Here is a 144,179-nt window from a genome sequence, read left to right as displayed (position 1 = left end):
TATGCAAATATAGAATTTACGCACTGGAAAAAATCTGAAAGTGAAAAAGTTATTTCAATAAGGATAAAAACTATAGTAATCTGAACATGCAGGGAAACATCCAAAGAAATAAAGATTTAATTTAATAAAGGCTAAAAATAGCCTCATAAATTATTGTTGTGATCCTGGGGAAAAATAAAAATGTTTAAAAATTATATTTATCAAAATGTTACATCATAGAATCAAGGTACTTATTGCTAGATTTTTGCTTGAAAAATATCTCTAAAGTGTATGGAAGAGCAAGAGCTTAAATTCAGTGACAAGTGAATTAGGAAAGCCTTGGCATGCTATTTGTTTGAGGAATATCAATAGTATAAGCTAGAAGTGGGCAAACAGTTCAACAAGAAAAAGTGACTCAAGGGAGACGAGATGTTTGTCTTTGATGGGAAAAGAAAAAGAAAAAAGAGATTTTGATGCATAATAGAGAAAGGAGAGCTTTTAAAAGCCTGCCTGGGAAGCAAACTCACTCTTCCGTTTTCTCTGTAACTTTGTCAGATATGTGAAAGGCTTGATACCTTGAGAGGCTGAAAGTCCTGCTGTTGAGCCCAGGGAATTTGGTGGCCCCCTGTGCATTCCTTAATATCAGGTCACAGATGAAGGTAATTGAAATAACATGGATTTATGTGATGGGAGAAAGTAAGGGAGGCAGCAATATATGCTACTGCATGAGGCATGGATTCCTTCAAAGCAGCTTCGAAGAAGCCAGAGCGAGCTGGTGCCAGTGGTTATTGATTCAGGGATAGGATATCTCAAGGACAGGGCTTCTCATATGGGAACCACAATGGGATAGCAAAATGCACTACCAAGCCCTGACAAAATGGGCTTAGCTAGACAGATCAGCGTGCTTAAACAAGCTTTTTGCTGCTTGATATTACTCTCTGTGGTGCTGTCTCCTGCAGTCCTTTAGTTGTCTATAACACTTATTTTCCTTTCTAAAGTAAATGACGGTCTTACCGAGATGCGTTCTCCAGCCGAGCAGGCCATCTATTGCCCCAGCACCAGCATCTCCGCCTGTCCACACCTTCCACATGGACCATCCATAGACTAACCTGGCTCACAGGGAGTCACACAAGATTTATGTGGGAAGCTATACAGAGATGGTCATTGTGTAAGAGACCTGGATTACTTGGGTCTCCTTCTCTTTAAGGTAGATTTAATCTGGCCAGTCGAAGGCAGAATCAGTGGAAAACAGCCTTTGCAATCTTTCATTACTTTGCATGTATATTTTTTTGAAATCCAGTTATTACCATGACTATTACCACCCAGCTAGGACAAGCCAAACTGCAATGAGTGGTGTTTTGTGAATGACACAGAAGCCTAGTGCAGGAGTGACTGACAGCAGGCTGCCAGAGCACCTTTCCAAGGATGCACAGAGGAGCCAAAACAGAGGATCCCCCATACCCTGGCAGCTCCCTGGGCTTTGTGGTGACCTGCAGGCTGGCTTCGCCACGGGGAGGAGGGTGCCTGGTGCGTGGGCTCTGTTGCAGGGGGTCTCGGAGTCAGGCACCCCCACTGAAGGGAATGTTGATAAAAGTGCTCCAGAGACTCTCCTCCAAATTTCTCTTTGTTGCAGCTCATCCTGCCATTTTGTCCTGCTCAGCTGAGTGAAAATTTGCCATTCTTGGTAAATAAGCTGTTTAGGTACCTGTCGTCATGTGTCCATTTTCAGGAGTTAAAAATGGACCTGATAACCACCTGAAGGACCTGGACCTTAGCTAGAGAAATGGCTTTGCAGGGAAGGCAGGTAATTGTTTCTATACTTACTTATAAGACCAGCAGTTGATAATTTGCAGCATTGCTACTGAGCTACAGATAGAGAAAGTTTTGAGCAGAAGACCTGAGCAATGTGATTTAGTGAGGTCTTAGACTTCCACATTCATAGACTTAAGCAAGGCATAGAAAGAAAGTCCTTTTTTGGTTATTTGTCCAGCTTTCTTGGAACAGAGCTGCTGGTAATGACTCTGCAGCTGGAGATGGTGGAAGAGAGCGTTCATGAGGAGTGCTGAAAATTCATCCCACTTAGCTTTACGGAGGGGATAAAGTATCGGTAAGATGAGCGTTCAAATTGCAAGCCCGCATTTTTTCACGCTGTCAGTATTATGATACTACAACTCCCCAAAGCACGCGGAGGTTTGGGTGAGGAGTTTCAAAAGCTAGGCTGGGTATCGCTGAGTGTCCTGAGAGTGCCAGGGCTCCTGCGCACAAGAGAGAGGTGCTGGATGAGCGTGTCAAAGCTTTCTGGCTCGCCCGCTGCAGGCAGCTACTTTATTTGCTTACAGATATTCAAAAGAAGTTATTTTTATACAAAGTAAATAGGACCATATTTCTTGACGCTCTGTGAGGGCAAATGTATTGTTTCTGTTATCGACCAGGAGCTGCAGCTCTGGGGCAGGACTGGGCTGTGCTGGGCACTGTACACCAGACAGGAGGGGAGTTTCCACCCGGTCCGGATGATGAGGGAATGGGCAGAGAGGTGGAGGAGGACGAGGAAGCTCAGAGTCAGTGATGGGCAGCTATGGTCTGAGTGTATCAGTGATTTTTTCCCTACATTATATTCTAACTCTCCCTATCCAGTGAATGAAAAATGGAGGGTTTGGATGACATTTAAGCCAGCATCTTAACCATCTACTCAAATAAAAACTTCCTGTATTTCCATGGGAAGTGTCAGTGTAGTGCTCTGATTAATTTAATTTATCATCATTAAAATGTAAACAAAGGTAATACAGTAAGCATAATGTAACATGACAGAAATAGGAAATAAGGCAAAACAGATCATATTAATCTCAGCCCATGTCATCCCTCTGTGCCATGCGTCAGATGGACGGCAATGGTTCATTAATTGTGTGAGGGGCTGTGGCCTGGAGAAAGATGACCAACAGGCACATTCTTGTCCTGCCAGTCCCTTTGTTTGGACATGGAGTTTTAGGAATATATATGATTACTGGGTAAAATCATGGTTGTCTAGAAATGTTAATGCTATAGAAATTGCCTTCTTCTTCCACTAAAATCAAGGCAGGAAATATGCCTAAGCATTTGCACGGTAGTGATGAGTGATCTAGCACCATTATGGGTGAATTAATGTGGGTTTGCTACTACTTAATGGATGTCTTGGCTGCTCATCCTACCCTTCTCCGTGTCTGGAGACTTACCCTACAGCAGGCAGCCTCAGCCTGTGGTCCATGGCTGGTCTTCCCCCAAGAAGTCAGCCAAAGGCAACTGTCAGAAGTGAGGCTATTGTGGGTAGGTTTAAATTCGTGCGACTGGAAACCACAACCAAACCACTGGGCACATATTACCATCTTGAAAATCAAAACAGCTTGAGCATTGCTGCTGCGAGTCTAAACAACGACTCAGGTAGGTACAAGAACGAGCCTTAAGCACAGATTCCAGCTGTGTTTTGATGCAGCCAGGGCTCTGCTTCTCAGATTTTGCCCTCCTGTGCTATCTGTACATTGGTCTCACTTGCTTGAAGCTGCAAATGTAAATATATACTTTATATATATGTATATATATATGTAGATATATAAATATGTATTTTATAAATATATATTCCAGGGAGACCTTATAGCAGCTTTCCAGTACTTAAAGGGGGCCTACAGAAAAGATGGGGAGGGACCCTTTCTCAGGGAGTGTAGTGATAGGACAACAGCCAATGCCTTTAAACTGAAAGAGGGTAGATTTAGATGAGATATAAGGAAGAAATTCTTCAGTATGAGGGTGGTGAGGCATTGGAACAGGTTGCCCAGAGAAGTTGTGGATGCCCCCTCCCTGGAAGTGTTCCAGGCCGGGTTGGATGGGGCTTTGAGCAACCTGGTCTAGTGAAAGATGTCCCTGCCCATGGCAGGGGGGCTGGAACTAGGTGATCTTTAAATGTCCCTTCCAACCCAAACCATACTATGATTCTACGATTCTGTACAACAGAAATTACTATAAACTTGGGGATTTTTACCCCTCCTTTTTTTCCCTCCTCCTTGCCCAGTGCTGTTTGTGGGCTCTCTGCTGCTGTTGCCTGTGTTTTTCTGGCTGTTGTTAACTTAATTGTCCACACTTCTTCCAAATCCATGGCAGGATGTAAACCTGTCAAAATTTAAGTGCTTTGAATTAATCTCAGAATACTTTATATACAGATTTTAAAGTATTTCCTTTGATACATATAGACAAGCACATACACTTTGGCACTGATAAGGCGATCCTCTCACAGAACAGACAAACAGTGCTACTGGCTTGGAAGAGGAGACATCCTCTTCCTAGATCTCATTACTCGGTTAAAAACCAAAAAACTCCCACCAGAAACAAACCTCATGTTTTGTCTTTGTTGTCACTCTGTACTTATTCTGAAACCACTGTTAGTAATCTGGTTTAATTTTACTGTTTAAGATTAGTGCTATAATAAACCCTGATTTATAATACAGCACAATTTTCCTTATCTTAAATTTAAATACAGTTAAGAACAAATGTTAGTGTCTGGTGTAAGTTAGAAGTTACAGTAATGGGTGTTAACTAACACCTGCTAAAGCATGACCAGCCTTCGTAGTGTGACCACACCCACCTCAGTGAAAAAGTTGTGATATTGGAAATAACAGGCTTTGAAATTAAAACTAAATGAGAAGCATGGGCCTGAGCAAGGTGGGGAAACCAATGAGCTCAGGAACTGGCTTTAGAAGCTCTGTGCTCTGGGAAGCTCTCAAAATGGTCCAGCTGCGAGCTTTTAAACATAAAAACTGCAAAAATTACTTTTGGAAAAGGCACTTCTTAGAAAATATGCATGGATCTTGTCCTCACTGCTCTCTCCCCTTCTCTTTTTTGGCAAAAAAAAAAAAAAAAAAAAAAGAAAGAAACCCCACAACTTTTTAAAACGTCTATTTTAAAGTATCAGGCTCAAAGTTTTAAGCTGGTCTCCCTATAGTCTTCTAAGAAATAGTTTTCAAAATCATGAAGTTCATAAAAAAAAAATCTCCACTTCTCATAATCAAATTTTTATGCTTGCCTTTCAGATTTAGAAACTGGCCCTTGATGTGTCTGGGATTTGCAGGCTAAAGCTTGACGGCTGCAGTTCCAGAGGACAAAGTCTCTTCTACGAAAAAAAGAAAACCCTACTAAGTGTGGTCCTGCCTGTCAGTCACCTATAATTTCTTTTGTTGGCAAGCCAAAGAGATAAGAGTGGAGCAGCCTCAGCCCAGCAACTGTTCCCCAGCAAAAGCTGGGCTAAGGGAAGAGGTTTGTTGTGACTAATGCAAACTGATAGTCCTTGCAAGGGGATGGCAGCACCTGGGGGCCCTTCGCCACCTCTTGTTTCAAGGGAGCCTGTGGAAAGCAGCCTGGGTCAGGAGGAGCTGTTAATATTCCCTCTCTGGAAGAGCAAATGTGTGCTGGTGTTAATGAGAATGAAAAAATTCTGTGATAGTGTCCCTGTGTATTTCAAAGGCATAGATCAGGGTTGAAAGTAATCTTTGCTTTTTTTTTTTCTTTTGGAATTTAAGGCAGCTAAACAATAAACAAATAAACAGACATACCAGACATAAGAGCTTTTGTACTAGGATGTACAGGGGGCTTTCAGTGACACTGCTTGCTAGAAGGAGCTAAAACAGGGGGAACTTCCTTTTTGGTGTATGTGTCATATTTTTTAAGATTTTTTTTTTATCATCCCTTATTTCCCTAGGTTTTCCTGTGATGGGCTCTTGATGCCCCTTCTAACGTATTTTTTTTTCTCTCTTCATATTGTTTCTCAGTAATAAACTATAATGCCACAAATAAACCATTACCAAATGTATTACCTTCTTCTGAATTAAACAACCCCTTCATCAGATGCTGCCCACAGTTTTTGGGCCCTTTGTCCTGCTTCGTTTTGAACCCCATCCTGAGATTCCCAGCTGGGAAGAGAAGATGGAGCTTTTCCTTTGCTTTCTCCCCAGCCCACTCCTCCTTCTCCAGTTGTCAAATGTCAGATGTGATTACGCTGTCCTAAGGAGAGAGCTCCTTGCTCTGGCACCACAAGAAACCATGTAATTGGCAGTCGTGTGGGGGTGGTGGAAGCAGGATCGGCCAGGCTTGGGCACGAGTGATAATCTGGCCTAGTTTTACATGCCCAGAGCCCTGGCCAGGCTCACAGTTTAAACTGCAAATGATGATGGTAAGAGGATGATAATAATAATAAGACGTCACCGTGGGTGATGCCATTCCTGCCGCCAGGAAATCGGCGGTGCTCCTCAAGGGCCGGGGTGACCTCAGGTGCCCTTCTGCGGCAAGACGCTTTGATGGCAATGCGAAGCTGACTCTTTATTAGCCTGCCAGCACAATTTAGAGAAAAGGCGGATGTGTGATGTTGAGGAGGGAAGGGAGGAAGCTGCAGAGAATGTTTTAGGCTCCTTTTAATGAGGTTTTGCAGGAATAATTATGAATAAGAATGGTTAATAAAAACATGATACACAGCGTGGGTTTTCAGCAGAGTGGGGAAACTAGAGTACTGAAATATTTCTGCTGTGTTTCTACAACAAGTTGGTAATAAACATGCAGTTACCTAGAGAAAACCTTTATGGAGCCATAATAGGAAACTCACCTCCACTTAAAACCTCAGCATGATGGACAGCAAATCCTTGTGCAAAAAGGGGAATCATGGGTTCAAACACTTTTCCCATCATATAGCAAAGCAGCTGGATGAGGAAAGGTAAAAGTGGGTACAGTGGGTTATTGCCAGGTCAGACACCATGGCCAGACAGAAAATGTGGCGTCCTGGCAGCAGCTGGGGTAGCCGGCACTGCCCAGGGCTCGACAACAATTGGGAGCAGCCTGTGAAAAGAAGCCTTGGAGAAGTGGGAGGCATGGGACCCTGTGTCCTCCCACCACTGTTCTGCAAGGGGACTTGTGTCGCTGCTGCTTTGCACTTGCTACTGCTATTTCTCTTCAAGTACACAAGCATCTGTGGACAAAGCAGTCTGGGAATTCAGGCCGTGTTGAAATGGCCATACTGAAATGGCTGAAATGGCTGAGAGGGCTCTTAAACGGAGGCTTTGGAATTTAGTCATCCAAATGCTTTTATAAAATTTTATTTAAAAATGTAAATAAGAAGAAAATACACATTAAATCTGCAGCCAAAATGGTGGCTGTTTGGAAAATGCTATGTAAAACCAATAAATTAACTCTCTAATAAATCAAACAAGTATCTTTTCATATCCTTGATTCCTTCAAAGTATAATCTAGTTTTCACAGAATCAAAGAATCATAGAAGAGTTTGGGTTGGAAGGGACCTTTAAAAGTCATTGAGTCTAACCACCCCTGCAATGAGCGGGGACATATTCAACTAGATCAGGTTGCCCAGAGCCCTGTCCAACCTGACCTTGAATGTTTCCAGGGATGGGGCATCTACCACCTCTCTGGACAGCCTGTTCCAGTGTTTCACCACCCTCATTGTAAAAAATTTCTTCCTTATATCTAGTCTGAATCTACCCTCTTTTAGTTTCAAACCATTACCCCTTGTCCTATCGCTACAGGCCCTACTAAAAAGTCTGTTAATTCAGAAGAGAAGGCTCCAGGAAGACCTAATTGCAGCCTTTCAGTACTTCAAAGAGGCTTATAAGAAAGACGTTTCCTTTGTTGCCTCGGTCTCTAATTCTTACCCATAAGCTTTCAACCTGTTCGTGGCTGTTCTTCAGAGACAGCTCTTCACACTCTATCTATTTCTTGACGTAGAAGGCAACCCCTCTGCCCTGCCTTCCTCACCTGTCCCTTCTGAACAGCCTGTAGCCATCAATAGTGCTGCTCCAGTCATGGGATTCATCCCACCAAGTTTCAGTAATGACAACTAGGTTGTGGCTTTGTAGCAGCACAGTGACTTCCAACTCCTGTTTGTTGGCCATGCTGCTCCAAAAAGTTTTCTCATGAGTTTTGGTAAAATCAGTGGAAGAGAGAGGTACTCAATGCTTTTGGAAATGGATCTGTAGAGCTATAAAAAGAAATAAGTTCAGTGACTATTGATGATTTACATCCTTTGACATCTTCCTGCATACCTTTGCTCTTCAGAAGTCTCTGTTGTTTTGCTTGAAGTGAGCAACCCCAAGTCCCATGAGCCTTCATCTCTGCAAGACAATTTGAGTTGGTAATATGGAAAGCCTGAAATCATAGAATAATGGAATGATAGTGTGTGGTCAGGGGATAACTAGTCTAGGAGATAAATGTACAGATGGAATAACCTAAGTTAGACTGATTTATGTATGTAAAAAGATGACTTCTTTAGAGATCTTAGAATTTATCAATTACAATTACTGGGCAGGGCTAGCTAATCCTTGGCTTTGTTTTAAATTAATTTACTAAATTAGTGACCACATTGTTTGAAAGCAAGACTTTATAAATGACTGGGAAAAAAGATTGTAGATAAAGAATTTGGGCTAGAGAAAGGTATGTAACTGATTAGTTCAGTGTTTAAAACACAGGAATAGCAACAGATGTTTTATATGAGTGTCTCTAAAATCTTTCTTTGGTAAATGACTGCAGAGAAAAGCAGTGCTTTTCAGAAACTTGTATGTGAAATTGTCAGTGAAAAAGTTAGTGTCTTAGGCAAAAAAAAATTAAAAAAGAGAAAGAACCTAAAATTTAGAGCTTCAGATAAAGAGAAGATCTGGCAACACTACGATGATACTACTATCATGGCAGACCCATCATCTCTGTGAGGAATCACTGGCTTCCTATATTTTCTTTGAAGAAAAGTTTTGCCACTTATTTTTGAATCACGTATACTGATTTCTTATATATATATGGATAGATAGATAGATATTTCAGTAAAGAAGTACTTACCAGTTATTTATCAAAAGTGTTTTGGTAAGACTGTATATGTTACAAATGCTAAAAATAAAAATAATTTAAGTTGATCAAATTATAGAATTATTGTTGCCATACTGTAAATGTCGTTGTGACAGAATAATAAATTTTAAAATACTGAGCCATAGACTTCTGTTAGTTTCTGAACTGTTACCAGTATTTTACTGCAGTGAATATGATTCTTATTTTTCTGTACCATTTTTAGGTTGTTTTTGTGCCATATGGGCATCTTTTGATGTTTGTGACTTAGAATAGAGTCACTTTGATGTACAAAACCTGAATTTGAATGAATTCTTTGTTCTCCCTTTATTCCTAATTTGCATGGAGTATGGTCCACGCATGCAGAGGGAGGACAGAAACTGAGCAGTGCCTTTGTTTGTGCTATATAAGGCACTGACTTCTGTTGTACCCTTGTGAAATTGTTTAATACCTCCCTCCAAATTTCATTTGCAAAATGTCAATACTGTTACCTTCAGATGGAATAGAGACTGTCTTTTAGTACCGGGACATGGTCCCTCCTGCAGATTGCTTACTGCTCCTTCAACAGAGGACAGAAAAGATATTCCACAAAATAATCAAGAATCTCTGCCACTGTTGCAGCAGCATGAGCAGGACTTTCTCTGCGCTGTACTGTTTGAGGAGTGCTCTTCACCTCCTCTTATTGACGTCTCCAGCGCCTAGCAGCACACCAGCACTGGTTTAAATAATGTCTCTACTCCTGGTGCCATGAAGTGACAAATACAAAAAGTTCCTTCTTTCCTGACTGATAGAAAATGTTAGACAAGATGCTCTGAGCCAGATCCTGGGCTAGTATTAGTCACCACATACATCAGCTGAGCTCTTCTTGTCCTCAGCAGTTAACTCTTCTTATGGAAATATCCTACCATAAATAAAAATGGTTGATTTATTCTAACCTCTGCCATGAGAGAATCGGCAGAGGTTGTCTGTGGGATGAAGGAGAGAGGGTTCCTGACCCCCGAGGTGTCCCCCGCACACCAGCTCCTCCTGATGTCAGCCCATGTGAACAAGGGGCATCAAACTTTGGGGACTGGTGTCATGGGGATCCCCACTGGTCGCCCGACTCTTGCGAGGAAGTCCAGCCAACAGCCTGGCAGACATGTGTGCTGGGCATTGGTCCTGCTGGGGTCGGAGGGCAGGGGTAGGACTTGTGCACACGGCAGTGCCCAAAACCAGCTCCAGCCCCTCACTAGCAGGTCTCAGCCTTTCTGCCCTGCTGTACACTTGTTGTGCATGTCGCACATGTCAGGCTTACGGTTAGACTGCCATGATAAGTGGTGCATGAGCCACATCATCTAGTAACTGCTAAATTACAGTGTTTTCTTTGGAAAAACAGTGGTAATGTTCAGGAGTGACTGAAAGGCCATTTTGTCTGTTCTTCTAAATACTCAGTGCAACTCTTTTTGGTTAAATCTAGTTTGTTTTTCTCAAATTTATAGTGTTAAATTCTCAGGAAGACATTTTCTCCTATATTTTAAGCCTGAGTAGAGAGGACTGGCTTATTTTTTCACACAGAAATGTGTTTGTTAGAATGCTAATTTAATACACTCAGTTCATCAATGATTTCCAGTTCTCTGATTCATGTGATGGCATCAAATTCTACTGGAGTAAGTGAACTGCAAAGCACAGTCTTCTTCCTACAACATGTATCTCCAGACATTAGAAATGTACTGATACTGAAACAAAAATAAGTGTAAGACCCCATTGTGAACGAGGAAGAAGCCAAGCATGTTTTTGCTCCACTGACAAGCTTGGGAAGTCAAGAGACAACTTAATTGAACAATTGGTTCATCGACTGGATGAAGTCTTAAGTTACATGAGTGACAAAACTATCAATTATTTTTAAAAAAATACACAGTAATTCTTGCAGCAGAAACAGCATGTAGTAATTAGGGGTTGGGTTTTCTTGCTTTCACAGCTCAAGAGAAGGGCTAGACTCCAATTCCAATTGACACAGCATGAATTAATTGTACTTTCTCATAATATAGCTTTAGAAATCATTTGTATCTTACATGTCACTTCATATTTTTCATAGGTGATAAAGAACAGTTTCAAAAGAATAGCTGTCTTACACCAGACAGAAAAAATATCTTAGTCTTCCCCTCCATCCCCCCTTTCCTCCTTATAGTTATTTTTCTTCTTTGCTTGGTTTTCTCTGTGGCTGATAGGCAGGTTGCTGGTGAACAGACCAGGTAAGTACCCAGCAGAGTTAGCAGGTAGCAGCTGAAGCCCAGCAATGGGTTGTTATAAGAGTGATGTCTCCTGGGTTCCTGTGTGCTGCCTTGAAAAACAAGACTCCCAGACTTTGCAGAAAAACCCAGGAACCGAAGGATTGAGAAGGTACTGAGGGGGAGACTGGAAGCGTGACCTCTGCTCTCAGCTCTGCCACCGACCCTCTGAGCTTCTGCAAGTTACTGCAAAGCTCTGTCCCTCCTGTGTGTTTACTTGTTCCTAGTACTTCTAACACTTCAAGCAGCGTAACCCCAGAGTTGAGTCTTAAGTGAAATGAGAACTTTTCTTCTAATCCACAGGTTTCTCCTTATCCACTCTCTATCTACCCAGTGCTACCACTAGCTATTTCTAAGGGTGAATAGAAATCCTAGCCCTTTATTCTGCCTGTCTTCTGATTTATGCTGTACAAGGACTCCCCAATAGGTTTATTATATTTAGATATATATCCCCTTGAAATTTCCCAGTGTTGGGTCAGACTCCATAGAGTAAACTCTACTGAAAATAATCCTTCCAGACCCCTTGGCAGCAGCCTTTGAGCTCCTAGGTGTTGGTGACAGCAAGTTCAAAAAAACAATTATGTGCAGTGAGCTCTTGGGCTCATTAATGCTATGAGCCCCATGGTAAAGGAAATTCCAACATCTTTGTCTTTAATCTTGCCATAAATACAGAGAGAGCTCTCTCTCATCTCTCAGCATACTCCGTATTCTGGTGATAATATCTAAACAGAAGCATTTGCAAGTTTGTGAACAGAAATGAGACAGAGCAGAAAAGTATTTTTTTGTGAACAGGAAAAATCTCGACATTTACTGCAGCACCTCCCATCTGCTTCCTGGTCTTATATTCTTCCCAGTTTCAAAACTTCACCAGTTTTCATGGATGTGGGGAATAGACAGACGGACCAAAGAGTGCACCACAACTTTATCAGTTCACTAGCAAGTAACTTCTGATCCTTTCTTTGGTAAAAAAAAAAACAAAAAACAAACCCAAAACATTTTAAATTTGGGATGCAGAGACTATGTACACAACCAGTTTATACAGTGAAGGCAGCTCACTGGTGGGACATGAGTAGGACCTCAATATATTCTTAAATTTATGAGAAAATGGAGAGAATAGCAGTGCTAATGGTTACAAAAGATATAAAATTATCCAGAATATTGTAAAAAATTGATTATGAAGAGTGACAGCAAGATCTCACAGTAACAAGTCAAAAAAGGCAGATGAAATTCGGTGCTGACAAGAGCACAATATGCACATGGGGAGAGGAAGTTCAGCTATATCCATGCATCAGACTTGCATAATCTACTAGAAAGAGATTTTTGGGGAACTGCTGTGATCTTGCAAAATGTCAGCTCAGGGCTCAGTGGTGATGCAAAAGATACACAGATTATCAGGGATGTTGGAAGCATTATTGAGAGACAGGCTCATTTTCATTATTATTCTTATTATTAAGTTGCAGAACTCTGTTCTGTAATGCTGGGGATGAAAATAAAGTGCAGGACATTTGTGTATTCTGAAGCTCAGGAGTTCTAAAATGAGAAGACCAAAGTAAAGCATTATTGTCTTTGCCCTTTGAACTGTTATTAGAAATCTGATTTTGTTAACATATTGACTGTGAAGTCTTCAGATTAAATACAAATTTATTTTAATGTTTTGGGAAATTGTAATATGGGGAAAAAAGGTCTCTTTTTGGAATAAAGAGGTAGGGTCTTTTGGTATTTGAAATGAATCATAATCTTTCTCGAGAAAGATTGCAGTCCTCGCAAAAAAAAAAAAAAAAAAGGAGAGGGGGATTTAAACACTTAAGCCCAGTTGTAAAACCACTGCGTTTTTTTGTTGTTCTTACTGACATCTGTGGGAGTTCTACTTCAGCCTTAAAAACAATAAGCCAGTGGGATTAAGGAATGAATACAGTATTTGGCATTTTAATTAGTGGTAGGAAGTTATGAGACATGAACATAATGCATTAAGAAGTGAAAGCTGAATTCAGGATGTAGTCCTCGCAGTTTATATCAGAGTTGCACTGGTCTGACAGCAAAATATGAACTGAGACACTGTTTCCACATTTTTTTAAGAAACACATTAAGTGTTCTTTTTAGCTTATTAAATTGCATTCCTTTCAGACATACAGTTTGTGAGCTAAAAGTCTGTATTTATATTATAGAATTGCCATGTCTAGACATTCAAAATGCATGAATCAGAACATTAAAATCATGACATTTCATAATACACTAAAATCCTGGATTTTTTTTTGCTTCCTGGATTTTGAGCTTGAAAATACCATGTTCTCGGTCTTTTCTTTGTAATCACAAGAGACAAACAACTTTTTTTTTTTTTTTAATGCAATTGAGTGGCTTCAGGAGTTGAAGTCTCACTGTCTAGTGTCTAGTCCTAGCAGATGTGGATGAAATAGCTGTGAATATGAAATATCCCAAGACTTGCAATAGGAAAAGGTGAGCTGACAGATGGATGGCTGATGTATAGGTAGTGTAAAAAGAAGGCTGGAGTCCAAAGCCTTACTCTTAGGTTTGTGCCTGTGAGGTTGACATGGAGTTTGATGGCTGGACTTCTCCAGCTGTCTCCAGGCAAGGAGCAGGGTACCAGGCTCCCAAAGACATGGTGCTGGTATTGTTCCATTAGTGGCCATGACCCCAGCATGCTGCCTAGCCATTCGATAAGCTTCCTAAAATTTCATATTTAACTCCAGAAAATTGTGCCTACAATAGTAATCTAGGATGAGGATTTGTATCCTAAATCATAGAATCATAGAACCTCTGTGGTCAGGAGAAACCCATGGTTTACATTTCGCTGTGGATGGACACTTCCAGAGAGATTAACTGTGTTTAAGTGCAAAGTTATGGGAGAGATGTATCCAGAGAGTGTTTCACCCCATCCTGAGAAAGGTGTTTTGAATTCTTAGAATGAGTTGCCTCATGGAGAGTCCTCTCTCTTCTTCTTCATGTCTACGGAAGGACCACTGACACCTCACTTGGCTGTGACTCCTTGGGCTGTGGTGCTGCAGACAGCTGACTGGACCTGGAGGGGGGAGGAACTGCTTTCCCCCTTTAATTTTCCTACTTTTCCCTGAGCCTAAATTCAAAACCTAAAAAAGCTGGTTCCGCTTTTCTCTAGTTTTTGGGATTCAAAGATGAACACATTGTGCTTTCACTGGGAGATCCTGCCTTTTGGAATTAGCTTGAGAAAAAGCTCCCATTTCTGTTGAAATGTTCCTATTAGTTTCCAGAAAACCAGTAATGTAAAGACTTTTGTAGAAAGCTGGCAGTGTGCACGTAGAAATCAATCTGACATTGATTTACTTTGCCAAACAACATTTACTCTCTATTCTTTTTTGCTTGGTGGGCATTATCTTTGGGTTATTTCAAGAGAGTTATGAAAATCCCATTACTTGATCCTGCCAGACCCCACCTATCAGCCAACAATCACGTCCCAGAGCACTGAAGTGACCTGTAAGTCTGATCACAGTGCTGTAAAGGCAGAGCACGCTTATAGGCTGTCCCACTCAGATTGTTAATTTGGTTCGGCAATGCGACTTTCAAAGTGACTATGGAAGGGGCTGTGGTAAAATGGGTTGTTTAATAGTTGTGTTCACACTCACCCGCCCAGGGTGTGTCTGCATTTTCTCTAGGATGTCTGCCTAGTAGATGTGATTTTGGTAGAGGCTTCCATTCTAGATGTAGAGGTAAATTTCTGTTTTAAAACACAGCATTTTCAAAGGAGACTAGGAATATATAGCTCTGAAGAACTGCTTTATTTTGATGCACTGTGTCTTACTAAAAGAATTGTATTGCCAAAGACAGGACTAGAAAAGGGTTCAATATAAATATTCAACACAAGTCGCTCAAAGAGCTAGTTTTCTGATGCCAGTTAGCAATGCTGGCATTGAATTAATATCGCTGGTGCTGTTTTGAGCATGAAAGCGCCAGCCTGGCAATACTGAGATTTTGGTTCCTCTTGGTTCAGTGATCAATTGCTTGTGCCCCCAGGTGTGCTGCTGAACAAGGACTATGTGTTTTCATCTAGGCCAGTTGTAAAGAGCGTAACAACGTGCTGCACTCTGTGGGAAGAGCGTGCCTGTGATTTGGGTGTACAAAAAGATTCACACTGGGCATGCAGCACTGCCCAGTTATGAGACCGATTTATTCAGATTTATGCCTTTATTTGTCTATCCCTTATGCCTATCACTTAAATACACCCACTTCCAGACAGAAATGCATCAACAGATTGAAAGCTCGCAGCATCCTACGTAACAGTCTCTGTCAGAAAGTATAGAATATCATATTAAGTTGAAACTGCTGCAAGAATGTCACTAATGTTACGTACAGAAAAATTCAGGCTAACATGTTTACCCTCCATTTTGGGAGCAGCGTCATGAGATCTATATTGATGACAACTGTCAGACTTCAGCTAGGAGTGATTGAGACTTTGTATCTTCAGCATCTGTTCCCCTTTCTTCCTACACAGTATTTTCATTTAAAATAAGACATGAAGATCTGAAATATTTCATTAAGTAGCTTGCTTTTTGCATTATATAGAATAACTCAAGAAATATAGAAAGAACATGTTAAGAAGCTGAACCCCTTAGGGGAAAGTAAATTTCTTAAAGCACAAGCCCAGAATAAATCTGGATCAACATTTTGCCAAATTTCTTTATCAGGAGCTCTGTGACAAGGTACAGAAGAGATAATACATGTGACCTTTCGACGAGAACCATCTTTTCACTGTGCCATGCAACCTTCTGGAAAAGCATCATCCCAAGACAGTCTTTTTCTACCTGTCTTTAGCACAGGCCTGCTTATGAGAATGTATCTAAACCATCTTTCATCTTGGACTGGTCCTGGATTTTCTGAAACTTTTTCTGCTTGAGTGTTCGCTCCAATGAATTTGAAGTAAATCTCATCTGAAATGTGTGAACATTCATGCGTTTAGACATTACAAACACTTTTTTCCCATGTAGGACTTTCTGAGCAGGCTGCCTAATGAGGTAGGGGAATATGCATCCCTGGAGAGGTTTAGGACCAGGCTGACCAGAAGCCCTGAAAGCAGCATAGGGGCTGCTGGTGTATCTGCGAGAAAGGGGCATGAACCTCTTGAGCTTACCCCTTGAGATCCTTTGCAAACTGGTTTTCTGTGAGGCACCCTGATGGCATCACTTGTATTAGCTAAGAGATAGTAGCTTGCAGCTGAACCTGTCCTGTGTTTCTGGTAGAAATCTCCTTGTTTGTAAGTGGGAGCTGAGGATAAAGGCACCTCTGCTGGCTGGAAGTCTAATTACATACCATCCTAGACTGATTTGCAGGAGAGTTCAAACTACAAAACTCGTAATTCTTTGTGACAATACCATCTGCTATGGTTGAACCATATAATCCTGAAGAGTTTACCTAGGACCCGGTCATTTCTGTAGCTAGAATTAAAATTTGCTATTTTATTCATATAGCAGTACTTTTATTTACTGCAGGCCGATACACATGACTTCTTAAATAATTATTGTATAGAGAAATTGTATTTTTTGAGCTGACACTGAAGAACCTCCTAAATTAAGTTCAGATTGATTAGCTGACTGGCATTTAGGAGGAGATCAAATAGATATTAACTTAAATGTAAATATATGTTTGATGAAATGGTCACTGTCAAAATTATAAGGGTTTTTACATTCTTCTGCTCTTAGGATGTAGCTTACTGTCAATACAGTCAACAGGAAAGATTTGGTAAGTCTTGAAGGGAATGAAAATTTATGTAGTTGTTACAGAGTGATTCTCTGCAATTTTTGCTTTAATGGCATAATTTGCTAAATATTATTTTTAAAATGGCCCTATCTCCATTCTCTCCTCTGCTAGCAGTATGAGTTGAGTTACGTGCTTCTTTCCTGCTGAATACATATGTGACATGGTTTATGCATATCTCATTTTAAACTATGCTGATCTGTTGGAAACATGTAACACAGAGACACCAGAAAATAGCCTGTACTTTAAACACTGCTGTAGTCATTGGCAGGACTACTCAAACCTATTCAGGTATATTTAAAAATCCAGAACGTAGAAGGTATCATTTGGTCTTACAATGGTAAACTTGGCCCTTTTTTGCATGATAAACTTAGTCCAAGTACTTACAGTATCTTTATGGGCTCAAAAGCTATTATTGTTAGTTTGCAAGTAGGCCTTTTCAGATCTCTTAGGATTCTCTTTTCACAACTAGATGGAGACTTGCTATGAAAAGAAGAGACCATGTCCAATCAAATCAACCAGATAGCTGATGATCCAATTTCTCATCTCAGTAATGGGGATACAACTTCTCTGAAGTCCTTAATAGCCTTGAGATGAAAAATTGGCTTAACAGAGCTGCCTGTGGTTTGTTTTCCTGAACAGTGTTACGCTATTGCAGACCCTCAGGATGGCTTGAAGTTAACAAGCAGTATCAAAAAGGTAATGATAATTGTAATAGTGATTTAAATTCACTAATTATTGCCAGTACTAGGTAACTATTTTGCTGAATATGTGTGAACCAGAATATAATCAGACAGCGCCAACTATTTTTTTCCTTCCTACCGAAACTGTGTTGATGCCAATGTAATTCCAAGCAATGATGACTCTGAACAAGCAGAAACAACAGTCGGAATGTACAGGCAATGAACATACAACTCTGGTATGGATGGCCCTGTCATCCTGCAGGGCCTCGGTGGAAGATATTTTTCATGTTCCCACCATGTCTGCACAAGAATTAAATCAAATTCAAACAGGTCCTCAGATGGGACCAGAGTCTGTTTCTGAGCTGGATGCTCATTGTCCAGCACCCTCATGGGCGCACCAAGGAAGCTGCGGACAAGGTAGCTGCCAGGGACATGGTGTTTTGGTTATGCCAAGAACATTTTTTTGGACAGATAAATCTTATGGCAAAAATCTCCTACCAGCTCCATTATTTCTAAGGTGGGAAGCTGTGCTTCCAGAGCCCTTGATGGGACCCCTGAGTGCAGAGATTACAGGACACCAAAAAGCTCAGATGCTAATTGCAATCTGCAATCTTTCCGGTAAAAGAGCTTCTTGAGTTTGGAAACAATGGTGCCCACTTGCTTAGTTCACCAGCTTTACGATCTCCCCTCTCACTGTCTCACGGCTCCATCTGTTTCCCCGATTTCCTGCTTGCGTGCTCTTCTGGGCTGATCATTAGACCTGCCCCAACCATTCACACCAGGGAGAGCTCCTTCAGACGTGTTTTCTCTGGCTTGGCCTTGCTTTGCAGTAGAGCAGGTTTTGGAGCTGTTTCCTGACAGCTTCCCATCCTTCTTGCTCTTCAGGGGTTTCTAAAAGTAGGGTGGACTGACAGAGCCTGCTAAACAAAAACATGAGTCCTTTGTTTCTCAACTGAAAAGGAATAAAGTAAAATTACACCAGGAAAAAAAAAAAAAGTTGCGTCTTCAAATAGACTCCAAATGATGGCAACAAAGAAGTAAATATTATTTACTTGTAAGCTCTACAAGTGAAGTATGTGCTGTACAAAATAAAAGTATTAAGTCAGGCCCATCCAATCCCATCCCAGAGAGCTTGCCTCTGCTACTGCTCTGCATGGCTGGCTGCTTAGCAGGGCCTCCAATAATAATAAATTTGTCAGCATGGTCTCCCTATTGTCACATATAAAAACCCCAGCACTCTGCACCTGAAATCCGCATTGTGTGTGCACTTTGCCAGCTTAGCAGCTGGGTGTTGTTGCTGTTTTTTAATTATTTTGTTTATTTGTGGTGCTAGCTGTGAGCACGTAGCCTGTCATATTTCACAGAGACCTGTACCCTTTTGTATCACCAGTTACACGTTTTCTGTGCATTCGTTCACATATGTATTAAACTTGTGCAAATAAAATATAAGTGACTACACTCCAAAAACATCAAAGGGAGTTAAAGTACAAAACAATGTGAATTTCTCTCTATCAGTATTCATTCTTCTCATTTTAAAATTTATTTTAGGCCACAAGGGGAAAAAAATTTCTGTTGTTTAGCTGGTAGTAACAGCCAGTGACACTTTATTTTAGTTGTCCTAGCATTATTAATACAGCAGGTAGTTACCCTAATAATCATCAAAATAAATTCATGAAATGTTCCCACCTTACATGCTTTAACTGGAATTTCATTGTAATTTATCACAACTGACATGTTCATTTGAGCCAAAGTACTGTTAATACCCGAGTTAAACAAAATAATTCTCTTTACGCCTGAGCTCTGGGATATTATTTGCACTGGCTGCTTTAAAGTTGCATGGTCCTGAACTAAATATCCAAAAATGTTGAAGAGCTTCAAAGGATCGTAATGCTCAAGTAATCCAACAAGTATTAACAGTCTCTCCTCCCTACAAAGAGAATCATTTACATAACTAATTAATTTGCCATAGTAAATAATCCACTGACATTTACAATAAGCATCCCTATTGGAGGTTGAAATAAATATTATGTTGCACATAAAACTATAAATAGTAAGAATTTTGATGCCAGGCAGTGTCAAAATACTATGGAAAATAGATGAGTGCTGGCTACGTGAAATAAATTTGTAGGTCTCAGAAACATGAGCATGCAAAGAGCGCAGCTATCTCTGACAGGAACCACCGAGCAGACCTGCCCAGCACCCTCCCGTCATGCTGGTGGGGGGCATTGGTCAGTATATCCTATGTCTGATGAAAGTGAAATGTCCGAAGTTTGTTTTTAACAGCTTTAGCTTGTCTCAGCTGGAGGGAGGCTCAGCATGAAGTCTCCATTTAAAGGCTGAAGCACAGTGTGTGGGGGCCAGAGTCTCTTTCCCCCACTGCTGTGGATGATAGGGATAACCCTCGTAGGACGGAGACAGAGATGAGTAGTTGGGGAAGGGTGGGACCTTCTAGGCAGGGGCATTGTGCAATTTTGGTTGCTCTCACACCTGCTGATCTTAGCTGGCATGTGAGGTTGCTCGCCAAAGCTGCCTGCTGTGCCTCCTTCCTCAGTGGAGGTTATGAACCCCTTTGGTTTCATTGCATGGAGGGTCTTGTTCTGTTAATGTGCTCTGGGTGCTGGAAGCAGCAGCCTCTTAGCTCAGCTGCAGGTGAGGTGGCAGGACTTGCAAAGTGATTTTAAGTGCCAAGTATCAAAACTGTGAGCAGAGAGTGCTCCTGAGCATGGGGGAATGATGTGCAAACTCCAGTGCTTTGGGGTGTTGTAGTAGTATCATGTCTTGACTGCAAATTACTGCAGGCTCTGCCTAGGTCTGACCAGCCCGTGCAGATGTGTCTCCTGACTTGTGTGGCTCGCACTTCCAAAACACAGGCGTGCCAGTTCCGACTTTCTGGAGCCCTGAGGACGAGCACCATTTCCTGCGTCACACAAGAAACCCCCTGGTTGCTCTTTCACCTCATCCTAATGCATAAAGAGACTATGTGCTGCCTTGCTCTCCAGCTGCCACCACAAACCTATTTTTGTTTCTAGCAGAGGATGGGGACTAGGCAGGCCCAAGCTTGACTTCCACAAACCAGTTCCTGAGCAGCACATGGACCTGGCTGAAGGTCTGCAACAGGGGATTCACCTTGGCTAAAGCTCAACTTGTCATCCTTTCCCTCACAAAAAAAATGAGCATTTTTTTAAGCTTTGTTGCATATTATTTTCTTATGGGTCATAATTATTCATGTATGTTAGTGCTATATATATACAGATGTAAAGATAAGTGAGAGAGAGAGCATTATAGTACTGATTTTTTTCACAGACTTTTGATGAACATTCCCTGTGATCCTTATTCTTGGAAGACCAGCCAAAGACCAAGATCAGGACATATAACTGGACTCTGGTCCCGTGCAGGTTTGAAGATGGAGCCCTGCGGTCCTGCATCTCAGAATGGTTTAGTTGACCCAGAATGCTGTCAAGTCACAGCTAAAACGGGGAAAGCCAGGAGCCAGAGGATGCAGTTAACTCAGCGTGACGTAACCAGAGGAGGCTTTGGGGGCACAGGGAGCTAAGCAAGCTGTGCAGCGAGCGGCACGGGTGAAGGGCACGTTTCTGCTCAGAAATGAAAGCTAGTGCGGAGGGTGACATTAGAATAAGTCAGATCCCTGGGAGGACTAACACAGGTCACAGAGGAGAATGCTGTATTACAACAGGAAAGGGATAGAGAATATTGACCATACTGGTGTTTAATACAACCTGGTCAGCAGTGATAATACTAAGTAAAAAAGGATACTGTAGCAGCAAGGGAGCTGAAGATGGATGAAAAGACTTGGAGGTATGGAACATGATATGAATATCAAACTTAAGCAATAAGACAATTCGGCACAACAAGCCAAAGAGTAAGACAGAAATGTACACAGCTATTTAAAAGACTATAGAAAGTGAATTATTCCTCTAATTTACTCTCTCACTTAGTATAAGAGCAAGAAGACACATCTGATGCCTAAAATACTGACAGTTTTAAACAAAATGAGCAGTTAGAGAGCATCTGAATTTGTACAATGGCTTGTAAATTAGACCCAGATCCACCGATGCATTTAAACTTCCCTGATTAGTTGCTACTCTTCAGCATTTTTGTCCATTGGTAGTGGTTGTGCAGTTGAAGGGGATGTGGCCATTGCAAGACAGTGATTTGAGGACTGGGATCTATTGACTTTATATCCTGCTCATGAATCAGTGAAATCTCTGACACATAAAATAAATTATCCGAGATGTTAGGCAACTCCACTCCTTTGGGTAGGTGTGTGAAGCCATTCATTAGATTTGGACTGACAAATGGCTGGAGTGCTCATCATGGGCTGCAGGGAGAGAGGACTGACTCTCTCTGGCAGCATTAGCCTGAGTTCTCTGGCACGCAAAAAGATAGGTAGGGGAGACATGGGACTTGGCATAGTGTTAGAAAATCAGGATACTGCTTTGAAGTTTCATGTTTGACTACACTGACATTGGCACAGATCCTGTTACTATGAAAAGGTGTAAAAGCTGCAGAAGTGCCTACTGAAGAATTGAAATCTCCTCAGTATCACATATTTTTAAATGACACAAACACGTAAAAGCTCACGCCCCTCTCCTTTCAGTGAAATATATGTCCTTTTGTAAATGCTATCCCAAATTTGTTAGCAGAAAGGCTTCAGTTTCTCCTTCAAGGATGAGTATCCCAGCGTTTACCGTGGTGTCTGCCCAGAGTCGCGGATTCTGCAAAGCCCTACTTGAATTCTGCTGAATGTTTAGGAGCAGATTTATTAAGGATTTATTTTCCAAAGGTAGTGAAAAGCCAAAATTGGAGAGTTTTCATTTAATTTAACTGTTTAATCTTGATTGAAATCTAATCTTTAAGCAAACAAGCTGAAAATGTCCTGTATATGTCCCTTCCTCCCCAAAAGAGAGCGTTCCTGCATTTGGATGAATGTTTGTTTATTCATTCGTTGCAGTAACACTATGATTAAACAGATGTTAATTACACCCTCAATGCAATTGAATTAATGTAATAAATGATCATCTATCTTTTTATTAGATTTCAAGTAATTATTTACGCCTTCATCATACTCTGATTTTGTTTACATGGTATAAAAGCTTGAATTTCCTGTTCTTTCTGATGAAACCTGTAAATTTGTCAGTGGGAGAAGGTAAGTCACCTAATGTTTTGATCTACGTGAACTTTTCAAGTGGATGGGTATTCATTTTGAAGTCATATGATCCTGACAAGAATAGTCTCTGTGAAGTCAAGGAGAAACAACGTCTAGCATCTCAGTGTCCTTAAACAAGCTGTACATTTCAGTAAATATCAGAGATTTATTGGTGAGCCAGAGGGAGATGAAGGAAAGGCTAAGGTTAAGACTACCATTTGTAACTTTCAAATCACTAATGAGCAGGATGAAAATTTAGCCCTTTGAAGTCTCCCAGGCTGAATGGTGTGAACGTTTACTATCGACCCCTTCTGTTGCTTCTCTTTGGAGCTGTGCCAGTGCAGCACATTTTGTACCCATGTCCTAAGTGAAGTTTGTCCCTCAGTAGTTAAAAGAAAAACCAGTGAAGAGTGGAACCTCTTGCATAGTCAGTAATGAAATGTTACATTTTGCATTGCTGATTCATGTTTATTTTAAAGACCCAAAGGCCAAATTGTGTGAATCTCTGAAGAACATGGAAAAATTCAGGAAACTCAGGTGAGACAGGTAGACCTTAACATGTCAGGAGGAAATAGGTAGCTTTTGTTTCTGGTGTGGCTTTTCTACTTGCGCCGTTCATCCAAAGTTGCTAGTCAACATTCTTTCAAAATCAAGTATTTTTTCCTTGCAGAAAGCAAATCAGCTTGTAAGAGCTGCTATCCAGCTATAGAGTAGTTCTGTTTGACTGCAATTGCTTTTTCTACAGTTTATAAAAGGCATTGATTGGTTAATCACCACTGCCACCAAATTAGAATATTAACTTTCTATCTTACATGACTTGAGTAATGCAACAAAGGTGGGTAAAAACGGGCTCTCTGATGTGGATGTGCCACGAGAAGCACCTGCAGCTTCCAAGAACAAAGCCTCTTCTTCAGGAAAGACCCAGTGTCGTCGTTAAAAGATGTGGATTGCTAAGGATTTAAAGGTCGTTCTGGAGCAATGTGTGCCAGACTTCTGTATTAGATCTGATCTTATGCTTGATTTCCATTACTTCTACAGTGGTGAGTATTAAGTTTAGAAATATTGGAGTGGCATTCTAAAAAAACAAAAGGGAACTGTTAAGGGTGGGGAAGGAGAGAGGGGCTTATCCCATTCCTAGTTAAAGCAGGTTTCTAAAGAGCAATGGCAGCTCAGGTCTGCAAAATTCATTCATTAGTTTCATAAATTCTGGAAATAACAGAGTTATCTCAAACAGGTTCAAGGATTCCTGTTATAAAAAGTGACTAATGCATTTTATTTGTTAGGCTCTGGGCAGTACGAGAAATGTGGGAGGATGCAACCACACAGCCACTACGGACAACAGAATGCCACATTTCCCATTTTCTTACCTTAGCTTTTCTCAGCTTTTCCCAGTGTCTCCACAGCATGTACTCCAGATGCATTTCAGGTCTCCACTTCTGTCATTATTTGGGGTAATACCCCATATGTAATTCTACTGTAGTAAAATATGTTAATAAAATTAATATACTGTAAATACGTCTGTAACTATCCCCCTTGGAATATTTGATTGCTCTGAAACAGGCTTGTGTTTAGTCCCCTGATACAATGAGAAGGTCTAGAAGAATAGGAAATAATACCACAGCCTGCAAGCTCATGTCATGCCAGCTATTTCGTGCCAAATGTTGTTCTCAAGCACCTGGCAAGCACAATTCATTCATTTTCCAAATGTCAGTGGCCAGCCAGCTCCTCAGGACATTCCCTCCCAACACAGGGACACTCGATAGGCACAATCGGGCAGCTTTTGGCTGCCAGCCTTGTTCCCAAGTCACGTGCGCAAACTGTAAGGACGGAAACGCCTCTTGTTTCTGTTTTTGTCTTGCAAACAGCAATTTTTTCTGTTCCTCTTCCTGTTTATTTTACTCCGCCGTCAGTATTTCACGGTATTTCAACGGGGCTTTGATAGATGCATATTTGGAATACTGAAAATGCTCCACAGGTGCCTAGACGCAACAACTGGTTTCTGCTGTAATATGCTAAATATCCATGTCATGCTGTAAGCACCTAGCTTTCAGGGGCCGGTGCAGCTGCGAGAGGCGGGCACGTGCGCAGAGCTGCTGTACACGCCATTATTCATCACCTCCCTCTCCAGGATACAGTGCTCCAGACCCAGCGCTGGTGGGGCGAGCGTAGGTGTCAGAGGCCTCTGCCCGCCCGCGGCGGAGCCCAGGGCACTGCTCCACCACCTCCTGCTTTCCAGCTGTAGGCTGCATCGCAAGTCCCCTACCCTAAAGCTCATACCTACAGTCAGCTGGCAGCTGTAATGTCGCCCGAACAGTGAACTGAAAGAAGCCTTGTCACCACACAGAGGGTGTCCTCAGTGGGGTATTTGTGTACAGCCTGTCTAGCCAGCCTTTCAGATGCAGGCCTGGCCTCAGTGGACATAATACGACTGTGTACAAATGGTCTTTGAGGTTCTCTGACTCATAAATGTAACCTAAAAGCTCTTGCCATTTCCATCCAAGATAAATTCAAATAATGCTTCTTCCTATGCCTGAAAATACATTTTCTTCAATGTTTTCAATATCTCTCTTTTTAGTATGAAGAATGTGAGAGGGGTGAACACAGGGTTTTGAAATGTCAGCCAATTAGCTAGTAGTCACAAGGTAAATTGAAAATGATTTTCCTTTATTTTTTTCTTCATAAGACAGCATCTCACATATTTGAACACCTAGCAGTCCGTATCTGTGGCAGCTGAACCCATCCTTTTATTTTTTGTGTCAGTCACCACAGACTTGCAATTTAAACAACTATTAAAAACACTCTGATGCCTAAAATAAATACAAAAATGTTTGTAAAAGTGGCCAGAAGCATTAATGATAGACTTTACAGCTGGTTATATGCTCTGTGCATCCAGTATTTTTACCTGTCTGGCAGCAATGGACTCTAGCAGTGCTCAGTCTCCTGGGTAAAGGATGAAGCTCACACGTCCCTGCTGAGCCTCTGAAATGTCTTTGCTGCCTTCGGGCTGCTTGACTGAGAGAAATGGCCACAGTAACTGTTAGGAAATAGTAAAACTGCTTTTTCTTTCTGTCTGAGAAGAAAGGACACTAGACAACAATGTGTGCGTGCACGTGTGTGTGTGTGTGTGTGTGTGTGTGTAAAAACAACCACAACCACCACCACCACCTCCACCCCTCCCATGAAGAAGTGGGGCTTGGATGAAGCCCCAGATCCTCAAAGGTGTGCAGGTGCCCACATAGCCCTTTGGGGACCTGGCATAAGCTGATTAGCACTCAGGTAAATCAGAGGAGATATTGAGTGAAGTCTGGTTTGGAAGGAGTCTTTGGCTAAAAGTTGTCCTCGATCCTGGATTTGTTCACCTTTAGGGAAAAGCTCATCTTTCCTCTCAGTGTGGTCAGGCAGGAGACGGGCTGAAAGGTGCATGGTCAGAGAGGGAATGCTGATGCTTTGGAGAACTGACATTTGGAAGGAGGGCTGTATGTATGATCGTGCCTTTTACTGGTCATGTTTTGTAGCCGTTCTCTCTGTTCATGCTATGTTTGCACTAGTATGTAGTACAGAGTAGTACTCTGGATGCAATTAAAAACCCATGCACTAGATGATAGCTTTGTCAAGGGTGAGGGGATGGCAGTACCTGATTACCAGCACATATGGCCACTGGTGCCAATGGAGCATTATAGTTTACTCTCTGGCTGAGTCATCTCCCCCTGAGGAAGTTACATGAAAATAACACTTAACAAGGGTGATAAAGACTGTAGAGATAAAAGAGAGCGAAGAATCTGTTAGCAATATTTCTGTAGCAAGCAGATGACTGAATGTATTTTCAAATGTTACAGAATTTCTTGCGTGACTCACAACAACACAGTTTATAGAGCATATGCAACATTTGGTACAGCAGTGAATCAGTGTAAATACCAACAACATTTCTGTAGTCTTACGAGATGCTCACAGAGAAGTAAATCTTCAAATTTGCATTAACTTTCTTTCAAATGGGGAGCTTGTACGATTATATGGTTGTTTAATTTTTTTCTTGTTTTATCACATCTTTATTAATAGCAGGAAAGTCCCATTGTATAAAGTATTTTTCTTAGAGCAGTTTTAAGCAAAGAGTCAATAAAACGTACTGCTACCATGTCTGCATTGCTGACTTCTTTCAGTGGAACTCAAGCCAGCCTGCGGTAACAGCAAGCTGTTGTTTTCTGCAGGTTTTGGACACGTGTTTCCTGAACATTTATTAATGGGAGGCCTCCTCATAACTTCAATTATTCCCACAATTTAAAAATTGTATGAAAGTCCATTGAATATCCTCAGCTGAGAAAATGAAGGAGATGGACACCTGTGCTGTCGTTGAAGACCTGACACTTCCTTGGTATTGCTTTTTGGGTCTTCTTTGGGCTCCTAAGCCATCTTTGCTGTGCTTCAGTGTGGTGTTCTTGCAGGACTGCCCAGACCACTTCTTGCTTATACTCCTTCCTGCACTACACACCCTCTTCAGTTCAGCATTTGTGGGTTTTGGCCAGTTACCCCCTCTGTGCCTTCCGTCAAAATCCTCACATTCTTCTTGACTCTCTACTGCTCACGTTTTCTTCTTCCTAGCATCTGTCTTGTCCTAACATCCTCCTACCTTATTTTTGTAGTACACCCTCCTTTAAGTTTCTCTTCCCCCTGTGTAATTTATGTGTTCCTGTAAAGAAGGCCTCATTCCCCCGTCCTCCAGCTCCTTCCCATTACACCTCTGCCTAATGCCCACATTCCATAATAATTAGCATAGAATCCCAGAAAATAGGCCGTAAGGACACTCAGCAATCCTTCAATCTGTAATCTTGCCCAGAGTAAGAATATGAAATCCTACCATTTCCGTAGTAATCTAATTCAAAGATATTATTCTTACAATTAGAGAATTTTTCTTTATGCCTAACTTGGATCTCAATTTTCATGCAATTTAAGTCCATCTGTTTTTGTCTTAATCCCCGTGGGCCCGGAAAGCAGTTTTCTAGAGCAGCTGTTTGTGTACTGAGGACGGTTACTTCTCAGTCTTCTACCCTCTGCATATTCCTATCTGACAAACTTCACTTTCTTCTGTGTCCAATATCGTCCATTTTCTTTTTATTTTTCCTCTCCATAAACAGTCCTTTTCCCTCTCTTTAACATATAGAGGTCCCCTATGGCTTCTCCTTTCCCCTCACTTTCTTCCCTTTCCCCATACTTCCTTCAGTTTTTTCATTTCAACATGTCTATACCTCCTTTTTCCTAAATATTCGTTTCCAGTCCTTCTGACAATGCCTGTTCTGCTGTATATCATGGGTGCATGTGGAGGCTTGCTGCAATCTATGCCAGGAATGTGTTGCCTTGGTATGGCAGGCATGCATGGAAGCCATCCGCTGCGATGTAAATGTCTTTCAGTTACCTTCTCTTTGCAGAATGTCTTTTTTAGCCCTAGCCCCTGTGAAAAGCTGCTGGTGCTCTTCTGCTTTCACTGTTTCCATGGTAGCCGATCCCATCCTTTCATGACTTTCTCATCAGTGGCCTAAACAAAATCTAGAACTGTCATAATTAAAATGGAAGGCAGTTTACAGTATTTTTGAAGACTGGGTGGTATTACATGACAAAAGTACTTTGCAGCTAAAAATGGGTAAGTAATTAAGCACCATTATCTTAAATTATGATACTTTCAGAGGTATTCTGTGGAACATGTCCTGAATATAGTAAAATTGCAATGTTAAATACAGTTAATGACACTGTTCCAGAAGTACAGAACATAATGATTTAATTAACCCAGAGTTACTGCAGCCTGATTTTAACTAACTCACCCCCCCCCCCCCCCCCGCCCCTTAAAAGCACTCACAGTTCAAGCATGTCAGCTGCGTGCCCTTGGAATCAGACTTGGATCTGAATTCTGACTGAAATTCCACACTTAGAGCCTGTAGCTCCAATGGCTGATCCAAAATCCAGGCCAGATTCAACATTTTCATAGGCTGCAGTTTTCAGCACAATACCCGATTTCCTCCCGCTTCCCTCCTTCCCCTCCCCACAAATGTCTTTGAATAGTAACTCTGAGGTGTTCAGGAGCTGGCAAATTTTTAAACTTAGGTCAATAAGTGTAGACTAAGAACTTTAAAAATATGCAGCCATTCTCAAAAATCTTGGTCAAGACCTGTCTTTTGTGGTCTAATACAGTGTCTCTGCCAAGCCGCTCTTCAGTGAATCACAAGTTGGAAAAAGGAGAAAGACATGTTTCCTCTCTCAAATTCATGTATTGATCTCAAAGGAATTCAGCTACTGTCATGAATTACCATACAAATTATTATTGTGAAAGATAACACCTGGAATTTTACTCTTTGACTATATTCTTTATTTCCTTGCATTTTGGATGAATCGGCACTAAAAAAAGGAGAGTTCAAAACCTATAGCTTAAAGCCTATAATTCACCTCTGTCATTTATTGCTCTTTCCTTAATTAACATTGAAGCCACTTATGAAAGTAAAACCTAGCCCTTGTCTAAATGTGTGTGCTTCAATTTCCATAGAGCTGTCTGATTAATCAGTATAAGACATTGAGGAAGACATATGAAAGCTCAGCCAAGTGAGCAAAACCAAATTTCCAACACAGGGTGTATTTTATTCTGTGTAACAATCCACGTGTTTGTATATCAGGTCCAGAAATCATCATACCACACCATCCCAGTAAATCACAACCCTCAACAGGACTCCTTGGTCTTCTGAGTCGAGAACCAGCTTCAGCTGTATGGCCAGTCTTCTTCACAGTCTTACTGTGGACATTTGTAGTGGAGTTCATAACCCAGTTGATACCAGATTTTTTCCTAAACATGACAGCATTACGTTGGTTTCCATGAATTACGAAGAGCCACTAGAAATCTCTGTGTATAGTTTTCAGCCATTTTCTTTTCTCTTCAATTCCCACATGCTGTGTTTAAATCACTGTCCTGATATTGGAGACAGTAAGTATAGATTTGAAACTAGAATATAGTTGCATAAACCAGCATCAACAGTATGCAGAAAACTGGACCAAATGAAAATTGTGACATGACACAGGCAATTCGGTGTAGGACAAACTGCAAGAGAGATGGCTTCCATAGCCATAGGGAGCTAAACTCGCTGCTTAAACAAGTGTGCCCAATAGAAAAAGCATGAGTTTCTGGAGTAAGTGGCTGAAGTGTGGGGGCAAATGGCTGTGTGTGGGGAAAAGGAGAGTCAATTTAATTTTCTGGAGTTGTGGGGTGCGTGGGCAGTGGAGGATAAAAGATAATTTAAAAAACAGTGGAAACACAGAAAAAATACAACCAAAACTATTTCAAGGGTGATAAGGAAAATCCTGTTCTTTTCCATCACTGAAAAAAATTCAAAATCTTCCTCTTGGAGAAATGGTACTCAGTATACTGCCAGTTTGTACCTAAAATCTCCTGGAAAACCAGGCCCAAGTGATTGTGAAAAACATTAGCTGAAACAAACACATATTGACATGATGAAATCTACATTATCAGATTAAAAAAAAGCTCTGTTCCCTGTTTTTTTTCCTCTTTCCAGCAAACAAAAGGAAGAAACATGAGAGATTTTAACAAATTCTGTTACCAGCTTCATTTCTGCTATTGGTTTTATGTGGGTGAGGGATTTGTTCAGCTGTTACAGCGATGGTCACAACATAAACTGTTTAGATAGATGGAAGTTTTTGCTTTTTCCTCCTAGTCTAAAAGCCATTGACATTACAGACAGCTTTTCTTAAAGATGTTGTATATGGAAATTATATTTACCTCCTACAATGGTAGGAGGTGTAATGTCTCTTATTTTGCATTTTCTGCATTCAGTAGGAAAAAAAAAAAAAGAGATGGATACTGTAGATGGCTCAGCTACAGCACGTTGCCATACACAGCTTCTTGCTCAGACTTAACATAATTTCTATTTTTTCCTGTTTCTGTGAATATTAAATGAGAGAATGAGAAGACTACTTCATTTGACGGGCTTATTTAATTTCATTTCTCTTAATTTGCTTTGTTTGCTGAATTACATTTGCATAGAATGGTATGTAGAACGTCTCCCCTGACTAAACGGTTCAAATAAGCTACGAGTAAAACCATTCAGATATAATTCACAACCATGTTTTATAAATAACAACTAACGAAGAATGTTACTGTAGCTCAATATGTAGTGAATTTCTGCAGGCTTTTATCGTTCCATCCACATTATTGTCAGAATCTTTTAATATTGTGTAACTGTATCTTAATAGAGCTTTTAATACATACGTAATGTGTCATTAAAAGTTAAGTAAATAACTATTGCAAGACTTTTAATCAAATGCTCATAAAGAGGCGTTTACTCCTTTTAAAGTCAGCACTCAGTTGTATTAATGAGGTTTTTTAACATATGTCTGTATCTGAAAGGCAAGTTGTAGTCGTATGTCATGAAATTTCTGCTTTCAAACTGAACCCTTCCTTTTGCAATGCAAATGAAAAGGTTCCACACTCTGTGCTCCTCACTGCTTTTCTGATGGAAAGACAAAGTAAGGACTATATATATACTAAGTAAAGAAAAGACTAGATACACTAAAAAGCAATGATAACAGATGATTTTTTTTCTTCAGCCTTTGGCATCTCAACATCATTCATTTGCTGTTTTTCTGTGTACACCATATATATTGTTTGATCAGACAAATAGAGTTGCCCAAGAAACGAGACCTCAAATCAAAGGTGAGAGCTCACTGCCTACTGGCATCTGTGGGCAAACACACAACTGTGCCACGAGAAACTACTTTGCCTGGGAAAAAATTTCCTTGCACTGAGGTGGGGTTAAATTTTCCATGCTAGAGCAAATCTTGGAGCATGAAGTTGCATTGTGTGTCCATGGGTTTTTTTTTTCCCCTTAGGCATAGCAGACACATTCCCACATAAACCCATTTGTAAGTTTACTACCAATATAAACCACTGGTAAAAACATCTCAGAGGAGAAATGTCCATCTGCTTTCAGACACCATAGCAAAAATGTTGTATTTCTATGTATACATTGATTTTTGAGAATTACGAACACTGATGGTCAGGGAAAGCTGTCATATTTCTCAGCTGATTACGAAAACTTTTTTTCCTTCTATTTCTGGGCAAATCCTTTGCTTGTTGCTGTTAAGATTTATATATGCCTGAGTATATTATCACATTCATAGAACTTAAGAAATATATCATGTCAAATGTATTTTCGTTATTGAACATGTTATATACAATGTGGATCACAAAATGTCAGAGAAGAGCTGTCTCAGTGAACTTGACTTTAGAATTTTCTGCCGTTATAGTTATTTCTGTTTATTTTTCTTGAGAATGTATTTTTTTCTCTACTTGAAGAACCAAAATTTTTCTTTCAGGAGTGGGTTATTGCATAGACAATACAAATTCTTAAAGTTAAGCTGCATGCTGGTGGAATTATTTTAAAGAATAAGACAGTAACAATTACTTCCTAAAAATATGTTTCCATTAAATTGGAACTACTAAGAACACTTGCTCTCCTTTTCAACTGAACATTTGGATTTCAGTACAGTTGGCTAGTAATCTGAACTGGAATCACAGAAAACAAAGTTCTCAGCTGATTTACTTGTTCAGTTAATGTGGTGGCTTTAAGACAGTTGTAATGGTGAATTTTCTCCATGTAGAATACTGGCTCACAAACTGCATGTTAATTTTGAACCTATGAAGACCTTGAGAAGGAGGGAAGTCTAGAAAAGTTGTTGATTCACTTACAGGAACAGCTGTTAATGGACCAGTCACTCACTGATTAAAACAAGATTGATTAAACCATCCCTGTAGTGGGAGTATAATTTAAGATACTAAAAAAATCCTGTATCAGAAGATAAAAGAAGACACATAAGGAAACTTGCCTTTTCTTTTTTTTTTTTTTTTAAACTTTAAGTTGTTTCCCAGAAACGTTTTGTTGAAAACATAACTCACACTAATTTCAAAGGGGCCAGGACTTCACCCATTTTCCTGCTTCGTTCCTCATTTATTCAATTTGTTAGAAAAATCGTTTCTAGAGAGTGAACAAAGTAATTCATAAACAGGAAAAACTAGTCTGAAACTCTGTTAATAACCAACTTATTTTTATTAGAGCAAATACAGTTGTGAAAACTGTACATTGTACATTTTGGGTCAAGAATTATAAATAGAGAAACTCATAGATAAAGAGTTCATTCTTTGACAGCAAGAAACTTTAAATAGACAAAATGACATTATTAAGTACATTGGCAGGCTTCATTGTGCTGTCCAAAATGTAGTGTACAGTATAACAACCAATTATAAATAGCCTTTCATGTAAAATACAGCTGTGCACATTTTAGAAAAATACCAACAATTTGTTTGAGCTTTGTTTTAAAAAAGCTTATAAATCATACATATTTATAAATGGTACTAACATGCTTACTTAAATTTATAAACATTTTCATAAGTTTTGTTACCCATTATTTCCAGAGCATAAAGTATTTTAAATAAACATTTAATAGGAATTAAATATGTCAGTTATAAAATTACCTCTCCATGTAAGGAGACAGGGGGTGATTTCACTGTTGGATGGAACATTTCGTCCATAATGTCAAGGCTTACACAGTAACTTTTAAAATTTTGTTCTTATTTAAAAATTACTTTCCTAAATTTAAAACACAATTTATACTTTGTTAAAAAATAAATATACAAGTTTTATTTTCATTTGCTCTCTTTCTGCTTTCTTCTTTATCCACACTGGTCAAAACACAGGATTCTCAACATACTTCTGTAAAAAACACCATGGTGTTACTGCCCTGCTCAGAGCTGCTTCGCTGCACAATATTCAGTCCGCACCTACGTTACTTTAATATGCTGCATCAAAAGATAGCTAATGTACTTTGTAAGAATGTTGCCCATTAAACCATGCAAACACTTAGAAAGTTTACAAACAGGTTCAAAAACTATATTGTATGAAAGATTTTCTAATAGAGATAAAATAAACCATAATACAAGCCCTTTGCTTTTTGTAGCTTTAAATTAAAGTATTTACTTGCCAAATGATCACACCACATATTTTCAGTAAATAAGCATGCTTTTGATTAATATAGGGTACAATAATTACAGTATAATGGCACATAAAAAGAAACATGATCACATCATTTGAACAAAGGGCTGTGAAACTACTTAAGACAGACTTTCCAAATGAAAAATTTTGAGGCTTTTTTAATGCTGAGGTAAAATTATAAATGGACTTTAAAGACACTGAAGGCATCAAATTGATAAACAATCACTTAACATTTCTAAACGCTCTACCTGAATGTATTCAACACAAATCTAGTATTTTAAAATTATGATAATTTATTATTAGCATTAGCTAGCTTAACTGTCATTGGCATTAATGTGCACTCAGACAAGACTTTATTTTAACCGCTGGCAAAATACCTCAGTGTTGAAACATAATAATTCAAATCACCAATTACCACAGCACCAGAATAACAAAAAAAAAAAAAAGGAAAAAAAACCCATCAACATGCAAATCCTGTATCTCATCTTTCTTGGCTTATTCTGATATTTCACCTCCTGTTTAGAATGTGCTGAGATCAGCTTAAGATTCTTATTCTTTTATTATGAAAAGTTTTGCTTGCTATTGGCATAAGCATTTGAGCACTTTTAGGAAGATATCAACATCTTAAAATTTTGCAGTCATGGTATATTACTTACTAAACCTTAAAGCAAAACAGCTCTTCAGGTTTAGGAAAATGAATTTAAGAATTTTATCTTCGGATTAGAAAAAGATATTTTGTTTTCTGCTTCTGCTGCTAGGCAGAACCAGTAGCTTTCTCCAGGTTGGACTAGACACTATGTTATGGCTATACATCAAATTTCATAAACAACGAATGAACAGAATCATGCACAGGCAAATGAAATTCGATCTCCCAGAACACTGCAGGAGATGTTAAAAGCAGCAGGTAATGGAATAAGACTGGTGACTGATGCTGCTAACTATTTCTTCTAATGAGATAGGAGTGAACGCTGGAATCACTTCCACAGCAACAGAATCCTCTGACCACATTCCTCTGGCAGTCGTTTTCCCATCTCCCCACTAAAAACATCAGACGGTAAAATAGTAAGGCAGCTGTTAGCTTCCATCAACAAAAAGTGCAGCTCCGTACATTTCCAGTTTAGTCACACTCTGCTGGAACAGATGGAGAAGCCAACGCACTTCACTGGCGGGGCTGCTTCAGCAGATTATTTTGTTTGTTTTCCAACATGGCTGCTTGCTTCAGCTTTCAGAAGACCCCAAAGCCACGAGCCATCAGCAGAGAAACTGATCTGGGCCCCTGGCTGAATTTTCCAAGTTTCATCTCTCTTGCGTCCCATCCTAATTCCAAGCCTCCTTCCCTGTGTCTGAGTATGACAGGTGCCATTTAAAAGGCTGATGACACAACTGCAGAGAACTGTGGGCTAACACCACTAGTTGTCATGACTTCACTGAAGGGTCAAAACAGTTACATTATTAAATAACTATGTTGAATCACATTCAGGCATAGCTAAAATTAAAGTAGGGAACATTAAAAGTATGCAAAGAAATTAAATCTTTATCGTTTGAGGTGGGGTGGATATGGTGATTTTATATGAAAACAAGACGTTTCTTACCTTTCCTAATTCCAATCAAGTTAGAAAATGGACAAAAAGAATGGCTAAACCAATATTCAACAGCATTACCAGGGCGATCATGACTGAGTTAGGGCCCTGAAAATAAAATAAAGATATCACAATTAATGCAACCTTCCACACAGTGCGCAGCAATGAATGTGACCTGACTTTATCATTTCTACCCGTTTTGACCTTGCCGTGAAAAATTACCTAGATATTAAAGATACAGACTCTGCTCCTGAAACATAGCCATTACTTGTCGTATTCAGGTGAGCTAAATATCATCTGTGTGAAAATGAGCTGGATAAATACAGGTGAGAGTATATTATTACACTGTTTTTAATCACGCGGATATTAAACCATCTGACAAATATGACTGCATAAACAAATGAAAACAAACCCATCAACACAAAACCAGTATCAGCTTGAAATAAAGCAAAACAAAGAATTTGAACTACTTCAGGAAAGCAGGAGCACTGCTCTTCGTCCTTACAGCAAGTTCCTTCTCTATTTCCAACCCATTTCAAAACAGACGTGACAATGTGTTTTATGAAAAGAATACCCTTTTTTGATAATGAAAGGGAAAAAAAAAGATATTTACCATTGCACTAACATACCTAGCAATGTTTCTGTTACAGATTAAAAAACAATTTTACACCTGCAAAACTAAACTTGCTTTGATTTACTCTGATGCTTATCTTACAGACCTATGTACTGAAGAAATGAAAAGTCAAAATACTCCCTCCCTTCCTAGCCAGAGCTAAACTTGGTTAGAAAACTTAATCATTACATAATTTTAGTCTTTCTGTGAAGCCAGAGAACAAAGTTTTTAATTCTTTTCAGCAATTTTGGATATTTTTTTTTTAAACAAGGATGCTTTCTAATGAGCAACTTGAAATAATGTCCTGAAGAGATGGAAATTCTCAATTCTTCGGTTCTCCTCTTAACATATTTGGTTTACTACAACGTATCTTCACAGAGATTTGTATACGCTTGTATTTTAAGGCTGCATATCTACTGTAAGTAGAAACAGAAAACCCCTTCACTCAGACAATACTTTCCTAAATCACAAAAAAAGCCCACCAAAAAAATCTCTGCAGAAAACTATCTTCTGAGCTACAGAAGGATCACCGGCTTGCATAAGAAGCTATATATTTCATTAGAAATGGCGTAATTTTTTTCACTTTCCACATAAGGCATGCCTTGCATAAGTTCATTATGCTTCACGACAATGCTAACATTAGCTATGTAATTTCTGGAATGCTAAGGTGTAAGAACTTGCTATTATTAATGTGCTGCAGCAGTGTAACTGGAAAGCTATTGAATAGTACTTGTGTCATTATTACATCACGTGTTCTCATCCTGAAACAGTCTCATGAAACACTTTCTACCAGAACATACCTTTACACAGTAGTTAAGATGGCAGGCCAGATGTGGACTGCTAAGTTCTTGAATAAGTCACAAATGTTATGTCAAGTACTCCTTAAATCTCTGGGGAGTCTAAACCCCATCAGCACCTCTATCCATAAAGGCCATAAAGTTCCCTTTGCACCTATTCAGAGGTACCTGCTCACGTGCTGAGGAACTAGGTGTTCAAGTTCAAACAATGAGACCATCAGGATTCTAGTTAAATATTGCCATAGGGGTAATGGTATTGACAGCAACAGTCACATTTTGCTTAACGGCAGAATGTCTAAAATATTCACCAGGAAACTGAAGACCAGGCTTAAGGTCACCTCAGTCAAAGGGATTTTGAATAACAAGTTCCCACTTACCAGTGGTATGTTTTAACCATCGGATCACAGCACAGAAGTGGAACCATGTTCCTTCCTTCTTACTGGAAGTGAGCCACTACGTGCCAAAGAATATGAGACACTTGGTGACAGAGAACAGGCATGAAAGGAAAGCATGACTCCAGATATGGTTACGTTTTTGACCACAGCACTGTAAGCAGCCTCACTGTAGTAGTATGTAACTCGAGGTTCATTTCTTCTTTCTCTTCTGGCACAGTCACAATTGTGCTAACTTGGGTACTTCTATGCTTTCCTACTGTGAAGGAAATCCAAGTTCCCATCAGGATTCCCACCAAATGCATTTGGCAATTGTGAGATTTATTCATGAAAGCCATATTGAAAGACTTTGAGCAATAAAACATGTTTTACTTGAAAGAACAGCTACTTTGAGAATCTCTCAGTTTTGCTGTCTTAGACTGGCAATGTCAACACTCTTAGAGTGAACCTTCCATTTAATGACTTCTTCTTTTGCAAAAAAAAAAAAAAAATCCCAGAATCTCATGACAAACAAGAATAGTACATACATGCTAATGTTACATCTCTCTCCACAGAAGTGTGATTACACTATTAATTTCCACTAAGATTTGGATTCAGCATCTTTCTCTCTGGTGCTGAGACACTGGAACAGGTTGCCCAGGGAAGCTGTGGATGCCCCATCACTGGAAGTATTCAAAGTCAGGCTGGACAGGGCTTTGAGCAACCTGATCTAGTGAAAGATGTCCCTGCCCATGGCAGGGGGGATGGACTAGAGGATCTTTAAATGTCCCTTCCAACCCAAACCATTCTATTGATTCTAATAGGGACTCCCTGTGTGATCAAAATCAGGTCAATAGTTCCTTTAGGGATCCAACCTAAAGATTTTAGAGTTATACTGCACCAGGAATTGCAAGGAACTGGGACGGATATCATTGCCTAATTCCATTAAAATTTATCGGGATTTGGCCGTCTAATGCTTTGCATATCTGAAAATAACATCCATGGAAATCAAGTTGATTTACTACTACTGAAGAAAAATTTGGACCTATGGAGACTTCACAGGAGCCAGGAACTCATTGATTACCTGAAATATATCCTGAAACAGCATCCTGATAGCTGCAAGACAGCTTTTGGCTAAATGGCAAGTTGGGACTGCAGTTCAAACAGCAACTCGGTATCTTTAGTGCTCAGTCTTACAGAATTAAGCTTGGTGGAGGGTGAGGGAACTTTTCTATTGATATATCTGTCAGTCAGGTTAGGCATAACAATCACACCACAATAACATCAGATAAATTAGGCTAAAAACCCTGGGGCCTATGGTCTGAATCAAGAATTTTCATCTACAGAGACAGAAGAAAGTGACACCTTAAGAACTGGGTTGTTGATTTTATATGAAGATCAAAGAAAAATATGTTATCTGTTTATGATAATAAGTCTATGCTTTATACAAAGAAGTAAATCTCCTCTCCTTTGGCCTGCTATGTGCATTTTGTTTCCTCTTCTGATAACTACAACTTTCAGCCCAAAGCAGAATTTCCTGATATACTAAAAAATCATCAAACAATATTTGTGAAGCACATGGTTATTATGCAATAAACTACTACCTGTTTTGTAGACACCTATGAAACGAGCATTTAATGCTTTAAGACAAATACCATAAATAAGACTTTAGTGTCCTGCAAGGGCTTAAAATAGCAAAAGCCAAAATTAGTCTGAAGAGTCCAAGAGTGACTAGAACAGGTGCACTAAAGAAGCTGTAGTAGAAAAACTCCAGTCCTGCTTAAAAACTGCCCTTTCAGCTTCTAGTACCTCAGACAGTTAGGTTGTTCAAAATATAACCGTACGATTTGTTTTCATTTAGGGAGGGAAGAAAGTTATCTTCCTAAAATGTAGTGCCAGGAAGTATTAAGACTAGTCTTGTAATCCCATTGCATTAGGACTGTCCATTAAATTTAGCGTAAAGTTCTCGCTCAGAGTTTTTTTTAGAATCAGGCAAATACTGATCTATTTTTCTAACATCATGGTAGTTATATCCCTTACTAACTGCATGTTAAGTGAACAAAGAGATGAGAATAGAAGCACACTGGGTAATATTCAGCAAAACATAATGATGTTAGACACAGGTAAAAACTGGGCTAAACACTCTGTGTGGCTTAAAAATCTTTACCTACAAAATGAAAAAATAACAATATAGTAGAATACTTGTGCCTGGGCTTGTACCTGACCTAGGGCAACACATGGACACATATCAAGCAAATAAAATGTGTATTCATGAACGTACACTACAATGGTATTTTTTGCAATTCAATCCTACTTTTTACACAAATCCAAGACAATCTCAGCTTAGCTCATATTCAAGCTGGGATAGCAGCATGCAAGCTGATACTGGGGCTAGAGGCTGCTAATGAGCAATTAGAAACATCAGTTAGTACTGGTTTGCGGTCAAGTGTCTCTGTGCACACTTCACACTGTGGTAAACATAAAATAATTTGAAGGTGCCTAATTCTCAGTGAAAAAAAGGATGATTTGCCTCTCATTTATTAGGGTAAATGCCTGCAAACAGACAGCTGTTTTGGAGCAGCTGACGAACTGTGACTTTGTCATCGTGTTTTATGCATGTTTTCACCTTCATAAAACTATGACTCTTTCTTATGAGCTCTGAAATGACTTTAAACTTTGATTTTTGAACATTAGAAAATAAATACATAGAGAAACACATTCATATGTGTGGCAAAAGAAGTATGGGCTGATATTTTTCAAGTATAATGCCAGAAATGGGGATATCTAGAGAATCAATACTGTTCCTATAACTAACTTGTTGCACAGATGATATTCAATGACATTCTTAAGGATGTAACAGATTCACAGAAAATATGAAACATGAATTTGATTACTAAAACAGCTGCTGCAGACTTTTCTGTAAATAAAGTTGGTTAAAGTTCTTAATCCAAATTAAAGTTGATGTTTCATTCAGGTGTGATACATGGCTTTGATTTAGATACACGGAAGGAAGAACTGAAAATCTTGCGTTCTGTATCTATATTCTTAATGGGTTACCACTGGAAACTTGGAAAAACCACAGCACAATTTTATACAGCACTTTCAGATAATCTAAGGAAAGTGCTCAGTAAATGTTATAGATTTATTTTTGCATTACAAAACCATGTTTTCTCATTCTGTTTTCATGAGAGTGCAAGTTCTTTTCTCTTTATATTCCTTAACAAATATATTTTTAATCTTTTATGGAGGATCTAAGGCAGATTTACTTTCAAACTACAACAAAATCATTTGTCAGGATGACTATGAAGCAATTGCAATTACTGACTAAAACAAATTAATTTCCCAATGCAGCCCTAGAATTCTGAAGTCTCTCAACATTCAGAAGTACTTGGGATAAAGAGAAGTACACTAATGTGGCTTCTCCTCAGTAACTCTGCACCCTTAGGTTAGCCACTGCGTAACTCCAGCACACTACTGAACTCAGTCCAGGAGCACTGCAGAACAGGCTACTGTTTTTCTGAAGTTGAAAGGTGATACTAAAAATTAAAAAGAAAAGTCTCCAGGCAATGTTAACAGTCATTCTGTACTAAGTCTCTCCCTCAGTCTGCAGGGCCAGTAGGCTACTCCTTTCTGCTTTAATTGTTTTAGCATTTTTACTCATTTCAGCATTTTAAAAAAATAAGCATGTAGGAAATATATTCTCTAAGGGCAAATTTATAGACACATACAGAAGACATCTTTGAAAAAACCACATACATCTACATATATCTTCAAATGCTGTTACATTAAAAATGAGTTCCTAAACTCTACCTTCCTTCCTTACTGAAATGCTGATAATAAGAATAATGCAATTAGGGTGCTCCAAATGAAGCAGAGGGACAGTTCCCAGATGACCTGTAGTATCAGTAAACAAACAGTAGCTAATGTACAATATCTCATCACTTTTCCACCTTTCCTGATTACAGGCTATAGGTTCACGGTCCTTATCCTGATTATTCCAGAAGGTCAATAAACTGCTGTTTATGTGCCCTACTTGGTTTCTTAAGGTGAAGACTCCGTCAGCTCCAAACCATTATTTGGTTTGGATGGAATGTAGGAAAAATAAGGACTATTTCTATCCACTTATTTTCACCAGAGCTGAACAAAAAATTCCAATTCGGGCTAAAATTCTGTGTGTGCTCACTCAACATTTACAAGTCTGACAGCTTTGTGTTACCCTACATAGGAGTCATATCTGTGAGATTTGGAAGGTTAAAAGGCTGGTATCAGCTGTAATACAGATTTGCAGATTACAAAACCACTGTGAACATCTACTTTGATCCGCACAAAACAGAATATAAGCTTCCTGCTGAACTAGAGGATATCATCTTGGCAAAATGCTAATTATTGATCTATTCAGTGATGGCTCCAAAAACTCGGCATCTGAAAACTGATGTTACATTTAATTAATAACATTAAAAGCAATTTAAAACAAGGCCTTTATCTAAATCTGTTCAGCTGTTGGATCTTTTTACACATTTGCCTGTTAGCTTGGGAAACTATTTTATAAAGTGTACTGACAGAAAGTGATTTAATGTGTCAGATTTTTTTGCCTTGAACCTTTCATCGTAAGATATGTTTTAATCATTCTTGCAGCTCTTTGTGGGACTTACCTTTAAGTTTTTTTTTTTTATTTTAAATCCCTGATTTATGGATACTGTATTTTATTCCAGAAGTAGTTGCACCAGTGCCAAAACCAGATAAAACAGACTCCCATGTACTCTTGCTTAATCTTTCCTGTTGATAAATCTAAGGATTATATTAACATCTCTGAACAACAGCAGCAGACTGGGAGCTCATGCTCATTTGCCTCTCTTGCTCCTGATCCATCAACCTTTTCCAGTTCCAATCCTGCAGGTCCAGGCTATATTAACTGTCTTTCAATATACAATCTTACATTTTGCTGTGCTGCACTTGGATAATTATATTTGCATCTTTCTTAGCAGGTGATTTGGATCAGCTTGCATTGGTGATCCATTGTCTTCATTATTTATCAGCTTCCTGGTCTCTCTGTCTTCTGTAAACTTCATGGGTAATATCTTTATGTCCTCTTCCGTGTCAGTAATAAGAATGTTAATAAAATAGAGCAGCGGAATTAATCCAAGAATGACCTCACCAGAATAATACCAAATTACTGATGTTTTTCTAATCAGTTTTTGAGAACCATCAGTCAGTTATTTTAATGTGACATTTAGCCTTTGCATTACTCTGGCTTCCTTGCCAGAATAAATAACTGTGTAAAAGCAAATCAAGTGACCTTCCTGATTGAGGATATTGATTCCTCCATCATACCTGAAGATGTCAAACTTGTTTGACAAGATCTTTTACAATGCATGTTGGTTGCAAATTCTTACACCTCTTCATTTTTAAATTCTTTATTAATGAAGTCTGGTGTCAACTATTCAACTGTTTTGCCTGAGATCTGTGCTAGGCTATCTGGATCTCATTAAATGGGTCATTCTGTTTATCCCATCAATAATGACACACTGTTTTTTTTCTATTGGAGTACCAAAAATGATTTGAAGAAACAATGCTTATAAAAAAGAAACATTATAAAAATTATCTAGACCTTTTCATTCACTAAAGGTTAACTTCAGGATCTACAGCTAACATTTTCCTGAGTTTCTCTTGGCCCAGAAATAATTTTATCATCATCAGAGATTCTGAATTCGATAACCTGGCTTTTTCTTCTAACATGGAATAGAAACGATATTAGTCATCTCTCCTTTTCTGCATAAGTACTGATATTTCTATTATTTCTAAATAATAATGAGATTCAGATTCACACTGATCTGAATGTATAGTTTTAAAACACCTTCTCCATTTCCTCACAAAAAAGAAAGTAAAATTTTTCAAGTCACTGTAAAACACAAGCATTGTTAGAAGTATGCATTTTAAAACAGTTTATATTTTGATGCAAATTGCTCATTCTTAGAGCCTACAATCAACACAAGGAAGAAAATGAAAATGGGAGATTGTCTGAACTGGGTCAGCCCACAGGCCAGCATCCTGTCTCCAACAGTGGTCAAAAGCAGACCTCTGGGGAAGAGCATGAGCGTAACTCCCAGTACTGCCCAATGATCCACTGAAGTACAATGAACATTGGTTGGGGGGGGGAAACAAATATGTATATGTATATCTGCAAATATGTATCTACACGCACAGAAAATGCACATATATATGTATGTACACACACTAATACATACACTAACACACTTTTGTGTTTATCAATGCAATAGGGATTCATGTTTCAAAAGTCTGTCAGTATCTGGCTATCAACTGTCCCTTCTCTTCCTGAATGGATTCAAATCCAGTTGGCGGCCGGTCACGAGTGATGTGCTCCAGGGCCAGTCCTGTTCAATATCTTTATTGATGATCTGGATGAAGGGATTGAGTGCACCCTCATTAAGTTTGCAGACGACACCAAGTTGGGTGGGAGTGTTGATCTGCTGGAGGGTAGGAAGGCTCTACAGAGGGATCTGGACAGGCTGGATCATTAGGCCAGGGCCAACTGTATGAGATTCAACAAGGCTAAGTGCTGGGTCCTGCACTTCAGTCACAACAACCCCATGCAACGCTACAGGCTGGGGGAGGAGTGGCTGGAGAGCTGCCTGGTGGAAAAGGACCTGGGGGTGTTGGTCAACAGCCGCCTGAACATGAGCCAGCAGTGTGCCCAGGTGGCCAAGAGGGCCAATGGCACCCTGGCTTGGATCAGGAATAGCGTGGCCAGCAGGACCAGGGAGGTGATAGTGCCCCTGTACTCGGCACTGGTGAGGCTGCACCTCGAGTACTGTGTTCAGTTTTGGGCCCCTCACTACAAAAAGGACATCGAGGTGCTGGAGCGTGTCCAAAGAAGGGCAGCGAAGCTGGTGAAGGGTCTAGAGCACAAGTCTTATGAGGAGCGGCTGAAGGAGCTGGGGTTGTTTAGTCTGGAGAAGAGGAGGCTGAGGGGAGACCTTATTGCTCTCTACAACTACCTGAAAGGAGGTTGTAGTGAGGTGGGGGTCAGTCTCATCTCCCAAGTAACAAGTGATAGGACGAGAGGAAATGGCCTCAAGCTGCGCCAGGGGAAGTTTAGGTTGGATATTAGGAAAAACTTCTTCACCGAGAGGGTGGTCAAGCATTGGAACAGGCTGCCCAGGGAAGTGGTTGAGTCTCCATACCTGGAGGTATTTAAAAGACATGTAGATGTGGTGCTCGAGGACATGGTTTAGTGGTGGACTAGGCAGTGCTACGTTAACGGTTGGACTCGATGATCTTAAGGGTATTTTCCCACCTTAACAATTCTATCATTCTATGATTTCTATGATTCCCAGTTTTCAAAAAGTGTAATATAAAGTACTGGAATATTTGTTCCTCACTCTAATCTGGTGTAGTGGGTTCTAGCTAGGAGACAGTACCCAGATGAAGATTTGACAGAAGCGGCCTTTGCCTGTCTTTAGGTTGCAAAGCTCAGTGCTAGGAGGCAAAAGGGCAGTGAAAGTGAAAAGGTTTCTTGCAGTACTCACCGAACTGTTTTCTACTTCTTTTTCCACTGCTGAATGTGACTCATTATTAGCTGGGTTCTTTGGTGCAGCAAGTTCTGGTTTCTTAATTTTTGTGTCAGGTTTGTTTTCTTTGGCATCTGGCTTACCCCCAGATCTAGCAGGACTTGGCTTCTGTGAGGGTGGTATCCGTGCAAGTGTTGATGGTGATGGGTTGACATATTCATCATCTTCTTCCCTGAGCTCCTGCGGAAGCACTGTTGGATTCATTTTTACATAATAGCCATGGTAGTGATCATGCAGCTCCCCATTCTCTGTGCTGATGGGATTGTGATGAGCTGAAAACTTTGCTTGGTGTTTCACAGCTACTTCCTCCTTCATTGGTGCTTTTGAATATAAAGGCTTGTTAACTGTGGGTGTTATATTCTCAGTGGCTAAAAGCTTTTTTTCTTGACTGAGTCTTGCCCCAGAAGTGGAGCTTTGCCTTTTCAGTTGTTTTGAAGGAGAAGGCTCAGAAGAAAGAGGAGGACTATGCCTTGGACTTGCTTCTGGGGTTCGAGGGGGTGTAGTACCTTTTCGATAAAAGTGAGGTGACTCTTTGGGGGTAGGTGGTTTTTCCTGAACTTTTTCTTCAGCTTTTTCTTTCACCTCCATTCCTTCTTGAAATTTTTGTTTGATATAATCAGGGCCTGAAAAATAGTTGAATAGAAATATTACGATTAAAACAAAAGTAAGACTTCACATGGCATTGGGATGTCAGACTGGACTGCCTTGCTAAAATGCTGGCAGGGGTGGGTGTTACCAAAAGTTCACTGACACCTGTAATGATTTACTCTAAATCACTCAGCAGTTGCAATTACTGTACTTTTTGGTAATTGTTGGGACTACTTAATGATTTGGTTCAGTCACTTCACGTCTTCAGCTTTGTAATAGGTCATAGGACATAAATTGTCCCTGAATGAAGTCTGAGGGACTGAAGACTGACTTACCTTACATATCTATCATTCTTTCTTTTTCTGAAAGACATGTTTTGAGGTATGTTTTCCTTAATTACCCTAATCTATTTAACTTCTACCCTCATGATTATAGTATCTGTTTGACATGGAAGTAGTTAACCATCAGAATGAAACGTCTCTTCTGCCCTTATAACCTACAGGAAATAGGGCTTGAATCACTTTTTTTCCCGTTGTGTGCATGTTAGCTTGTCTTATATACATATATATGTGCCTTGAACTCTCACACACTGGCTTTGTCTTCCTAATCCAATCACTTACCATATGAAGACCCAGGTTAACCACTCTAGTTGGTAACACAATTCTGCTTAGAAGCTAGGAAGACAAATTCTCTCACATTCACTAGGGAAATACTTACAGAGCAGCCAGTATGAAGAACATCCTCCCCCCACATCCTAGTTAAATGCCCATGAGCACATTCACCACTAGGACTCACTTATCAAGGTGCATTTCTATGCAGCTGTTTACATAAAGACAAGCTGGCTGAGATGCTTTGCTCCAGGTTTTGGTTGTCTGATTTAACAGTTCAATGCTAAGACTTGAGCAAACACTCTGTTGAAGAGACAAAATTGCTGTAAATCTGTCTGTATTGTGGGCAGCGTTTTCTATTTTTCTTCCTAGAGGCCACATCCTAGCTTCCAGGATCAGGTCTCGTAAGAAGTCAGAGCCCTGTGAACAAAGAACTGCAACGATCTTTCTGTATGTTCAATAATGGCTTCTGCCAAATACATAGCAACTGTTTCTCCACTTCTATCTTTGCTAGCACCACTACTTTCCTTTGATTTTTTAATCTTCTGTAAGTGAGGCTTATCTGTGTTTTATGTCATAAAGAAATTCTATGCCCAGAGAAGAATGTCTGGACACATTTTTCTGCTTTTGAATTTAAAGGAGGCTCTAGCTGTGTTAGGCAGATGCAGTGTTTTTACAGATGCCAGAAGCATATGCATCACTACATAGTGCTAAGATGAGAGGAAGGAAGAGCAGCATGAAGTTTTTGGAAGTTACTGAGTCATCTGGTAAGTAAGCATTGCTGAGAAGAAGAATTACTCGGCATACAATGTCTTTTGAGCAGGAAAATCACAACGTTTTTGGCACCTCTGAAAACCAGGGGTGGAAATAAGGAGCTGTTGAGAAAGAAGACTGGACATAGACAAGCCAGGATTTGTTCTCAAATGACATTTGAGGAGGAAGCTTTGAGGAGTAAAGCCTGCACAGAGGGAGAGGACTAGAGGCTTGGTTCTTATGGCTTTTTATAATCTTCCTGGTAAAAGGGAAAGGCAGCACAACACAAATGAAAAGTTGCCATATATAAAGTTATAGTTATGATCACCATTCACAAAATTCTCCGTCATACAGGGGACTTCCTTCCGTCCTTGCTGAGACGCGTAAGGTAATGCTGAGGGTTTTAGCATGCATAAACTTTGGTTTTCTTCTCTTTTCACATGGGATATAATTAGGGGTATAAAGAGAAAAGGATAGCTAAAAGCTCTGCCTAACCTTTAAGCCCAAGCCATGGAGCTGTCAAATTGCAATGATTATTTATTATGGACATATCCACATTCACACTAGCTTGCTCCTTATGACTGCTGTGGTGAAAGCATCCCAACTGGAATATCATCTCTTCAGCCTTACAATGCTGCTCAAATGGCACCTGATCTGTTCCTCACCTATCTAGAAAATCCACATCCTGTGACAGCTCTCCACTGCCCAATATATGTAAAGATATGACTTTTACTAATATCTGACGGCACTTGATGGACTGAAGGCACTTTCATAAGGAACATATCTGGGCCTCAGAAATGTCACCCCTCTCCACTGTTTCCTACGATCAACTAAAAGGCTCCCAAGGCTGGCCAGAGGGTCTCTCTCTCCTCCCAAGACCTCCAAACTGTGTTGGAATTTCTGAAACAAGAAGGGAGCCAGGTCTCGGCTGCCCGTGTCTCCACAAGAGACTGGCAGAGTGAAAACACAAAAACTTAAACCAAACCAAAAATATCATCTTTAACTGGAGCTTCCCAAAGAAGTTAAGTGTCAACAGGCTAACAATGCCATATTTTTACTGAGTATTTGGCAATATTTGATGCTAAGTGACACTGAGCTCCATCAGAGAAAGCTGTAGCCATCTGCATCCAAGTAACATCTGAGGGTGTCTGACCAGACATTCAGCAATTGCCTTAGCATAACACAGCAGCCCTCCCTCCCACCCCTAGTACATCACATATGGCTATTAGAGATACATCCCTTGCCTCCAATCTCGCCAGGCAGGTCTTTCCAACACTCAAATTCTTGGCTGCATGCTGAAGTTAGCTTTGGAGATTGTCCAAGGACTTTTTTTACGTCTGTTCACTGTATTCAGTACAATCAGATTATGCACCTGTCTGAACCACTGCCTCCAAGCAGCAAGAACACAGTTCCCCCGCTCCCTTCTGAGGACTAAGAATACTTGTCAGGACTTACCTCGTCCCCTTCACTAAAGGCATTATCTAACACTACAGACATGGGCAACAGTCCTTTTTCTTCAGCATAAGAGCACTCTACAGCACGAGTTTAAGGGATCCAGGGCCAAGGGAATCTGGAAAGAGAGTCACTAACATCTGATCCTATAAGATTTCTCAGCTGCCTGATCTTAATGAGGAAGAGAATAGGATTTGAAGGTGGGAAGCAGGTAATGTGGGATTATCTGTCTAGGAAATAAACACGCAGTTCTGTTCCTCAGTTTGCAGTGCAAGCAACCAGTAGATATGTTCCTAGACATGATATGTCTGTCTCTTATGTGCTTAAGGAGAACCTGGTCTGGAAAGCAGAACCAAGAAATGTTTTCTAACCAAGTAAAGATAAGCTTTCTTTGTGGATGAACCTGTGTGTTTTCTTATGGTGACATGCTGACCCTGCTACTGTTGGTTCAAAATTGATGCACCTTTGCTGGCTGAAGGTCAGCCATGGGGCAGTTTAGGCTCACACAACTGTTGTGATGCCAGCAGCTGGATGGCACCATTAAAGTGTGAGTTAATCACTATTTGGGGGGAATAGCCTCTGAAAGCCAAAGGACCGTGTGGATGTGTGCAATGTATGCACATAGAGCCTCATACTGTCTGCTGGTCTGCTTGAACAGCATTTCACTGACGGCTGTGGGGTGAGGGAAACTTTGGTTTGGTTGCAGACACACTCACAGTTGTTCTAAATCTAGAATTTCTTGTGGAGTTCTTGTGTAACATGTCCTTCCTCCTGGAAGGGCTCCAGTAAGTGATGTGACAGCATGGCCAACCCTGTAAATGAGAAGAGGAGGGTGCCCTGGTTCTGCCACAGCATTTTTAGAGAGGTGACAGCCACATGGTTTCCCCCATGGCCTAGTGAGGTATACATATTGGCAGGATGGGGCTGTTTCAGGCTTGTGGCTCAAGCAGTGTCTGAAAATGTCCTCTTGCAAGACACTGTAAATGCAGCCAGTGTTTCCCAAGAAGGCTAAGAAGAGACCTTGTGCCTTATCAGCTCAGGATAAAATCTGAAGCTCAAGAGGGATTGCAGAATCACTAGGATAGCAAGAAAAAAGGCATAGATATATACTTATATATACGAGCTTCAGGTCATACTCAATCCAGCCAGTTTAATATATTTTGGCCTCTTTGCAAAAAAGAAAAGATGAGGATATGGGAAAAGGGTGGGACTGAATGAGGAGGGGCTCAGGAAGTGCCGAAGGCACTAGGATTCCTTACAGTAGGAATGGTGATCCTTCAAGGAGAAATTCCGAATACCATAGTCAATATGTATAACTGAGTAACCTGCCATAAATCTCATTTCCATAATTTAATGAGCTTTTGCCTCATTTTAGTATAATGATTTCTATATTCTCAAAATTATTAAGTTAACACTTCTTTTAACTGGCAAAAAGGACCTCTGTAGTAACACATCAACCAAATAAAAAATTCTGATGCTTGGCAAGACTGCAGGACAATGCATTTTCAAGTAACACAAGAACACTTCTGTAGTTTTCTAGTATTATAAAGTAACAGATAGCTAGTAATTTACAGAATTAAAATATACTAGAATATTGAATTAAAAATAGTACTATGTAAACTAAAATATACTATATTCTAGTACATTTTAGTTCTGTATAGCACTATTTTCTTTAAGAGTTATCCACTGCATCGTACTCTTTTGCAACTTTCCATGTACTCCTGTATGACCTTGGACACATTATAACATCTTACTTGGTCCACATGTAAAAAGAAAGTATGCAGTGGACACTCAGGTTTAAAAGCTTTTCCCTGAACCAAAATTAAGACAGGAAATTCTGTTGATATCAACAAACAATTTCCACACAAAACATTTTCACAGTGCGAGATGCATTCCTTCTTAGAGGGAATGTTGTGAGAAACTCCACTAGGACTCCACTAGAAACGCTGCTCTTTGGGAACAGCAAAAAAAGTTTTGGGAGTGTAGGTTTCTCTTGAGCTAAGCTTGAGATACTATGCGATACAGATGAGAGCCTCTCACCATACTATGACAGAAGATGCCTACTCCTGCAGCCCTGGACTTGTACATGACTGAAATAGGTTCCTGTAAGACCCTATAGGGAAGCACAGGCTATAGGACTCTAGCAGCCTTGTCACCTGGGTGTCTCTGGTCCCCAGGGTGGCTGGCTGCCGCACAAGAAGTGAGGATCCTCCTTCCCCTTCTCCCCCTCCAATTTGTGAAGGCCCGGCCACAACCTTTAGATCAGTTAAAAGTCATTTGGATGGAAGGTGCTGTAATTATATACCCTGTGCAAAAATGCTAATTTGGGAATTACCTGGCATTACCAATGAGACTAGGCTTAATTAGGTCATCATAACTTGCAAAACTATATTTAAAAACTAGAGGTTGATGTGTTCTTTATTGTAGAGACTGATTTTGTTCTTCAGACATGTCCTCTCTATCTGTTTTTCAGAGGAAAATGAAAAACATGGCAAAACCACCTTCTTAACATATGGAAATAGCATTTAGGCAATTACTCCGTGCAATTTACAGTAAAAAAGGAAAAAAAAAAAAGAGACAGCTTGTGCTTAAGAAAAAAACCTCAACTTTATCAATAATTTTAAAAACATCTTATAATTTCTTCATGATACTCCTTCCACTCTTTTGTCCCCACAGCCTTACTATTCTTACAATTCAGGAAAAACAAGCATTTCATATTACAATTTTATTAGTCTTTTGAAAGCAAAAAAAGATTGCAATGCCACTAATGCAGGCTCTAGAATATATTATTTACAGAATATAATATTTTACAGAATCATAGAATCATTTAGGTTGGAAAAGACCTTGAAGATCAAGTCCAACCGTTAACCTAGCACTGTCAAGTCTACCACTAAACCATGCCCCTAAGCACCATATCTACACATCTTTTAAATACCTCGGGCCTGACTACCCTTTCAGTGAAGAAAGTAAATTTAAAGTTTAAAAAAACAGATTTAAAGTACTGTTGATGCTGAAATGATGTGATTCAATTTCAAGCTATATTAGAAGTAATTATTAGGTAAATATGCGCATATTTCTGCTTTTTAAACTAGAGTACACATTATGTGATGTAACCTAACTATCTCTAGTGCTACATAAGGAGTTGACAAATATATAGTGCTATATAAAGAGTAACCCAGGTAACAAATGACATTATAATTTCATGATTACAAGAAAATTTATGTTGCACTTATAGATAAATTCCACCCATGAAGCAGATACTTCACTCCCTAATTTTGTTCACACATATGCATTGTTAGCTGAAAGACTCTCAGTCTTCACTGCAAGGTTTACCAATTGTCTGTGAGGTAACGGTGACATGATCAAAGCTATTTGCTCAATCAGGACACTGCAGTCTATATGCAAACCTTCCAAGATTAGAGGCCCCTTTTTACTAAACTACTGAACACTTCTATGAAAAAGAGAGAATTCTTGCTCTGAAAAGTTCACAATCTATAAGTAAAATACAAAAGATAGCAAAAAGGTTACACCAATAGCCCATTTTACAGATGGGGGAGCTAAACCAAAGGGAAATCATGACCCAAAGCGCACGCTTCATCTGAATAATCTCTCTGAATTCAGTGGTCAGTCGTCAATAAAGCACTGTCTTGCTCAAAGGTTTGCTAAATCTTTGGTAAAGTGATAGCCTAAAGTTGCACGGGAAGCCTTTGTCAAAACTAGGAATGGAGTGCAAGTTTTCTGAGTAATCAAAAGCCAACACAGCACTTTGGCCGTAAGTTTGTCACATATCTTCATAAATGTCATCTTCCTGGAGAAGCTGAGAACTGCCTACTGAATCTGAATTCAAAGATCAGGAGAAGGAAATGGTAAACGATGAGTAAGTTTCTTACTGCACATTATATCCTAGTACCAATCCAGGGCGTGATATTGTTGAAGCAAAAGATGAAGTTTTCTGTGTTTAAATGCACTGTACTAAACAAGGAAAATATATAGTTTGGTGTTGGTACTACAGGTTGCTATATACTGTTCGAGAAATGAGCCGGTGAAAACCATCTGGTTTGTTATCTTCTGATATGATCAATGGTTTTCTAAAGTATCACTGTTGGCAACAATGTCTATGCTCTCACAATAAGATTTATTTGCTACTCTGATGAACATTAATAAAACTTGGAAAGCCTGGTGACCCATTAAAGGATCAATTAATATAGGACCTTTTTTCCTGCAAGCATCCAAAATGCTCTTATGTTAGGATTTTTCAGGGTAGGACATCTATTTTATAATAATTCCTCAGCGTTCAGGATGGCAACTATAGGTAAAGGAAATAAAAATCACCGTTCATCAGTCTGCTAAAAGAAGTGATTCGATGAGTCATTATGAAACTGCAAATAACTATACTCAGTAAATTTTAGAAAGACAGGGTTTTTTATTATTGCTTCATTGTGGAGATGTGTAGGGGGGGGAAGAACTATAATTAATGTCATTAGTACTTCCTCTGTTTTATTCTTATTTTTCTAAAGGTTATACTCATAACAGGAAAAAAAAAGGTTTTAACTGCTAGGCTGCTGGCTGGAATTCAGCCCAAATGAATGGAGGGCTGTGCAATGTCATGTGTAAAATGTGTTGATGAACTCAGTGGAGCAGAGATATGGTCATGGTTTTAGTAACGGTTGGCAGCCCTGTCTGCCATCTTGTCAGACTGAACTGGGACTGAATGGGGCTGGAAATTAAGAGGTGAGGATTATAGCCATAGAAAAACTGATGGATATAATGCAAGGGGCTTCAAGAGGCATAGGACTCTGAGAAATCGTTTCTGCCTGACGTAGATATGGTAGTTTAAGAGGTTACCAAGCCAGATGTCTGCAGTATCCTTCTGAGGATGTACTGCCCCAGCAACAGGACATGGAATGGTGCAGCTGCTTCATGGTTGGGTCAATGTGCAGCAAGGTATGTAAGATTTCTGTCCCCCAGACAGTAAGTGGGCACCTGACTTGATTGCCAAGTTGGAGGTGGGATTTCCCTAGAAAGAAATGCCCTACTCCTAGTGATGCATATATTTAATAATTCCTTAATTCGAAATGACATACGTAGGCCCTGTTGCCCTGTTTTGGCTGCATCTAAAGTTCGTTATGCCAGCTGGAATAATGGCTCTCCTTAACTGTACTTGAGAATGCTTTACGGAAAAAAAATCACACATTTGCTGAAGTTTAAAAATAAAGCATGTCACAAAAGAGAAAGAAGAATTGAAATGGAAGGGATTGTTGACACTATCTGGTGAGATTTAAAAGAAATCCAAGTCTGGATGCCTGCTTTAACTTTTAGCCTCTGATGGCAACTGCATTTTGGTGAGGTACGATCAACATTTTACATGCTAGTAATCAGCTTCTCTAGCAAGGGGCAAATCAAAGTTCTTGCCTGGATTAATTTTTAAATTCCATTTGGCTGCCTTACAATACTTGCTTTCTTCTTCTGGATTTACTACCACCAGCATGGAAGTACCATGGCTCTATGAAAGCGAACTACAAGGTAAACAAGAGGGAGAAGACTGCATGTTTTGCACAATCCAAAAATACTCTAAATATGTTTACCCTTTGGGATGCTTTGTGATCTTTCTTAGTTCACTCTCACTCCCAACTCCTCATTTCCTCCTCATCCTCCCTTGAAAATACGTTCCCTTCACTGAAATTTTCTCCAGTTTAGACTTCTAGGGCTTCTCAATCTGTTGTAGCTTTGCTGCTTCCTTAAGCACTACTCCTGGTAGCCTTTCTTCTCCTACTCCACTGGAGGCAACACTGAAACTAGCATGTGTCAACAGTTACTCACTCACTAGATCCATGAATGTCATGGAGAATGATGCCTACATGTATTTATTTTATGGAACTGTTGTGATTTGATCTGGCAGCCTGCTGTCCTTCAAACCATGTACTACTGACATGACCTAAAAATATAACACAAAGATTGCACATAATGTGATATTATATTATCGCCACAACCTGACAAAGCCACATCATCATTCAGCGATGTAAAAAGTTAGAATACACAAATATTCCACCTAGGACTAACTTTAAAAGGTAGCATCACTGAATATAAGCAGGTTTTAAAGCAGCCTTAAATGTAACCTTCCCTTCTTGCTAAGTAAAGATAAGCACCTACAACAGGCAATCACCCATAGGAATTGCTTATTAAGTGCAGAAGAACCCCAAACATACAAATTCTTGTGTATGAAGGTTGCCCTCTCAACTACTTTATCTATCTCTGCTCAGGAAGCAGTTTTGTGCAGCATCATAAACAACTTCCAGGTAGTTTTGCTAGAATACCTATCTACCATCTTTAAAATATCTGCCAGTACTTTATTTTCCTTGTTTTGTCAGCAATGAAAATGATGAGGCCTTCTGAAAACCCACATCAAACACTTCCTGTAATGGACTAGACAAAGATCAGGAGTGCTGAGTTAGTTATTTACTAGCCACACATACAGTGACACGCATACACTTTGGCCAAAACCAAGGCTAGTTTTTATGCCTCTATGTTTACTCTGCTCTGATGTTTACACAGCACAAGAGAGCTATTGGTGTGGCCTGTGAACTGCCTACTTTACTGCTAGTCTCTCTGCATTTCACAGAGGTATTTGTTGCAAAGTATATGGCATTATGTTATCTCACAGCGCTGCAAGAAACCTCTTGAAAATATTAAAACGTCTACTCAAGCACATGAACTTGAGATGTTAATAACAGCAATAACAACAAAAAAGGAAATGGACTTCCACCGAATGATCCACATCATATGCAACATCACAAACGTGTGAGCCTAGCAGCAGCATGACAGAACAGGGACGTTAGGGCAATTCCTATCTGTATGAAAACAGACTGCCTCTTCTCTCCCTTCCTATCAGTTCCTCCAAATCTGAAATTAATTCGAGTCATCCTACCATTAACATACCTGAATATAATATATATACAGTATTTTTGTATTTTTCATTTTTTGTATTCTCCAATAAATAATTAAAAAATAATTAAGGATAAAAGAATCCCTAAAAGTAAGAGCTTTTCCTCAGAAGTTTTCTAAATGCATTGTTATAGAGTAGACATACACACACTGAAAGATCTGAAGGCAGGAAAGAACAGACTAATGAATCTCAAAAACTGCCTGCAGTCAGCACTAAGTAAGAAGAATGTATTTATTCTGACTGTAAATCCAACCTCTGCTCCATTTCTGTGCCTGCTTTAGTAGGTGACTAAAGTAGCCATGACATTTGCAAAACAGGGTACAAAATTCATAATTGTATCTGCATAGTAGATTACAGACTGTAGGCCCTTATACTTTTGGATTCATTACCATCAGAAAAATGTAACAGATTTACCCTACCTGATAGATGTCACTTAGGAGTGCTGTGCAGCTCTCTCTAACACCTCACTGGGACATCAGCTTATGGACACAGAAATTGCTCACGACCAGCAACCTTAATTATTGCTTGCTTTACTTACCCTAACTCTCTGTTGATGAATACTGACAGAACTTCAAAAAATATTTGCAAGATTATATGGTGTTGCATATGGCTCCTGTATATAGGACAGGCTTCTTTTTTCCAGGCTAGATAATATACACACATTGTATTTAATGTGAACATTCCCAGCTAAATAACACACGTACTATAATCTACTTGAACGCTTCTGAGCCTGCAGGCTGTTTAATATGAGATAACTGAGAAGGTAAGCTTTTAGCTTTTTCACAGAAAATCTAAAGCCTACTTTACTTCAGCTGAGCTGCACTGGGGCATGAGGGAGACTGAAGCCTAGCGTCAGTGGATGTTTTACTGCTATTATTAAGAACAGTACATGCACCTCTGATCATGGGAACATTTTTCTGAAAACTAGAAAAAAATCCACTGGAAAATTTAGCAAATCATAACTGCAGCAGTAATGTTCATTAGGCTCCTTTATATCTAGCGTAAAGGATGGGCAGAAGTGAAAGGCTATAATTCTGTTCTCATCACAACTGCATATTCTCTGAAAAGATGAATTGTATATATATAAAGAGACTATTAATGTGGCATAATAGCTGCCAGTAGAATCCCAGTAGAGTCCACACTTCTTTACATTTCTCCCAGCACGTCCACATCTTTCTGATATGACGATGTCTAAAGTTATACATAATATTTCAGATTCAGTGTCACTGGGATCACGCAGAGAAGGGACCATTACCCTTCTTCTCCATGACGTGCTTCTTCTGCATATACAGCCTGGAAGAGTATTAGCTGCCTCTCCTGCCGTATCACATTTCAAGTGCATGGCTATCATCCTGCTCCATGGGAGTTTGGCAGCTGACCTCACCAGGAGCAGGGTCACATCTCATCTCCAACTGGCTAAGTCTGTCAGCCCTTAAAGGCTTCTCGTAGCACTTCTGAGGAGCAAGTCCCTGTCTTCAGTTTAAATACTAGGTCTGATAATTCTGCGAACTAGCTTGCATTTGGTGAGTGATCACTGCCATAAACGGCAGCACTCACTTTCAGCTACATGTGGAATGTCATTAACAACTTTGTTTTTCTCTGTTGCAGCTTCTAACATACCACTCACTATTACCTGCTGATTTAAATAATATGCTGTTCACCATATCATACAAATATGAACATAGCACCCATATTTGGCTAGTCTCAGAAGAGAAGACTCAGATGAGATGACTGCTAAATTGCTCGTCATTTTATTAGGCTTCTCTCTCCCTGCCATTTTTCACTTCCATTTGCTGTTTTTTCTTCTCATCAACAACCTCCAGTATTCCTATTGGAATCAGACAGGAAAACTATCTAAACACATTTGATTCTCCTTTTGAAAACATTATAGATTAGTAAGTGTCACGTCTTGTCTTTTGGCTAAACAGGAAAATACACTATATTTGATGAAGTTCAGGATCAAAACTTAAACTAGTTTGGCAGTTACGCTTTACATTAAAACCAGGATACTTTTGGCTGTTAATATTTATTGTTCATTGTTCTCTTAGTATATTCTCTCCTCTTGGATAGTGGTCATGGGTTTGCCTTTCTATTCCACATCAAAACTTTTAACATAAGCATCCCAGTTCCCAGTGGGAGACTGGTAATAGACTGTCAAAGTTGTATCAGATACATTGCCTCTTGGGCCACATACAAGTATGGAGGAAGCAGCAGTTTTTTCTTCCTTGCATTTGATTGTCTTTTCAGAATTTGATTATCATATACTGAGAACAATTTTAAACAAAATTTCTTACACAAACCAACCCTCAAGTTCCTGATGCATCTGTCCACGTATGCAGGTTTACATAGATAGTAGAAATTACTGAAATTGTAGTAGTTGCTCTGCTAATACAGACCAAACAGCTTCAGAATAAAACTGCAACCACTTCCGCAAGCAACTTGAAACAACCACAAAATGACATGATCTAGAGATTTTAGGAGGAGGAGAAAAATATTATTCATAGCTGTCAGATGCTTTTCAATACAATGGCATTGCTCTTCAGTAAATTTAATAACTGAGTGAAATTTTTGCCAAAGCCCTCTAACTTTTGGCTCTTTTAAAATCCTTATTTATCAAAGGAACAGTGCCTGCACTGTTTTTCTCTGAACACCTTTCCACTCTTCCACTAAAAAAAAAAAGCAGACCCTAGGATATGCACCCAGGGCTTGAGCTCTAGATGTCAGCACTTCTTATGCCTGTGGAATATGTGCCAATAAGGCTCAGTACTGGGAAGACATGAAATATATGTATGTCACCAAACAACCGAAATTACATTTGAATGATTTAGAAGGGCAAAGTAACATGGAGATAACTAGACAGTTTTAGAGTTCACCGATTCTAGTCACAGATTTAGATATGCATTACTGCCTTTACTTAAACTTCAGATATTTCACAGGGATTCATGATTATATGATAACGTTAGACTTCATTTTTTTAGAAGCTTCCTTTATCCCCTTGTGTTTATAGAAAAACCACTTGAAATTATGAACTTGAAAAATGCAAAAGCAGGAGTAAAATAAAGAGACTCAAAATTTACTGCTTTTAAAATATATGGTTTTATGAGTTTTCTTGGAGGGTAGAGGGTTAATCCAGTATTTTTCAATATTCAGAGACAGCATTCATTAAGCTGCATCGCACATCCGGCAAAATTAATTTCTTGTATCTAGCAATGGAATCAATTAAGAAGCTTAAGAGTCTGAAGTGGGCTAACAGAACTGACTGCTGCACTGCAAATGCCAGAACTACAGAAATACAACAATCAATTTAATTCTGGTAAAACTAGGGCATGTGATCTGCTTAGTTTTCCATCCTATTCTGGCTTCTTTCCCAACATATTCTTGATCTTTTGTATTTTAAGAGAAACCTCTCATCATGCCACTTAGCATTCTGACCTCACAGGGTCATTTCTTCCCCTTCACTTCTGCACTCTAAGTTTCATTTCTAAATTCTAAGTTTGCAGTATCCATTTACTGCTTCTCCAAATCTATCCCCTACTCTTCACAGTTTGGCAGTGGCCCCTCACAAAATACCTTCTGCTCTTCATCTGATACTTTTTGAGGAGCCTCTGCTGATTTCTTAGTCACTTCTCAGCATCAGTACTCTGTTCTCATCCTCCTTTGACACAGCTGGCCATTCTCCTCTTCTCAAACAATTCTCCTCTGTTAACTTCTGTAATTCATCCTTTTATTTCCCCCTCATTTTTCTTTCACTTTTTAACTATGCTTCCAAGGAAGATAATCTCAGATTACTCTGTTCTTGGTCTCTCTACCTTCTCTTTTTACAATCTTCATCCTGTTTAATCTCACTACCAATTCCATGCTGGCTGTGTTTCAGTTCCAGGTTTGACTCCTGTTCAGATTATGATCTGAGTGAATAACTGTTACAAGACTAATAGGTAGAAATCTTCATCTCCTTCAAATTCTCAGCATGATCTTCTACATCATACTGAACAATACTACATTACCTTACATTATTCAGGTCTATAATCTGAAAAACATCTTTCTTTTTCAGATTTCTCTCTACGCTATCTCTACTTCTATGTAAGTCTTCAGTCTTGCAGACTTTCTTGGAATAAAATGCCGTGTATATTAGCCATCTATTTCTCTGGCCTTGACGAACACAGAATGCAGCTGCGAAGATTATTTTTCTCTAATGTTCTACCCTTTCCTCTGAAATACATCTCTCGTTCCTCATTTCCTATAAAAACAACAGCAAAAAAGCTCACAGCAAGCATTAACTGCTTATGGTCAAGTAGCACAAGGCACTGTAAACAGCACAGCTGTAGAGATGTGCTAATGTAACCCTTATCACATGTTAAAACAATAACATGAGAAACCTTTTTCAACATAATTTAAGCCTTCACTAGTATAATAAAATCCTTTCAAAATAAATCACCATACTCTAGTGAAAATTAGCACTGTGAGGAAACTTCTCACAGTACAGACCTTGTTAGCTGAATTTCAACATAGAACAAATATTTATGATGCAGTTATAAATAGGATTTATAATGGAAATGTTGACACTGTGATAATACTCCCATGTGACAGACCCTACTTCATCTTGTCCTTGGCTGATGGACACTGCGGCAGTCCAATATAGAAATTTACTGGAGCAGGCCAACAGTGGGCAGGTTCTGTGTCCTGGAAGGAATGGTTCTTTTGGGGAGCAAATGAATAATTTTCAACAGGAGAAAGGAGGCAATTAAAACTCTAAGGTAGCACTGACCTCTTTCTCTCAGATTATACATGTAATTAACACTCCTATGGTGGCAGCTTAGATAGGTATACCTAGGCTAGAATTCAAGAAGCTACTTCAAGATACCAACATACCTGAGACAGCACTGAAGCTAGTCCAGGCTAGTTGCCTATCTATCTAGCTTTGTAGTCAGATCCTGCAGCTTTTACTAGGCAACCACAAGTTGTATCTAGATGCAAATTAACTAGCTCAGTACTTCATGGAAGCCTGTGAAAATTACAGTGATTGTAACAGCCTTATCTCTCTACAGGAAACTGATTCTCTGTTATTAGTTTTAAAAGTTAATTTGCTCAAAACTAATAATGAACATTTTTTCCTAAGCAAATCATTTGATTATGTGACTGAAAAGTATCTTGGAGAGATTGAGAAAGCATCCTGAAGAATTAAGGCTACTCCTTTGCAACCTGTCATTGCTTTGCCTTCTCCCAAGCACGCTCTTTTGTCCCAGATACATTCAGGAACGCTGGGGAGCAGGTTGAGCCAGCATGCGTGCATGGCAGTGGGGCAGGATGGGTGCAGACTGCCAGCAAGCTAGATGGGCCTCATACGGGGCAAAAGGAAAGATGTGGAAGGGTGGAGGCATCTGTACCTAGGACTTGGTGAGACTGGTGATAAAGCTGGAAGTCAAGTTGTGAAGACTGGTATGACAAGAGTTATAAAAAGAGAGGGGAGAACAAGAATAAAGCTTGAAACTGATACCTTTTCTTTTAACACACCTTCTTTCTTTGATTACCAAATACAAGAGAAGTACCTTAGGATACTTCTTATAGGCTCTGGCTTCTCCAGAGTTGTGTAGAAAGAGGACGGTGGCAATAAATTGTACAGAAAAGATGCCATAGCAAGAATCCCGGATCACACAGTTGTGTGAGGATGATGAAGCTGTACGTCGAATAATTTCAGAAAATGAACAGGCTCTTGTATGACTAAGAATAACTAGTGAGCTTCCGTATGCTTTAAGGCACAAACTGATGGCATGGTTGGTAACTCTGATCAGGCAAAATGCTCATTGTAATTGGCTTTTAAAATAAAAATATCTGGCCTGGTCCACATGCATTTAGCCAGTACATTCCAGTTAATTAGCATCAGGCAGAAATCTCTCTTTCCTGTCCATATGGAGTTTGCATTTTGTGAACTGGAGGAGGTGGAGATGGCAGAGAGGAGGAAGATGGGAAGGATGTGTTTTATTCCGAGGCTATAGACATCCACCACTGGTCAAAAGAGAACGGAAAACACAGTTGCTCTTTAAGGCATTAGAGACCATTAGAAATTGCCTTATCATAAGCTTAAAATGCTTATTTCTGAAACAAGTGATGTTCAGCATGTTAATACTGTTGCTGTAACAGTAACCGAACATTACAGGAAAAAAATGCTGGTAAAAAATTACAAATTCTTATTCTTTTTATTAGGAAATCTTTGTTCTCTGCTCATATATTTCAGCTAAAGAAATTCTGTCCATCTATTTAGAGAGCGTGAATTGATAAACTGCTCCTTGATTTCTCTCTTGCCTTGTTTAGGAGTTCAAAGGCTGGATAAATTTTTCTGGTGAGCCATGTATGTTTGCCTGGCAGCTGGCTGGCCTGACAAATAATCTGCCATAAACCAATTAAGATCTGAATTTCCAGACCATAATTGCTCCATGTTAAAGTGCCCAGACTGCTCTTACCCTGCAGCAAAGTAGTTTTACCCCTCTTTCATTTAATCAAATGTTATTCATTCAAACTGAATGAAAGAGCAGTATCCATTTGCTGCAGGATATATATGCACACAGACAATTATGGCTTAGCTGTCCAGTCCGTGCAAGTTTATGCTTTAGCTTACCTCCTGGTAGTTTGCAAGACTATATCCTAGAGATGGCCTGTAGAATTTAGAATGAATGGGTAAGTCAAAGCGTCCATTAACCTTGTGCAAGCCTAGAACAATATTCCCCCTTTTTACTGGGTGTCAAAAGCCTTTCTTTTCTCTTACACCTTTGATACAGCACTCCCATTAGTCATTTGCCTTTCTCTAGGTTTTAACAAGAGACACAAAACAGCATTTATTGTTTTTCTCTAAGCAAAGACAATCTCAAATTGTCCCTGGATGACTCCCTTGCATGAGGACATGACTCAGGTTTCATTTGTTTCCTGTCCTGGTATGCTCTCTTCCGACACATCTAGAAGTTTAGTGATGCAAAAACAAACAGGTCAGAGCTCAGATTTCTCAAAATTCATTTTATTTGGTGATAAAAAGGCCTGTAAGGTATGGCCTCTATACAGACTGCAACATTTGTTAAATTTACGAAACATATTTCCCAGGGAAGTGGTTGAGTCTCCATCCCTGGAGGTATTTAAAAGAAGGGTAGACGTGGTGCTCGAGGACATGGTTTAGTGGTGGACTTGGTAGTGATAGGTTAACGGTTGGACTTGATGATCTTAAGGGTCTTTTCTAACCTTAACAATTCTATGATTCTATGATATAGCACTGTGGGTAGGGCTCTGCAAAGATATACCATCCTCATTGCTATTAGTCAGTAGCGAAATCTGTGCTACAGCAAAAGTAAAAGCAGGGTCTTGCCTGAGACTAGCTTGAACAAGCTTAGGGAAAACAGCTCCCTGTAACCTTATAAGACCTTACACCATGGCACTGACCTTTTCAATCATACTTGCTTTCCTTATATGCAAATATTAGGGTAATCAATTACTGGGAAAGCAAAATCTCAAGATTAATACGGTACTTCAATATTCATGATTCAGACTGACATTATGATTCTCACCTGCTGAATGCTACTTTACTTCCTACTGCTTTGTTCTCCTTTCAGTCTCCTTTTAAACTACATTACGAAGCTAGAACCTCTTGGCAGCTTCTGATGAATGTCTTAATGAACACAAAGAAATGTGAGAGAAAGTAATTGGGAAGTAAGAACTGTCATGGTACAATGAGTGATGAATATTCATTGTAATTATAAATTGTGTGTAATACTAGGCTATATGGCCCAGAAGGTTGCTTTTTAAGAATCTGAAATTTAAGAGCTTTATCAAAAGATTTTCAAATATTTAAATGGACTTAGGCCGTAGGTAATGCAGAGATCACTCATTAAGATAGAAAAAAAATGCTTAACTATTGTTTACAGAGAGGTATTTGTATTTCACTTTTTTTCCTCTCTTTCTTTCAAGAGACTTCTTGATAGACTACGTACATTTATTCATTGCTGACAGCATGCTTGCCTACTGTACTAAACAGTTTAAGCAATCAGAGAAAAATTACACTTTCCCACAATAACTTATTTTCAAGACAATTTAGCACAATGGAAAGCTTTCTCTTAACTATAGTTTCAGAGACTAAGATACAATACTTATCATTACCTTTTAGTAGCACTAACAGAAACTTATAACGGTACTGTAAAAATAAAAAGCTCAAGCAACTGAGAAGGTGCTATTAGGAAGCAATAATGGTTACCTTGTTTTCATTCAAACATATGAACAATGCGATTTGAAAAGCAGGTATTTACTGCTGTTTGTGTAAGTGAATGTAAATGCTTAAAAATATTTATCTAGTTTATTACCATAAATGACAAAAGCCAATGATAACATTGTCCAGTAACTCATAGCATGACACTTGGGAAATACTTAAATAAGCAAATATGTGTACAGGTGAGTCTCAGGGTTAACTGGTACAACTCAGAAAGAATGTATCTGAAAAAGGCATTGTGAACACTGGATGGAAAGTATCTCTGACATGATAGTATTTGAAAGGATCACAACGATGTATGAATCTGGTGTTTTGCTGCAGCTTATTTGGGATAATTGAAATCTCATTAACATTTTGGCATCTTAAAGTTACTTAAGAAATGGGAATAGCAATTTTTTTTCAAATGCCTACAAATATGATGTATTTGACCATCTTGAAAATAATGAGGAAATTTAAAATTTAGACTCCAAAAGAGGTATTTATCTTTTGATAGGTAGCTAGCTAATTGATAGACATTTCCACACAAAGAATAAAGTAAGTAAACTTTGAGAGATGTTTTGTTACATCACTGTACACGTATACAACCACACTTGGGGAAGGGATACAACTTTTTCCTTCTGTAATTGGAATAAAAGTTTTAAATGAGAGGAAAATAAGAATCCCGCACCTTCTCTCCCCACGTCTCAGCCAATTTGTCAGCAATGCTACTTCATATCCTGTGGCAGGAAGTAAAAAAAGACACCTAAAAATTCTTGATCTGGGGGACTTCTTGGTGTCAAATTTCACACCATCAGATGTTTGCATTTTCTCTCGAGTACTCTAGCCATTTCTTTATTTCAATGGTTTGGCAGCTTTGAAATACTTTCATTCCAAATGCTTTAATTCCCTCTTACTTCTATCTTCTATCAAGCTTTCCTTTGACAGGGTCCTGTTATTAGTTCTTTGCAGGGCTAAGATTATGACTTCTTAACTTATGACTGGTAAGATGAACTGCTGCTATAAATTGGGAGTTCATCAGTTGATGGAAGAATGAAATAATGAAGAACAAAAAAGACTTGGATATCACAGGAGTAAGTATGGGCCACTAATACAAGTCCACAGGAGAGATTGTATTGAGGCCATTTCCAACAGTGAAAGGTACATATTGATACCAGTTCAAAGCCAGTAAAGTCTTACTACTGGAAATAGTTCTGTTGAGCTTTACCTACAGTTCTGGACAGTGATGTTCAAGAAAGATGCATTTATGTCAGGATGGGTACAAACAAACGTTGCAAGACTGATAAGGGGAATGGAGATTCTAACCTGCATGAAGTGAACAGCCCTTGACTTACACACTAAACAAAGAAAAGAGTGCCCCAACCCTCCCAACCCCAAAATAAACAGACTGCTCTCTACAACTAAATACTGAGGAATAAAGAAGAAACCAAGTATTCTTTAAGCTAACTGACAGTAACGATTTAGTAACAAGTTATATATAGTGGTCATTTATACTAAAAGTTGAAGGAAATAGGTGGATTGTTAGAAAATGATTCTATAAAATGTTGAAGAATGGTGTTTGATTTTACAGGTCACGATATCAGCCTGCATCCACCATATGGGCACATTTAAGTATCAAGGGGTTTGTGTCTAAAACAAGGATGTGCAGAAGATGAAGGCAAGTGAAAATGAATTTCAGAGCTATAATCTATATTAGCGTACAAGTGCAGGCAAGTCCTTGAAAAGTAATAACAAGATATGACTCAACTCATTTGACAGGTGAAAGAAAGGACAGACTTATGAAAATAAATTAAATTGGCAAGTGGAGTTCCAGTTTATCTATTAAATCTTAAGCTAAAGAGCAGTACACAAAAATATCAACCTCATGGAAAGACACCGGAAAAACAAAGCAAACACCATTTTGCTTCTTTTTATAGCAACTTTCCAAACCATGTGACAGGTAAAAATGGGTTGCAATGTTGATACAGGTGACACAGATTTAATTCAATGATACTTTGAGTATGGGACTAATGTTCCACAGAACACCACAGGCATAACAAAGACAGATTCCCTCACAGGTTATGTATGTGTAATGGTAAGGCATTTTCCAGAACTCAGTCCTTAGCTAACCAAGACTTTCAGTAATTTCCTTGGACAGTAAAAAAGCTAAGAATCTTTCCCCTAATAAACACACTCTAGAAATAAACCAAATTTCTGTTGATTTATGTTCTCTGAAGTCCGTCTTTGACATCATCCTGAAGAAGCTATTAATTTGAGGCAAAGTTGTATGCTTGATGCTGACTTTTCGACACTCAACTGTTTTTATACAAAGCAACAGTCACCAAATGATTGAAAAATTAAAACAAAATCTCCTTGAGCAATGTAGACTCTTCATTAACTACACATTACTATTGTTTCTGTATAAATTATATTAAAAATGAAATCAACTTTTTAACAATACAGAAACCTTTCACTGCAAGAAAAAAAATCTAGCCACAAGAAAACCGATCTATAATTACCTGGTTGGTAGAAATTTGGTGAAAGTTCTCTGGCAACTGCTCTTGCAATATCACATTCCTGGCGAGCAGCCTGAGCAGCCTGATCCGCAGCATCAGCTTTAGCTCTTGCATGTGCAGTTCTGTACAGAGTAGAAAACAGTTTATATGCAGAGGAGTCTTTTATGAGTTGCATCAATAATGTGAGAGCAAAGGACTACTGTCCTCAGCTACCATACACCATACTGTATAGTGCACTTATGCCCACTTGCTGTGAGTAACTGCAAATCAGTCAAAGTATTTCAGAATTCCTCTCAGTTCTTCAGTCCTGCTCACCCTTGTATCACATTTACTTGTAGGTACACAATTTACAGCCCAAGTTTGTAATTAAAATTTCTAACTAGAAAAAAATGGTATTTGACCAAAACCTGGGATTATGATTTTAATACACGTTACCAGAATGTGTACAGAAAGGTACAGAAGGTCAGACTGGGCCACCACACCGACTCCTAAACAGGCGTCTGTGAGATCAGGATACACGGTGTTCAAGGGGCCTGTGGAATGCTATTACCTTTACATTTCAAAGTTAACGTTCAATGCTGGGTGCCATGTCAAATTTTTTGAAGGGCAAAATTGAGGTACGTTGCCCCAAAAATCTGAGAAATGTCTTCCACAGTCAGACCATGTTGGAAAGGAATGGGATGGAAAATGTGTTTGATGCTTCAATAGGTATTTCTATAAATGGGGACTTAACAGTTTTAAATTCTTGTAACTCACTGAATTTCAAATCCAAAACAATCTGAAAAGGCAACTTTTCTGAAGTCAAGACAACAGTTTGGAATACTTTCATAAAGTAATCTGCCCTCTGCTTCCACTTTTTTCCTTCTGCTGTTTCTTAAAAAGCCTCAAGAACAGCTTGTGCAAGTACCTCTGATTCCAGACCGTGCAAATTGATAGTTGTGTTACTGCAGGATTGCATCACTGTTTGTCCCATCTTCCCTCCCCACTTCATTTTTGAAACAGTCATCTGTTTAAAAATTCCTGATGGCAATGATCTCTCTCTGCCTTTACAGCATTAGCAGATAGCCTAGAGCTATGAAATGGTTCATTAGAACGGAGGGGAAGCTAAACATGGCAAATCAGCAGAGGTTTTTGAGCATCTACAGATATTAATAACATTTCTAAATCAGACATATTAAAGTTCATGATCCCAGCAATTTTCTCATAACATTCTACTAGCAAACTGACACTTAAGTAAGAAAAAAATTAGTTAAAAGGACAACAGCAGCAGCAATTTTTATCCCATGCGCCTGGTGATACTAATCAACAGCAATCAAATAAATGAAAACTTGTCAACAACTTCGCTGTAAAAATTCAGTTTTATTTTCAAGGAATAAAGAAGAGTTCTATGTGTTTTAGATGAAGCAAGAATTGAATGTTAGTATTAACCAGAATGAGCACCAAGAGATTAACAGTATGGCAGACTTTGCATTTCTAAAAGGATGTTTAATCCCGTAGGGTACTAGTATAAACACAGACATAAAAAAACCACATAGACAGTTTCATCAGTGGTGCCTGGAGAAGATTTATTTAAGTTACATCCTCCCTAAAATGTGTGAGGGGATAAATGTTGAATGTTATTTTAAAGCTTAGCTTGTCATAATTTACTGGATAAATATCAGCTTGTGCTGCCTTCTCGCAGGTCCCTCTAGGTCTCTGAGAAAAAAGATAATGAGCAAATAAGCAGTAACACCTTCGACTTGTACTCAGGATGGGGGAAAGAAACTGTTAATCAAAACAAATACACCGTATAATCCCATATGTGTTCTGTGCAGTTCATGAATGGTTGTACGGTATGTGCTTGCTTAGTAACAGTAATCAAACCCGTTCTTTCTCTATAATCATTATTTTCAATTAGATGAGCTATTCTTAGCTCCTGCATAATTATGTCTATGTAGCATAAACTTAATGAAGCAATCCTAGCACTGGGACATTGTTTTGTGAGACAATAATGTAGTCTGCACATAGATAAACTAGACACTGATCATCCTTTTGTGATGATAGAACAACCATAGAACAACTATAAAAATAGTCTAATACTATTGCCACCGCTGCAATAGACATTTTAAAAGCTAATACACAAAATGACCAGCACCAGGAAAACATACTGCCAAGATAGCACAGTTATTTATTGATGCTTGTGAATTTTCTATATTATTATATCCAAGAAGCAAATCACACATCCTGCCCAAACATACAGCATCAATTAGTTAAGGAATTAAATGGTGACATGAGTAATAAGCTAGTGAAACTCTGTCACATGAAGCTGGGCAGAAGCAAGTCACAGCAGGAAGAAGCCAATGGAACAGAAGGTAAATGAGCACTGCTTTCCTTGGCTGCCTTATCTCACACCTTTTTTTTCCATCTCGCACTTCCTGCTATTCTGCCCCTTTTGTACTCACAGTCAGGAGTTCCAGCAGACCAGAACAGGAGCGACTGTTCAGACGTGAACGCTGCCAAGGCATGTCTCAGCGACACACTTGAGCAGAGCCTCAGTGCTGTGCTGTTGCTGAGAGACGACGCAGCAAGAGGAACTAAATAGGCACCGGCGGGTAAGGCACAAGAACAGCGTTTATGCTCCTGAGCAGGCCTTCGAACAGCCAAACAGAAGTGTGCGCACGTGGCTGTGCGGAGACACTTCCCTGACAGCCTCTTCAGCAAGCATCGTCGATGACATATGGCAAATGTGAAAAGAACAGGAGAAACCGGCACGGCGGGTGCTTCTGTACAGAAGAGAAGCACTGTGCTTCGCCTGTGAACACAGGCTCTTCATTATTTGCATTATTTGCTATTCATCACCTTGGCATTTGGATGCTTTACTGGCTAACTTCAGCAATGTGTACTTTGTTATCTCAATGTGCAACTGCATATTCAGACATTTCTTTTACTTTCTGCACACTTACTTGTAAGTGTCAGACTCAAATAATTTTTCTGTGGCTATTTAATTTCCTGCTTTTTTTTATAGTGACTTCCACACTTGATTTGTCTGTATGTTTTCCAGATTACCTGCTTACAGTTACTGCCGCTTGGCACTACATTTTGTTTGTACTTGTTTTATTCTGCCTTGCACTGACCCCCACACTATCAGAGTGTTATTGTCAGAGACCATGGAGAAATATGCTAGTTTTGAATGACAACGTTTATAAGGGAGAGCTATCAGAGCAGGGTAGCCCCACTGAAATAGAATCCATTTGCTCCGTTTATGCCTTACACCGTTTGGGAAAGCCTTCTTCACCTTTTGTTCCTGGAATAATTTTGTCACTGTGAAGTCTTGAAGTTTTGTTTATTATCAATAACTATTCATGGAAATTTAAGTGTCAAAATGACCCACATTTAAATGACCACCATCTACTTGGGAATTGCTTTTTTCCCCAGAGCGCTCTATATCTTTTGCCGTGACAAGAAATCTTTATGAGAACTTTTAAAAGAGAAAACTCAAAAAAATGTCTCCTTTCCTCTCCCCCAGCCAAGAAAAAGACTGCAATAGGCTTTGCATGCTGTTCCACACATTCTCCAAGAAGGGTCAATCTGAAGTTTCAGCAGCAAAATAGAAACTGTGCAGGGAAGTAGGCAGCAATCCACAGACTGCAAAACAGTATGGGTAAATAACGAGTAACCTGCTTTGCAATGCTGCATTCAGGTTCTAGCCCACAGCAAAGGACCTTTAACGATACTTCCTTTAGGTGAACAGGCAGTCCTTTGGAAAAATTCATTCTCAGCAACTGTAACACATAATACATATTATTAACTTTTGAACTGCCATGTGTTTTTACATGCGTATCGACTTGAAACTATCATCCTACCATTAATATTCCATGTGATGTCTCAAACGTGCTTGAAAGCTTTCAAACCAATATAAGATTAAAGTATTTAAAACAAAACCAATTCATATTTAGAGGGACAGTCTACCACTTAGCTAACGAGTCCACAGTGGTGGTAAATGCAATCAATACAGGGACAAAATTAAGTTGTATCTGTGGCAGGAATCAAACTGTAGTTATGATTAAAAGGAACCCACAGCTATAGCTCATGCAGAGTGTTGATACCAGGTGACCGCATGTGGAGTCCCTGTATCTACCAGTTTCTGTCATCAGCGAGTGAGGGCTGGAAGACCAACGGTTAACTGAATAACTTTGCTATTGCTAGAAATTTTATTTGGACTCATATCATGGTCTCATTTTGACCATGAAGCCTAAGCCTTCTAGACTGTGGGACAACTGATGCCATTACCGATACCTTTCTTTTCTGTGTTTGGTTGGGTAAGTAAACATATACATCATTTTAGCTATACTCAAGAGATCATAAGTACAGTGTCAGGGACTTCCTGCAAGCAATCTCCCCTTCCAGCAATACTACAATCAGATTTCTATCTACTTATGTCTGAAAAGTGACTTGAAGGAGGAGTATTGAGGGCTGAAGAGCTTAAACATTATCTAGCATTCTGCAGCAACAATGCTTATATATAATGCCATGTGTCTGGAATGCATTATGTAATGTTTATCTGAATTTAAACCCCATTTAGAACTGTCCATCATCCTCCAGATTATTTTGTATTTCCATGGTATCCTTCAACGCACTTGTAATGCTGCCTCATTCAAAATAAAAATTACATTACATAAAAATGTAAGCAACATAAAAATGTAAGCAACATATGTTTATTTTGTTTCATTTTTCAGCTTTTATTAAACACACCGATTCCAGCATAAAGCTTTCCAGAAGCTTGCTTCCTATTTCTTAAAATGATACAAATAATTTTCTCTGTTTCCTATGTGCCAAATGTATGAAACACAATTATGTTCCCATCAGATTATCCTAAATTAATAATCTTAACAATGCTACTTATTAACAGATTTCCATATTATCAAAAAAATCAGTAAAGGCTAAACCTACATGAAGTTCTCAGAGATGTACTTAATTAATGACAGCTATCAGGTTTGTCTGAGTAACATTACATATTGTGGGTTACTAGCCATATCATCCTTTTTGACACTGGAATTCTCAAAAAAACAATCCCATCTTCCTAAATTCTAAAATTCAGTTATTTTTCTAGAAAGCAAAGAATTTTCTGTTGTTTTTTTCCAGGTATGAAACTTCCGACATTTTTACATTTCTTTCTATCTGTTGGAGGCTCAATTCTGAAAAACCAAGCTTGATAAAATCGCTACAGAGATCAATAGCATTTCCAGGAAAAGAGGAGCTGGAGAGGAAGAGGGAAACTTTAAGGAATGATTCTTTGGTAGTTTAATTTTCTCCTTGTCCACATTTTATTTCCATATTCTTCTGACACTACATATCAGTAATGAATGCTAGGTAATTATCTAGCATCTATGCATTTTTTAACACCACAGGTGAGAGACTGGCATTTATCAAGTGTGCTAGTCATCCTCCTCAGCTAGGTAAAAAACAATGTTCTGCTATGGTAGGATTAAAAAGACAGCCGTGCACACCTACGTAGAGCCACCTAAGAACTCTTGGCTTCATCACTCTCAGCAGCTCACTGCTGTGGTATACCTCGGAAGTGAGGGTAGGTCACTGAACACCCACAAAAAATGGCAGTCTCAGAGAGAAACAGAGAGAGGAAAAAGACTGACTTACAGATACTGCAATACGAGAGCTTCATCTCAGTGAGAAACTTAAAATGCTCCTGAACTACAGATTGAATTGACCAAATGAGATATATGTCCTCAATCACAAAGTCTGAACTTAAAAACTCTTCAGAGTGCTTTACTTGATCAATCTCCTTTGTGCTTTGCTAGATTTTAGTTTGAACCAGCCGCTCTGTCTTCATGAACTACCTTCACTCAGGAACTGGACTACCTTGGTACTACCAGTAAAGTCTCATGTAGTGAAGCATAAGCAGATCTATTGTGTACACACTGCTGGCACATTGATCCATATCATCTTACCTAATGCATTTTGCTTCTGAAAACTCCTCCTTCCCTGCCTATATCCATTTCTCAGTTTTTTTCAGTCCTAACTCATATTAGAAGAACTGAAAAAATACTAACCTTGAGTTAACAACAACTGAAAAACTGAGGAAATTCCTTACAATTGGCAAACAACCAACCTGATTTCAGTACTTGAAAAAATAGCCTGGGGGTGATGACTGGTTAGCCAGATGTCAGTGTTGGGCATAAATAACAGCAAAAATAAACTGTGTTTACATCCATAAAGATTTACAGGCTAATAGTATATAGTGCCAGACATCATGCTTTAACAAAGAGTAGATTTTGCCAAATACTTCATACACATGTAAAGATTATGGGTCCTATACCTTATCTAGATTGCCTTGATTTAACATACTTGGATTGTTTTCAACGTTTCTGATTTTGTGCCCTATGGCAGCATAATTAAACAGCAGCATAAATTACATGCAATTAATAAGGCACATCAAAATGGATTAAAAGCTAACTCTGACACATCTCGAACCTTAATGCAGAAGACATCAAAGAAAAGGGTTGATATGTGCATTTTACCTTAGGAATTGTTTTTTGCTCCAGAGTTGTTTAATATTTTACTTTTATAATGTCTCAGTACAAACTATAACATACTATGGTGGAGTTGGCAGATTACACAACTTCTGGATTCCAAAAACCCTAAGAGGACACTTTACTGTAACCTAAAATTCAATGCTAACAACTTCAAAAACCATTGCATTTAACTGTACTGAAACAGAACACTGGGAAACAAAAAATCTAGCCAGTATGGGAGACTGTCATGGAAAGTAGCACAGAAGTATGAGGTCATGCTGGCTAGCCCCACACACTGCGGCACAAGGAAGGGTTAATGTGGTCTTTACACATGTAGAGACGAAAATCAAGTATAAACAGGAATTTCTTCTTGCTGTACTATGTAATCCAGAATCTACAAAACCACTATTGGAACGATGTCCAGCTCATCTATGTCTCAAGAAGGAAAAAGAAAGGTCAGGACCACAGAATAACTGAGGTTCTAAAAAGAAAAGCTTTTTAACTTAAACTTCTTGAGCCTTATTATCTACTCATTATTGCAGAAACACTGAGAAGCCACTTATCATGGTGCACACACAGATATCTGACAGTGGAAAATGGGGAAGACAAAATGGGGAAGACAAGTGTTTCAGATAAAGACATAACCAGTCCAACAATTAGAAGGTAAATTTGGGCATAGTCAACCTTGAAATGTTTTGGGTATAGTTTACAGAGAAAAACATGGATCCTTCTAAGTCTTTGAAACGATACTAGGCAGTGTACTAAAAGTCCTCTTTAATCCATTTTCTGAGAAAAAAATGACATGGCCTTTTGTTTACAGGAAGTGAGATTAGATGATTTAGGGACTGTTTACATTAGGTATTTCAGACATCTGACGTACGTTCTTCGATCGTTTCATTGGAGGCACCCCTCTCACTCTGTTAAAAATAAGAAACTTGAAGTATTTACAGCTTGGTCCTCTGAACTGTGTGGAGGTTAGACTCCTGCAGTGGTCAGCATGAACATGCTCTGCTGTGCCTACAAATATATGAATAGTCTTATGGCAAACACCAATCTATCTGTTTGTTGAGAAATCGGCCACCTTCTTAAGCCAAGATTCAGAACCTGTTTGTATTCTCCTTTAGACTTCTATGGTCCACATCAATAAAACCAGAACTGCTCAGCAACTGAGGGGTGCCAAGGTACACATTTCTGTAACTTACGCTAGTCACATGTGCACTCAGCCGTTCAGAAAAAATTTAGGTGAATGAACTATAGCCTCTCAAAAAAGAAGGCATTTCTGAAAATTCACTTTTAACAATTGAGATAAATTAGTTCAATTTCCCTAACCTGTCTTTCAGGCCCTCGCTCTTGCTCACCTGTTCGGAAAAAGACTGACATGCACATGTCTGAATTTAAAAAGTGGGTTTAGACTGATGTTAAGCACCACTAGAGATGTTGTATTTACATGGTACTCTCCCTAACCTTAGTTGTCCCACTAGCCTGGCATTGTTTATGTGCATGCCAGATAATCTGCCTCGGATAATGGAGTTGGCTCTTCATGTGATGTATTCAATTTTATCCATCATTCTGTCAGGAGCTTGAATGAATGAAGTTTTGCTTTCATATTGATTGTGCTTCACCCTAGCACTGGCACAGAAATCTTGAAGATGGCACAGTCTTCAATTTCAGCAAGATAAGCAGCATCATTTCAAGCAGAAAGCAAGTTTTCCTGTGGGGCAACTTACACTTTTGGCAAAATACACTTCTGTATAGTAAGCTCATAGGGTTTTTTCCCCATCTTTGCCAATGGTGATTCACTGCCAGTACCTTTTCATGTTACTAAGTGTCAAGTACACCTAGAGAAAAGTATAAATCTTGATGTGCATTTGTCTGTCCTACTTTATAGGACAGACTATATCGTATCCTACTTTATAGGATAGACTATAGCTTATCCTATTACCAAGTCTCCTTAGCGAGCAATATTTTCTTCCAGTTCCTTGGCCACACAATGTTAATTCCTAAAGACAGGAGGTTTTTTGGAAAGGGGTAAAGGAATATCTGCAAATAATTTGTTGTTTCCGATCACCAAAGCATATTGGTTGACTGAAGAGAGCTTCTGAAACTATCTGGAAGTGTAAAAAAATAGATGCATATTTGAGCTTCAGCTGCTCTTGATGACATAGTTAAGTGAAGAAAAAAAAGGAGATAAATATGTTTCTCTTTCCTACATCATAAAATATGAGCTTAAAGGAAAAAGAACCCCATGTAATAAGGATTTGGCACAGAGAACGCGAGCCTGCTCAAGGAAATGGGAACACATGGACCATTATGATCATTTGCTTAGAGAATTTTCAACGCATTACACATTTCCCCTGACACACTTTTTTCTTTTTCAACTGTTCTCTACCTGGGACAAACGAAATAAAACAGTGGGTATGACAACTCCTATCATTAACACCAATACCTGGCAGCTCTTCTAGACTCTGCTTGTAAGAAAGCAGCAACATACCATCATCCCAGGGATACAGCTAGATGAAAAATAAGAACAGTTCACATGAAGAGACCAGGAATTACTTTTCTATCAAAATGGATTGTTTTTCTTTTTTCAATTTTAAAACATTATCTTAGTATTTACAGGCTGGATCGTTGGGCCGGGGCCAACTGCATGAGATTCAAGAAGGCTAAGTGCCGGGTCCTGCACTTGGGTCACAACAACCCCATGCAACGCTACAGGCTGGGGGAGGAGTGGCTGGAGAGCTGCCTGGCAGAAAAGGACCTGGGGGTGTTGGTTGACAGCCAGCTGAACATGAGCTAGCAGTGTGCCCAGGTGGCCAAGAGGGCCAATGGCATCCTGGCTTGTATCAGGAATAGTGTGGCCAGCAGGACCAGGGAGGTGATAGTGCCCCTGTACTGGTGAGGCTGCACCTCGAGTACTGTGTTCAGTTTTGGGCCCCTCACTACAAGAAGGACATCGAGGTGCTGGAGCGTGTCCAAAGAAGGGCAACGAAGTTGGTGAAGGGTCTAGAGCACAAGTCTTATGAGGAGCTGCTGAGGGAGCTGGGGTTGTTTAGTCTGGAGAAGAGGAGGCTGAGGCGTGACCTTATTGCTCTCTACAACTGCCTGAAAGGAGGTTGTAGCGAGGTAGGGGTCAGTCTCATCTCCCAAGTAACGAGTGATAGGACGAGAGGAAATGGCCTCAAGCTGCGCCAGGGGAGGTTTAGGTTGAATATTAGGAAAAATTTCTTCACCGAAAGGGTAGTCAAGTATTGGAACAGGCTGCCCAGGGAGGTGGTTGAGTCTCCATCCCTAGAGGTTTTTAAAGAACAGATAGATGTGGTGCTCGAGGACATGTTTTAGTGGTGGACTAGGCAGTGCTAGGTTAACGGTTGGACTCGATGATCTTAAGGGTCTTTTCCAACCTTGACGATTCTATGATTCTATGATCGATTCTATTTTTCAGCCTTCTACTGATTTTTACCACTTTCAATCACTTGTAAAAATAAGAAAAAAATCAGAAAATATGAAATCAAATTTCAACTTTTAGAAAACAAAACATTTTAAATTATTTTTATTAGAATAATTCTAGTTAGAATACTTTTAGAAGCTCTATTAATCAGTAAACTTATTCATGAAAACTGTGTCAAACATCGTCCTTGGCAATGTATTTCGTAACCTCTCCTCTACAGAGGGTTGATATGCTTTTTAAGCATAAGATTTTTTAAAATTTTAGGGCAAAAAAAAGTCCACAGTGTTACAGATATTTTAGCAGAAAACACCAAAATATTTGTAGAACAAAATACGTAATATAAAAACAGTATCTATTCTCTCTTCACATCATAATATAGATAACTTTCAACACACTGGCTGCACAAAAATTACATTACAGGAAATTACAGGAAAATGTGAAAATTTATTTAAAATTCCGTGTTTTTTGCTGGCTTCAAAAATATAAGATAAACTCCACAATCATAAATACTTCTAAGAGTATGCTTCATGCTTTTCCTAAGTGACTTTGGCAGTCTGTAACTTATTATAGTTCTAGTACCCAAATCCAAAGACTTCATTACTGTGATTCACGGAGGAAAATATACTGAAAAAAAGTCATAACTAAAGGCTTAGTGGCTTGGTGCTCATTTGTTTTTCTCTCTTCCAAAAGCTGTAGCACACACATTTATTTCTGCCATTTAATAATAATAAGAATAAGAATAAGAATAAGAATAAGAATAAGAATAAGAATAAGAATAAGAATAAGAATAAGAGTAAGAATAAGGAATTGAAATCTTTGTAACAAATAAAACCAGAAAGGATACATTAACCATGGAATATAGTTTTAATCTAAAATAGTTCTGGGGAGGCTTGAAAAAATATTGAGAACATAATGGCAAACAAAATAATTCTTTACAAGATATAACAGTGCAATTTATGCATGTGTATATTTATAACTAAAAAAAGAATGTGGTAATTAAGGTCTTTAAATAACAAACATATTGACATGAATTCAAACAATCTGTGGCAATGCTAGTTTTTTTGAACAGTCCTTTTAATATCTTTAGGCATTAAAATCTAGTGGGGAAACAAAACTGCAGTATTTTCATCCTTTTAAAGGCATTAACTGCGTGTGTTTAAATTTAATGTTTGTGTCCTTAGCAGTCTGACAGGCAAAACTGAATTGGGCTTATTTTTCTTTGCATGGTTCATTTCTGTTCCCCAAACAGGTGCCAGATGTCTAGAAAAACAGCATTGATAGAAAAATGTCTAGCAAACTATTCAGGGATTAGTTCTTCCATTTTCAGTTGTTACAAATTCTCTGACATGTTTAAAGATAACTGTTAAAAAAATTCACAGAAATACTTGAATAACAGAAAACACTGATATGTTATATCTGAACAGCTTAACTAAGCTCTCCAGGAAAGGCAAGTGCTCAACTGTAGGGATGGTTGTATGTGATTTGACTTTTCTCCAGGCTGGCAGATCTGAATCAAGCTGCTTGTATTATACATTAAACATCAAGAGACTGAACAGCATAAACGAGCAAAGGAAAGACTTTGATGATCCTTCCATCTGTAAACATGCAATTCCTCTTAACTGAAGAGCGCTGCAGATTGAAAATAACATCAGATCATTTCAGACACAGAGCAGGTGACAGCTATTTCACAGGTTTTGTTGTCTCCAGCATGAAGGAAATGCAAAACCTGGGTTTATGATAAACGCAGTTAACAGCTTTAAAATAATCTTCTCTCATATACATACCCCCCCCCAAATAAACATATATGTATATATTTACCCTCTGTAGCTACCTACAACGCTGCCAATAACATGATTTGAATAAGCAACCAGCATGTCCTGTCAGCTACCAGAAAATTTGAAAAAACAGGAACGTTGCTCTCTGCTGGTTCTCATAGAGCTAATGATCTTGCCTAGATGCCCAAAAGGCTTTTGTGAAGTCCAGAGACTTTTGAAAAAGAGTTCACAGCAGCCTATTTATTCCTGCTTAGACTGGTCCTTGACTGCTTTGTTCAGCTGAAGTCATGTAGATCTGCACGGTAAGGTTGAGGATTCATTGTTGTATTCTTACATATTTAGCAGTAACCACTTGTGAAACTAACATTGCAGACTCATGAAGTCTGTTTTGAGACCCTCTGAACAGAGCTAGTCATTGTCTATTTGCTCCTTTTTTTTCCTTAATACAGTCCTTATATGGAGCCCTGACATTCTCCCCCAGCCTCTTCTAGAAAGTAAGCATTCTCTTTTCTGAGTCACTAACAGCAGAATTTTAGTGTAAATACTACTGCGTGCCACAAAGGAGGAAGTAAGTCCCAAAATAATCAATCCTATTGTCTTGTTGTCCTCCCTTCACACAGAGATTTATCAGACTTTCCGGATCTGTCTAAAGGTTGATGGGTTTTACTGACCCTCGTGACTATGACACTGGAGAAGCTGGTAAGACAAGAATCTCCTAATAGGCAATGCCGTGCCCTCCCACTCCCACCAAAAAGCTGTTCCTACTAAGGCCCAATCTTGAGACCTGGTACCCTCATAGGCAATTCCTGAGCCTGAAAAATCACTCTCCTAGTAAAGTATCTTAAAGAAATTACTTTCCTAAGTTGCAGATCTCTGAGCTTTTATGAGTGTCAGAGAAGGGCCACATGCTGCATCCTCTTCCATTTGCATAGCAGGACTACCGTAGCTTGCCAGAAGCATGAGATCTGCCCTGCCTGCACTGAATGATGGTGCTGCACACACATGCAAGTGCTTTCCAGAAGTGCTGAGCATTCCTACAGACACAGAATCATAGAATTGTTTAGGTCGGAAAAGACCTCTAAGATGATGAACGTTAATGATGATGATAGGTTAACAGTTGGACTGGATGATCTTAAAGGTTTTTTCCAACCTAAACGATTCTATGATTCTATGATCAAGTCCAATCATTAACCTATCACTGCCAAGTCCACCACTAAACCAGGTCCCGAAGTGCCACATCTACATGTCTTTTAACATGAGTCTCCAGGGATGGAGATTCAACCACTTCCCTGGGCAGCCTGTTCCAATGCTTGACCACCCTCTCGGTGAAGAAGTTTTTCCTAATATCCAATCTAAACCTCCCCTGGCACAACTTGAGGCCATTTCCTCTCATCCTATCGCTTGTTACTTGGGAGAAGAGACCGACCCCCACCTCACTACAACCTCCTTTCAGGTAGTTGTAGAGAGCAATAAGGTCTCCCCTCAGCCTCCTTTTCTCCAGGCTAAACAACCCCAGCTCCCTCAGCTGCTCCTCATAAGACTTGTGCTCTAGACCCTTCACCAGCTTCGCTGCCCTCCTCTGGACAAGCTCCAGCACCTCGATGTCCGTCTTGTAGTAAGGGGCCCAAAACTGAACACAGTACTCGAGGTGCGGCCTCACCAGTGCCGAGTACAGGGGCACTATCACCTCCCTGGTCCTGCGGGCCACACTATTCCTGATACAAGATCAGGATGCCATTGGCCCTCTTGGCCACCTGAGCACACTGCTGGCTCATGTTCAGCCAGCTGTTGACCAACACCCCCAGGTTCTTTTCCACCAGGCAGCTCTCCAGCCACTCCTCCCCAAGCCTGTAGCATTGCATGGGGTTGTTGTGACCCAAGTGCAGGACCTGGCACTGAGCCTTGTTGAACCTCATATAGTTGGCCTCGACCCATTGATCCAGCTTGTCCAGATCCCTCTGTAGAGCCTTCGTACCCTCCAGCAGCTCAACACTGCAGCCCAACTTGGTGTCATCTGCAAACTTACTGAGGGTGCACTTGATCCCCTCATCCAGATCATTGATAAAGATATGAAACAGAACTGGCCCCAATACTGAGCCCTGGGCAACACGACTTGTGACTGGCCGCCAACTGGAGTTAAGTCCATTCATCACTGCTCTTCGGGCCCAGCCATGTAGCCAGATGAATTATCTTAGAATCATAGAATGGTCTGGGTTGGAAGGAACCTTGAAGATTATCTAATTCTAAACCCCCTGCCATAGACAGGGACATCTTTCACTAAGTCACTTTGCTCAAAGCCCCATCCAACCTGGCCTTGAACGCTTCCAGGGAGGGGGCATTCATAACTTCTCTGGGCAACCTGTTCCAATGTCTCAGCACCCTCCCAGTAAACAATTTCTTCCTAATATCTAACGTAAATCTACCCTCTTTCAGTTTAAAACTGTTACTTCTCATCCTATTACTACAATCCTGGATAAAGAGTCCCCTCCTATCTTTCCTGTAGGCCCCCTTTAAGTTGTGACCCAAGGCCGCTATAAGGTCTCCCTGGAGCCTTCTCTTCCCTGGGCTGAACAACCCCAACAATAACTTATCTTGTCAGGTTGTGTACCAAGATAAGATGATCCTTCTTGAGTCCATACAGATCCACTTTCACCTGAATATGTACCTTATTTTATGAATCCCATGGGGAAACATGGTGGTCAGCAACAGGGAAGGCCTCAGTCTTGCCTCAGTTCTTCTGCTGAAGCGTACATTGCTGAGGGCTTAAAGGAGGAATAGAGGACATTCTTGAAGAGCCACTGGAAGAGCAGGGCAAGTAAACACATGCTTCCTTGAAGAATTTGACAATTCAAGATGATCAGTGCAAGGTAATTCAAAAATGACCCCATTTTACATAATTAGCAAAATAATAACAAAATCTCTTCCCCAACAAACAATAGTCAGAATTTCAGCTATACCTATTGATGAAGTGTATATAGGCTGAACGTGGAATTTGACCTCAAGTTATGCTTAGCTGACAATATTTAATAAAATGCGAAGGTCTCTTCCATATAGCGGTCTTGCCGCTCCAGCATGAGCATGCTCTGGCAGCAAGTGGATATATATGGAATATGATTTCTCATGTGAAAGGAGAAGTCACTTGATAACAAGTAGAGACTTACTCTGCAATCCTATTAAATAAATAACATTTTCACTCTCTGTGAGACAGATGTGCAGTGAAAGGCCTGCTGAGATAAAGAAAACTTTTGCTACAAAGTACAGTGCTGAAAAGAAGACTTGCTAAAGTACTGTAATGGGTTAGTTTGCAAGGAAATCTGCAGAGCTTCTTCAACAGAACTTGAAATGTGCTTTGGAAACTAGATTTCTACCAGACAATCAAGGTGGAATTCCACAGAATGGGCAGAAATACAAAGAAAGCTTTTAGGAATTCTTAGGGCCAGGATTTTCATGTACTTTAAGCAGAGTTCATAAGTGCAGAAATTCAGCTTCTCTGTAAGTCTGTTAAAAAGCCATCACTGGGGAGAAGAATGATACCCTTTTCTTACGTTTAATGGGTTTGAATAGCAATTGAAACTGCAGGGCTGTTCAATTCCATAATATCTGGACAGAAAGCATACAGGTCACCACATGAATCACTGCGCTATAGTCCTCTCTCATCACCTAGCTGTCTGGGTAAAAACAGAAGTGGAGTTCCGTATCTTAAACACATCATACATTTTATAAAGAGTGACAGCAGCATGGAAAAGTTCAAGATGCAACACTCTCTACTGATAATTTCAGGTACATCATACGTTATCTCCATAGAAATGCCAGAAACAATGAATCAGTCTTATACTTTAAACTTTATATGATAAATCAAGTATTACCAGCCTACAAGTGAGATAGCATGGGGACAACTGAATTTTTTTAGGACAGGAAAGAAACAGCCTTCCTTATCTACCCTGAGAAAATACACGGTTTCCAGTGCTGTTGTGATTTAACCTGGCAGGCAGCTAAACACCACAGTGTCGTTTGCTCGCTCTCCCCCCTCCCCAGTGGGATGGGGGAGAGAATCAGAAAAAATAAACGAAAAAAAGTATAATTAGTGGGTTGAGATAAAGACAGTTTAATAGGCCAGAATAGGAAATAATAATAATGATGATGATAAAAGAATATACAAAATAAGTGATGCACAATGCAATTGCTCACCACCCGCTGACTGATGCCCAGCCTGTCCCCAAGCAGCGGTCACTGCCCCCCAGCCAGCTCCCCCAGTTCATATACTGGGCATGATGCCATATGGTATGGAATAGCCCTTTGGCCAGTCTGGGTCAGCTGTCCTGGCTGTGCCCCCTCCCAGCTTCTTGTGCACCGGGCAGAGCATGGGAAGCTGAAAAAGTCCTTGACTAGTGTTAAGCGCTACTTAGCAACAACTGAAACATCAGTGTGTTATCAACATCATTCTCATACTAAATCCAAAACACAGCACTATACCAGCTACTAGGAAGAAAATTAACTCTACCCCAGCCGAAACCAGGAACCTCATCTATAGATCTTACATGAAGCAAGAAGGTCAATTTTGTTCGAAAAAGGCTCCACCTAGAAAAAAAATCTTTGGAGAAGGAAAGGAAATCAAAGCTGTCTCTGGCATGAAAGATTGAAACTGAATGGGCTTGTCAGGAAAAATGTTATTTAAGGACCCAGCCATCTGAGGTCCTAACAATTAGTCTTGAAGGAACAGGGCGAAATAGAGTCTGAAGGGTCACATTTTCTAGTGTGGGTTAAAAAGAGATCTCTGCTTTCTTGTTAAATCTATTGGGTTGTAGCAGAAGCAAGAACGTTGTCAAAGAAAAGGGAAGGCTGACTCCCATGGCAGCATCTCAAAAGCATTTGGCATAAGACTCTGTCTGTGATGCTGGGACAATTGTTTCGGCAATTGTACAGTCTGTGTTAGAGAGCAGATGTGTCAGTCCCCCACTGCCCAGGGTAAGAGGTCCCAGTTCTTTTGGTGAGTATATGGCATCAAATCTAAACGCTGAAGAACCATGAGCTTTAAAAAGGTCCCACTTCTTCCAGAGTCCCTGAAGCTACACAGCTACACACTCCAGGCCATAAATGGTCAGGATATCCAATGTGTCCGTTTCCTCCTGCAAAGCTACTTGGCTAACAGTGTACCCTTCTGTTTCACTAAAATTGAGCTCTTTGTTGTCATGAGGACAAGGTGTCACCCCGCCCTATATGAAAAGATGATTCCTTGCCAGCAAGACCTGGCAGTCAGCCAAACAGCTGTAGCAAAGCTGAAATATAGTTTCCTCACAGTAAGGTCAAGTTGTTTGGGGTCTTTGTCCTTAGGTGTGCTTTTGCTTGACAAAATCCCTCTATACAACTAATACCACTTATGACGCTCAACTGGAGTCACTGTAAAAATATTCAAGCTCTTTTTCTTGCCTCTCTCTATAAATTACTCGCATCTTTCATTGGCTGGTGTCAGCTACAGTGTTTTAATTGAATTTAGCAGTCACTCATTAATGTGGAAGATGACCCTGCATAAATAAGAAGCTGACATGACATGACTTCCCAGATGTTTACCATCCTCAGTCTTTTGAGTCTCCAGACACATTAATGATGTGCCATGCTACGCAATTCTTCCACGTCCACACTCCCAAATGGTAAAGCCTCAGATTGTGACAGGAAGATGACTCTCATCTCTCCTCGGTTCAGACCAGTATCTAGAAGACAGTGCCTGAAAAAAATGTGGTAGCAGTTGACTGGAGGACAGCTGAATTGCCAGCTCTCAGTCAATCCTGAGTATCACTCACAAGACACTCCCATAAGATGCCAAACAGGCTGGTGTTGGGTAGAACACTGAGCACAGGGGAACAGCCCCCTGTTCAGTGAGGAAGGCAGAGACCAAATCTCTTCCAGGAAGATAATATTGTATAGATATAAAGTGCACGCGGTACTACAATTTGTATTTGTGCTAACTGCTATCTCAAAACCAGTGATGGACCAGATTAAGCCGCTCTATCTCATTATCTGTAACTGGGATCAATATTGAGACCCATACTGACGTAACTATGGCTACTGATGTCCATGTTGGGAGCATCAGTGGTGCTGTCATTCTGAAATTTGTATCTCAGCAGGGTGTAAGAGCGTCAGTATGTTGCTAACTCTTTATTATTCTGTGACATTTTGCTATGGGAGTTGGGCATTAGTCTGCTCAGTGGTGTACTTAATGGACACTAATTGCTTACAATAGAAATGCTGGAGCTTACTTCAAGGTTTGATGAGGCCATGAGCTGCTGCAGAAGATAGAGTTTCAGTCATGAATCTCACATATTGTGCATTCCAGCAGATAAGGGCAGGCATATGAAATATCTGAACATGCAGCTTCCCTAGAAAAAGGATCACTGACTTCTTAATCTTGTGCAGGGAAGAGTATGTTAGTTGCAAGGTGGACTAAATTTAAAGCATGCAGATTCTTATCTGCTCAGTTTAGGAATCTCTAGGCAGGGCATCTGAACCGGAGAACACGAGATCAGGACAGAGACAGTATTCTGGATATTCTGGAAGGTTCTGGAAATGTTTGAGCTGAGAACAAGTATTTTTAATACCCACCACATTCTCTCACTGACAGTGAGAGGGAAATAAGGAAGCCCCTTCTATGCTATCCTTATGACACTACATGGTAGAGTGAAAAGGCTAAGCTAGGTGTAGGTCTGGAGAGTACACTGCTATCAAAAACAAACAAAACAGCCCCCTAGTCTAACCTGCCTGAAGCATATATGCACCTAGAGTGACACACACCTGAAGAACAAATGCCATCTGGTGAGACTGGAGCACAATGTACTGCAGTGCTGCAATTGAATGTTGCTTCTGTGTGAATGAGATTTTTGCCAGTGTATGTCAGAGCTCAATTTAGCCCTGCTGGAGATGGGATAATTAAGCAAAGAAGAGTCCACCTCCAGCTGATTACTTTTCCTCCTACAATATCTCTGCATCAAAGTGTATGAATTACATCTCACGTAAGCCTTAAAAACTTTGACAGCATGAAGTTTGGAAGTCAGAAATTTAAATACCTTTTTTTTTTTTTTTTTTTTTTTAAGAGAGATGTTTAGTAGCCATCTGTCCTTGAAGTAAACTAAACAAAAAAGGTCTGTTATTTGGGTCAATTAATATTGCATAATGTTTAATAAACAACGAAAACTTACTACTTTTCTCTTCATACTGGCAATGTCACAACTAAAATGACTCAAAAGAATAGGTTACACCTACTTTCTCTTAATGTCCTTCCAAGTAAATCAACTTATTATCTCTAAACCCTTCTACAGTTCAATGCTCTTCATAGTAACTACAGACCTAATGCTTTCCATCTATTCTCTTCAGTAGTCTCTTTTGCTACACATGAACATGATTCCAGAATAAGATTTGTTTTACATGTAAAATATAACAGTTAGTTTGGAGTAAATCCATGAAGCCAACTGTGTTCTGCATCAAGTACCTTTTCCAATTTTGCAAAATTCAATCCACTTTCAAACCACACTAGGAGAAGGCACTGTTACCCTGAAAGTGCATTTTGAATAGTTAATCCAGAATATTTTATGTATAGAAAATTTTACACAGCTAAAATGTAATTTAGCTAAGGAGAACAATTTCTACATTGGTGTTGTCTGTTGATTTACTTACTACAAATCAGAGGTTTTTTTTTTTTTCATTAAAACACTTATTTTTCTTTCCCTTATTATAATGCTTTTTGGATGGAGCAATGTGTCTCTCATAATTTGCTGGGATGAAAGGCTGTGGGACACAGAAGCAGTGTCACTAACCTCAAATGAAAATATTTATGAAAGGTCTGACAGTTTTGCTCTCTGTTATCCTTCAGATGACATTTTTTCAGAGTGCTTAAGAGGAACAAAGCACATGTTGTTTAAGCAAGTTCTCTGAACAACGGTATTGCCTCTTAACAGCGCAGGCTTATGTCAGAGAACAGAAATGTTAAAAGGCAAGAAGCCAAACAGGTTAGTAAGGAAATAAAATATGCTCAGCAGCAATTAAGCTGTGAAAGCAGCTAGCTGCTACACAATGGAAAGACAGAAGAAATGAAAGTATTTGACAGTATCTGTAGAGAACTGAGCCAACGTGAAGAAAATAAAAATTACAAATAGGAAAAATGTATCTTCAGATAAATTTTACCAATAAATCTAAAAAATAAACAATACAGCTTAGAAAATTCCTTGGTACCCATATGATCTTTGATGTGGGCCATTTTTGTCTTTTCCTTGTGAATTATGAAGGCAAGAAAAGCATTAAGGATAGTCCCTGAATTCAGGGGTAGAACTACATTCACTCAGACAAAATGGTGCATCCTTGACACTTAGGGTATAAGACAGACTTGCAATTTCTGACCAGGTCCAGAGGAATGCAGAGGGAAAGAGGTTGGTTTTTTTGGGGGGGAGGGGGAGGTTGTTTGGTTTTGGTTGGTTTGTTTGTTTTTAAAAGCACTATTTATCATTTCTAGCTTAAACTGTTTTTGATGCTATACGTTTCAATCTATAACAACAGATATTCTCTGGGAGGCACCAACAGCTTCTTTTTCTGTCTTTCCTTATACGACTAGCAATGAGAGAACACTGTCTCCTTGCCAGCACCTTCGTACTTAAGATAATCAAAACGGTATTTTTTTTTTTAAATTTATACTTTTTTCTAAGTAATGAATTCCAATATGGGACTTGTTTATCATTGTAGCTGTATTTTCTAATCTGTTTCAACACCACTAAGAAATAGGTTAGAATTATTATTTTTTACCTATCATAGTCACAAAGTCTATTTACCACTACATGCAGGAAAATTTAGAACTAGCTATTTGAATTAATGGCTGGTAAAATAAACAGAATACTGGGTACAGAAAACAAGTGGAATTTAGCAAGATTAAACAGGGCAACCTGCGCACACTTTCACACATTAAAGTGGAATGAAGAACAGTTGTCTTATGGCCTTTTATGTGGCAAATGTGGTTTTGTTTTGATTTTATGTTTGTCTTTTATGGAACGATTTTTGTACTATATGAATGTGCTCATGGCTTCAGAAACAATAGCAATTGAAGCATTAAAAAAACCCCAATTATTATAAAGGGAAATAATACAGAAAGAAATACTAGATCCCATGTGCATGGTCCTACTGTTCAGAGGATTCTCTTCTCTGGCTGGCATTTTGCCTGAATACATTTTTTCCAGGTCATCAAATTCCTGATTATACTCATACAACAAAGGAACACACTAGATGCCTTTAAGGGACTGTGTAGGACAAAAAATCCAGGCAAAGCAAGGCTATAGTTTCATGTACGTTTAAATCTGAGGAAGAGCACAGCTGAAAGGAACCATCTTCTCTTCCCCCACTCTCAGCCAGTCATTCCTGCACTCAGATCAGTCCTTGTCTCATGTTTGCAGCCAGTCCCTCATACTGGTTCACTGGTACTGCAGGCTAAAACGTACTTGAAACTACAGGCTTCTGGAAAGATGTAAGAAAGTGAGACGGCTGAGTAAGTAGAGAGCTTGGTATAAAGACTATTCAACTATTTTTTTGGCAGTGGGGGCTACCGAGCCTTGGGTCACTCTGCTCCTGTTCGGTGAGGAATTATTTCTGGTTATGTAGGAAATGCTAGACTCAGGAAAATACAACAACAAAACATGGAGCAGCTGCTTCTCTTTCACAAACAGTTTTTGCTCCAAATGCTGGAATTGTTTGTATCCCTGCCCCAACAAAAAAGGATCATGACAACAAAGTCCTTCTGTGGTCTATTCGCGTGACTGAAATACGTGCAAGGACTTCATGCCTCATACGGTTTGGTATATTCTTTTGCAGGTGCTCGGTTTGTATTATCGTACAGATTTTGTGATGGGAAATTAAGCAACAAGATAGATCAAGAAACTAAGATGAGCAGATTCACAAACTAAAATACCATACCTGATAAAGTTAGGCAAAGCAAACAGATACCACAAGAACACTGTAATGGATGTTTTGGCTCGGGTAACTTTACAGTATGCTTTCTCAGTAACTTCTCATCCTCTGCAGCTGGAAGGACATATGGCATTCCTCACTTTCATGGAGTACTTTCTGTCAGGCTACTTAGTGAACTGTGTTTTGGCCAAAAGGATTAATCCTGTGGTAGTCATGCAGTAAGTACTTCCAGAAGACCTAAGCAATTCAGTAATTCAAGATACCTTCCTCTAGACTTAAATTGTGCAATTTCTTACTTGAAATATCAATCCAATTCCTGGTTTGCCTCCATAGGTAATGCACTTAATGTTTGCACTGTAACTCTCACCATGTCCTTTAAGACACTGCTCTACTGAGAGATGATCTCTGACCTTACTTAGCAAAGCATCCCTCACTGCAAATTACAGGTCAGGAACATCTAATGGGAAGTCTGCCTATGGCAGCACAATATTTTGAGACATGAAAAATAGTGTTTCATATACAGAATCAAAAAGACTACTAACAAAGAAACCAAGATTCTTATTTACATTTTCATATATGATAATTACGATGTTTTTACATGAAATGATAGACTCGAGTACAGTCTTTGAGAACACTTCTCTATTGTTCAGGTCCTCATGTGGACCATAAACCACTTAATAAACAAGAAACTTCATTTGAGACAGATATGATCTTGCTCCTTTATTGATCATGACACACAATTTAAAACAGGCACGAGTAATGCAGATGAAACGTAGGGGGGAAAAGTTCCCCTCAAAAAAAAAAAAAATACTGGAACATGGGTAAAATCAGAAACACGGAGCTGCTCATATGCTGTCTAGCAATGCAGGACACAATATGGTTACAGTTTTAAATGTTTCAAATCCTACATGAAAAAGAATGATTGTAATGAACAATACATAAGTGAGTTTAGACAAATATTGTCTTTTAAAAGCATCAATTTAAGTTCAAAGAGGTTATTTAAAAATTCATGTCTATCGTGCTATATCGCAGTGTCACACCTATGGCTCCAAGGCTTGCCATAACATCTGGCCCATTTCCTGAAAAACCTCGTGGTGGTGCTGAGAGAGGATATCTCTGGCTTCAGGGCAATATTTTGTTGGCCCACATGCTCATTCTGCCCTTTTTCTTGACACAAATCTGTGGTGTATATGCCAGACCACATTCATCTGTTTTGCCCTTTGGTGACTCTACAACAGGTCACCCGGCTTACTCTCACCGCAGTGCAGGCATCTCTCTGCATTTGAACCATGCGTACCAATTTACACCGCAAGAAAATAAAGCTGTCCTGTGAAATTTTACTACAACTATCCTGTTTTCATCACCCTAGCTAAGAAACAAAAAATTGCTTAACTGAGACCTTATTCAGAGATTTACTAAATTTTCCACATATTTACTACAAGAGCTTATAGTCTTTCAAACAATAATAAAAAAAAATTAACTGTACACACCAAAAATAAGCTTCCTTTAAGGAATCCACTTAAAGTTCTTGGCAGCTACATGAAAATTGTTTTAATGAGTGCACAGATTTATGTACTACAAAATTAGAACTATCTTGCTTACATTCACCGCATCTTCATGCTGACGTTAAGTCCCAAGACAATAACTATGTAGGAAAACAATATTAACTGATACAAAAAAATTAATAAAGATCATGCTTTGCTTGCAGCTACTCAGTTGATGTGGAAAACCAGGTTATAGCTGATGAGATGGAAAGAACGATCACCATAGCAACAATTTACCACTTAACAATGAAGGGGGAAGGGTGCATCATCTTTTCCTACTTGCACATGTAAACAGTATTAGTTCAAAATTCTCAAGTTCAGCTACATATTTTGTTCTTTCAGCAAGATATCCAGTGAAAAAATTGTATTAGTACTACAGCATTACATTCAGCGTCATATGTTAGTCCTATTGGCAATGACAAGAAATTCAGGAACAATAAAAGAAAATAATGATGATTTTAATTAAAAATCCTCCTTAGTAGCATAAGCTATCATGGAAAAGCTTGCCTTGCTACGGAATAAAATATTCTGGTGAACTGGTAATGAATAAAAAATATAAATTGCTTGTTTTCAGCAACGTGATTCATGTATTAAAAGAAAACCTAAATGATATTATCAACTTTAAAATAAATCTTTTGGTTAAAAGAAATAAAGATTACCTTTGTACCAACAACATTACCTATTACTGCTCTGGCTAATTTAAAAATATGATTTAAGTGTGCTTTCCTAATCTTCTTTGTAGTTATTTGTCATCTCATAGAAAGGATGTGTATAATTAAAATACACTTTAACTGTTTCTCCTGTGTCTGCTCCCCCACCCCATGCACACAAGAACACCTCAACATCTGTAACTCACATCACCTTGAAGTTTACTTCAATCATCTTCAGTATTGTCCATACTGTTCAGATACATTAAGATGAAAAGAGCACAGCGAGGACCTAAGTGTTCAGCAGCCACTGAAGTAAATTGAATGACACTGGAGTCTTCATTAGCTGTTCTGGCTACTCAGCCTTTGAGGCAGGCACTAAGCTCATCCACCCACTCATTATTTTACCTGGGTGCTTTTACCCCATTTCTGCAGCATGTACACTTTATCCTCAAATTGCCTTGGTAAAATAGGGAAATTTAAACTGCTCACGTTTTACACTACATGGGGAGCAGGAGCAAAGCATTATGAAGCTCAGCAATGCTGTGCTTCGATATGAGGAGTAAAAATCCTAATGCTTAAAAATAATGCTTAGATCCTCTCACGGTGAATGGGAGAGAATCTGATGTACAGATTAGGTACTGGGCAGCACATTAAACACCAGGAAGCTTAAACCTGCCTAAAGAAAATGCTCAGAGACATCTTCAAAATACATTCTCTCATCTGGACTTAAGCGACTCTGTGATAATGAGTTTCAGGTCATAAAAATTTTCAAGAATTTAAGCTCTAAATTCATGCATTTAAATACAGATGAGTGGCTTATGGTTAGTATTCAGAAAACGTTGCCAAAGGCAGAATTTGCAATGCTGCACATCCTTTGTGTCTCTGTTGGTAATTAGGACAGTGAATCGGGAAGTGTGAAACCTGAATTGTGGGTACCTGCTCCCAGTTTTAATCTGTACTACCTACATACCAGGGGAACGACTTCAGCCGCCAAACTGAAGAGTCCTTTTGCGGAGATCAGATACTGCCTTTTTGGTGGAAGGTGGGCCACTCTGCTGCCGGGATTACAAAAATAGTTGGTCCAAAAAGAAAGGAAGAAAGAGAGGAATATGACTTGAGTTTATATTAATGCAAATAATTTTTGGGAAAAACAAACAAACAAAACAAGCAAAAAAAACCCCCAAACAACGCTGCAACAGAAATATGCAGGATCTACACAAAGCAACATTGTGGGGCACTAACAACTATATGAGATCACTTAAGCTTTTTTTTCCCAGCAAATTTTTACTGCACCACATACTACATCTAGGACATGTGACTAAACTAAGAGTGAAAGAAACATTCCCAACACTGTGCTTAAAATATGGTGCCGCAATAGAATGAATGGCTTTAGGTAAATCACCAGCATAAGAGAGATTTCAGAGGAAGCATGCAGAACAGCAGAGCTTTGGACGGAAGGTTATCCATGACAGTTATACGAAAAATGATCCAAAACCAGCAAAGAAGTCTTTTAACTCTACCTATGATACAAAGGGAGTACAACTCAGAATTCAATTACAAGAGAATGGAAATCTGCACAGAGTTGGTTAATTACTCTGGAGACAGCTCAAAAGAGTCGGGAACGATGCACCCAAGTACAGCAAAAATGGTAAAGGAGCTCTTAAAGCAATCTGCCTACAAGAAGGAGGTGCCAGACTAGTCCTGCTGATCAAAGTGCCTTAAGAAGGGGAAAAAAAAAAGCTAGCTAGCAGTACTATGACAGAAACATAAAGAGGGTTTTAAGGTACAAAGGGTTTAATCACCTTCAAAAGCTAAACAAAAAACTACAAAAAACACTACAGAAAAGAGACAACATAAAGCAGTCAAAGAGTGTCAGTAGCACGGCTGCATGAAAGCGCCCCGGGGGAAAGGGATCAACGGTGCTCATGCTGTCCCATGAAAACTGCATGCAAATAAGTCATTATCTGTCACTGCACTCAGACACCCAGAACACTATAGATATAGCTATAGCTGCAGCGTAACAGTTGAGATCTTCCAGAATAACCACAGCCACATTAGCCATGCTTGAAGCCTGTTTTCCATTTCAGGCAGGCGAGCACAGGCACAGGAGAGGCACGGCTCTGCACCTGGCCAAAGAACACGGCAGGGCCTCATCTACATATGCAGACACTGTTCCTTCCCACCTGGCAACAACATGCTGCCCATCACTCGATATTCGGGAAGACGGAGAATGGAAAGGCAGAGAAAAATGCTCTTCCTGCTCTCCTACTGCTGCTAAGTGACAGTCTCTGCCACAGAGCAATGGTGTCTAAATGCCCGGCCATGGCAGGGCAGGGACCGTGTCACCAAGGCGCTTGGCAGTGGTGGCCCCTCACTCCACTACTCCGCTGGGTACGCAGAGGTAGCCGGTGCGCGACGCACATGCTCGTCCAGTCTGATGTTTCCCGTCTGCATTATTTCCATCCAGTAAATCCCTACCCACTCTCAGCTGTGTTGGAGAACCCTTGGGAGTCAGGAGTGGGCTGCTGTCAGCAAGACAATCCACCCAGCCTACTCCCAAGCCCTCTTGTTCAAGGACACCAAGGAGCCAGCTGCAGAAGGGCTGAATGGTCACCCCCACTCCCGAGTATATTCTTAACAACTTCTAGCTTTTGCATCGCCAAGACTTCGGCACATGATCTTACAGCGACAAAGGTAAAAACTTGAAAGTGAAATACAACCCCGAAAGAGAAATTCCTGTGGCAGATCTTCTTTCCCTCACCCCTTCTCACCCTGCACTTTCATGAAAGGACAAGATGCAAAAGAGGATAAAGATTTAGAGGAACAGGTGCACATGGCAGTACCAAACTTACTAGGGTCTACAAATAAGCTAACAGAAATAGTGATGGAAACATAGAATGACAATGCAACGAATCTTTCAAAATAAGTAAGTTTAGGACAGCATAAGCGAGCATCTCCCCAATTTCCTTGGTTATTTAAAACCTCTACAACTGGGAAAACTTGCAAAATAGCCAGCCACCACCCACCAAGGCTGGAAGAGGCTACAATAGACGGGTGAGGAAGTAAGATTCCATAAAGGAAATGTCACCCTCAGAGATGTTATCTTATAGAAAAAGCACTGGATTAAACATGGAAAAAAAAAATAGAAACTGTTGCATTTGTCTGAAATGCCAGGACAGAGCAGCAAAAAACCCTACAACAATTTGTCATACACTTAGTAAAGCCCAGCAGCAACTAACACAGGCGCAAGCATAGTTACTAGATGGTGCGGCAGCTGTTTGTTTTAAGTGCTAAAAAAATTGCTCAGAGACCTAGGGAAAGAATCGGAGCTGAGGAGCAGATTATGAATCTAATGCTCCTACTCAGCAGAAACATCCGTATTTTTAATTGTGGCTTACTCGCTGGGGATGGAAGCAAGGAGGGAACATACTGTGTTCGTATACAACGAGGCAACAGCTCGGGTGGTATGTGCCAGAGGGGCAGGAAGCACCCAAGCTTCCTCGTTACCCAGGACGTGTCGAATGCAGTTGCTGACATTGCCTCTGAAAGGTCTGTTAATAAATATTTGCTTAGTATATTGTAACTTGAGCACAGGAGAGAAAAAGTATCCCGCCGTATTAGCACATTATAGACAACCCTGACAAACTTCACGTACTTCTCATAGCACAGGAGAGAAGAATATTGCTCTTTCTCTTAGGAGGAATAGGTTCTTCATAGAGAATACCTCTCCTGTATACATTTAAAAGAACTACCCAAGTTTCTTAACAGTCTTCCCTCACAGCCCTTACGGAAAATACCAGGAGGTTCACCTCACAACATAAACTACTGCAAGGAAGCCAATTATTTATGCAAGTTTATGCTTTTTATCACAAAAGCAATAGGATTTCTTCTGGTAAATTCAGCATTACCAGGAACAGAGCAAATATTTCAAATTAAGCCAGTTTAAATGAGAAAAGGAGGACAAGTGACCATAAATCTGGAGTAATTTCACCTTCAGAAAAGTACAGATTTACAAAGAGAAAACAGAGTATGGCCTTTTTATTACACAGCCTATGCACTCATGACCTGTCCCTCCATTTACTACAAGATGTAGTTTGCAACATATGCAGCAGCATATTCCACTTCCAGGTCTTAGGCCTAGTTACACAAAGTAGCACTTGGGCATCTAGGAGAAATGCTTTGATGCCTCCAAGCAGAATTTGTGTTTACAACCTGAAAACTGCATCTGCCAAAAGCTTAAAAGTTTCATCAGAGACAATAATGTACCTGAGCAGGTAGTAAAATGTATTGACAGAGATTTTTTTCCATCACATTTCTTTTATTTGTTCTATGCAGTTTTGGAAGTAAAAATCTATTTTTAAAATAGATTTGAGTGTGCAAGCTTTCAAATTGGTTAATTTGAAAAAGATTAAATCACATCTGCACATCATAGACTCTCTCCTTGTAGAGTTGCAGGATCAGCAGTAAACATTGGAACCTGATGAAGCAAATTCTGAAGGGATGAACTACCTACCGCACATGTGGAACCTCACTTCGTTAACATATAATATGATCCAAAAGATAAATCATAGTTAATGAACAGTAATGTTAAAATCACCTAAGAAAAGTTTGAATTTAGAAGTCATTAGAAGCATGAACTGTATAAAAGTATAGAATAAACTTTAATGAAATGCTGAAAATACAGCCTCATCATAGCAAAGGTGTTTCATCTCAGCATAAAAATGTCTTCCCATGATTAACAACTGTCATTTTGTATTATTATTATTATGGGCATCATACTCTGCCAATAGCTTTCAAATTCTAATCTTCCCAGCAGAGAGACTGAAAGTTGGGGTTTTTTTGGAAGATTAAATCATTTCTGGATATTTTCAAATATACTTGTTTGGCTTTTTAGTCAAAACATTTATATTTAATTCTGAAGTGATTATTAAAAAGAAAATATGATGGCGTGGGTGGGGTCAGGTAGATCATCTCAGATGACTAAACTTCCTTCTCAGAAGCATTTATTTTTCAGTTACTGTTCAATACGAAACTAGAGTGAATACATCTCTAAAACACACTAAAGTTAAGCTCTTTATCAGTCCTTGATGTATGCCAAACACACCTGCCACGAAATGCGTTGAAGGTTGACACAGGATAAAAATTTGTGACTAAGTACAGCCCCTAACCCAAGATAATGCTTTTCTTAAACTTCAGTGTAGACACGATTAACCAAACTTCTACAAAAGCTAATCATGTTGTCTCATTTAGCAGTTAAAAAGACAGCTATTGAATGGGTTATTCTTTAAAGTTCAAGTACTACTGATTAAGGGCTAGTTTCCATGATAATTTATAATTAATAATATGTAATATAATAATATAGCTTGCCAGACTCTTGCTATTATATATGAACAGATATTCAGGTGCTGCAAGGCATGTTTTGCAGAGCCCTGAACTGCTTCAAGCTTTTATCTTTTTTTTTTTTTTTAAAGTGAGACAGCCTTCATTACAGAGCCAGTAAATTTGTGCAGTGTGAAAACAACATGATAAAATATTTATGAAGACTACAATACTTTACAATAACCAGGAAATGTGAAATTATAAGTCTGCATAATTAATATGGTTACAACAATTAAAATATTTTCAAAATGTATTTTCAGAAATTAAAAAGATAAAATTCATTAATAAAATTCCTCAAAATAAAGCATCCCTGAATGACTAAGAATTTTAATGGCTTTACCGTGCTTTCCTGCATAGTCACTGCACTTAAATTCAGGGCTATACAGTTTCTGTATCTCTATGGACACATCATATTGCTTTCCATGTAGATCACGCAAGTGTATGATACAGCATCCAGCTCAATACCGAGGGTCTGCAGACACATTCTAGAAAACCAGCAGAGTATTTTGGGCACAGCAGAAAAGCGTCAAGAAGGCAGCCTGAAAGCGTCCTTATTTGCTCTGTAAAAGTGGTCTTATTTTGAGGGGAGTTACATACAAAGCTGTGCGCAAGAGCTACTACACACATGGCAAACAGTCCTTTACACTGTGCGTCTACTGTGAACCCCTCACATGTGCTCTAACGGCAAGCATCCCTATCAACTGCTTATTCTTTCAGTACCATTATTGGAGATGGATTCAGAGGACAGAAAGACAGCTCTGTTAAATATATTGCGTACAACAATGCTACTGAATTGTGAATTCACATTAGGACATTTAAGCCAGGCTACTGAATTGGAGAAGATGGTATCTCTTCACTAAAATTGCAGGGTTTGTTTTTTTAAGCACTGCACTGGATATGATGAAAAGCCACTTTGAAAACAACCAACTTTGGAAAAAGCAAATAGCACTTGCAGGGCCGCTAGGATTACATGCATCACTCCCGATCACGAATTGGTATATTTTATTCTTTTGTGACACTAAGTGGTGCACAAGAAGCTAACACCTCCAGCAAATACCCAGTTAGAGTGTACACAGGTAAGCATTCTTCCCACAACAGAGATACCAAGTCCCTTCTTTGTCCTGACAGGAAAGTCATTTTTGAAGGAAAGAAACCTGACTCTTCCTTCCGAGCTTAGGGAAGAGGTAACAGGAAGAAAAAGCAAAAAACAGACCAAAACAAAAAGCCTCACTGTAGGGTTTTTTCAGATTTATCTGTTTGGCTTTTCTAGGACTGTGACTGATCTGAAGTTATCAGAAGACTCTTCCCTAAGCTGCTATAGGAGTTTCAGTCTTTCTCTGTATCATTTTGCATACAGTATAATGAACAACTTTTACAAAATGTGAGGTTCCCATATAACAATCTTTGAACTTTCTGAATGCTCTCAGAAAGATGCCAAGCACTCTCCATTCCTCAGCTAGCTTCCTCTACAGAAGAGGACAAGCAGGGGGTGAACACTGACAACGCTGTTCTGAGAACAGGAAAACAGTAATGATGCAATATGGAAGAATAAATAAGCAAGACGCTGACTTGCCCAAGTAGAGTATTGTGTGGCAGAAAGTACATACAATGTATGGTGAAAAGGTAGCAGAACACTGGATCTGATTTTATATGGAGAAGTTTATAATGTCTGCTTTGCATTTATAGTAAAATCAGAATACCTGTATATTTATCAAGACTACTTTTAGCTGCATGTGTAAAAAACAATTAGGGGTACACATCTGAGCTCAAAATAGATGCAAAAGGAGTAATAAGAAAAGACTAAAGTCAGTGCAACAAATAAAAAAAAAGAAAAAAGACACATCATCCATCCATCTGTCTGTCCATCCCTTCTTTCCTCCTGACTTGAGAAAGACAGCCAGGAGGAACAAGAAACAAAAAGTATGCTATAGAGAAGTGAAGGGCATTTTTCGCTATTGTCTTAAATTCCCACTCGGTGTAAAAGGTATTTATCACTTTGGGTAACAGAAACTTTTGCCAGTAATTCAACATCCTTGGCCTTGCAGTTTAATGACTTGAACTTGCAAGAAAAGGAGGGCTTCCCAAATCATTGATTTGTCTTCGTAAGAAGGAATGATAAGAATTTAATGTCTGATATTTTTCAGAAATCCCTTAAAAAAGGCCATACATGCACAGACATGTACATTCATTGCCAGTATAAAAAAAATATTTGCAGGTCACCGGTTTGACTGTTTTGGAACATTCTGTAGCAGGCCAGGTGCCACCAGATCTTAAAGATTATTTATTGGCCTAACAACTTTATTAATAAAATCTTCAAATCCCAAACTCTTGCACAACACAGGGACAAAATCTGACAACCAAACTCAGTTTAACAGGAAAACTGATACTGAAACAATGTTAAGGGTATTTTACTCTGGATTTTTTAAAAAGCACCTACAAACATGCAAGGTGTAATACTATTCCCAGAAAGGTCACTGGGAGCTTAGCCACTCATTTGAGCAGTATCAGTCCCTCAGAGCAAGGGAGGCAAAATCAGTCAGGACTTGTTTTCATGATATTATGGATACTTTTTACAAGCATTTTTTAGTGCACAGCAGTACCATAAAGGCACCCATATGCATGAAGTCTCCTATTTTTTTATTTATATTATCAAACAATATTCACTCACTCTAGGCTATTTGGCGGAAGAAGAAACAGAAGGGACAATACACTTCTACCCTAAACTTTGAAAGCTGACCACTCCCCATACATTTTTACATAAATCAAAATATAAATACATTTGGCTTTCTAAGGGTTTCAGCTCACTTGTATGACTTCTGGCATAAACTAACTGAAAAGAAAAGGTGGAGGGCTAAGTTTTGAGCACAATCAGCAGCTGAGCAGACAATAAACATACATCTCTGTTGAGCGTAGAGAGCCGATGATAGCACAGAAAAGATGGGCTACTGTATCAGCTGTTAGTGGACTATATTCCTGTCAAATGCTGATAAGCTCTACTCATGCATTGCCTTATTTAGTCAGACTTCTCTGCTGACACACCAATCCACAGTAACAAGGGCGTATGATGTTTCCAATACAGCGAGGCTTCAGCTTCTTCTTTTACTAAAAGCATAACAAATACTAAATGGCTCAGAGTAATTTTTTAAGGCATACTGAAAAAGTCTTATTTGCTCATTTAAGAACACATTGCCAGTAATGAAACTGCATTCTTAGCAGTACTTAGTGCGGAAACACAATGTAGACTGAAAAAAACTGGTCATAAAAAAATTGCAGACTTTTTCATAATGGAGATATTTATTCTCTGTTTTGAAGACTAAGGAATTTACTGGAACATAGGAAAAGATGTTCAATGAGCTTGTAGTTTGGGAAATACTGTTTTAAGAATGAGCATAAGTTAGCAGTTTAGCTCTCTAGAAGTAATTCAACCTGAAGATAAAACTTTTCATGCACTTTTTACCTACATACACACCTGCATACTACTACCATGCTAGTCAGGAGAACTCTTTTCCAAACTACCTTTAGCTACATTTATTCTACGCTATGACACATATGAGAAGAGAACATTTTTACTAATGCTAAAAATCAACATCTGTTACCTTCACAACCACTTCACTGGTCTCACACTCTCATAACTAGTAGATTTGTCCTGTTTCTTTGAAGATATTTAATAATAGGCTGCTGTACTGAAGTGTCATTTCAGGAAATCATTGTTGCTTTCATTGACGATACTACTGTCCATTAACTCGTATATTACAAATATATTTACAACTAAATTGCTACTATCAAGACAAATTAGCAGAGAACATACCGTTAAAGTGTGCATCTCTGAAGTTTTGTCATCACGTTTCACTTACTTGCTAAGTTGTAAAATCAAGTAATTCGTGATGGATCTCTTAAGTCATTAGCATGAATTAACAAGATTCTGCTGTATATTATTTCACAGCTACTGCCAAAAGGTCAGCTCTTGAATACAGGAGATCGACTGAATGTCACATATTTAGCCTCCTTTGGAACGATGATAATATATTCTATTAAAACTCACTCTGTATTGCACAATGCCATTAATCATGTTAGCTAAAGCACTCGGTTCATATCCTGCTTTTTTTAGTAGAGGCTATATGGCCTTCACTGCTGCAGATGTACACCAGTATTCATCAGATTTTATCCTTAGAGCAGACCACCTAGATTAGGCAGTACTTTCCTTTGTACATGTGGAGAGTCTGCACACAAGCTTGACTGAAGAATATACACAACATACAATGAAACACTGAACAAGTCTGCTCCAGAGCTGGAAGCTGTGTAGTTGTATCAGCACAGTCCTGGGCCTGAGCTAGTCAGCTCGGTTGGTAAGAGCCATGAGAAGTAAAGCTGGTTTTCCACAACAGAGTGAAAGTGCAAGAGTGTCACAGCCTCGGACAGAACCTGAGCTTGTACACTCACTGCATACCCCTGCTCTCTATCATACAAACCTAACGGAGTACTCGTAGCCTGGTCACATATCTCTAACATGGTGCCTCACCACAACTAGTTTGCTGAAAGGTGACACTGAAGTTTGTGGCATGCTTGGAAAGTAAACTCGCATAACCAAGTTTTGCTGTGCACCAGATCCATTGGACTGATGCCCAGCCCATGCCCTGAAAGCCTACACGGCTCACTAGGCCAGTTCACCAAACCCAGGGCTGGCTCTTGGCTGGACGAATACCTGGGCAAGAGCAGCACACAGGCAGATTGCGGACTGAATTATTCTGGAAGTAATAGCAGCGCACTCCTGATCATCATCTCTCCCAGAGCTGCTGCCTCTATCACAAGGCTGTCTGGCTGCCACTACCAGAATTTCACAGCACATGCCATGCCTGCCTCTAAAGATCCTTCAGGAAAAAGCACAGCCGGGAGCCAGCTGTGTGAATGGCTCCAGCACCCTCTTTTCCTTGGAAGCCTCTGTCGTACTGCACACATGTGAAGCCACCTAGCATTCTCTGCCACTAGGTAAGTGGTACATGCACCTAGCCAGGGAAGTGTGTCACCACGATCTAGATGACCTTCCAGAAACACGTGCCGAACAAGCAAAGCTAAGGAAAACAGATCATGCTTGATAAGATGCTTTTATCTGGTTAACTACTACACTGAGGATCTTTGCAATACAAAAGCAGCTGCACTGCAAAAGGAAGTAAGCAGCAACCTGTATAATCAGCTACTTCCATTGCAAATCCATGTAATCAGTTAATATTTTTTCTCACATATATGTAAATCCAGAAACCAGATTCTCTAGTGGAGCAATAAAACACAAAACTGTATCCTCAGTTAAGCTTTTGACAGCAACCCCCTCACCCCGATTTCCAGAAATATGGATAACCTCAGCAACTGAGCTGGGAATCTGTCTTCTAGAATAAATTCTGTCTGTCACCATTACTCATATTGAGCTGTACCATACTCAAATCTCAGAGTTTTTTGGGACAGTGTGTAGAATGGCATAGCATTCAGCATGAGTAACAGCAGACAGAATGTGACATACAGATTCATTACAGAAGCTTCATTGTTTGCAAAGGGAAAGGACTAAATATCAGAAAGTTCTATTAGTTCCTATGCAATTCATAAAATAAGCCCAGAATTTTACTTTTTCTGAGAATTATGTAGAGTGGACACCTAAGACAGAATACCAAGAACCTAAAGGTTTCCTTCAGTGGTAACTGGACTGTCTCTGTACTTGATTATCCCTTATGATCCAGCTGGGAACTTCCAGTATCTTGGCTTTGGCCTTTTAACTGCCTGTGACTCCCATGAAACATGCAACTCACAAAGAACACTGTTCCACCAGTGGTAGCCTGCTATCACTGGAACCAGGGGGAGTTTTGCTGTTGATGTCAGCATGGCCAACATTTAATATTTCACCCATGGATTATGTGAAGAATGAATTAAAAACCTGCCAGGTTTAGCTCACGCTTTTATCCTCCAAAGCTACAGCATAAATGGACTAGAAGCCATTTATCTGTTCTTTGATTAAAACTTTAGAAAGTGATGTTTTGCCTGCTCCTAAAGAAAGTAACATCACAAGAAGTATTTTAATAGTAAGGTGAATTTTTTAAAAACTTGACCAATTTTTTCCCCTTCATCTGCTGAGCAGCAAGCTGTATGCTCATTTCCAGCTTCTCTTCACCTCAGAATCAGCCGAGTAACAGCAACGATGAGCTGCTGATCAGAGCATGTAAAGTCAGCTCATTCCTTCAGAATAAAAGGTGCAATTAAAAGCAGCAAAACAAACACCTTACATTAATACCATAGTCTCATAATAATTTTTTGCATAATTAACCTCTAGGATTAATAAAGTACACTTTAAGGTGTCCTTCAGGGTCATGAAAGGACAGGTTAATTCAAATTATAATATGGAAGCATTTGAGTCTTTTCATATTAAAATGCCACAAAATTATCTCAATTCTCATTGTAATTTTTAGATCAATTTAACAAGAGAAGAATTTTCTCATATTAATAATAATACACTCCTATGCATGACAAAGATCCCCCCTATTGAAACGCTCCTGCTTTCACTTACAAATACTGGAATCTGAATCATGCCAATATTTCCTTGTTCTTGCTATTGAAGAACGTAGGTCTTCCACTTAAAGCGTTCATGCTTGAACTCCCTGCTTTATTCACTAGGTTCAACATAATCCTCTTATATAAGCTTGTTTTTTTTTAAATTATAAAAATCTGTGCCTATTTTCTTTGGCATAAATATTAAGCCATATTACAGCAGTAGAAAGGCAGAATAGACAGCCGTAATGCCTTGATACCATTCTCTCCAGCGGCTAGCAGCAACTGCATACACCCCAACATCCACGGGCAGAGACTAATTATTTCCTTTTGAGAAGAAACTAGAGATTTGAAGACTCTAGACACACAGACTACAAGTCTGTGATTTCTTTCCTGGTAAGTCACAGGGAAAAGAGAGAGAGGAAAAAAAACTTGTTTATGCTTACCAGCACAGTGCTTTTGAAGATAATATTCTTGGATTTAAACAAAACAACAGAGTTCTAAAAAACCCCCACAGGAAATCATCTTCTCATTGTTCCTGTTATTATTAGTGCATATATTTTGCTAACACTCACACGATGACAAGTAGACTAGGTTCCACCATTTCAGACATTTAAAACATATATGGTGAACAGGCCCCAGAGTCCATACAACTTAAAAGATGAGATGGAACATGTGGAGACAAATACTCCAGACAGGACGGAGTGAGAGCAAATAGAAAAGCAATGGTAAGTTGTTCAATCAGAAACAAGTAGTGGCAACTTCAGCTCTCTACTCGTACTCTACAAGACACATGACTGCAGAGATGAACTCTGAGACGGGTCTGAGAAAGGCATAGGCTTCTCCCACTCACTTGTAAAGAACATCATGGGTGAAAGCACAAAAAAGCTTGCCGAGGAAAGTTTGAACGTTTTGTGTACCTACTGCTCCAGAATCAGTGCATAAACAATACTAGTTTTAAGATGACACTATATACTACGATAACTGCATTTTTTGGCACTGAACGAAGGGAGAAAGACCTAGCATTGTGCCTCTGTCTATAGGCATTGTTTCTGAACAAGTTAATGGGCTATATCAGAGTATTGCAACAAAAGGTGCCCAATTACCTTTCAGGATGTTCTCATGCCCTTTAGCCAGCTGATTATATGTAGTCTCTTCCCTTACATGCAAAGGGATTGCTCTGATGGCATCATTTCCTTTTTTCATGCATTCATTTTTTTTCTTTTTCATTACAGCTACACAATAGAAAAACAAACAGCAGGAAAGAATGTAACTGCAGACTAAGGTGACACTTGGTTGACCTTGGGATACAAGCGGACTTGTCTTGTCACATTCACAAGAACAAAATCTTGCAGCCTTATCGAAGGGAACCCGACCACAGGCAACAGTTCCACTGCAATACATGATCTTTCTGCCATAAAGAAATTTTAAAAAAACAGCAGTCTACAATGTTATCTCATCACAAATATTTTTGGCGAGCATTTCAGTCAATTATCTACACGGTTAAATTGGGCCTCTTTTTTTCTTCATTCACCAATCCAAAGAGAATTTGAGTTATAGCATCAGCTTACTACTAGTCCTATTGATACAGTCAAGCAGTGGAATAGCGTACTGAGAGATAAATCACTTTAGATCTTTAAGATAAATTTAGAGAAAAATCTTGAAATGACAAAGATATAATTAATCTAAGGGAAGATTAACAATTTTCCTTTTGTTCTCTCCTTACAGAGGTCTCTGGAATAGATTAACTCTAGAAAATCTCTTATCTTATATGATACAGAAAGTGCAGAAAAAAGACAACACTTAGCTCTACAGCTGCTCATTGTGACCAAATCTCCTCTTGCATACGTAAAGAGCCTTCTAGAAAAATGACTCATCTTATTTCAGATTACCATGGCCCTCAGCACTGGATCTGATCTAAATTACTGTTCATTAAAAAAATACTCTACTGCCAAAACAAACCACAAACTCAAAGAAAAACATCAGACATACCGCCCCAGAGTGACCAAAAAAAAAGGAATATATTGTATAAAAGCAGCAGCATTTTCAAATTTTGAAGTGACAATAGTTATCAGAAGCTTTCAGTAAATCCTACTTTAAACCTTTTGAATGAAAAATGATTTTAAAAAATATATATATTTGAAACTGTGAAAGAAAATGTGATGTAAATCAAAAACTTTTTTCACTTGATGTGCTGTAAAATGCAGATTTCTAAAACGCACCACAGCGTGCAACCAGCAGCCAACAGAAATCCGATGGTTATATAATTTGGTGGTTAAGCGAAGATATTTTTAGTGCTTTGCTAATCCATCTAATGCATTTCTTTCCAACAGAAGAAAATGCATTATGCTGATAGCCATAACAGGGTCAAAACATGGGGATATTGACAAGGAATTTACATTTTCTAGAAAATAAAAAAGTAGCTGAAATTATTCTTAATGGTATCCATTCCTAAGCAAGGCTTATCAATGATTGGGAATGGATGAAACTTATACATAAATAATTGAACAGAAGAGCCAAAACAAAGAGGAAAACTCTCACAAAAACGCTTCAAACAGCAATCTCATAATGCAAAACAAGCTGATGACACTTCAAGATCATCAAGCAAATAGAAAATTAAGTGTGTAGGCAATTTCTGAGTGGCATATGAAGTTTATGCTGCATGGGAATCCTGAAGCAACTTCTACTTTTTCTGAAAAAAAAACCCAGTACTTTTTGCAGAACAGACAGTAAAGCAACCATAAAGAGACAGTAATATAATTTTATAATAGCTCTAAAATTCAAGACTTCCATTTTCTTCTCTCAGCTCCTTTTTACTACACGGTTGCTGAATTAATGTTAAATGCTTATTATATTAAGCAATAAATTCTTGAGAGCATATTTAAAACCTTTTACAGAAAAATATGACTAAGAAAACAAAGAAAAGGTGGGTTTACAATGCTTACTATTGGGGATATTAACAGAATCTTTCTGTTCATTTCCCATTATATTCTACTTCATATTCATCTGGGAAGGAACAAAACATATTTAAACCAAAAGCATGGGAATAGGAGGGGTAACGCACACCAAAAAGATTTTTCTAAATAGTAAATATTCTTGAAAAAAAATAACCTGAGTTAAAACACTCCTTACTGTATACAGTGGACTTAACTGTTAAAAGGTTTTCTTTGATCTACTCCAAAGCTTCATTTATTAATAGATGGAAATATCAGAGTTGCATACAAAATGACTTGCACCTAAGCAAGCTTAATTTCCGTCTCCCTTGAAACTTCTACTTGCAAAATGAGACAATTCAGTGTCAAAGAACAGAGAAAAAGATCAGAACATCTCAAACACGCGAGTTAGTTTTACTAAGGAAAAGACAGACGGTTTCAGGATCAGACAGATGATATCAAATGGTTTTAAGTTTAACAGTGAGTGTATAAAAGCAGATAATCCAAGAGGAAACTGTCACCATAATTCTGCAAAGTGAATTTCTATGCAAAACCAGAACTATTTTCTGGAATGGATTAAGCAGTGCTATGTTATACATCCACTCAAATATGCATTTGCATGTACCAGCAAATTCAAGGTAAATTCATTCTCTTTTTTGGAGAGAAGTATCTTTTTAAGTATCAGATTAGATGTAGTGAAAGTAGAACAGAATTCCTTAAACTGTCAGGGCCCTTGAACAAGCAAGCAAGGTTTCTGAAGATAGTTTAAGCTGACTTTTCTCAGACTGGCCTATGAAGACTCAGGATGTTCTTTGAGCTGTCAACCAAAAACGCCTGCATTATTACAAACAGCTGATTAAATATATTGTGAAACAGCAAATAAATGGAAGGACTTTTGCTGTGTGGAAGCCAGCTCTCAGGTTTCACCAGACCAATGCTTGTAGGACCCCTACTCAAACACCAGGGCACAATTCAACATTTCTGAGGACTTTTTTTTAAACTGGTCCAAAGTTTGATAATGTTGCATATCGAAAGGATTCCAGTCTGGCTTCATCCTTGCTGGAAACAGCAAAAATCTAGGTGTACAACAAAGTGTCAAGAGATTTCTGATAGCTTACCTATCTGTACTGTATTCTGAGCTTCCTGAAAGAGATATCAGCTTTTTCGTACTGTCCACTCACCACTAAGGTCCATGGCCAAAGTTCATCATGTTATGCATGACTATATCTGTCAGCAGTTAACTCACAACTTAAACTATTATACAGACCTCAAGACCACTTTTATAGCTTTTTAATCATCACAAGTGCAAGGAGCAGATGAATTCAAATCAAATATCCATTACATCTCAAAGTTGGAACTTACGAGTGAACTGTTAAAAGCCATTTAGAGCATATTCTGAAGAACTAAAATTTGAAGAAAACATCAAATCAAATTTAGGACAAAACTCCTTGGTGAACTTATTCAGAACCATCATTTTGACTAATTGCTCCCTGCATTCATTGTCCAGAGACCCAGCAAAGCTGAAAGCTAAATGCTATCCACTTTTCTAATCCTTCTGCTAGCAAAGGTTCATCCCAGGAGCTCCACTAAGCAGTTTTTCCATCCGAAATGCATCACATCTGTGCGTATCACAGATACACACTTTGACATGAAAGTGCTCAGTGTCTTTTCTTCATAACAAGTAGTAATATAGAAAATTATATTTTTTATATAGTTCAATTATGAACAAGTAACACGACTACATTTTTTGCAGATTATCTAAATTTTGAGCATACAAAATATAGACTGATTTTTATTTGTCCCGTTTCAGTCTTTAAACAAAACCTGGTTCTGAAACAGGTATAAACTTTGCATTAGAAAAAAACCCAGACTATGCACTGATGTGGCATACCCTAACAAACATCGCCCAGGGTTGTAGAGCATCTAGTATGAGTTTTTTCTGATAATTCATTATCAATTGAGAATATGAAACAACCAATATTCCTACTTGTACATTGCACCATTAAGAAACTCTGAATGCCTGGCAACATTAGACTTCCCAACATGAATTATTTTTGCACAAGGAATCTAGCCACCAGGAGAAGAAAGGGAAAGCCTCTTCACCAGAAACTATCAACCATTACTTCAACAGATCTGTACAAATCAAACATTTCTGAATATCAGAAAAGGCCACCAGCTTATATATTCTGTTGATATTTATAGAACTGATAAATGCCATTCCCACCTTTGTAGCCAATCTGTAATTTCCAGAAACATAATGTTCTTTGAAGCACAACCCAATGCTATGAATGGTAATACATTTACAAACATTCCAGAATGTGCATAATTACTGGATTTTTAGTAAAACTGAAATTAAACCCTTAGTCAAGATATGTTAAGGTAAAAGCAGTAGACATAAGAAAAAGACGCCTAAATGCATAAGGTGGTTCACCACTGCATCTGCACAAAGCATTCTGACAACTGGCATCTGTTGACTCACACTCTTCACTTTTGGTTCCTTTATTATTCCTGAAATACATTTTGTATCTTACTGCTTGGCAATATGTTCTTTGTCTTCAAGATGTTCCTAAGATGCTTATACAATTGACATCATAAATTCCTGTAAGTGACGGAGCTTCAAAAGTGAACTTGGGCTGAACACACACACAGAGCCAGTTCCAATGAAGTCACTTCAGCTTAGTCATAACTAAGATTTATTGGTGTTATTTCTTTTCCCTATGGAAGTCAAGTTTCACCTCAACAGTGAAAAATCTTTGAGTCTTGCTTGTTTTCATGTTTGGATTTTGAGGCTTTTTGCGTAGCTGCAAGACTGACATAATCCAACACATTTATTTCTGAAGTGGTCTAAAAATTCAGAGAAAAAAAGATCCTGTATAAGCAGCAGCAGAATGACCTCTCCTCATCTTATATATGCCAGTAAACTGAGGCGAACACAAAGTGGAGGTGCTGCAATATAGCAGTAAGGTAACTAAACAAGCCTTAACAGCAGCCTACCAGATTCAGTGGTAAGAGAAAAGAGAAATATATGCCTTTCTTCTTAAACTCCTAGAACAAAAGAGCTGAGAACTTGTATTTGACTGATTTCATACTAGCCGGACGCTAATAAGGAAATTTCTCGCTTTCAAGTACAAAATAGTAATATCATCTTTTCTCATCAATCCCTGCTTTTAATGTAGTAGGACCAAAGTGTAGCATTTCTCACTGGAAGCTCTTTGGAAACTAAGTGGAGGACATTAGGATTAAAAAAAGAGAAGAAATGCTTAAGTGAATAAAAAATTAGTTCAGAAACAGAATATAATGGGATAGGTTAATTGATTGTTTTTCCCAACCGAGAAGGTTCACCACTGGACATCCACAGGGCTCGGGGCTGAGAACCCATGACATTCATAAATGTTGGGGAAAAGGTGTGAATGGCTAAGTGGCAGAACTTGTGAATGTCAGTGTTACAGAAGAGAAGTTTGAGGGACTACTGCAAAGAAGGGCTGCACAAAACTCACTGATCACTCTTAAATGGCAACTGAAATTCAATTTAAGTGTAAGAGTGATGTACAAGGCAGAACAACCCTAACTTCATACATAGAGTAAGTGGCTTTGAGGTGACCTCAGGAATGAGCTCTTGGGAGACTACATCTATATAGCAGAACTGGGAAAACATCTAAAGAGGACAACAATAATAATCAACAGGTCATTGCAGATGTTAAACATTTACATGGGTTTGAGGGGAGAGAAGCTCATAAGGAGAAATCTACTCCTGGGCGCTAGGCACCAAGAGACTGCGCCTCTGCCTCCCCCAACAATCAGAGCAGAGAACTGTAGAAGAACAAAGAAACAGAAAACATAACAATGTACAAATAGAGCAGTAATAAAAGAGGAAAATAATAGTAAGGTAGGCAAAAGTAAGCAAGTCAGTGTATGAAAATATGTACCAATGTCTATTAGATATATATACTATATTGTATTAATAAATTAAATATTAAATTGTATTAATAAATTAAATAGTAAACTATTTTAATTATTTAATTTACATTTTAATATTTTTAAATTACTAATTAAATTAAATATTAATAAATTAATAAAAAAGTTGTATTAATCACCAGGAAAAAAGAACAGATGTCATAATATGTATCACTGATCAATTTGTATTCAAACAAACAGCATTACTCATTGAACTACACCAGTTTTCAGAAAATTAATCAATTATTATTTGGGAAATACGCAAGTAGATCAACATGGGGGTATTAACTAAATCATTTAAATGACTACTTTCCTGCTGTAGTGTTCACTGAAAAACATCCTACTCCGTAGAATACTGATCAACAATGTTATCGTTAGATGACAGCATGTTTTCTTATTTCTTTGAAGAAAGAAGCTGGGTAGATTCTGTATTAATTGGCTTAGTCTTTGAGCAAAACATCAAGTAAATTACTCAAGCTCTGACTAGTACTACTAGCCATATGTATGTAGTTGTACTAAATACAGTAGAAATATAAAATATCTTTCTGTTTTTGAGAATATTTTTATAGCAATCAATAACGTACGTCTAATGGCTTTACACTACGGTTCACATGCGACTAACCAGTAAAAACGATACAGATTTTGTTTTTTTAAATGGAGATTTATTTCCATCACAGAAACTCTCCTGCAAGTCAGTAGAGACAGATGCTGTTTGTGGCTTAGCTTTTGAACAATTGTTGTAATACAGATCAAAACTGAGATGCTGTGTAAAAACTAAGGCAAGAATTTGCATAACAGCTCATCTTCTTTGGCTACAAAAAAAATTATTAATCTTTTGCTAGTGTATCTCGGTATCGTAAAAAAAAAAAAAAAAAGCATTAGTGTTTTCACATACATCTGCTGGGCTGCCACTGTAAAGATTCTTTCAGCTCCCAAATTAAGTATTCTGGAAACCGGGGAAAAAATCCTTACCCATCTGAACAAAGAAACATTTCAAAAACATTTGTGTATTTAATAAAGGCTTTTTTAGATAGTTATTTTAAAAGCAGTGGTGCAGTGTTGGTTCATTTGTGTTTTGAAAGCAGAGAATGTTTTCAATCTTAGATTAGCAATCTCCTGATTTTAAAAAAGTTAGAAAAGCAATTCTGGGATAACAATTCTATGTCTAATACAAATACAAAGTAAGATTGACTGTACTCCAGAACTGCCCCTTTTTTGTTTTTAAATATATCCTAATTCAGAGTTATGGCTGTAGGTAAGTGTATTTGGATATAGGTAATTTGATCAAAAAGTTAAATACTTGAGGCTTTCTTAAATTTCCAGCTGAGGGATAGTACAGGAGTAATTTTGCATATTTTCAGCCGTGCAATCTTACTGCATTAAATGCTAAGAAAAGAAATCAAATCTGTGTAGTGATGTTTATACAATTTGTATATTTCAAACAGATGTATTATTCATTGCCCAGCGAATAACAGAGAAACAGTCCAAGACTATATGCTTTTACCAAGGAGTTGTTTGTGAAATCTGAGTGAAAATGTGCCCCACTGAAGTTAGCGGTATAACTCCCACAGGATTCAAGGAACATATGGTTTTCTTTAAAGAATGCAGAATTAACATTAAAATTACTATCCATAGTAGCTCGAGACTTATTTTAAGTTTTATCACAGCATTTTATTTCTTATCTTCAAATAGACTATGTAGTAAAATGATTAAATCTGATTTTGTTTTGAACTTAAGGCAGCTCTTTGTACTAAAGCAAGTAGTCTTATATAAATACCTTTGGTATTTGTTGGATCCTATTCCTAAACACAATGTTCATATTTCAGCTATAATAAGTAAAGCATCTCAAAGACGTGCGAGGCACTAGTCTTGCAAGTGTCCCGTTTAGTTTCTTGAGTAAAGTGAGATTGGTAGAGTCAGCTAAATCCATCATGGAAAGCTGTGTGCGGCACACGTAATTCAGTGCTGTTTGGAATGATTGGCAGCTGCCATCTAGTGTGGACACAAACTATACTCCCACATGCATATAATTCCAGCTCTCCCTAGAAATCGGTTTGTTCAGGTCAAGCTGAGAGCACTGGTCACACGAGGCAATGAACGCAACACAGGAACTGGCTACTAAACCATTTAGTACTCCTTCCTGACAGTTCCACGCACGTCACATAAACCCACCACAGGCAGCGCAGCATATGGAAACTTACTCTGAACTAAGGTTGTGAAAAATATAGGCACTGGTTTCTTATATAACCGCTGCACGGCGGACGCTAGCGCTCTGGGGCGGACAACCGAGCCGTGCCGTTCAGAAGCAGGTGCTGCCCGGTCACTTGAAGCCAAGGCTCAGTGCCCAGGCCCAGGCCCAGGCTGGGGCAGCGCCAGGCCAGGCCTCTGGGTAAATGGGAGCTCTCTGAATCATCCGCAGCGTGGAACATTACACAAGCCAGCTCCTGGCTCCAGGAGGCCGCTATGACAGCGAGGGAGAGCAGGGACCCAAGAAAGTCCAGGCTGTGGCAGCGGGCTCGCTCCCAAACGAAATGAAAATTGTTACACTGGGTCTCCGTTACTAAGTCAATCCTCCTGCACCTTCCTCCTGTGGCCCCTCCACCAGCTCAAGGCTCCTCCGCAGCCGCACAGAACCAAGCAGGCTGCTCACGACACAGGATCACAACCGGAGTTTTGGTAGCTTCTATTAAAAAATAAAGGCTGAAACTAAGCCATAGCATCTGTGGACTTGGACACAAACATGTTAAAAATAAAATTGAGCTGTCTAAAAAAGCTACTCTGAAAAAGAAATCGCTGCAGAAAAGACACCACTTAATCCCCCTTCAGAGCTCCCCTTAAAAGGTCTTCCTGACTAGAGGCTTGCTAGTCACTGCTATCTGAGCACAGAGAGCTAATTAACAAGGAGGAACTGCTCTACGTTATTCATTGCCAGATATTAATTTTACTGTTATCTTGATCTCGGGTCCTTTCACAGTCTTTTGCCAGTTTCTTTCTGTTCGTTGGGCACTGTCATTCTCCCAGCCCGCAAGGTCTCTAGACGAGGTAATTTGTTTGTGCAGTGCCTAACACAAAGGCACCATTATCCTTCACCAAACCTCAGGTGCTCATGTAATGAAAACCCATTACAATATTGCTTTTAAGGTGGTCAAACGTTCTCACGGCATCTTATGACGGTACACCTTACTTAAAACTCACAACTTTGGAGTAATTAAAAGTATACAGCTTTGGTGGAAAAGAGAATAAAAAAGAAGATACAATTCTTTAACCTCCTTGTTTTATGACCTGAGAGATCAATGGAGTATAAGGAAAATATCAACAAGGAAACAGTTTTTATTTCTTTCTCCCTTTCTCTCCACACACCATCTTCTGATTCATATTTCTTACTCTTACTGTACTTTTATCTTGCCCCTCTGTGTCCCTGGAAAGTTTTTTTCCTCAGGGAGTCAACACTTAAAGGAGAATTTCCAGTTGAGCATTAGCTAGGAAAAAAAAAAACAAAGGGAGAAAAAAAAAGGCCTGGCTCTGAGAGCTCAATTCTGAACCCCTAATATTGACTTTTCTAGAAAGAATCTGGTATATATGAAGGGTTGCATGTAAACAAACGTCATTCCTTCTGTTTCTGGTGCTACAGGACTGATACATTTAAAAACACCCAGTGATACTGAGAATGAGAAGGTAAATTTGAACATAAACTCTAAAAGTTAATTCCAAAAATGTTACAGTTTATACCATCATAAGTATTGATGAAGGCAAAGTTAATATATAGCTCCTCTAATGAGAACTTAAGTGATTTTCATACTAGGAAAGAAGTGCTCTAATGTAATTCTGGTTCATATTGAACTGCAGAGGGATATCTCCTTTGAGTAAGACACATGATAGTGATGAAAAGGATGTTCAAAATCCCTACAGTGAGAATTATTTGATATCCTCAAAACAAGTTTCTATTTGGCTCTTGGTTGAGTGGACATTTGGGGCTTTTTAACATCTTCCAAAGAGCTCTTCCAAATGTACGCCTTCCAGCATCTGAAGTATTTCACATGTGCTTGAAATAACATAGAAAAGAATTTATTAAAAATTTCTGGAAGGCAGCTTTGCCTTTTAGACACCAAGCCCCCCAAAAGGCATATAGAGTAAACCTGACTGCTTTTAGCACAAATGGGTTAAAGATGAATTTGACCTAATTACTGCCTATAATAATGATTTAAAAGAAAAAAAGCCTTTTAATATTTTAAAAGGGAAAAATATTGAACACACTTCTGAAATTCTTCAAATTTACACCCGCATATTTTGTCTTAATTATAGCTAGTACAACTATAATACACAATCAAGACTATTAAGCTGTGCTATCATTTTAAAAGCATTTTTATTCATTGTTAATTTATAATCTGGTTTGGATACAGATCTGCGTAGTAGAGGCTGGTAACTAGTTCCCTGATACAGCAGCTTTCTATACATCACACGATTTTGTGATCTGATACCTTTTGAGAAATGCTGCTATTACATCTAAAACACCTCAATACAAATGCCTGAAAAACCCAAAGGCTGAGTCGGGAGAGCCAATGTAAATTCAGGCTCAGAGAAGCAACATGATCCCAACTTTCAGATTTTTCTTTGTACACCAAACTGCCATGATAGATTAAAAGAAGACTACACAGAATATTAAGGAGCACTTTTAGACATAAAAAGACATCAGGAATATAAAGCAAAACAGTGGTTGGTCTCGTTGATGACTGCATGGACATCTGTCACAGGTCAAACTACCAGCCAAACCTGTCATATCAAGCTATGAAGAGGAGTATGGTCTGGTTTCACTTGGCTGAGCAAACATTTTGGGAATAAACAATACATGAAGAAGAGCACACAATTCAAAGTTGCATTGAAAAGAAAGGTATCTGGCTGAGAGTCAGGGTTTCTAGCTCTTTGGAATGGAAACCTGGACATTCGATGGTTTTTGGACTGAGAAAAGGTCTATCTGGAGAGCTCTTCCACTAATGGAATGGAAACCTACGGTAAGCACCCATTGCTGGTGACATCTGCCAGGTCTGAAACACAGAAGGTTTTACAGCCCAGCGCGTGGTGAGGTTATGCCACATGGGCAGAACCACCTTTGGATTACACATTAGAGAAATGAAAAAAAGCACTTCTGGATTTTTTTGTGTAGTAGTGATTGTTAGGAACCAGACAAGACCACCATCCTCACATTCATGTAAGACAATGCAGGAATGCTACTGTCTGAAGGATTATTAAATTATTAATGTATCAGTTTGGTAAAAAAGCAGTCACAAACCCATACTGGTCCTCAAGTTTCAGTGGGACAGAAGCAAGTTCTCTCATCCTGAAACCCTATCAATCTGGTCAGCCTAGAATTTAGCAACTGTCCCAAGTGGAAGTTTCTTCCTTCGTGCTCTTCTACGATCTTTTCCAGATGATCTGGCTCTTAGATAGCCAGCGCTGCTGACTCTGCCAGAATGACAGTTCCTTAGTTCACATAATGCCATAGCGTTGCTCCCACTGGTTAATACTAAAGGCAGTTCTGAAAACTTGAGAGATGGGAAGGGTTGTGCCATCCTTACTAGGTGAATCCAACAGTCACTCACAAGTGAAGTTAATGTAATCTTTATGCCTGGTGCTGCCCGACTAGGTGTCAGGTCTCTTTGCCTTTGACTCCATGCCAGTAATACAGTTAGTGGAAAGGCTACTAAAAGAGACGAAACCTGAATCTGCAATCTTGCTAGCCACACTGGTAGTCATGGGACTGTTTCAGAGAGATTCTCAGCTGAAAAACCAAAGGAATAGCCCATGGTCACAGCTGCACTACAACTGATGCCTTCTGTTGTTGCACTTTCAAAAACACCTTTTCAAGAAATAAACAGTTTTCAGGAACTGTTCTAAAAGAAGCAATTTGAACTCCGTTCTTCACCTAAAATTGAAGGGAAGGAACAGCAAACAAAACACTTCAGAGACATATCCCTTCTTAAAGAGGAAGTGTGCCTTCCTTAAAGCATACACTGTGCCTTGCAACCTAATGGTCTCAGACTACAGCTTTTTAATAGCTTTATATGGACTCAGAGTGGTGACTCCCCCTACCCACACATCCCATCACCTCAATTTTTTCAGAACTAGGGCTTATGTACTGACAGAACATGAATGGGCTCCAGCAATTTCTTCAAGTTAGCTATTACTGCTCTGCTTTGCTAACGTGGTATGCTGTCATATAATGCCTTACATATATTTATAGAAGTAATCGAGTATATGCTACCCTCTAGTTACTTAGGTGACCAGTGCTCAGAAAGGTTTTTTAACAGTGTGCTAACTTCTTCATGTTTGTGTCTCAACTAGTTTTTGCTATGAGCCAGGCATGTATTCAAGCTTTCCCACTTAGGCAGTGTTTGGTCTTTTCTGTACTCTTTATGACTGTCAGAAAAAGGATAGTCACTGAGCACACACTACTGACCACACTAAATCAGGAATCAGTTGTTCAGCTCTAAGTGTAATATGACATCCTCTTGCTAAAATAGCATGAAGATTTTCCTTCATGGACATTTCTGGGTTCTTTTTTTGGTCCACAGCATATTTTGAGAAAAGCCTGCTTGAAGAAACAAACTAAAACCAACAACAGAGAAACTGCCACAGAAACTTATTGGAAAGCATTAAAAATTAAATAGCTTTTTAAAGAGCTCTCAGACTTGACAGTAAAACCTATTAAAATTGTCTATACTGATTTAATTTGTAACAATTCCATTTCAGACAACTTTGCTTGGTTGTTGTTTACGAGTTCAAAGTGAAAATGACATTTTTCCCCCCACTACTAATGCCCATACACTTCTCCCATCTCAAACACTTGGCAGCAGGGTGGGGAGAAAATGACTACCGCTATTTGAAGTGGTTGCCATAAGATCCAGACGAATTCAGACTGCAGGAGAAGCATGCTCCAACATGAAAGAGTTCTCATACAGAACTCTTCTGGCAGATCCTGTCCTGGCAATCAAATCAACAACCTCTAAGCGCAAGGGCCTCAACCATTATTCTTACACAGTTCATACCACAGTCTCTCAGATAATCAGATGCATCTTAAGATGCTCAGTGTCAAATGGGCAACTTCAGTGAGGCTCAGATGCTACCCAAAAAATCATCAACACAATAAGCATAACTGGAGCATGCTTATGGGAAGATATCCAATCTTCACCTCACATCCCCCAAATCATTCTCTACATTTCCTCACTAGTTTTATTTTCGAAACAGGTTTAAAGGCATAATGCTGCAGCTCTTGAGTGAAAGCAGAAATGTATCAGCAGTAGAAACTTACTTTCACAGTATATTATGGAACATATACAAATATCTTTACTCAAATGAGTTGAAATTCTAAGTTTCATATGTGTCATGTCACTAAAGTCAATGGAGTTACACATGTGAAACTGAAAGGTGAGCGTACTCACTAAAGACATTTATACCCTTGCACTTTTGAGTCTTTTGTCAACAATAAGAGCTCACATACTGTCACACATTTTTGTTTCTGAAAATTCAGTGATGAACAAATATATTTTGTGGTAACATACCTTGAAGTTGCAATTTCCACTTTGGTTCTTGCCATGGCAGCTGCTCTCTGTGCACCCTCTATTGCTCTATCCACCTTTTCTCTAGTTTTTGTGTTTCGTATTGGTATAAGTTGCTTTCTTATTCCACGGACCAAAACGTTATTTTTATATTTTCCCTCTTCTTTGGTGCCATCTGGAAACATGGTACATCCATATCCATGCCTCCTGTTATTTAGCCATTCTCCTTCATATTTCATACCATTTGAACGCTCACTAATACCAAAACCACTGCGCTTGTCATTCTTCCATTCACCCATATAGGTTTCTGTAGTGGTGGCATCAACATGGTCTTCCACAGGGCAATAATCACAGTCACCGTCTCCAAAACTAATTGTAGAGTTGGCATCGCTAGAACTAATTCTGCTCATAGCAGCATCACTCCTGACAGAGCTCCGTTTGCTAGATATCGATGACCTAGATTCAGATTTTCTAAGTTTTATACTACCAAGAAGGGATCCTCTTCTGAATAAGCCTCCTTTTTTCTTAATGCCCATGGCTTCTGTATCACTGTGAAAATTGAGCACAAAACCGCCTCTTGTTCCAGCCGGACTGTCTGAAGTGACATCATGCAGAACAGTGCCATTGCTCTGCTCACTTCGAAGTGAAGCTAGAGATGTTCGGAGGGGTGAACGGATCACAGTTGCCATGCCATAGGGTACACTCTGACGTACACCATATCCATGTCGCATCCCTCCTGTCCATTGCCCCTGGTATGTACCTTTTAAAGCAATAAGGAGAAATTAAATTCAGGAAGCTGTAGAAGACCTAGTACTCTACATCCAGTATGCTACAGGCAATACTACGTTGTCAGCTCTGTTTTCGATAAGAAGAAATGCAGAAAAATCACAGCACATGACACAGCAGATAAACTACTTTTGTTGCTTGTTTTTCTTATAAATTTTTTTTCTGCTTAACAAAACCTTCACTTTCCCAGCTGAAGTAATTTATTTTGGCAACTAAGACACAGTAGCTATTATCATAAGCATTTTTTGACTGGATCTGTCCACGGAAAAATTTTCAAGAGAAATTTCTAAAGCAGGACTCCCTCAAAATTTTTTAAGGTGGTCAGATGGGGGGGTGGTCAGCAGTAGCAGAGCCACGTCATATGCAGTCAGCTGGGGAGGGAGACAGGGATGGAGGGAAGGGAGGGAGCAGGACACTCGTGGCTCCTGCCTCCAGCCGCTCACAGAAAGAGCAAGTAGGGGTAGTAAACATCCTGTTATCCTGGGTTTAAGGTGACTACAGGCCTCTCCTTGTCAGGACGTATTTGACAATCCACTAAATTGTTTTGTCTTCAGATGGGCCTTTAGATCCACTGTCATAAACCTCTATTGTAAAATTAAATATTTTAAAGTTTTTGCATGTACTTGAATGGAAGAACAAAACCTCGGTATATCTTACTCTTTATGAATTCTTGATATTGATACTTTTTGGTATTCCTAGTATCGTAAACATGGCACTGCATTCTGCATTATGTTGTGACAGAAAGATCAGAAACATGAATCCTTTAGCACTTTTTTTGCCTTTCATTTGTTCTGCAGTATGTAAGAAAGACAAAGCAGCAATAAACAGCATATTGCACACCATTCTATCATAAACACATTTCATTGTTGCAATCATAACTATTTTTGTATTTTTTTTTAAACAGCAATACAAAAAAGAGCAACATGGTATTTGATACGAGAAGTCATAGATATTCATGTAACAGAGTACATGCAAAGCTGCATCTGAGCCAAAACCCAGCATTATCAGATTACTACTGCAGACAATTTTTTTTCTTGTATTCTCAAAAGGCGTTTTCATTTTGACGACGTACACACTCCAGTCTCTGGTCTCTGAAAGCCATTTGTACCAGATGTCCCAAAGGAAGGTGCCAGGAACCCCACAACTGGCAAATACAAGATAATTTGCTAAGATCATTTCACTCTAATTCCCATTAAACTGCTTTAGGCTCCTCAAAATTAAGTCTCTTGCCCACCTAGCGCTGCTTCTTTTTTTTTTTTTAAAAGCTATTTTGAGTATGAATATTCTTACAGAAGGATGAATAAGCAATCTTTAAAATATCTTTCTCTGATTTTGATCTGCTTTAATTGGAGCACCTATTAAAAACTATTCTTCAGAGAACTAAATATCAAATGTCAAGTTCAGTGACTGACTAAACTTTTGTGAAAGTATTTGTGAAATACCTGCAGTTTTAGATGTAGCTCAAAGCTTCATTTGCTTTGAGATTCGATCTCCTTTGTATAAGCATACTGTTTTGGTCATGTACATGTCAATTATCTATCAATTGCTGCTTTACTTTATTACCTCTTCTGCTAGGTTATATTTCAATGTTAACATGCAATTAAATTTGCCAAGTGTGCTTTCTTTATTGTATAATACTAGATAGGTTCCACAACATAACTATTTTGTGTTGGTAGAAGATTCTACCAAGTGGAAGGTTTTTGTTTTAACAGATGGCTGCTGACACAAACAAACAACTTTCTTAGTTTCTTTCTCATTCCCTGTATCCTGGATACCTACTGCTGCACTGGTTGTAAGGGTGCTGAATCTAGAAACATGATTATTTTAAAAAACTCAGCATATGGAGAAGAACAAATAGAAACATGACCACAAAGCACTGGTATGACGTATTCTGTAAATACTGCAAAAATACAGACACTTTGTAATTTTTTTCTTTATTAAACAGACTTTTCCCAGAAATATATTAATATTTTATGAGCATAAATGACTAAATTTTGTCCCTAATTATATCTGGGATCCCCCTAGTATCGTAATGATATACGTAGCCAGATTCTTAGCTTCAGTGTACTTGCTGTTACATACAATAATCTGTCTAACATTCTGCACCAGTTAATTTAATTCAAAAATAATAAATCTAATTCTAATTTTGATTATACCGCAATATTACATTAGAGCGGCAACTCAATTATGGCTTTCCATGTTGCTATTTGAGTGTCAGACTTGAAGAAGAATCAACTTACTTCAGTATGGAATTTCATAAAAGTACAAAAGGTCAGCCTTTTTTCTTACTAATATTTGGCTTTAATTAATAAACATGCAAAGCTCAAAAATACTTAATTCATTTAGGACCTGTATTTTTCACTACTCTGTAGAAAGAAGTGGAAGTAGTCGCTGTTGCCCTTAAGGGCATTAAAACAAGAACAACTGATGTGCTATTTACTTGTCCAATTCTTCTTTCTACTGGGGAAATAAAATCAATGCCAGCTTCTTCTAAAGAGAAAATAGTCAATGAGAAAATGGAAGATTCATACTGAATTGGTCCTTAGAAAGTACCAAAGATATTTAGTTGGAATTTTGTGCAGTCCTGCAGGTAACAACTCTCTCTTCTGTCATTACAAATCATGAATGAAAGGCTTCTGACACTAGTGCTAGAAAGCTGACTCATTTTCCTTAATTTTTTCAACTTACATTTTAGAGGAAAAACATTTCAGTGGCATATGGTGGACAGTGTCCAGAATGCAGATACAAGAGACTTGTACAGTAATTTGATTGATGATATCAGAGTCTAACTGTATCATCTTCTTCAACAGAAGAAATTTTAGAAAACTTTGAGTAAGATAAGGTATGTTAATATTGCAATATAGTTAAATACTACAGCATATAAGACATGATAAAAAAGCTTTTCCCATATATGAAGATACAAATACATGCAATATTTACCTATCTCTCTCTACAGATATAAATATATCAACAAACGCACCTTTTCCCATTTCACCTTGTGCTATAACTGACTGTTCAAAGCAGTTCCAGTAAGTGTCAACTGTTAAAACGTTAATTAACAATGTAATTACCGAGCTAATTTAAAACTGTATTTGACCATGAAACAATAACTTTGTTCAGCATTAATTTTCCAAAAGCTAGGCTTGGTATCCTTTGTAACTGAAGAAACATTCAGCCCTAACTTCTACTGACCATGCATCTGGTGTTTAATTGGTTCCCCTGAGAAGGTGTTCGTATTTTGAGCCTGAGAACTCTTAGAAAGTATATTTTTTTCTTCTGTTTTTGTTGGCAAGTTGCTATAAGGTATAATTTCCTAACCTGTCTCCTTAGAGTTACATTGTGCCATCCCTCCGAAAACACCCTCGGTATATCTTACAGCTGTAAATGTCATTGCCTATTTGCGGTTAAAATTTAAAACTACTCTGTGTGAAAAAGCTGACAGGCCAAGGACCTATTAACTGCTCCACTTGCTCTTATCCTTTACTTACATCTTCTCTAGTTTAACAAATTTGTTGTTACATCAAGATTTCTGCATGCTTTTCAGACTCAAATGTTAGATAAGCAGACATCTAGAAAGAAGACTGCTTAGAAATCAACAAACGTATGTACTGGTGACGACCTCTGCTTAAGGATTGATTTGCCACTCACTGACCTCTGTGGAACGACAGTGCACAACCTTACAGCAAGATGCCTGTTACTGCTATTGTTGGCAGAACCATAAACTTCTAACTAATTTACACATACTGAAGTTTCAAATTAGGCCTTAGTCCCTCCATCAAAAATGCTCTGGTAGGCTTGCAGATTCACACAGATTCAACAAAAATCTAGGGAGTTTAAAAGAGGCACAAAAGTCCAGATCGCTGTAGGAAACAACCTGACGGGCCACTTGAAGGCCCAGCATAAGCACATGCAATGAATGGAGGATCATGGTTTATAATTCACAGTGTTTTGCTCAGACATTTGACCGAGTGACAATTTTAAGCATTTAAACACAGCATGACACATATTACTCATGTCGCGCAAAGTGCTGTGTGCAGAAACACTGAGGAACACTGTCAGTGCTTATGTTCCTTTCCCCTCCCTCAACCATATCTCCTAATACCACCAATGCATTTTAAAACAACATATTGGGATAAGGAAAAAAAAGAAAAAGAAAAAAATAGCAGCAAAAAGGCCTGGATTTTAGTGAGTTGGAAAACAAATTGGCAATTGGCATAGTCAAAACGGTTATATGCCTATGCTGGTATTCTTGGGTCACAATAAAGTAAGAGCTTTCCTGCAAATATTTCACAGTATGTTAAAGACACATATGTAAATCTGGTTTCCTTGTAAAAACATTTCAGACATTCTTCTGGTGTACAAATACGGCTATTGTTCCCAGAGCACGAAAACAAAAACACATCTGCAAACATCTATGACGCACTGCTTTGCTTCATTCATGAGTACTTTCATTAAAATCAATGGGACTTCACAGCCTCTGTTCATATGAGCTGCAACGCGTAAAAGACTGGGGCCATGGTAACAGATTTCAGCTCACAGGACTAAAAATCTTACAGTGTAAACTGCGTGCTTCATATGCTGTTTCAGACAAGTGGGGTCTAAGTCTAAATATTCAGAGAATTTACCTCCAATTATCAATATTATACAGATTTTAAAAATTCCACAAGAAGCCTAAAGAAAAAGATAAAAGGAACTTTAGTTCGAGAAAATCACTCCTAGATGATTTACTGGAATGGCAATTTACTTTTCTGGAAAAAAAAAAAAAAAAAAAAAAGATGGCCCCTGCAAAATCAGCTATTCTTCAGCTTCTAATTTACTAGCCAAAACAAATATTATAAAAATTGGAAAGTCTATTGTGTGGTGGAAGTGAAACTAAAGTTCTGATCTCTTTCATACTTTTTTTTTTTTTTTTTTAAATCCCCAAACACATCTCTCAGCTGACTTTGAGCATCAGAGCTTTCCACACCAGGAAACAATTTTCAGACAGCTACAAATATGTATAAACAAGGGGATTAAAAGAGTTCAAGGTATAAAAACCACAGTACACTTTTCACTTTCTGAAGGAAATGAATCTTGCCCAACTCGCTACATTTTGTATTTTGGAAAGGAAAAAAAAGGACCCCAACTGTAAACGTCTCTTCTTCTGCTTAATACAAAAGTACCTATTCTCTGACACGATCCCCAAAGTTTGACCACAAATCTCTACCAAAATTCCTTGAAGAAACCAGCAACAGCATCAATCAAGAGATGTGATACATGGGTTTGCTCTTTAGTTGCATCATGTGAACATTACCTCTGATTTTGGTAAATTCTATTCCTTGATGTCACCTAAGCACGTTGCTGTAAGCTGAAGCGAGCAGCTTTTCTGTAAAAAAAAAAATCCAACAACTCTCTAGTCCTAAAACTGAGACCGGTTTTTCCTGTTACACTGGAACAAACCGAGTTGAAGAGCAGTTCCACAGAAGTTGCAGGTGGCATGTCCACCGATGCCAATGCCATTACAGCAGCAAAGGACAAATTCAAAAATATCAGGTGCATTTTTTGGTGCAGTGCATGAAACGACAGAGGTACAAGTGTTAACTGACCTCTCAAATGAGCGGCAGTCCTAAGCGACCTTATTGAACCTTGACTTCTTGACCGCTCCTAACTTCGACGCGAGGGCAGACCGCCCCATCCTCTCCGCACATTTACCGGGAGCTCAGCCCCAGAAACATCTCCTTTTTTGCGGTGAAGGGTGCGAGAGGCGGGACTGTGTAATCTCGCAACACAGCTTGTACTTAGAGCAGCGTGCCTAAAACTATACTATATTTTAATAAAATCGGAGTTATTACATGAGAGTGGACCCAGGTTTCATTGATTTTACGCGAGTTGCGTACCCGCTTCGTTACCTTTAGCGTCCTGTTTACAAGCCGAGCGTATTGAGCGTATAAAGCTATCCCCGCTAGAAAAGTAGCAAGGCACAAGGGCTCGCTTATTAAGTTCTTGCTGTTTTACCAGGAAACCGGTGCAACGGGAGCGAGCCAGCGAGCTCGCCTGCCCGCTTTCTCTCCGAGACAGGCGCTGCCGGCCCCGGTTATCGTTATCACGGGCGGGGAGCCGGGCAGCCGCCCCAGCAGAGGAAAAGGAAAGCTGTCCGCAGGCAGCCGTAATGCGGATTTCCACCAGCTGGCCGGGAGAAAGCCGCCGGGAGAAAGCCGCCGGCCCGGCAGCACCGCCCGCCCCGCAGCCCAGCCCGCGTCCCGGCGCGGCCGTTCACGCTCAGCCGGGGCCGGGAGGCTCCTCACGGCGCGGGGAGGGCGCCGGGCACCTGTGGCGCTCCCCGTCCGCCAGCGGGGCCTCCGGGACGGCGAGGCCGACCGCCGCGCAGCGCGCTCCCCGCCGGCAGCGGCGCACGGAGCCGGGCCGGGGCAGGCGGCCCGACCCCTCCGCGCCGAGGGGCGCCGGGCGCCGCCGGCCGAGGGCCACCGCGCCGGGGCCGGTGTGAGGGCGGCGGGGAGGGGGGGAGGGGGGGAGGAGCCCCGCCCGCGGCGCGCGCGCCCACGCAGGCGCGCGCCCCCCCCCCCCCCCGCCGGCGCCGCCGCGCGCGGGGCGCCCCCCGCCGGCGCCCACCTCCGTCCCCGTAGGTCTCGACGCCGTATCCGTCCTGCAGCCCGTTGCTCCAGGTGCCCTCGTAGCGGGCCGGCGTGCTGAGGCTCTGCCGCACCCCGTAGCGCCCCTTGAAGCCGTGGGACCACTCGCCGCGGTACATCCACCTGCCCTTCGTCTCCACGCCCAGCCCGTGGCGCTTGCCCTGCGCCCAGTAGCCCAGGTAGGTGTTGCCGCTGGGCCAGGTGTAGCCGCCCGCCACCTCGAAGCCGTGGGACCAGGAGCCGGCGTACTCGCCCTGCCCCTTGGGCCCGGTGCAGATGCCGTGCCCGTGGGCTTTTCCGTCCTCCCAGCCGCCGCAGTAGGTGCCGCCATCGTCGAAGTCGAACCGGCCGCCCGTCATCCAGGGCAGCGGGGCGAGCGCGGCGCCGCCGCCGCCTCCCGCCCGCCTTGCCTTCCTTCCTTGCCTGCCCTGCCTTCCCTTCCCTTCCCGCCCGCCGGCCGACCGCCCCGGCGCTCCCCGCGACTGCGAGCGCTCCGCCGGCCGCCCGCCCGCCCGCGCCCAGCCCAGCCGCAGCCCCGCGGCGGCAAGCGGCGCCCGCCCCCCGCTCCTCCCTGCCCGCCCCTCCGCCCCCCGCCCGGCATCGGCACCGCCCCCGGCCGCCGCCGCCGCCGGGCAGGTGCGCGCCCCGCGGGCGGGCGGGGGGCCACGGCCGCCGCCGCGCTTGGGTGGGCTTGTGCCCCGGCAGCGGCTGGGAGCAGGCGGGTGACCCCGGGGGGAGGTCTCCGTCTGCCCTCCCCGCCCGGGGAAAGGTGCCCCCCCCGCGCTCGGGGTCGCGGGTGTCTGAGGGCGGGGGAAGGCCGGGGAGCGGGGCCGGGGGGCGGCGGGGCCGGCGGCTCCCTGCTCCCCTGTGTCAGCGCTGCCCGTCCCCTGGCTCCCGGACAGGTTGCTGCTGCCGCTGCGCACCTGCCAGCGCCTGCAACAAGTAGGCAAGAGGAGAGCGTCTTCAAGTCACGCCTGTGATCTTTAATTTTATTTTTTATCTTTACTTTCTCTGAGCTTTAAGACTAGTTTTAAGCCGAAGTTGTTGCTGCAGAGCACAGCCGAGCTGTGCTTTGTCCTTTTTTCCAAACCACATGCGGAACCCACCTTCCCGAAGGGGCAAACCAGCAGTACCACGGGTCTAGAAACACCGGGCACCAGGAACACGAGTGGGATCAAGGCCTTTCAAGGACAGCGCTGCTGGGAACTTAGTGAGGAATCTCTCATTATGCCTTCAGCCCCATGGCCGTTGGGTGACTGAATAGCTCTAAACCCTGCCAAGTACTCCCTTGCCAGGTATTTGATAATCAGATAAAAATATAAGGCCAAATGACAGGAGAAACACGGAAGTTTAGGAATAGCAGAGAAAATAGCGGAGAAGGGATTGAAAGCTGTTGTCGCAGGGCATCTTAGCTTTTTCTTCTTTCGCAGTTATAGACCAGGACTGGAAGAAAAATCTGAAAGAAAAATGTTTCTCTTCAATGGGGATTTTGTTAAAACCATGAATCATGCTTATAAATCGTGGGGCGTGGTACTATCTGGACACAGATGGTTTGCAAAAGTGGGGAAATAGCAATGGTTATGTTAGTAGCAGCAAGCAAAAGCAGAAACTTAATTGCAAATGAAAGATTTGAACACAAACCATCAGAAGTTAATACAGTTATGCTTCAGAAATTTATGCCAAATTCAGCCCAGTTGTAAGCAGTTTTGAATTAAACCTAAATGAAATTAAAATATTGCACATACCAAACATAACATACCCATTTAACTTGGGTAAATTTTCAAGCTTTGTGCTTCACAGGATGCCGTTCTGTGTATATTTTTATGCCACACTCGCACAGTTCAGCGTTGAAGTATCTCTGCTCTTTCCGGGAATGAGGTGAGCACTATAACCGATACGCACCCCTGCTGTCTCCTCTCTCATCAGAGGAAGTGTGTGCTATGAAGTCTCTTTTCTGTTCCAACAAGGGGCTTTGGGATTTCTTGCTCTGCTTGAAAACGCACAGGTAAAAGACTGTGCACACGTTCAGAGAGACACGTGCAAAGAGAAAAAGACAAGTTCAAGATGTGTGCCTTGTCCATGAGAAGATGGGTGTGCTGGTTTTGGCTGCGGTAGAGTTAATTTTCTTCACAGTAGCTAGTATGGGGCTATGTTTTGGATTTGTGCTGGAAACAGTGTTGGTAATACAGGGATGTTTTAGTTACTGCTGAGCAGTGCTTACACAGAGTCAAGGCCTTTTCTGCTTCTCACACCGCCCCACCAGCGAGGAGGCTGGGGGTGCACAAGAAGCTGGGAGGGGACACAGCTGGGACAGCTGACCCCAACTGACCAAAGGGATATCCCATACCGTATGACATCATGTTCAGCAATAAAAGCCAGGGAAAGAAGAAGGAAGGGGGAGACGTTTGGAGTGATGGTGTTTGTCTTCCCAAGTAACCGTTACGCGTGATGGAGCCCTGCTTTCCTGGAGATGGCTGAACACCTGCCTGATGATGGGAAGCAGTGAATGAATTCCTTGTTTTGCTCTGCTTGCGTGTGCAGCTTTTGCTTTACCTATTACACTGTCTTTATCTCAACCCACGAGTTTTCTCACTTTTACTCTTCCGATTCTCTCCCCCATCCCATCAGGGCGGGGAGTGAGCAAGCGGCTGTGTGGTGCTTAGTTGCTGGCTGGGCTTAAACGACAACAGTCCTTTTTGGCACCCAGCGTGGGGCTCAAAGGGTTCAAGATAGCAGCAAATTTGATTGGAATGTGCTAGATCAAATTTATAGCTGTTATTGGTGTTTAGCTATTAATTGGCAGGCTCCTGTGCTTGCCATGGGGCTTGCTTGCCTTACTGTATATTAGAGTCTAGTGCTTGTTAGTGCCTCCTTTTTGCTCTCGCTACTTGCTGTGCTGCTTATCATCTTACACTGCTGTGCCTGGGAACATTTTGATAACAGCAACAACGATGTGCCTGGGCTGGCAGATGGCCACAGCATTGCTGCTCTTTCTGTGCTGCTCTACTGGACAGGCTGGAACTCCAGTGTGAACTGAAGTCGAAGGGATTGTGCCCTGTGGATGAGTCCACGTGGGAGCAGAACACCCTGAAGCATCTGTGGCTGTGGATAAGCCCATGCCAGAGCAGGTACATCTTGAAGTATCTGTGGCCGTGGTTATGTCTGTGCCGCAGCAGGTATACCTCTGAAGGGATTGTGACCCAAGGATGAGTCCATGCTGGAGAAGGCGCACCTCGAAGCATCTGTGGCTGTGCATGAGGTCATGCTGGGACACCTCAAAGCAGTAGCCATGGATAAGCCCGTGACAGAGGAGGTACACACCTGGAGGGACTGCAGCCAGGGATAAGGCTGTGTTGGAGCAAGTTTACTTCTGAAGGGACTGTGGCTGTGGGTAGGGCCATGCCGGAGCAGGTGTATCTCTGAAGGCATTGTGGCCCATGGAGAAGACCATGCTGGAACAGGTGCACCTCAAAGTGACTGTGGCTGTGGATAGGTCTATGCCGCAGCGGGTGTACCCCTGAAGAGACTGTGGCTCATAGATAAAGCTCCACTTGGAGCAGGTACTCCCCTAAGGGACTGCAGTCTGTGGATAAGTCCAAGCCAGAGCAGGGGCAAGGGGAGGAGTTCATTGCAATGATAAAACATATGGTCTGGTGCAAAGGGACCAGAGGTGGAGATTGTAATGGAAATACCTTTAAATTGTTGTAACCCACAATTTGAGTTGCGTGTTATGGGAGTTACTACAGCAGGAACCACCTGAACCAATGGAGGACAAGCCATGCAAGTGCAGCAGTGACCTGACCTGAGCTGGCTTTGGTGCCCAATAACTCCACGCAACACACCACCTCTCCTGTCCTGAGTGACCACCATAACAGATGGAGCCCAAGTCATCAACTAAATTAACTCAGTGGACATTTTGGGAACATTTGTGGGCATTTATGGACGTTTTATGGGCATTTCACAGGGGTGGTCCATAGACTAAGGGAATGATGTCTGTCTATTGTATCAAAGGATGGGGGGGTGGGGTGGGTAATGAGAATGTATTGGATAGTGCGAGACCTGAGCATGACATAAATGGTATGGAATAAGGGGTGGAGAATGCGCTGGTTTTGGCTGCGGTAGAGTTAATTTTCTTCACAGTAGCTAGTATGGGGCTATGTTTTGGATTTGTGCTGGAAACAGTGTTGGTAATACAGGGATGTTTTAGTTACTGCTGAGCAGTGCTTACACAGAGTCAAGGCCTTTTCTGCTTCTCACACCGCCCCACCAGCGAGGAGGCTGGTGGTGCACAAGAAGCTGGGAGGGGACGCAGCTGGGACAGCTGACCCCAACTGACCAAAGGGATATCCCACACCATATGACGCCATGCTCAGCAATAAAAGCTGGGGGAAGAAGAGGGAAGTGGGGGATGTTTGGAGTGATGGTGTTTGTCTTCCCAAGTAACCGTTACGCGTGATGGAGCCCTGCTTTCCTGGAGATGGCTGAACACCTGCCTGCCGATGGGAAGCAGTGAATTAATTCCTTGTTTTGCTTTGCTTGCATGCGCGGCTCTTGCTTTACCTATTAAACTGTCTTTATCCCAACCCAGAAGTTTTCTCACTTTTACTCTTCTGATTCTCTCCCCCATCCCATCAGGGCAGGGAGTGAGCAAGCGGCTGTGTGTTGCTTAGCTGCTGGCTGGGCTTAAACCATGACAACAGGGAAGCTTTCAATGCCCCTTTGTGTCCTGGAAATTTTATTCCATAGTTTTGGAGTGTGGAAAAACAGACCAGAATGTCATTTCTGTAGTACAGACGTTATACAGTCTTTCATGTATCTTTGGACAAGGCTATATATTGTGCTGAAGTTAAGGAACAAGACCTTCATTGCAATGTGAGCTTTTGTAGAAAGCCATTACCAAGACTGGAGGAGAAGTCTGAAAATGTTGCAGTTGGTGGGATTGCTGAAGAAGATGCAGTTCACTATCCTCTGATTATTTCTTGAGCTCATCAGGTTTTACACCCTCCATATCTTGCATTTCTTAGTCAAGAAAAAGATTGGAAAAAATAGTGGTGATGGCACGTGTGCTTTGAGGAGCTTACTATTTTTGGTCTCTCTGTATTTCTTTTCTATTTTCTTTCTTCTGACACAAGATAAAGCCCTGTCATGTTTTAGCATCAAATCTCAGAAGAGTGAAATGGTTTATATGGGTGTGGGGAACTACCTGTCGGAAGTCAGCATGCCTATAGCTGATATTGGTATACAATTAAACTAGTAATTGAGATCCCGTGTATATAATTGTGTGTTATTCTATGAGGAGATTCTTATGTAGCTTTTGTGTTGTCATGGTTGAACTGGAGCTGCTGAGCATTGGTTTTATCTGCTGTGGGGTTATCATTGCCTTACACGGTGTTTCCGGGTCCTGTGCGCACAACGGAGGCGTGAGGCCAGTATTGCCTTACACGATACTTCTGTGCCCTGTGCACACCAGGGACAGGACATGAGGAGCAGAGGTGGGGTGGGATGACTGGTTAGCAAGTCTAGACAGTGCTTCCATGACTCAGTAGTGGAAGGGATGGGTCTGATGAGCAAGTGTGGGACTCCCCCAGCCCCTCTGTGGGTCCAAGCCACTCCTCTGAAGAAGCAGCTGTTCCCAGCTTCTTGCTAACCTGGCTGGTAACCACGGCTGTGCAAGTCCTTGCATGCCTGGGCATTACGTTTGGCTCAGTATTGGCGAATTACTGGTTTTGCTGCTGTTTCCACCTGAAGAATTGTACTACTAAATAACAGGATTTGTCGTTGTAATGACCTGGGTAATTGCACTACTGATCTATATATGTTACTGTGCTGTTACTTAGAGGTAAATTGTTTACCCCTAAAGCTGTTGGTCTGATGTCTGTTATCATATCCCAAACCTATAACTAATTGGGGCCACCATAAGTTTCTACATCTATACACTAGAAGATGTTGTACTATTGCATTAATGAAATAAATATCTGCCTGTTAGTACTTTGTTTTACCCCCTGATTTAAATTTTATAAGTTTAATATTTGATCAGATGAACCAACAAGATTGGATGGGCCAGAGGTGAACAATGAAAATTTTAAGAAGGAATCATATAAATTGTCATCTGTTATCACAAGTGTGTCAGTGGGTCTTTTTTTAGTGACCTGCAAATGACACTAAAATGAATGGTAATTTTGCATGTGGTTTATATTTCCAGGTGTATTCATTTAAATGAAGTAATCAATTTAAATGAAGTTGTCGCTTGATGACAAGATGAATTCATCACTGCCAGCCTTCTCTTATTATATTTTCAACAGGGGATAAATTTTGATAGAGGTGAGGATGGAAGTGCTTTGCAGAGAACTCTTAGCATCACTCCACCAGGTCTTGATGATGTACGAAGTCACGAATGTCTCATTGCTGATGAGGTTGTAGATTTTTTTTTTTGTTTTTTGATGACAGTTTGCATTGATGAGTCTCAACTTCAGTTCATGTTAGTTTGTGTTTTCTTCTGGCCAGGGTGTAGCTAATGATGCAATGTGTAGCACATGTGTGTCAAATACCTTAGATCGACAGATTTTGTTTCCTTGGACACTTCCACCCAGTGTCAAGTTGGAAATTGTTCTAAAACTCCATTGTATGCAGGAGGTAAGCAGTTACAGGTAGATGAATGAGTTTACTTGTTGTGTCCAAAATAAATTTGATTGCTTCCGCTATTTTTTTAATCTACCTTGCAACAGTTCTTTTTTGAAGTCTTTGATATATGTAACATTCAGAAAATACAAGGTCCAGGTGCAGTTTATTTATCATTTACAAAAAAGTGCAATTTTTATTGTGTATTGGTGAAATAGAGAAAGTTTACCCTGAGTAGTTGTGTTGCTGTGTAAGTTATTGCAGCACTAGGTCTGATGACACTGTATGTATGCAAAACATGAGTGCCCGATGTATGCAAAAACTGCCCTGCAGGGTTGTATTTAAAAAGGTCCTAGGTGCAGGGATGGTAGATGCTGCAGGTGAAGATATTAAACTCCAGAGATTTAATATTAACTACAGGCAAAACTGCTGAGTTTAAACTATTAGTCTATAGATATCTGATGCATGAATAAAAATTAGGCACACTTATTCTTACTCTTAAAAGCCTGATTCAGCAGGGAATTACTTTAAGTACTTTAGTAATCCCATTTACTTCAGTGGGACTACACACGAGCTTTAAATTAAACATCTGCAAGATATCTGTGCTCAAATAAAGCAAAGCTCCGAAGAATGTTCTCAAGTGCTTTGCAGAACAGAGGCAGGATGCTTAACTGATGAGCTCCATAAGCTGCACACGTTGTGTTGACTGAGTTCACACACAGGACTGTTGTGTGGGAGGCAGAAGAGTAAAGGTAGTACAAAAGCCACAGTGTAGAAATTTCAGACGACTAGGCCTTTCCCGGTTCCATATGAATAGCCACAGCATTTATGCCAATTTTTATGTCTAGAGTCTAAATTAACATTTATAAACGTATTTCTGTATAACTTTAGCACAAATTATGTTGTCTGACTTCTAGGACAGGAACATACCACTTTTTCTTACTGTAAATTCACATAAGTTACTGCAAATACTGGAATGGTAATTCTACAGGATCTGTTTCAAAAAATTTGCTACAATATTTGAGAAACATTGGGTTGTGAAACTACTCTCCTAGCTGCATCAGTGTCAGTTCTACCTTGCACTTGAAGCTGGGACCTGGCCAGTAAGATAGTATATTTAATTCCAGAGATATTGTGCTTACTCAGTGAATACAGTTATTATTTTCTTTGCAAAAGTGCTGATAAAGCTTATAAGAACAAAAATACAGATCCTTTTCTAACTTGAAAACAAGATGAGTATGTTCTGTACGTGGACTTCTATTTTCAGTGTTGTTCTAAGCAATTGAATTAGATTTTTACATAAAAATGTAGTTTAATTTTTTTTTTAAAAGAAATGCAGTGTTTATGTTGATCTTTGTTTCTGATGTGATTTTAACAGCAACAGAACTCTCCATACAAGTAAGATACAGTGTATTGGAATGATATATTTTTTTTAGATGTATAAAGATATTAGGTTATCTTACAATGATGGTATGTAATAGTGTTAGGATTATAAGTACCTGTGAAATTATGGAAAAAAATATAAAATATTGTTTCTGGGTCTTGTCAACATGCAGTGTTTTTGTTGTGGGTTTGTTTTTTTTATATATGTCTGCAGAACAAAATAAGTACATCACTATACCTTAATTCACTTAAAAATTAATTCCAAATGTGTTTAGTTTTATAATGCTTGATTTGAAGAAACATGTAACATCATAATGTTTACCGTAAACTACCACCCAAATTTTATGGGTGGAAAAGATCTAGAAAATCAGATTTATCCCTAGCAAGTTTTTCCTAAATGGTGATCTTAATTGTGCAACTGCTGCAATTCAAGTCTTGCTTCCTCAGGGAAGGTAGAAACAGTTTATTGCTTTCCTCTTTGCAGAAAATTCATACGTGTTTGAAGATGGCTTGTCATGTCTTGCTTTAGCCCTTTTCTTTAGCCTAAGCAGGCTATATATTTCATTATTTCCTCCTAGACGTCTGAGTGTTACTGTTGCTCTTGTCTGGACTTTCTCCAATTATGTTAGGTATTTGTTAAAGTCTGGTTTCAAAACCAAAACACATTATTTGGCTAATATTGTGCCATATTATGGTAGCATAATTCTGTGTGACTCCCAAATGATGCTATTCCTTCACACTGGTGCCAGGAATCAGCGGTGTGATGATTCCTCCCCCTGGCCCAACAAGGTGATGTGTAACTTGTTTTCAGTCTGTGATTTGCTGTTGTCCTAATCCTTTCGCACAGAATATTGTTTAACTGGTTGTTTCCCAGTTTGTATTAGTGAAGCTGAGTTTCACACAGCAGGTGTTCGCTTGCAATTTTTTTTTTTTTTTTTCCCCCTGAAGATTACTTCCCCGGGTTAAATTAATTTTGAATTTTAATCCCATATTGCAGTTCCTCCCTGGTTTCTAACAGTTTGCACATTTGCACATGCAATAACTGAACTCTTCCAAGATCAAAGTTATTAATGAATGTATTGAATGTTAAAGGCTTTGGTACAGATTTAGCATTTGATACATCCTTCAGGCTTGTGACTTAATAATTAATAACCATTACTTAGTAACTGTAAACAATGCGTATTCTTTTACCACAGCTTTGCCTAGATCACCTTTAATGAACATCAGCAGCTTTGCTGAAGTCAAAATACATAATATCTCTTTTAGTGAAGGCTGGAACAAAAAAGCATTTAACCTTTTGGTTTATCTGCGTGTGGGGTCTGAAATCTTTCCCTCCCCGCTGAGCAGTGTCACAGCCCTCCCCTTCGCCCTCCTCCTACTACAGGGCCATCTCGTTTCCTTTTCTGTTCCTTCCCAACCAGGTCTCATTCTGCAATTTGGCCTTTCTGATTTTGCCCCTACATACTTGCACTCTTCCCTAATATTCTTCCTTTAGTAATTTGACCTACTTTCTACTTGCATATACTTCCTTCTAGTGTTTCAGGATCATTGAAGAGCTCTCAATTTAGTCAAGTTTGTCTCGTGATATTCATCTTATTTTTCCTTCACATCAGGATAGTTTGTGTTTATGCCCTTCACATTCCTTCTTTAAGAAAACAGATTGCTCTTTTTGGAGTTTATAATAAAATAAAACGTAGTAGAGAGCAAATCTAAGTTTGTGGGCTTTACAAGAGAGTCTTGGCCGATGCTGGCTTGAGATATTTCATGCCCCCAGCCCTCCGTGCTGCCAGCACAACTGTTTCTGCAGTGAGCTGATATTTGGATCAGGGAACCAATCCAGCTTAAAAATAATCCAGCAAAAAGATTTATTTTTATTTTGTTCTTAAAGCTGAATCATTTGCTCTGTTTGCAGAGCATCTATACAAACAATTGCCCTAATGCAACTGAAAGCATCCAGAAAAGCTGGCAGCTCTACAGTTCACCTCTTTTGTTTTTAATTACATTCTCTTTTTCCTCGGAATTACAAATAGTATTTTCCCATAACCTTTCACCCAAGTTGCCCGCAGTCTTGCATTCTCAGTCAGTTTACCACTGTTAGTTAAAAGGCAAAGATATTCCAGATTTGACGTAGTCACTCATCTGCTGGGTAAAAAAAGTTTTCCCTGTAACATGGTGCAGTAATTGCCCTGTGGCACCTTCCCAGTGGGTCCCTCGGTTGTTGAAGTCCCCCCTCTTCACCCTGTTCTGTGCTTTGAAGAACTAACAGCAGCACCCAAAGCGCTTCAGTCCTGCAACGTTGTGTCCTGCAGATTTTCCAGGTGCCTGAGGAGGTCCATGGCCTGACTGAAGCTTTTCCTGTTGTTTGGAGTGTTTGTATTAGCTCTCATGTCAGATAAAAACTGGGATTGTTTCATGTTTTCTTAGTGATGTGCAAAGCATCTCTCTCTCCTGCCTGAATGTGTATTTTGTGGCTTTGCTTTGTTTTAAATTGTAGGAATGTCATACCTTCGAGACCTTAATTCCTCTGGTAATTTTCATGTAAGTTAGCTAATGAGTTACATAGTTTTCATACATGTTGCTTTAATACTGTAGAAAAAAAAAGTTCAGCAGCCTTACTTACTGCTCAACATGCTGCCATTTTTCTGAATACCTCTATTGAGAACCACTTACATCTTCCCAGAGATCTAGGCATTTTGCCATGCTTTAGGCACCCTATTCATTGAAAATCCTCCTTCATTAGGTTAGCAACTTCATCGCCAGTAATTACAGAGCTTCACAGCAGTTTTGGTAAAGAGAATTTCTTCATCAGACAGACAGTCCCAGCTCTGCGGTTTCCGTCTCCTGCAGCGCGGCTCTGGTGGAGGAGACCAGAGCTCCGTGGGTGACGCCGGGCCACCTCTGCAACGGCGAGTGCACCTCGAGAAGGCACCCATCCCAGCTTTCGTAGGGGCTGCAGTTCTCCAGACGCTTGCTGGGCCTTGCAGTTCCTTATGATCTGCCTTGATTTTATCTGGCAGATTTTATCAGACATAGGGATGAGGCTGTATGTCTGTCTGCATTCATGCCTAACTCTGTCTTAACATGGGGTCTATCTTGTGAATTTCTGTTTTTTCTTCTTATAAAAATTGAAATGCTTTTCTTTTTCTTTAAAAGTGATAAGTTAATGTTAAAATAGCAATTAGATATGATATTTCTAATTTTAAAAGACATGTTGACGGCCACAGCTATTAGCAGTCACTCTGGTTATGCCGTGCTGGAGCAGAACAAAACTGCATTTCACCAATGAACTGGTGTTGGTGCTTTTTATACCTTGTATAGTTGATTAACTTTATGTAAAAATCTGGTTTTTTATTCTGAGTGAATCCATTTGTGAAATGGATTGAAAATCATTGTCATTCTAAATTATGAGTTATAGGTACAACCTTGGTGATGTTTGTTTGAGTTTTTTTAGATGATGACGGAGAAAAGGCAAATGCTACCAGAGATGCAAAAACTGAGCTTTTTGCTCTTTGATGATGAATAGAATATGGATATTTTTATGCACAGTGTAGTCTCTTTTGAGATTTGTTTCTATAAACAAAGTCCTCAATAAAGGAACTGAGCTTTAGAGGACACTATCACAGGGCTAAGCAGGCTGCAAAGACCTTTAACAGAAAGCCACTCCCTCAATCTGCTTAAACTTTGGTGAGGGTAATATGGCTTACTCTAACTGATTTTTGATAAAACAGTAAAAGACAAACAGATGCTTGTGATGTCTGAGTTGATAAATGCACCCTATTGACAAGTTTCTTGTGCTTATTCAGGAATATTTGTCCTGGGGGAAAACAATTATTGTCACCACAGCTAACATGCGAGTTAAACACCTAAACGTATTTTGATGTTTAATTTTACATGAAAAAATATAGCAAGGGTTAGTGCATCATAATCAGCCTAACCAATGAATTAAAACTCCCAGCTGGTATGAAATTTCATTTATTCTTGGTTTCCTTCTATTCTATTGGCTTTTTAAAATGCTGGTAACATAATGTCACAATGTTTTTGTATGATGAAGAAACCTGTTCACTGTGTGGATTACGCTATAGCCCCTTTTGCATCTTTAAAACTGCCTTTCTTAGCAAATACACTTAATGTAATATTGCATTGCTGCAAAATAGTTTTCTATTTCTCCACTGAAATTTCAGCTTAAAGATTAGATTCTGCTCTTTGGAAGACATAACCACCAAAGCAGAATTTTGGATGGCACTCTATATTTTGCAGGTGCAGTACAGTTTTTATGCTCTTCTTTTGGTGAAGTCACATGAATTTGTGTTTGCAGCTCTGCATGTGAATACATTACGTATATCTGTGCTTCTGGCAAGTACGAGATGGACATTTGACAAATTAGTATTTGCATTGTTGTTTGTTTTTTTTTTTTTCTGAAGACAAACTGTGTGACTGGGAGGGTTTTGAGCCTTAGTTTTATTTAAAAGTAACTTTTTTTTTAGTTGAAAACACCTCATGCTAGGTGTGGAGTCTAAAATAGGTCTCCTAATGTTATCAAAGCATCATCCTTTAGTAACTGCAGTTGTCATAGTAAACAAAACCCTTTTATGTAAAAGTTTTTGTGATCTTGTTGCAATAGGTCCTTTATGAAAAAGTAGCCATTATTTGAGCTTTTGTAACCCAACTATACTGTGTATTCAGCATGTAACAGCGAAGTTTAATCTAAGTTTCATACAGAATATAAAAATATCCCTTCTCTGATGGTGTCTGCTCTAATCACGGAATGTATATCTTCCTAATAATACAGTTTTTTTGAAAAACAATTATATGATGTTCTATTATGTCCGAATGCATAATAAATGTAATTGACTTATAATCAACTGTATTCAGTTAGGCACGTATTTATCATTAAATCTTTCACTTGTAGGTATGCCTAAAACCAGCTGTGCTGTAAAGTCCATGGTAGAGATCACTTTAGTTTATGTTTTAGTTTATTAATTTCAAAATTTGGCAATGTCATTAACCTGCATGATATTTGGGTATGTTAGGTAGAAAGTTTATTTCAGCTGATTTGAGAACTAAAAGTAATTTTGAAATTAATTTGTTTCATATGACAACACTGCAGAATTTTTGTTAATTCACCCACATATAACCATGTGGTATTTTTGCTTCTATGCGGTTCTGCCATGAAAACAAAAAAACGTAACAGAGCTGGAGGACTGCGGTTCTGTGATACGGCATGCTAAAGTTAGAAGTAGGGAGTTGCAGTTTTGTTTTCATGTATAAAGGGATATGGTTTTGGTTTTGTGTAAGTTTGAGGCTGCAGGTTTTGTCTAACTAATGAAACTTTTAATGAGATTTGCTTTTTAACAGCTGCTAATTCGGCATATTTGGAAAATTGAGCCCAATGAAATATTTTTAAAATGTCAGCCATTTTTGAAAATTTATTATATCAGGATTTGCCTACCCAAAATTTCGGTATTCAGAAAGTGAATGAATTGGGCACTAATCAACTTTGTGATTCTCCAGTTTTAGTGCTTAAAATTCATTTGTATAGGCTTAAGAGAAGAAAAAAATTGTGATCTTTTCTGTGCCATGTGGTGCCAGTGGCACGTTTCTAGATTTTTTTGTTTGTTTGTTTAAGTATATTAATATTGGCAAAATCATAACATTTGAAGTGTGAAAAGTGTGCATGTCATTTTAATCTGAAATTTTGTTGGGTTGTTTTCCTCCTCTCTGTTACAAAGTGTAGTACAGATCTTGCGCTAGGTTCGGTTTCATCAGTCACTGGAAGTGCCTGACTTATTCTGCTGGCTACTGAGATAGTTTCAGTTTGTATACCTAAAAGCTACTTGCCTGAATTTGGAAGAGGTGATCCTATGTGCATGATTGCTTCAGAAATGCAGTGTTTTTTCTCCCCTATTTTCACAGTTTTTGGAGACACAGCTGCTGTCCACGTTTGGAGGTGTTGTGCAGAGCTGGAGCTGCTGTGTTGCCACCAACCTGAGTTAAGATTTCATTTATGGGGACAAATAGGCTTGTGCCTCCATGGTGATTTGAATTATTTTATATAGTAATACTTTTCTTTATCTTATGGTTTGACTTTTAAAAAATGTAACCTGTCTTATCTACCTAGACTACAAAATGTTTAACATGATTATTGAAATAAGCATATGTATGTGTGTATGATGAAGTTGTTAAAATGGAAGTCTTCAATATGCAAGTAAGCTTGCTACCAGTAAATTTTGTTTTATTTCATCCTGTCATGCTTGGAGTGAGTGTTGAAAGACAAACAGGCAAGCGTTGCTCAGCCGGAGGGGAGAAGCACGTCATACAGCCCCCAGAATAGCATCGGCAGTAAATACGGTCATGCTGTTCTTCCCCGAGATAGACCCAGATCACATTTGTAGCACCCACCAGATCTGCTGGTTACCAGACGTTCAGGGCCTTTGATGAAACATTTACAGATGCAGCTGCAGTTCGGAGGGATCTTCTGCCGTCAGTGAAGAAGCTGACTTCAAGAAAACGGGAGGAAACGGGATCACAAGCCAGGGAGTTCAAACAAAACGCAATTTAGGGGGAATACAAATTTAATCACAGTATTAAAACACTGCTGTAAGATACGAACCATGTTCTTGTTAGAGTCCCTTTTCATGTTAACTTGATTATGTTTTCCAGTGACTTAGAACCACTAAAGCGTAAAGCTTTTGTAGAGGAGGAAAGGTGGTCTGAAAAAAGATCTCTTTTGTTCAACTGTCTTAGGTCATACACAATGCCAAAACTGGAATTAAAATGTATTATAAAGTGAAGTCAGAGAGAAGCTGAGATTAAAAAGTTTTTTCCAGTTATTTTTCACTTCGTGCAACATATTGAAATAAAAGAAGATAGCCCTGAAGGTCTGTGGCAGTGGCCTATCTAGCATGTTAGAGGGAAAATTTTAATTATTCAAGGTCGAGAAAAAACCCTGTTAATTTCTTCATCTTGAAAAGATAGATTATCCCCTCTGGGCCAAAAGGATGTTCTCACTCCCTTGTCCCTCAGCTCTGTTCATATTGACGCTTCTATTAATATATCTGCTATGTCTTTTTAATGTTTGTATTTTGCTGTGAGGATGGTAACACAGAAGTCAAATTCTGCCTTTGTGTTCTGCCCACTGTCCTTGATAGGATACTACAGGAATCAGACTAAGGCACTGTATCTTCCTCCACCCCCGCCAGTTTATCCGTCTCTCTAAAATTTGAAAAGCTCGCTTCAGCTTCGGCAGCTTCTCTCCTGTGGCTTTGCCTCCCCACCCGGTGCATTAGCTAGGGTGTTAGTGGAAAGGGTTTGTTATTTCAGACACATACCATCGCCTGCTGCACTCGCTTCTCCCCTGCACTTGCGCAGGGCACGGAGACAACTTCATACTTTCATTTGTATCAGTTACACACACAGGATTTAAATTCATCCCTTTCTCTGTATAGCTTTTTTTTTTTTTTTTTTCCCCTTTGGTCAGATAACTCAGTAAATGCTAAATAGCAAGTATTACTGCCTTCAGCTGGCACTAATACACTACATCTGTTTTTCTTAAGAAAATCTCTTTGAGCTAAATGTGATGAGGGAAGTGTGTTTTCAGAGCAGTAGCTCTGGTATTTGTTCTCTATTTGTGAGTGACGTTATGCAGTTGAGAAAAAATCATGCCAGCGTGTTTCAGTTAGTGCCAAAAGAACATAGACAGCGATTCAGTGCCCAGATCTATTGCTGCCCAAAACTGTATCTTGTCCTATTTATACTTTCACAAGCAAGGGTCTTGCTTACAAGAGGAGTTAGGTGAATAGTGTCCGTGGGCTATTTGATAATGAATTTGTCCAGCTGTTCTACATTCTGCTATTCTTTTATTTCAAGCATTGAAAATTTAAGGTTTTAAGTGGCATAGATAGTTTGTAACAATCAAGTCAAAGAATCCCAGTTTCTTAAATTATTGTTACTCGCGTTGGAGTTAACTTCACTGGAAATACCTGGGTGCCACAAAATACCTGTGTGACACAAAATACCTTTGTCTACAAAGCAAGGGAGTTGACCATTTCTTGCTATTCAGTACACCTAAACCACAAATATTGATTACTAAACTCTTAAACTATGTTTAAGAAACAAGACTCATCTACAGACTAAAAGAATAATTTAAATTAAAGTGGAATCAGTTTGGATCGGGACTCAAGTTTGGGGTTTACCAATTGGTATCAACTAACAGTCCAATTCTTTTGTGCTTTTTCATCAACACTTGCCAAGGGGCTGAAAAACTTAAAGAGCAATTATCAATCAAATATGAAGTAGCGGTTTCCTTAAAAAAAAAACCAAAAAAAACCCAACAAAAAAACAGGAGAAGAAATGTAAACCTGTCTAAAGGACTAACAAAATAGTATCCTGATGTCTGGCCGGGGAGAGTGGAAGCTGTGAGCTGTGTAACGGGAACTCTGAGACGTCCTCCGTCAAGTGCAGAAATGAGAGTTGGTACTGGAAGTCATGCATGCAGAGGGCCCTCCGCTGGGAAATAGCAGGAATAAAAATTCCAGTGGGCTAACAGAGATGTAGTGAGAAGTAGAACTTAATGAAAATTTCTCCAGCTTTCAAAACTCAGTAAACGCAGTAAATTGTTATATCATAATTGGGCACTACGGTTGCCTTTTTTTTTCTGCTGTACTGTAATTTGAAAAGACACCGCAATACTGGTGCATAATTTATGCGATTTAGATTGGGGCCAACAAAAATGTTACTCAGTACAAGAAAATATTCTATCCATGCTTATGGTCCCTGTTCCTTCACAAGCAATCATGAGCTGGGTTACCCAGTCATCCCTGATGATTTTCGTGTGATGGTGTGGAGCCCAAGGCTGTCACAGGGCGGCTCTCGCTTGGAGCAGGACAGCCTTCATCCGTGTTGCTGTGTTGGTGCCGGGTGCTCTGGAACAGAGGGAGACCTAAGCTTTTGAAAACACTTTTTCAGACTTCTGTCTAACATGGATGTCTGCCTGTCTCATGAAGTGAGATTTCAAGGAGGCTAATTGAAATATTTTGCCTGTTACAGTCCAGGCTTGCACAAAGGTAATGAGCAAACAGCAAGAATTAAGGCTGAAGAAATAAGAATTTCCTTATTTAAACGAGAACTATGTTTTTGTGTTGTCTTAATGATTAATGTTGTTAAAAGTGATGGCTCTTCCTCAGTGGCAGCTATATTTTTACATGTCAATGAAAATATTTGGAAGTACAGGATAACCCTTTAAAGTATTTTAAAACGATTTTTGTGAGCAGCTGGCTGAAAAAGATCAAATCTTTAGTTTAAACTCATTTACAAATTAACTTATAAAAGTTTTCACAACATTTTCAATAAGAAGTGTAACTAAGATTTTTAGAAATTTTTGAAAATGGTTAAACTTTGCGCTCGTTTCAGGGATGGAAAGAATCTGATTTCTATAATTTTTTAGGAAAGATCTTTTAAAATTATTGTCCAGTCAAAAAAAATACTGCATGAGACTTCAAAGGACATTGTACGAAACTGTATTTAACCCCTTAGATTTCCTTAAGGCTTTCTGTACTTGGTTGTCATCCCAGTTACTGGATCTTTATATTTTGCAGTGTGATTGTCGTAGAATTTGAACAGGCCTAAGACCTGATATATGACCCATTGGAGTCAGTACAAATCACCCCACTAACTTTGGTGGACTTTGTTTCAGCATCTAAATAATCTATTTTACTAGCTCAAAGTTGCATGCTCTGTTTTTGTCCACAGGCAATAGCTGGAAGATACTATTTTTTACATTCATTGTTTGTGCTGTGGTAATATGTGAATTTTAATGGGCAGCCAAAACCCAATGTGCTGTGCAAACGTGTAACGTGATGGCAGTCTTTGTTCAACAATACGTCATCACTGTTAGATTAAAACCAGTATAAAAATCAACACCTGGATGTTGTGCACAGAGGTACAGAGCACAGGAGAGCTTTTTAATAGAATTTTACTTGTGTGAGTTACATACCTAAGATAATGTGAGGGAAGACGAGCATGTGATGTAAATTGTTCCTAATAGTTCAGTAATGATCAAGTTCCTTAGCCAGCATATTACACATGTGCACAGAGACAAGAAACATGGGCAAGTACATAAAAACATGTTGTAGATCTTTTGAATTTGGCTGATATGTTAGATTTTGTAATTTGAAGATGCTGTTTGTATAAAAGCTTGAGGAGTGATAAGCTGGATAAAGCTGTAATGATAATACCTAGATTTTAAGCTTTACAGCTAAGAAATTGCCCTTTTTGCACCTTATGTAAATATATTAAATGTATTTCTGTGCCTGATTAAAAAGCGTGATATTTCAGGAAAATTTATTCCAATCATCAAAACTGTTTTTATAGCATTAGAACAATGAATATTTTTGTTTTATCTCAAGAACTAGAAATGTATGCAATCACTACTAACTATTTTGAAATAGGCTTACTATAAAACTACTAAGAATAATTTTATATAGAAAAATTAATTATTAAGCAGTATTTCTGAAGTATTGACATATGAAACTTCTTCTGCATGGAACAGGTTGGACTATGGTATTTAAGGAAAATTTTGGCAGAATTTTGTGGTGAAATCCCTGAAGAAAACCTAGTATGATATGTTAAGTAACTTTGAAAGTGACTAAGTAAGTTCTATTAATAGGTGGATTTTGTTGGATGTAAAATGGTAACTCAGTAATTATATTTCTTGAGAATATGCATCAGCTATCTAGTATTACTTAGGCTGGCATCCCTCCATGGTTTCACACACAGTTAAATTAGGGCATAGATAGTCTCAACTGTGACTGTCAAGACGTAACTTTGCTCTCACTGTTTCGGAAGGGCTGCATATCTAATTCATCAGTCATATTAAAGACAGTTCTTGTGTCAATATTAAATCTCGCCTGTGTATCTGAATTCAATGTGGTCGTTTTTTTGATTCATGTCATTGCCAGTAGCACAGCATCTGAAACTGGAATTTAGCCAATAACTATTGATGACAGAAGGTCCAGAATAGAACCCGTCTTACTTTCCCAACCAGTATTAACTCCTGCACCGCTGTCAGTTAGACCAGTTCTGCACTTGGAACTGAACCAATGCATCTGTTAAGGGTGCATACACAGAATCCAGATAATTTTCAGTTATAATGGCTCTGGCTGCACAGAAAAAAGCAAAAGATTTTTTTTTTTCCCCTGTAATCTAATCAAACTTGGCTTTCAATATGTACAAAAAATTGGTCTGATAAGAAAGAAATTGTCATTTTTTACTGGCAACAATAACTATTATGACACATCTGGCCTAGATTTTTCCTGACAGTATCATGGAGTGAGTGGTGAAGTAAGGAAGAAACAACCAGAATACTGATTTCCTGATCTTTGAATGAGCTTATTAAGTTGATTTCAGTACTGCTTATCTATTAGTAATACCTGTGAATGTTATTTTCTTTCCATGATGTAAAAATATGTGCATAAAAAAAAAAACCACTTGTGGAGGGGTATATATACATTTTTTGTAAGCATATACAGGATGCTAAATAGGGCCCAAGAGAGGCCATGTAGAGAAACAGGGCAAGAATATCAGTATGGTAAGAAAAGTGATGTATCTCAGAGTGCTAGCGGTCTGCTTGCAACAGCAATGTGCCAAGGTGCCAGTCAGATTTGCAGTTGTGTTGCTTTGTGCCTTGCACTGCTGTTGTACTCATGACATTTACACATTAAAAAGTACCTTTACGGAGACTAACTTTCATTTCAGTTGTGTAAAGCTCTGTGTAAATGCATGTGGAACAAGGTTTTTCCAAGATGCTGTGAGCTTTTTCATAACCTGGCCCTTTTGCTTGCTTTTCTTCGTGTATGAGAAGGTAGAGGGGCTTGAGAGCAAACATAGGTGGATGGCTAGGTGCTCGTCCTGAAGAAAAAGGCATCAGGCTCTTCTTCCTCAGCATCTCTGGAGGGAGAAGGTACCTTGCATCGTGTTTTTGGAAAAGGGAGGCCTCGTGTGGTCAGTCGTGAGAACAGCTGCCTGCCGGGCTTGGGGGGGCCCAGCCACCTTCAGCTGCCTGTTTTTGGGCAAGCCAGGATGGTCAACATGGCCGTACTGGTGGTATTTCATAGCAATAGTGATGACAGGATTAAAGGAAGAAGAAACACCCGAGTATGATTGCAGCTGCTCTGTTATTGAAAAGGTCTGAAGTAGGAAATACTGTTCTCACTGGTCCTTTTTCCCTTATTGTGTTAAAAGATAGACAACTTTTGTTGCCTTTCTAGGCATCTAAAACAGGTAACAAAACATAACTCAAACTCAGAAGTCCATGTTTGATATTAAATTAACTAGTTGAACAGGAGAATTGAAATGGAGCAGTGGTCTGTCTGGTAACGGACAAAATGTAAACATTTTGATTCAAAGGCAAAATTCAGAAAAAAAAACAAACCCAAAAACCTGAAAGAGTGTCTAGTGCATGTAAATTTAAACAATTAATGTCTGAGGTTTCCAATGCTCAGTTCTTTGCCTTGAGATACTGTAAGATCTAGCTGTGAGGAACTGTACAGCAACCCAGGTAGAGACCTGTGAGAATACCCGTGTATCAGCGAGTCGCAGGTTAAAGCCCCAGTGCACGACAGGGTATTCCAGCACTTTTACCTTAGACATATATCCTGGAGAGAAATAAGTCCAGTCGTAATGTATTTATCTCATTCCATTGACTGCATTCTTATTACCAATTCTAAGCACATTCTCCAACTTCTCAAAGAATTCCAATTAAATTAAGATCCCCAAAATGTAGGATTTACCATCAGTAACACACTGA

General features: G+C 39.6%; 1 protein-coding gene and 1 long non-coding RNA gene across 6 annotated transcripts; one reads left to right on the top strand and one right to left on the bottom strand.

Annotated features, from left to right (window-relative positions):
* Positions 1-29,611: 29,611 nt before the first annotated feature.
* On the bottom strand, positions 29,612-124,381 carry JPH1 (junctophilin 1). 5 transcript variants are annotated; one of them, XM_087751355.1, is made up of 6 exons: positions 123,357-124,381; positions 115,965-116,721; positions 65,756-65,874; positions 44,633-45,297; positions 35,317-35,412; positions 29,612-29,631 (listed from the first exon to the last, which is right to left on the bottom strand). In XM_087751355.1, exons 1-5 carry the CDS (start codon positions 123,733-123,735, stop codon positions 35,332-35,334), a joined length of 2,001 nt encoding a protein of 666 aa, XP_087607481.1. In that variant the 5' UTR covers positions 123,736-124,381; the 3' UTR covers positions 29,612-29,631; positions 35,317-35,331. The 5 variants fall into 5 exon arrangements, with proteins under 5 accessions (XP_087607481.1, XP_087607465.1, XP_087607458.1 ...); XM_087751339.1 differs by lacking the exon at positions 29,612-29,631 and adding an exon at positions 32,760-35,210; XM_087751332.1 differs by lacking the exon at positions 29,612-29,631 and adding an exon at positions 32,760-35,151.
* LOC148057294 (uncharacterized) lies at positions 123,428-129,564 on the top strand. Its single transcript, XR_015703375.1, has 4 exons — positions 123,428-123,555; positions 124,393-124,671; positions 125,177-125,254; positions 125,344-129,564. It is a non-coding gene; the product is annotated as an uncharacterized LOC148057294 (long non-coding RNA).
* Positions 129,565-144,179: the final 14,615 nt, after the last annotated feature.

Source organism: Nipponia nippon, unplaced genomic scaffold (genome assembly GCF_047370975.1).
Source record: "Nipponia nippon isolate SJK-2023a ecotype South Korea unplaced genomic scaffold, ASM4737097v1 scaffold_1, whole genome shotgun sequence".
Classification (NCBI taxonomy): Eukaryota; Metazoa; Chordata; class Aves; order Pelecaniformes; family Threskiornithidae; genus Nipponia; species Nipponia nippon.
This window is presented reverse-complemented; position numbering and strand designations above follow the sequence as displayed.

Excerpts from the sequence above, each read along its gene's own strand:
- JPH1 (XM_087751355.1), bottom strand. The coding sequence starts at position 123,735 with ATGACGGGCGGCCGGTTCGACTTCGACGATGGCGGCACCTACTGCGGC. Across the intron at positions 116,722-123,356 it reads CGAGACCTACGGGGACGGAG|GTACATACCAGGGGCAATGG; the intron begins GTGGGCGCCGGC and ends TTGCTTTAAAAG. Across the intron at positions 45,298-65,755 it reads ACCAAATTTCTACCAACCAG|GCCCTGATTATATCAAACAA; the intron begins GTAATTATAGAT and ends ACTATTTTTCAG.